The sequence below is a fragment of the Anopheles moucheti genome, chromosome 2, assembly GCF_943734755.1.
Source record: "Anopheles moucheti chromosome 2, idAnoMoucSN_F20_07, whole genome shotgun sequence".
NCBI classification, from domain to species: Eukaryota; Metazoa; Arthropoda; class Insecta; order Diptera; family Culicidae; genus Anopheles; species Anopheles moucheti.
Genome location: NC_069140.1, coordinates 37,587,030 through 37,727,805, shown reverse-complemented (window position 1 = coordinate 37,727,805; position 140,776 = coordinate 37,587,030). Strand labels below are relative to the sequence as shown.

Here is a 140,776-nt window from a genome sequence, read left to right as displayed (position 1 = left end):
AAAGGCACGGTGGCTTGGGTCGGTAGCTTGCTCAGCGGCATGTACTTAAGTGCCGGTCCGGTCGTGTCGGCATTGGCAAACAAGTTCGGCTGTCGGGCGGTCTGTATTGCCGGCAGTATCATATCCTGCGCGGCATTTGCACTCAGTACGCTCAGCACCTCGGTGACCATGCTGATGCTCACGTACGGCGTAATGGGTGGCATCGGCTTTGGTCTCATCTATCTGCCGGCCGTCGTAGCCGTCGGTTACTACTTCGAAACGAAACGTTCGCTGGCGACCGGTATTGCTGTGTGTGGGTCCGGCTTCGGTACGTTTGCGTTCGCTCCCCTTGCCAATTTGTTGCTGGAGAACTTTGACTGGAAAAACTCGAACCTGATCCTGGCGGGGTTGATCCTGAACTGCGCTGTGTTTGGTGCGATGATGCGGCCGCTTACGTAAGTCAAGTGCCAGCAATACGTGTACTACCCAGTAGATTGCGATGGTTTTCTAACCCTAATTTGGCCCTAATTTTATACCATAATCGTTAAATCAGTTACCCGAAGGACGATAAAGTGAAACCATTGATGCAGCGCATGTACGAGGAGAAACGTCTCCAGATGGAGCGTGGCTCTATCGGTGGATCGTACTTTATGGTTCAGCTGCCCGACGGCACGATGGAGAAAAGACTGAAAGCACCATTGAACGCTGATCCCGGCGTACACTCCAGCCTTGCCCTGGACCAGCTGGCGGCCCAGCAAGGTGGAATGCATCCGGTTGCAACGCTGCCCACAATTTCGGAGTTTAAAACGCAGGAACAGAACGGCAGCAGTGGCTCATCGTCCGAATCGAGCCAGATCGAGATGAAGAAACCGTTGAACAAGAAGCGCAACACAAACTCCGAGTCGGATGCGGCCGACTACGGTGGGGACAATTTGCCCCGCAATGCCTCACAGCCTGCCTTTACCAGCCATCAGTCGGGTACGGTATTTGAAGCAAGAATACGATTGAAATTCGAAAAAAAAAATCGACTTATCATGTGTGTTTTGTGCTGTTTGTTGTCATTTTAGGTATCCCGAAGAATGGATCCGTACCGACGTTCGATCGCGTCCGTAAACACTCGACTGGAGAGCGATTCAAACCGTCGCTGGCGGCCATCAAGGCTAGCTCGCGGGGCGATGTCGGTAGCAACGGTGACGTACGTAAATCAATGCATCTCAGACTCTCGCGCGGCTCAGTCAATGGAAGCAAAAATAATAACGCTGAGGAATTCGTTAGTAGCCAATTGATTATGTCATTTTTGTCTTTAAATTCTTTTACTACAATTAACAACTCCCCACTATTTTTTTATTGATTGGTGTTTTGGACATTTATAGACTTACCGAGTTGTCGAGTTTTATCCTAGGTATTATCTAGCTATGATTAGGATGGTTTGTTTTTCGCTGTATATCTCTTTGTAGTGGCTGTACTAACGTTACACTTTTGAAGCGAATATTTAATTACCTCTTAGCATTGTTTCTTTAGCAGTTCTCTAATGCAATTAGTACGATTCTAGCCCTTGCTAGCAACACCTGATTGAAATCCTCCTTACTAACTCTCTCCCTTCAATGTATGTGCGAATTGGCGACCGGGTCTACGTGTGAAGTAATTGCCTAAAATTAACAGTGCGTTGAGAGAAAAAAAAATGTTTATAATTTTTACACCTCTTTCACGCTCCTTGGAGAATGGTTGTTAAATTTAGATTTACTCTTGGATGGTAACCAAACGACAGCATCATGCACCAGGATGCTGTGGTAGCGCGGTAACGAACAGTATAAGCTTTCTCGTGTGTACGTGTGCGAAGCTCTATCTTCTGGCTCGTTTCATTAGATGCTAGACAGATCGTCGGCCGTAGTAGCAAGTAACTCAGGAAGAAGTAGCCAAAAAAAACGCCACAAGCAAATCAGCGCTATTATAGAGCTCTCATTAACTCACCCACGCGGAGAGTTAAGCGTCATTCATTTCCCAATTGCATTCACTGCACATCATCATGCATTGCTTTCTTGGACGCAAGGAATTTTAAATAGCTACACAAACTTCGACGCTTTCATCGTATTTGACCATATTGCGGTTGGCGGATTATAGTAATTGGATGCATATAAAGTCATAGCAACTGTAACAGGTTTTGCACAACCATCTCTTTCGAATTGGTCGTATATATCGTCGCTAGATATCCTCATTAGTAGTGCCACGTCCATAAAACGCTTTTTTGCCCTTTCGCCTTACCTCACTTGCACGACAGACACATTCCCACTTCATTTACTCCTGGCTTTTCGCAAAACATTATCTATTTCTGATGAATTTTGTTTGATTGTTTATGTAAATATGTAACAAAACCACGTCAACAGGACGATGGCAGCATGTTTACCTCAAAAGCTTCGCTGAAGGCGGATCGTCCGGTAATGGTCCGTCCGCTGTCACGTAAGGACATCTTCTACTCCGGTTCCGTAACCAACCTCAAAGAGTTCCAGTCCCAAAAGTCGCTAACGAACTATCGCAATTCCGTCGTATCACTGACCAAGTTCGAAAAGGAGCATCGGAATGATGTGCGGGATGACGTAGAGAAAGGAAGAGAAGAACGTAAGTAGTGTGTTGTGAAGTATTTGTCGGTGAAACATTTATGTAATACTTCTCCTCCAAAATCTCATTATAGAGTACGATCTGTGCCCCTGTTTGGTGTTACCGGAATCGTTCAAGAATGCAATCGGTGCCATGATGGATGTTAGTTTGCTGCGCGATCCCGTCTTCATGATGATTGGCGTTTCGAACATCTTCGGTATGGCCGGTCTGTACGTCCCATTCGTGTACCTGGTCGATGCGGCTGTTTTAGATGTAAGCATCCCGTCGTTATTTATCCTGCAGGAGTTGAAAGCACACTGATATTCTTCGTTTACAGGGAATTGAACAAAACTCTGCCTCCTTCCTTATCTCGATCATTGGCATTACCAACACGGTAGGACGTATCGTGTGCGGCTATGTGGCAGACTTCCCGCAAGTGGACGCCCTGTTTCTCAACAACATCTGTCTAGTCATCTCCACCGTAGCGGTCGCCCTGACGCCTTTCTGCCACAGTTACGCGGCGTACGTGGCAATGGCCATCGCATTCGGTATTGCCATCGGTAGGTCTAATGCTTTATCTGCCGCTGTCTGGGGGTTCATTCACTGAATTCGCTATTCTCTATTTTTATCACGTTCTCGCCCTCGTTTAGCTGGCTACATTTCACTGACGTCAATTATTCTGGTCGATCTGCTCGGGCTGGACAAGCTGACGAATGCGTTCGGTTTGCTGATTCTTTTCCGTGGTGCCGCCACGATCGTCGGTTCACCGCTGGCCGGAGCCCTGTACGATGCCACACAATCTTACTCCATACCGTTCTTTGTCGCTGGAGGACTGTTTGCCCTGTCGGCCATAACGAGTTTTGCGGCACCAGCCATGAAAAGGTGGGAGAATTATTACACAATTTTCAAAACCATCAGTGATTGAGTGAGATTATTATTCTTTGTTGTTGTTGTGCATATTTTAGATTCCGCAAACAATCGGAAGCACCCGTGCACGTCGAGGTGTTGACTCCGATCGATGAGGAACCGTCTGAAGATTTGGCGGACGATGATCAACCGATCACGATGGTACCGAAGATCATACAAACGGCACCCAGTCCGTCCACTGAGCAACCAGTGACTTCGAATATCACCTCCACTACCACCATTAACAACGATGACCGTAAGCAATCGCAGTCCAATGGCGGCACGAAGGATACCGCCAAGGAAGTGAGCCAGATGGAATCCGTTCTGTAACGGAACCGTGGTTCGGCAACGGGTTCGTAACGAGTGTACCAAAATACGATGTCGGAGAAAAAGCCAACACTGAATGATATGGAGTAAGCGGCACACGTCGTGTGTCGTTCCAATGCCTAAACGTCCACAGGATGCTCATCTAAACGTGATCGATGAACCTCATCTTCCTCTCATCCACTTGCTTGCATACAAGCAAAACAGTTAAAAAACGCCCAAAAATGGATGGTAGGATGCGGGTAAGGTAATCGAAAGCGATTAGACGGGTAGTTTAACGGGAGGGAGCGAGAGAGTGGTGCGATTCGAGTGTGAGCGTGTCAAAAGTGGCCGCTACCGACTCCAATGTTTCAACTAGCTAGTGTTAGGCTTACCTAATTATACCTAAAGAAGAAGATTTGTTTTGATTATGTTATTTTTAATTAAAACAAAACGAAATGTTTTTATCGCGACGTAGCGAATGCGTGTACGTGGGACGTATAGTGTAGCATCAAGTGGGTAATGTGGAACAAATTGCAGTGCAACAAAAAAAGCACAAGTAGGAAAGTAGAAGAAAAGAAAAGCAAGGAAACTATGGGACAAAACAAAGCGAAGGAGAAAAAAACAGCATAGTGAAACAGAAAGCGAAAAGATGGATGAAAGCAACATAATCGAGAACAAAACAAACCAGAAAACAAAGAAGGAAACGTTAGTGTCATAGTAAGATACGAAAGAAGTGAATGAATGTGTTAAAATGTGTGCAAAGCATAGATGTAAACAAATCAAAAACAGATGAAAAAACCAAAAAAAATCAACAAAATGAGTATCGTGTGTAGTATCGGGCGAAGGCGGCATCAAGTGACTATTTAACTTTAACGTTCGCTTAATGGTTTATTTGATTGTTTTATTTTTTCTTACTTATTATTCGAAAATTCGGTAAGCATTGTTAATCTGTTACGGAAACCTGTACGATGGTTGATCGTACTTAGTTCTCAGTTAAGATATTTTAAGGTTTCGACGCCATATCCATGCTGGTTTTTTACGTTGTTAAAATGTTGGTACTCAGTACTTATCAGCACGTTACGTTCGGATCATTAGGGAAGAAGTGCAAAAAGAAATCTATTGTAGCACCATACGATGCTGCCATGCAAATCGGAAAAAAGCTAATCAAGTAATAACAGAACAATGCTCATAAACATCAAGGAGCAATGATAATATGAACACTTCTCTACCAATTTGCTTAGCCAGTAGTAGACAAACCGCCACCGTAAACAGCAGTGCTTAAAGGGATGAATGTAGGAGCAAAAGCCGCCAGCCAACCTCTATTTACTAATGAAAGCTCACTCACATTCACACAAACACATGTATGCAAATAATGTTTACCAGCTACAATAGCGAACTGGCTCAGCCCGTATTTGCGTGTTGGCCAAACAGCAGGAGTAGTAGGCGAAAGATTCATGGAAATATAAAGCTAAAGAGAAGGAAAACTGTCCACAGAACGTGTAAATGCTAGCGAAAACTCAACAGTCCCTAAGGTAGCGTTGTGAAAATGTGTAATAAAAGAGAAAACAAACGAGTATTAGCTTCTTATGAGTTGTACATACATACATACATACATAAATAGGAATGAACGAATGGAAAGAATATGGCTGTCGCTAGTAAATGGGTTCCAGTTTCGTTCGCGATTGAAAGTTGAACGATTAATCCTACCTGTTGCTGCATAACACAAAAGGGCCATATTAGCTTACCCAGACCGAACCGGAACGAAGGGTTAATACATAGTTGTTGCTATATGCGAAACAAAAACCAGACAACAAAAAAACTTATATAATAGGAAATAATAACAGACTTGCAAACGGTGGAACATGGTGGCGAGCAAAGGAAACAGTAGGCTGATATAATAATGAATGGTTGCTTATAGCTACAAAAGGGAAAATGCATCCTTTTTCAATAAACCCGTTTTACGTTTTGTCGTGAACGGCACAACAATGCACAGTCTCTCACACACATACACTGGATACATGAAACGAGCTTTTGCTTCCCATACAAACGCAGCTGCACACTTATATACAACCGAAACATAACAAGAAAACAGTCAACCAACGTGGCGTTTGCGATTAGATGCTAGATTTATTGCGAAAATTATTATTTTACATCGGAAAGCCATTCTGGTGGCGAGCCGGTTGAGGAGGATGTTCTGTTTTTTCTGTGCACGTAAATATAAACGGTACGCGGTTACGGTTTGAGCAGCAAACTTTTGTCGAGGTTCGTGGAAAGTGATAGTGAAGGACATTTTTAATTTTACCTTTTTTATATTATAGTTGTAAGCTACTGTTAGACGTTTAAAATCGTGTGCGATCCCACACTTCCGATATCCGTTTTTTTTGCTCTCTTTGGGAGTGACTGTCCTCTTCTATCATAAACCGAAGCTTATGAGGTAAATAAGAATGCGTTTAAGTTAGATTTACGTACTTTACTAACATTTGATATCATTTTTTAACTTGTCACACAGAACGATAATATGTGTGTGTTTTTCCACATCTAATGCGTTACCTATCAGTAGATTTGTACGCAGTCGTTAACAATTCAAACTGTTACATATCAGAGGTAAAAAGAAAACATGGTGTAAAGTGGTACATTTTTTAGGTTGGTGATTTTTTTTACACCGACCATATTAAGGTATAGCATTTCTGTGCGGCTTTGACACGCATTATCTCTATCGCTTTTATTCCATTACATACAAATAAGGAAACTTTATAGTGTACCGTTTTCTTCACGAGAAACTTTTACTCTCCATATCATTTCGGTATCCGATGAGCGGAGCAAAACAGGAACTGCAAAAAAAGGATTTGTGTGCCATTTAAAATTTCGCTTTCATAAAACGAGTTTGCAAACAAAAGTTTACCGTGCTCAAACCAAATACCGGCTCGGCTGTTCCGTCTCTTGCTAATCGTGTAATAATAAATACAGAATATAAAACGGAACGTTATACCTTTCTGAAGCCAGTACAAGCCAGCGGGAACAGTGCAGAACTAATAGGAAACAATGTAGAAGGAAGACACTATTGCAGCATGCGGATCACACAAAACCGAACAGAAGACAAACAACAATGTTATTGAAATAAAGTTGATTATAAATGCAATTGCAACCGTAACGAATGTGTCGCGAATGTTAGTTGCAAAACACACAGTTCTGATGACCGAATAGTTGTATTCTTTTTTGTTTTGTTTTGTATTGTATTTTGTATTTTTTTTTCTACAAGAAGAACGGCCTGGTCGTATTGCTTAGAACTAAAGGTAACTTAATCTAGTATACAATTAACATTTGAAGACATTTCCTTCTTGAAACAGTGAAAGGTCATCTTATCCCGGGTGTAATCGGCCGAAATATGTCGGCCGGAGGTAAAATTTATTGATGCTTTTAAACCTGAATACGAAAAGCTTGATTATTTTCAAATAACCATACATAATGAATATTGTAAAGTAAATGTATATTTTACAATTTAATGACAAGTTGACAAGTTGCGAAATTTCTGGAACAGAAGTAAAATACAATTTTGTAAAAATCAACAGACACAAGCATCGCATCGAAACGCAAGGGTTAAAATGATGGTGGAATCAAAATTTGAAAAATGCATGAGCATTGCATACTTTCAGGCGGTTAGTAAGCTTTTCCATTCGGTAGAAGCTTTCGAACATGCGCGTTCGAATAGGAAACCTTTTAAAATTTAAAATGCTGTCTTTTAAAGGATCAAATGAAAGGGCAATTTAAAACAGGGTTTAGCATGGTTTAAGGGAGCAAATAAAAAGACGATTAATTTTACTAAAGTGTAATAGGAATTTTCGATCGAAACATAAAAAATCCATTACGGTATACAACACGCAAGACAATCTTTACAGCCATGGCATAACGAAAGCAAAGGGCCCATTTTCAGGACACATCGGGAAGGGTCGGGAAGTTAAACTGTTGTATGAAACAAGTTTAAGGGTCTGTTTGTCTTGCGATGGTGTGTCAAACCCAATACAAATACAGCTGTTTTACCACGCGTAAGAGAGGACAGGATCTTTGAACTTACCCTCACGATAAGATAAGGCGCCAGAAGTCGGCGGTGTGCGTGCCCGTGCTGTGGATGTGTTTATGGCCACAATGTTATGCGGTGTGCGTGTACAGAGATGTGAATTACCGGTCTCAGTTTGTGCAGGTGCCGAGCATGATCTTTTCCAGCGGCGCAGTGTTTTATGATCATATTTTCGCCACAATCCGTGGCGGGACGGTTCGTTTCAAGATTAAACCAAGTCTTGTGTGAACGCAAATGGGAACGGGTCAACTGAAAAACAAAAACGCTGTTTTGTCTCAATATGGCTAGCACTTTTATTATGCGGCGTCAGTCTAGGAGGGCTTTGCCCTTTTCTGTCCCGATTTTTAAACATCATTTTTCTCGCTCTCCTTCATATAAAGCCCAAACTTGCTTTACAATGGATCAGTTGATGGAGGGGAACGTGAAAGTGCAGTACCAGCAGATCGATTGAAGGTTCGATTGTGTCCGAAACGGACGCAAGATGATGACGATCGCAAACTTGTCGCTGTTGTTCCCATCGATATCGAACCGGCCACACGTCAATGCAACGGTGACGTACGGACTTTCCAGGAGTGCGATCTGCGGACGGTGCTAAAAAAGAAACAACGCCGACAAAACAACACACGGCCGAGCAAGCAAAAAGGAAGAAGGCAACCCTTGTGGGATATATGATTGAAGGCGAAATAGCAAACGATGGCAAAACAGGGAGAAAACAACGACGAAAAAAAAACTTTAACGGACTGGGTCGTAAAGTGAACGTGTCGAAATTTATTGCGTCGAATTTTTATTACTCCATCCCAAACGTTCACAACGACCTCAAGAAGATTGGTAAAAAACAAAAAAGTTTACTCCTGTGCTAACCCTAACCTCAACTCAAAAAGCTCAATAAAAAAAAATTTTTTTTTGTATCTTTGTACCGAAACTCCCTCTCAATCCTTCCGAGCTGAAGTTGTAGAACATAAAAAAGCTCACGCTCCTTTTTGCACACTGCAAAACCCCATTCGTAAATCAACTTTTGCCTAAAACGTTACTCGATCCTCTCGCCCAGTCCCGGCCATGACTCATGATCGGACACTGTCATGGTGTCGTTACATAACATCACCCCGATCATGTCGAGAGCTTCGGAGCTGCGCCTCCCAAAACAAAAAAAAAACAATATGTCTAACCATGGAATATGTGTTACGGGCTACTTGTCACTATTTTCCTTTCTTGTTCTTGTTTCAAAACGACCGGAACGAAACTTGGAATCGTAATGAGTGGAAGGAAGTGTGTGCTCCACGCGCACTCTAGTTTTGTGGCTCCATGCTCCCCCTTAGATGCCGTTGATTGACGGTGCACGCTGCGTGCAAAAGTACGAGGATAACCGCTAATAACTGTTGCAAACGAGAGCTTCACCCGGCCCCGGATTACCTTGGGCGGGTGTTGGACACAAACGATCGGCGTACCTTCACAAAATATAGCAATGACGTTTGCAGTGGCCGCGCTACTTCTTCAGTGTGGTTCAATGAACAATGAGGAAGGGAGTTTCTTACAAGTTGATAGTGAAACTCCAAAGATGCACACCATCCGTAGCACTTTTAGTGTTTCTTTAGTTAAAGATACAATATTCGGCAGAATCCTCGCCCCCTGACGATATGTCAGCAAATGACTAAATAATACTGTCAAAGAAATCAAATAAAATGTTGCGAGTACAATATTATACTGCTTTCTGCTTTAGTTTTCTTTTCGAACTATCGGATCTTATTTGCCACGTGCCGGAAGATGACAGATAGGCAGCGAATTCAAAATTTAAACTGTCATAGCTGTCAAATTTGTACCTCTGACAGATGACCGTTTTGCTATTCCCAGTAGTAATCACACTTAATTATTTGTTTACCACAGTTAGTATATTGCTTTGGGGAAACATTGGAAAATCTTCAACTGTTTTGTGGTTGAAGAATTTGTAAGTGTAATTCCAAAAATTTGACAAAATCGGGTAACAGAATGCAGCATCAAAAGTTTCTGAATGAATGAACTGAAGTACTTTCGATAGAGCAACTTTAAATGAGAGTTGCTATTGATATGTTTCGTTCATTTCGGTAACAAACCAGCAATAAGCATACCATGCGAAGATCCAGCCAGTATTTACCGTAGACGCCGGTTCCCCATGGTTTACCAACTCACTTACTATCACTCACAATCGTGTGGTAAACATATTTTCCTGCTTTCTTATCAACACGTTCTAATACGCCGTGCAGGATCATCGCGTCGGTTTTCTTCTGCGCCTATGTTTGTAGACACATACGTACGTATTGCCGATCGTTGTTTATTCATGATTTCCTTCTATCGGCCAGCCTCCCCGTTCGTTGATAAGATTGATTGGAAAGTGGCAGAACTTGTAACGCGTAACCTAATCATCTTATAAGGACGATTGGAATCGGATCCTCATCCGTCCGTTAAGCGCCTCGGGGTTTTATATTTTGGACGCAATCAGTCCGAACCGGTCCACTTCCGCCACGGTCTTCCGGCCGACCGGCCGTAGCCGTTGTACTACGAAATGGGAGGCAATGTGTCCATCTCATTAGAACGATCGCTAGGAATGGATGAGACGGTTTAGACGGTAAAGGTTGCACGTCTTTTAGGCGGGCGGACGAGCTAGTCAGCTGACCCGTTTCGTTGATGCGGAAAGATCGACCCGGTTAGTGATAATGACGCGATAGTTCCAAATCGGGAATGAGGATAGAGAGAGAGAGAGAGGTGCCCGTTATCAACGTTATACTGGGCTAAGAGGTACCTTCTGTCCATTGGACAACGCTGCAAAACAGCAGCAAACCGTACCGGAACCGTTGTCAGCAAACTGTTGTCTGTTGTTTGTGCATCCACAGACCTCCCCCTGAGACGTTGGCAATTAGCGGCAATCTAAGGGTTTCCCAAGAACAATTTCTTAGCTGCAGTGCCGGTATGTGCGATGTTCATTCAGTCTCTGAGCGTTTTACTTTCGTTTTTGTTTGATTTCACTCATAAATCATTTAGGTAGCCGTAAGATAGGACACGGTGATAGTGATGCGCCCGCGTACTATCAGCATTGTTTTAATAAACTTGGCACGGGCGGACGGACAGAGATTTGGAGCAAGATCATTGCGACCCATTTGTACTACACTAATAAGTTGCAGCAGAATTTCATACTTTCTATGAACGCATAGTCAGACGAGAGGATTTTGACAACGCTCAAAGATAGGCTCATTTGACATTGTCAATGGATTGGAAATTATGATTTTAAATTGTATCTATCTTTTTACCTTCTGATTTGTATTGATTAACTTCCAAAATTACTACTCCGAAGCCGCGGGCATTCACTCCAAAAGAATGTCTGGTTACTTCCTGGTGATGCAAGGGATCTGCAGATCCAAGATTCATGTTGCCTGTTCGTTGCTGTAGTATTGGGGGTGTATTGCAAGGCCTATCCCCCAACCCCCAGGCTTGTCGGAGGGCCTACGCTTCCCAGTTGTTTAGCAGCAAGTGTTTTTTCACAAAAGATAGATAATTATATTCATGGTCTAAAGCATCCGATTCCCTGAGTATGGATTTTGTATTTAAAACTCCGTTTTAACAAATGAATAGTTTTCTTCAGCCCTTCCAAGCATGGTATCGAACTCGGTGAACTCGTTTTCGTTAGTTTCGAAATTGAAACAGGGCGTTAGAGAAAAACGTAGAAGATTTAACGTCTTATTCGTACAAACGTTCCAAAATTGTTTCGTTTATGAGTCTATAAATATTTATACAATTAAACAACAATAACTATTAATTCCCATACAAATTCTTTCTTAAAGATATTTGCCGTTAAAATACCATTAGAATATTTTTTTTTCTTATATCTTAACTAACGTTATGCGGTATAACGTAGAAATTTCTTTGCGCATTGAAATTAAATGATCGTACAAGAGCGATACAACGCATAACCGCTTCCATCACCCGGTTGTTGCACATGAACGAGACCTCTGTTTGTTTGTCAAATTAGTACCAAAACACACGGCGATGCTGACGCGTACTAGCTGACTTTTGCCACCATACGAGAAACACGGCAAAACATTTGTTTTACATACGCATTAAAAATTGTCCAAGCGACGTGTCTCACAGTTTCCGGTTAATTGTGGAAGGAATGTCTGCTTCCGCCGTTACTTATGGGCTTTGGTTTGTAACGTTCGTTCGGAGAATTTATTTGTGTGTATGCAAATTAAAATTAGCAATCAGTGTGATAATTCGACTTCGGTTCAAGGTTTAGCATTACGTTCGAATGACTTGAGGGAAAAAAGAACCTCTCGACCCGATAAGTGAGTAAACGGCGAGCAAGAATTTTAGGATCAGATTTTATACATGCTGTCGATCTGTCAATTCTTACCTAGGGATTGATTAAATGGTCAGTTAAATTAGGTGTCGTTTTACAAAGTGGAGGACATACTTTGAACCTCACACGTTAAGAGCATTAATGGGCAATTCGTTCAAAATGCTTCCACAAGAGCGAATTAATGGTGTAATTAATCTTGTGTCAGCTTGTGTGCAAGTGAGCAAGCGATCTGCAAGTGAGCCTAGCTCACATGAACACCATGTGAGCTAGCTTTTGATAGCATTTCGGTATGCATTTTGAATATCCCCATAACATAGGGCAGTAAACGCACATGTTGACAAGCCCGAAACATCGCTCGTAACTTTCCATGCATTGAAATCTCCATCAGTTAAAATTCTCCAGAATGAACTAAATTCATTCATTTCGGATTACTAGCGATTATTGGCGGGAAGAGTTGACACTTATTCTCAGAAGAAATTAGCTATTCTAGAACACCGTTAAGTTATTCTCGTTTTGAAGAAAGCATTTTTTGCTCTTCTAATTACAGGCTCTTTTTCTGTTGCCTATTAAATATTCGGTTTTACTAAATAAATTATGTATCGCAGGTGAGCGGGATGAAGCAGGAGATAACTTTTAGCTTACTTCTTTAACATGGCTTTATGAAGAATAGTCTTGCGATCGTCATCTAGCAGGTGATATGTGAGTTAATCAACAGGATCAATCCACATGCGCCTTTGTGAACTGAGAATTGGGAGATTTTAGTTCCTCACTACTGTGAATAAAACCACTCATTCATCATCAAGTCAAGAGGGATATGCAAAAGGTTCCCTAGGTTCTGTTTTATATTTTATCCGTTTGTCCAAAGTAATTACCTTCCTGATTGTACAAATTTGCAGTTTTATTTCTATTGATGGATAAGCCAGCGCGTTCGTTTTGGGATATAATTGCAATTAAATTGGTCTCTGAACCAGTACCAGTCAGCGTATAGCGGTATTAGTAGAACATACTGCATCGTGTCGCCATTTAGCAGCGGCTGATTTATTTTTAGCATTTTTATGTTGCCCTTTTAAAGGGTTTTACATTCACCTCAAATACTTTAAATGCTGCAGATTGGCTCAATGCGTATGAGGCTGTAGACTCTTGTATCTTTTATAGTATTGTTGGACCCAATAGAGCAATTACCATTGGAACAAACTACCACAATGCTTTACTTTCGCTTTTGATTCTTAAGATCCACACTCAGACGCATCTTTCTAAATATAGCGTCAAAACTAAATCTTTCCCCTCTCGAATGTACTACGCATTGCCGCGCAATGCATGTCACGCGTTCGTAACGAAAATAGCTGTCGCGTGAAAAGCGAGAAAAAACGCATCGAGTGGAGAAAACGAACGGACGGCATCTGCACTTGCACCATCCGCAGCGGTGGTAGGCTACCGCACTACGAGAATTTTCTGCCACCGTACTATTAGCACATGTGGCCGTGGTAAAATCGAACAACGGAACGATAGCAACAGCACATTAGAACAAAAAAACTGCATGTGCTGTTGATGTGTAGGTTTTTTTGTTTTACCACAGTTTCATTGCATCCTTCCCAGCCAGCCTGCCGTTTTGAAATGTGTCCGAGTACTTTTCCATGACAGGCTTCAGGTCTGGGTGGAGACGAGACAAAACTGAGAAGCTGAGATGAAAAAAGGAACAGTTAAAAATAGATGAGTTCCGATTCCGGGTATTCCTCTGGACCTACCGAGAGCAAACCGAGATGGTAAAGAGAACACAAGAAAAGGGATCATTGTTGAGAGGCCGAAGAAAAAGAAGGGCCACAAGAAACAATTTGCACAAACTGCGTATGAATGAGGATGGTGTTAGCGCCCGAGGATCAAGTTTGTGTGCATTGAAAAACCGAGACGGTTATTTATGATCACTCTTAGGTTCGTTATTTCTTCAGATTTTTTATTTCTAAAGATAATCAATTGATGACACAACCGCAAAAGTTGCTATGAGTAGTTAAAAATACGAGTGAAAACGAGTGTAATAACCAAATTATAAGTGGCTTATGCTCAGAACTTTAAATAAGGCATGCAACAACTAATATGTTCTTCGTGCAACAACCAGCGTTTTGCTGAAAACCCTGTGCAACGTCACATGCCCAAATGGGGAATAAAGGGAATGTCAAGCAATACCGTAAACCAAGCTTAGATAACTAAAGCTTCGGGTATTCGCTTCGTATGATTTGTTTGTCCAGTTGACCGGTTTCGTTTTCCTTTTCATTTCTCTGTTTTGATCCGTTCGCCGTGCCGATGGCGCAATGCGTTTTCTTTATAGCATTTATCGCTTGTATCTTTGTTGATTTTCTCTTTACCGCTTCTCTTTGCAGCGCTTTTGCAAATTTTTCTTTGCCCCTGTCCACACTGCACTGGCAGTGCGCCCGCGCCGGTGCCCTTTTTGCCTTCCAGGAACAGGCACAGGTTCAGCTTCATTCCATTCAAGGCACGCCGCATCTTCCTGCGGGCCCGGGTTCAAATGCGTATCTTATTGACAACACAGAACTTGTAACATTCTTGCTTCGTCCGTACGCGTTTATCTTCCTCTTGGGCGAGAAACTGCCAATAGCCTCAAACGTTTTGCGTTCGCTATTTTCCGTTTTCCTTTTTCCCTGCTGTTCTCAAGATGTTCGTTGTTTTGTATTGCACTTTCCTGTTTCGCGCTGTTCTCGCTTGAACCGCATTCCACTAAGCGTTGATGATCCGAACGGTGATGATCATGGCAATGATTTGCGAAGCGCACGGTTAATGCCGGACAGTACTGTGTCCTCGCGTATGTTACAATAATGTTGGTTGGTGGCCGCCACGCTTCAAATTCGCTTTCCCTAGCGCGATTTAAGCAGTTTTGCAACCCTCAATTTACACCTTCTCTAAATGGAGCGATTTTATTGGGACTTAATTTCGGAAGAAACTCCGATGATTTGGAAACTTTTAGGTCGAATTTGTACAAAAATGTAGCAGACGGTTTTTTTAGTAGTATGGTAGTAAAAAACCATGCATAAATACTAATGTACGCTGATTCTGATTCAGAATCATATTCAAACTTGTAAATGAATTAATTAATATGAATATCTATTCTAATGATTCGTGAATATCCAATCAACTTTGGAATTAAATGAAACTTAATAAAACTTAATTAAATGACTACGTGTCATTTTGCACTGTCCAAACTGTGATGCTACATACCAAAAGTGTCATCGTGCATGTAGCGTCACATGCGCTAATGTTGCGTTGACTAGAGATACAATTTATTTTTGATTTGTTTCGACGATTTGCATTGTGCAAATAATATAAAATAGAAATCTCATCCATGCAACTGATATGAGATTGCAAAATTAAACATTATTAGTATAGAAATGAATTGAAAGAAAATTATTTATCGCAAAACCACACCAAAGCGCTTGCAAACGAAACGAAAAGCATAAATATATATGAATGAACACACACGGATTCGTATCACACCGACCGCAAAAAAATGTAAAGTCGAAACGAAGAAAACAACATATGTAAAACTGTGGATTAATTGAACGCAGCGCACATGTTCAAGAAGCAACACCGCCAACCGTCCGCAGTATCTTGCCACCGTGAATTCACTCACGCTCAGCAGCAACACACGTTACCCAGGATCGCCGTGTCTGTGCCTGAGTGTGTGTATGCGTGTGCTGCCGGTCCAAATCGACTTAATCTCACTGTACCATTTTAGAATGGGCAGATCACGCCGTTGCCGCACTTTGCTTTTGACCGTCAGCGAAGCAACATCACTTTGCCGCCGTTTGGTTTACTCGTGATTCGGAAAGGTTTTCCATTTTGCTTTGGAAGCTTTTTTCATTCCCCGTTTCGGGTTTGGTACGATCGCGAGCTTGGAAAAAGTTGGTTTGTGTGTGCGTGTTGTGTTTGTGTGGCCAGTGTATGTAGGACCCGAACGGTGCAAATGTTATGTAGTTTAGTATGTAATTCGATTTTGGTGTCAGTGAACCAGAAAGCTCAGCATGAATAACCACTGGTGTTTACTAGTTACTCTCTTTTGTCCACCATCCGGGACCATAGTGCGCTTGAAATTGGTGTTTCCTATAGATCGCGCATTGCGATCTTCAATTTTTTTGGCGTTAAATCATTAAAACATTAAGGTCCATGTGGTAGTGGTGCATAACTCGAAAGGAATTCATCTGAGCTTTATAGATCGTTTGTGAAAGAATTTACAGTGGAATAGAATACGTATAAAATTTAAAGCAGAACCAGCAGCTACGATTGCTACTGCGGATGTGTGTGCTGCCGGAATATTTTATCAACGTCGGGGTTTTTTTTTGGTGGTTTTGCTTATCGCGCCGACGTGCGTGTAGCTGTTGAGAAAAGTAGAATATTTTAACGGATAATCAACGAACGATCGGATTCAACCAGTGCGTTAACTATTTAACCAAAGTGCATCAACTGAAGTGTTCTTTAAAGTGTTGATTTGTTTAACCTTTCTGATACCCCAAAAATAAACTCCCCTGAAAACATTCTCAACTCTAATCCGTTCCCTCTTGAGTGAACTTACCAAACTGAACTGAAGTTTGGTGGGGGTTGAAACGGACGCATAAATCGTCACCTTTAGTGTACGACTGCAGCGAACATATACCGAAAACAAACCAAACGCTAAGATCACGTCCCGAAACGTGTTTGGGGTGGTGTAAAAAAACAAAAACGAACAGTCAAATTCCATCTTCTTCACTGCGGTCGATGAATGTCTTGCCGGTTCGATCCAACAGTACTAGCCTTACATTATCGCCGGCACGGGGTAGATTCGTGGACGTATCTTAGTGGCCGGGTAACGAACAGAACTGTGTGAAAATTTGGACAAAAGTGAAGATTTTTGGATTATCTCCCCATTAACCAATCCCAATACCTTGGCGTAGGTTAAATGTAAAACCCATATTCTCTCACCCACAGTTGCCCACAGTGAACCAGTCCGCCGTGTGCCAAGTGTTGTGATCGGCCGGAAAGCCTACGCGAACATTCGGTCGATCCAAAATTGGTCAACCTTTTTTGATTTTGTTGCTTTGTTTTTGGTGATCATACCGATTGTGGAAGGCGAAAGTTTAACCTCCAGAAAGTTCGACGACTGCTAGCCTTCCAATAAAAAAGGCGTACAAAAAAAAACGATTAAACACGACTCGGCACGTATCGCACGAACCTCGCGATCCTCAAACGATCGCCCAAAGCATCCAGTTTTGCTGATACAGCAGCGTGGTAAGTTTATTTACCATATGTTGGGTGGGTTGAATGTACAGGGGAGTGTGTTTTTAGTTGTCTGGTTTCTTTCCTTTTCCACTTTTTATGGTATTTAATCGGCCCGTCTTTGTAGCAGACATGCAATATTTGTACCACGTGCGTGAATCGTCTCTTGCGAGATGCGAGAACGTGTGCTATACTCGTATGTGTTTGCTGCCAACATGACGATGGGTGGACTCGCATGTTCCAAATCCCGGGGCGAGTGTTTAATTGAGGTTTTGGTGTTGTAAAGACACAAACCCTCCAAAACATACTCCACCACGATACAGTGAAACGTATTGTGTGATCGTACCGCGTGCTGTTCGCGATCGTACGTTTGTAGTAGTTTAAGCGATTTTGGAGTTCTTTCCAAAATGTCGCATTCTGTACGTCGCGCCTGCCTCATTTATAGGCATTTAATGACGAATGACGCTCCATGTGTAATTTCACTGTACACCACGCAGAGCAGCTGTTCAAATTATAATCTTCTTCGGAATGTATCTTTGGTGGTTTTTGGAAAGAATAGCAGTTTATATTCGGTATTCTAACTAAGAACGTCGAGTTCCAGAAACAGATCTTACAGAACCAAGTTCCATAAATAGCTAAAAACACCAAGATCCAGAAATAGCTCATTTTGGTAACTTCATCTCCATAGTGAAACCATGCGAACCAAGTGAACGATCTGGCACAATTTTCATTAAGCTGGGCGCAAAAATTTCCGCATAATGTGCCCTCCGGACAAGTTGCGTCTACACGATGAATTGTAGACACCGGCCAGGGCATCCGAGCGTTAGACAATTACTGTAAGGTTCATGAATATTGGTTTCATCGCGTGCAGCATAACAGTACGGTTGGCCTTCTGGGTGTGATGTGAGGCGCCTCGCCGAGACCTAGACCGTGAGCTTCACTTTCCCTTCGCTGGTAGAGAAACGGGCAGTAGAGGTCAGCAGTTCACCGTAGTACGGGCATCCAGACACGTTTTGTGTCGCTCTATCGATACTGATCAGTGATAAGCGGGTTCGGAGGCGCTCCCACAGAAATGCTGTTGTTGATAACGGTGTGTTATGTACCCTTTTCTCAGGTTCAGTGCGACCTTGCATCAACACCACGTTGCTATCCGTGCATCGATTCGGCAGCAATAATCATTAGCGAGATTTAATTTTTCGCTCACGCGAAAACTTTGATACTGATTTTAATTGATAATGTGGTGGCTACTCGGTTAGGCACCTTTATCGCAAACATTCCCGAACATTCTCTCGCTGGTTGATTGGGTTAAATGTCGACCCTCGAATATATCTAAAATACGTATCGCAAAACAGGTCTCCAGTATGGTTAGATATCGCCCCAGTTCATCGCTTCACAGTAGTCTGTAGCAAAAAGCTCCACTTCTTAGCTTCCATTAATAATTTCTGCGTCTCGGCGACGTCACTATCAGCGGGTTGGTTGTTCAATCATGCTGAAACCGGTCTCCGGCAAAGCTAGCTCCGTTTCTGTATCCATCTATGCGCCCAGCACCTAGCGGGAGTGCTATGACCTACAGCCAGGTGCGCCATCACTAGCTGCTAGTCGGCTAGTGTACGATCATCACATTCCACCTGCCAACACTTTCCAGGCGTGTGTACACGAGCCTACATACAGTACAGTGGTTAGATGGGGTTCGGTACAGCAACTCCCAAGGTATGACCTTGACTTTGAGACGGCTGTGAGCTATGTGCGCAAAATAACAACCGTCTGAAGAGCCCAACCATGATGGGGGCGCACGAAGCGGGGTTGGCATTATACACACACCAACCCTCCGAAGCTGTTGGGCAGTGAAAAGTGGTCGAACAAGTAATACATCCAACAGTGTAATTCGCACAATCGTTCGACAACATTTGGTGTATTGCTGGTAAGTATAGTAGGTGATCCGCGACCGTTGGACCCTGTTGGTTGCCGGCCGGCATATGGCCGATTGAAACATTTTTGTGGGCCTGTCTCTGACGCTCTAATGTGCTTTGATTGTTGTGCTCCATTCCACACATTCGAGCCAAAGCTATCCAAAAATTATGTACACAACAAACGGCACCAGTCGCCATACATGGCTGCACTCGGTGATCGTTAGTGATCGTGGAGAATAAAACGAGCTGCTTATTGAAAGCGTTTCTCTCGGCTGGGTGTACGATGCAGTTGGAAAATGTATAAATCGTTCGCTAATGATGTGGTGGAATCCTTTGATACTGTTCCCATGCGGGCTGTATCCTCCACGCTTTGCTTCATTCCGAAAAGTGACAGAATACCATCGGAAATGTGGCAGTGTGGCGATTGTACTTGTGATGTAGTATGGCCGTACTCTGTCAGAAGTGGTAGCGCACCCCTTCGAAATGGAGCTTCCGAACAAACCGGACATCAAAGGGAGAATGTTGTTTGGCAATGTTTGCCTGCAGTTTCTTCCAGAATTCCAATTTTTTGTCATCGGAGTTGCGCCCACACGATGTCTGCACTGTGGAGGGGCGTGGACCAAACTTTGTCCATATGCGGTCCATATTTGGCAACCCGAATGTCCGATGAATAGTGGCGCTCGCGCACCTTTTTCGTATGTCGTTTGTTTACTGCTTCAAACGACTTGAGCAGAGAGGTAGAGAAAATGGTGATGAATTATTTGGTAGCCCGAGAAAGGTTGCGCTCAAGTGGATTGTCAAGATCAGCAAGATCTTGCTGCTTGTCTGACTGGGAAAAGCCCAAGGCGAATTGGTTACTTGCTAATGCAATGCACCAACGTTTCTCAACCGGTGTACGTTAATCTGGTATGAATCATTCCGCTATTTTATGTACTCTGTTAGTTTCAAGTATTAATTTTTGATTGGTTGTAAATGGTTGATCATCAATCGATAGAATAATTAAAACTCTAGCACAAGGTACTCATCCAATCCAGTTTATTGCAGTCTCAAATCGAAAGAATCCGGTAGCCGCATGGCGTATCGGTTACGCACGACTTCCGTGTGACGCCAGTTAACGGCGCAAAACGTGAACGTCCGCATTGGGACAAATAAAGTTCACCGCTACGCCGCCAAACTCGCCGCAGACCCGAAAACCTGTAAAGAGGTAGGTTCGCTAGAGTGTGTATCATGGCGGCGGTGACACATTGGAGGGGTGGTGTTTTTTTATCTTAAAAATTATATATATTAAGCACCCCAGCACACCCAAACCCGTCCACGATCACCGGCCACCCTGGAGCACGTTTTTTCGTCTACTACCAACACCGAATGGGATGATAAGATAAAAAATATTTACAATCGGGGCAGCACCGCATCCTAGGTGTAATATGGCGACGAAAGAAAACGTGTTACCGAAGAGTTACCGAAGTTGAACGATCGAACCCCCAAAAGTTGCCCCCCTCAAAATGGTATCCGGGGAGTCTTTTCCGGGTATATAATGTCTAGCACCAGATGTGCTGGTGTGTGTGTGCGAGTGTATTTTGGGGGGAATTTCAGAATCGGAAGAACAAGCAAAAGACATCACATCTGCGATACCAATCATCGTTGTTTGTCTCACGCGAAATAACATCGTCACGTGAAGCGCCCCAAACTATGGCGCCCCGCGGAAGTTAACCGGACGATCACGAGTTTTCGGCGATTTGGAGTGACTCGTACGCAATTTCGGACAAACCTACACCATTTCGACAGAGTTGCGATTAGTCATGATTCAGACAGTCCATGGTGAAATCGGTGATTGATATGAGCATGTTTGGACAGGTGTTGTTATACGTAAACCGTTCGGAAGAAACCGGGATAATTCAACGAAAATAACCTTGACAAATAAGTACATATTTTAATAAATTAAACTCGTTTACAATTATATTCATTCCGAAGAAAGTACAAACATTGTCCTTGTACTGTTATTAACGTTCGTCCATGAGCTACGTCAATGTGGTTGAGAAACACTGGCTTGTACTAAAAAGTGTACTAAAAATCAAACAAGCAATCGTATTTCAAATTTCAAAGAACTTAGATCTGTCGCAGAACTCTTTGAACAGTACTCAAACTACAAAATGATCCTTTACTTATCCCCATCTCTTCTTCACCTTCGTCTTCTTCATTAGATGCCGCCACAGAACTCGATTGAGTTGACCACCAAGCCGGACGGAGAGAATGGTGCTACGGGGAAACTTTTGGCTGCCAACGGGAATGGCGATACGGTGAAGAGCAAGGAAGATCCACCAACGACGACCCTGATCGTACCTCCGGATGGTGGCTGGGGCTGGCTGGTGATGGTTGCGTCCTTTTTCTGCAACGTGATCGTGGACGGTATTGTGATGAACGTTGGCAGCTTCCTGGATCCGATAAGGAACGAGTTCGGCGTCAGTGAGGCGGAAGTAGCCCTAGTCAGCTCACTGTTGAGCGGGTTTTACCTGCTGACGGGTCCGTTCGTGAGTGCGCTTGCGAATCGTTGGGGCTTCCGGATTGTCACGATCATCGGTGCGATAGTGGCCGCGCTTGGGTTCTTCGCCTCGCAGTACGCAACGAACATAATATTCCTGTACGTGACGTTCGGGTTTGTCGGTGGTGTAGGATTCTGCTTCATTTACGTACCGTCGGTCATTACCGTGGGATATTACTTCGAAAAGTGGCGCGCGGTGGCTACGGGAATTGCTCTTTGCGGCTCGGGTGTCGGTACGTTCATCTTCGCACCGGTGAACGCAATGCTGATCGAGTCACTTGGTTGGCGCAGTGCGCTTGTCGCACAGGCCGCCATTATACTGCTGTGCATTGCGTGTGGCGCTATCTTCCGGCCGATCCAACCGACTGAGGTGACGGCCACGAAGAACGACGATACTCCGGCGGATAAGGGTATCCTGCTGGGTGAGGGATTACCGGTTGTGTACACCCGACCTCTGCCCGAAGGCCGATACGCATACTCGATGCCAAACAGTTCGCACAATACGTGGATGGGAGCGAACCCGAACTACCAGTACCCGACGGCTGCCGAGATCTTCCGGCAGGGCAGTGGGCACAATCTCGATCGGCGGCCATCGCACACCTCCGGACAGCTGGTGAGCCACAATCTGCAAAGCACCACCAAGAAGCTGGAGAAGATCCAGAAACGTCTCGCGGGACAGATGACACCGGACGATACGATTCATGCGCACGGATTCTCCACGGCACATCACGAGCTGAATCCGGTCGGTGAGGCGGACGAGGAAGAGACGGAGAATGGAACACTCTTGACCGGACCGGAACAACAGGCGGCCACCATTACGTCCGCATCCGCACGTCGCCACACCGTGTCGGGGCGTCGACCCAACGAACCGGCCAACTCGCGGCATGGTTCGCGCCGTACACTCAACGATGGTGCCCGGCCAATGTATCGTGACGATATCTTTTTCACCGGTTCACTTGCACGAATTCCACAGTACAAGTCGCAGACTTCGCTCGGATATCACATGTCTGTGACGCGGTTGCCCACTCAGGCCGACGTTGAAGAAACGGAAACCGAACAGTGCATGGTATGTCCGGAAGCGGTCCGCCGCACGCTGGCTACCATGTTGGACATGTCGCTGCTGAAGTCACCCTCGTTCATGATGCTAGCCTTCAGTGGGTTCCTCACGATGATGGGCTTTTTCGTGCCGTTCCTGTACGTGAAGCAACGCGCCGTGGCTGGTGGAATGGGGGATGAAGTGTCGACGTTTATCGTATCGGCTATTGGTAAGTTGTTGTCGGAGGTGATTTGGGAGCTTTTTTTGTGCAAAGCACTCATCCAGTACTAACGACTGTATTTATTTTTAATTTACCATTTAGGTATTTCCAACACCATTGCTAGGGTGGTCTGTGGATTACTGACGTCCTTCAAGAATATAAACGCACTACATCTGAACAACGTTGCCATCACGCTAGGAGGTATCGCGACAATGATCAGTGGGTTCTACATTACCGAGGCTTACCAGTTTACGTACGCGGGCATCTTTGGACTTGCCATTGGTAAGTAGCTCGAACAACCATTTGTTAGAACATTTTGGCTCATACCTCCACTTTTATTTTGCAGCATGTTTCTCTGCCCTCCGTTCTATTCTGGTGGTCGATCTAATGGGGCTGGAGAAGCTTACCAACGCCTTCGGCATACTGTGCCTGTTCCAGGGTATCGCTGCGTTCCTCGGTGCACCGATTGCTGGTGAGTATTTCTACAGCCTGTTTCTTCTCTCGGGACTCATTAACCAATAATGGCGTTACTCTGCATTGCAGGATATTTCACGGAGCTGACCGGTAGCTATGATGCTTCGTTTTACATTTGCGGTGCACTTATTACACTGTCGGCCGTTCTTTGCTACCCGCTGGCCATTGTGAACCGATGGGAGAAGCAACGTGCCGCTAAGAAGGACTCACAGAAAGTTTAACGCGGTTGGTACGCTGGGTATCGTGAAGTAATCTATCAATATTCGAATTTTCGCCTATATTAGCGTACGTCAGCATTTTTATTCCGTTTTACATCGAGAGTGCCGTTGTTGCTTATGTATCTCCCAATGTGCTTCATGAAGCACTGGAACGTCCATAGCGAGAAGTATCGAATCACAACGCAGACTGGTTCCATTGGACAAGGGTGGAAAAAAACATCAAAATGTCCTTCGGATACACGATACGTGATCACACCCTGATCACGCGTGAAGTGTAGTTTGACGTATCGTAATGCAAAGTTTTACTAAGTAGGCCTACAAGGGAATTAATTCGGTGCTATTTCATCAATAGGCTCTCATTTTAGTTAGTATTTGACGCAACCAGAAGACATGGCTTTCTACTGCAAGGCAAACTTCATTTATTTTAAGTACACTGCTAGGAGTGAAGGCACGATTTGCTAATTCATCGCATTATTTGGTTTAAAAGGGTTCAAAAAGTATAATTTAAGAAGCGCTTGCGATGTTCATTGCTTTTGCGGGCCAGTTTATAGAGTAAATGTTTAGCAGAATGAGAAAATTTATCGATTTTAGAGGGAAAACTGTACGTAATTACTACCACGCCTGGTTGGCAATTGAAAAGCAATATCAAAACAGGTTATTTTATTCACATTGGTCGCAATACTATTTTTAGTACATTAGTACTAAAAACTCAATAGTTAGGTACAAGCAGAACCTTCCAACGTGCCTCACAATATTTATAGCATTTGGCTTAGTGTTCTGCACTTAACTAAAATGTAGCTTATGCTTTCGCTTAACACTCAGTTCAAAAACCATATCATAAAATTAGCACCTCTAACGGTTCACTTTCGTTGGCGTACTTTGAAAAGCAACTTACGCTAAAAAATTGTTCGAAAATAATGAATCAGTCCCAGGTTGAACCTAGTACCAAGAATATTCCGAGTAGATGTTAGATGCGTTACAAGCGTGTAACGCTTCGAGAGACTGAGCAAAATGGGCAACATAAGTCGTCATTCCGTCAAACAGATGAACAGGAGTGGTTCGAAGTTAACAAACAGACATTCGACACGGGTGATGCTTCCGGTTGCCGGTCCCGAATGCAGAAAAATCCCTACAGCGCAAGACTTGGTCTCATCAATATTTAGACAAACAGCAGTAGTTCCTACCATGCCATACTCCCCGGTCCGCCGTCGAACAGAGTCGCCCGTAGCGAAAGTAAAGCCCATAATTTTTATTTAGATTTGTAATTTTACACTCCTCATTAATGGCATACCTGTGTACGTAACCCTAACCCGGGGTACGGTAACTGTCCCTCCATATTGCAAACATAACGTGCCAGGTTTGTCGTTTGTGTTCGCGCCCCATTTGTTTGATGTGTGGTAGAAGAAGAAAAACAAAACAGTCCTAAGGTTTCGAGTTTTCGGTGCTCAATAAAGTAAACTTCCCGAATGAGCGTAAATCGCCTGCCGCAGGTGAGTTGCGATTAGCTTACAAAACAGGAGGAAACGGGAACCCAATACGAGAATAAATTATCTGTGATATCAGCATATATATGAGCTATCTTAAGAATATGTTGTTGATATAAAACCGCAGACATCACAGGCGAGCGGAAGGAGCTGAAGAGGGGAATGAGGCGAAGGAGTGATTGAACGGGTCGAACGGAGTGAATGTGTCCAAGCCTGCAACATAATAATAGCCGCCCTTCCATAATATCCACTCTTTGAAGTCTTACTCGAAGTTGACGTCTTGCAGTAGCGTTCGTGTGCCGTGACTTCCAGACCAACCAGATGTGGTCCAAAGCCGGCCGCGCATTATTGCATCTATTTTTCTAGCACCACATAGCAATAGGCGGTAGGAACACTTGTGAGCGAAATAAATATTCTTACTAAAATAGTTCTACCATTCCTTTGCATGAGCTCGGATATTGGGGGGACCCACACGTATGACGAAAGAAATCGAACGAATGATGCAACGGTGCATTTCCTGCTTTTCGTGTCCAATGGCTGGACCATTAAGTGACCACACATTACATTAGGGTACAAAAGAAACCCCTACCGAAACGTGAATTAGACTGCATGTCGAAATAGTTCACCTGTGTCGATTAACTCACGCGTTTGTAACGGTACGTACAAAAGGCACCGGAACTGTCACGGCGAACCGAAGCCTGCCAGAGTGACGGAATTTCGTGCCAGGCGTGCCATCACTGCGCAGGTCCACCGCGTAACGGACAAACGGTGTACGGTGCCTCTCCCCCTGCCCCAACCAAAGTGGGGATTTGGTGGAACATTTTCTTGTAAGATATCGATTATCTCCCGAATCTTTCCCCAACGCGTTGTGGTCGTCGCTGTAGCCGTTCGCGAGCATTCATATTGGAGCGCTCTGTGTGAGGAGCTTTCGAAGATTCGGACCGCGCCGTGCTGTGCTTAGAATGGTGCTGTTTTTCGCGTAAAGATTGAGTGATCTCTAATAGGGCTCTGCACTATCGCGTTAGTTACCCACAATCCACAGCCTGAAGTATCCGAAGTATGCTTGCTGGTTGTGTTGCTGCCAACAGCTTTATCGTTCCCATTCGTCTAGGAGCCGTTTTCAGAACGGAAAGGCATATCGCACTGCAAAATCTTGCAAGCAAGTTCTTTCGCTAGAGAGCAGCGGGCAGTGCAATCTAGGAAGCAGGCAGTAAAGAACAACTTGACCATACCAGGTCGGACGGATTTGGTGTCAGCTTTCACGCGTTATGTCATTCGTGTAAACGAACGTTTTCGTTCGCGGGGGTGGGAAAGTGTTCATCCATTGCTGGGAACAGAAATCGATGCCCTTGGTGAGTGGTTCGTCTGTGTAGGTGTGGGCTCTAATCCGTGCATTGGTGACTGGAGCATTACAACCCGATACAACCCCGTTCAAAAGCACAAACAAAAACAACAGCAAATCGTTGATCGGGAAGGTGGGACATTAAAATAGTTCCCTCCAAGCTCCAACCCATTCTGGTGGCAAGCCAAATTTTGCGGCTCAGTTGAAAGCAATTATTGATCGTTCCGATTTTGTGACGAGGTGAGGCATCGCTAGTGTCAACCATGCAACCCTTCTCGAACGACTACGGTGGAGGATACGGTGACAATGGTTACGACCAGCAACCCCAGCAAGAAATCCCGATGCGTACGCAGGGTGTCGCACGGCCAATGGTTGACCCAGAGGCCATGGGTGAGGTAGACCCTACACTGTACGTGTCCGGTTTGTGGTGCACTAACGCCTGACCTGGAAGTCCTTAAAGCCGTAACCGTTCGCTTACCGTTTGTAGGTACCCGCAGGCGAAGGAATCGACACACAAGATACGGGGCAAATCGGACATTCTGGAGATGTTGTTCGGATCCGTCGACCAGGAACTGCTGCCAGTGAAGACGTTCTACTTCTTCTTCTACTCCGCCTTCGGTTCGCTGTTCCCGCTGATGGGTGTCTACTTCAAGCAGATGGGCATGAATCCCGGCCAGTGTGGACTGCTGATCGGTACGCGTCCATTCGTCGAGTTCCTATCGGCACCGTTCTGGGGAAGTTACGCGGATCGGTAAGTTCGTCGCGTAAAGACGCAGTTACGAGCTGAACGTCACGAATGCGACAATAATCCTGCGCTTGTGTTTCGCAGTTGTAAAAAAGGCAAAATGCTTCTGCTGGCCTCGCTTGCGGCATGGATCATCTTTACGCTACCGCTCGGTTTTATTCAACCACCGGCGACGAGCTGTATCGAGCGAAAGAATGCGACCGATTTCGAGCTCCGAACACCGCAGGTACCGCGCATTTTGAAACGCTCCATCGACGAGAGCATGCTGGAGGAGATAAGCTTCGGTAAATATGCCACGGATAGTGACAGTTCCTTCACCAGGTGAGACAGCGCGAACGTTAATGTGGGGCAGTGGCATTGATTTAATTCGGTGCGTAATTTTAGGGTGGAACGGGCAGCGCGTCCAGTTGCAGCCGCGGGAGTATCGCCGCTCGATGTGAGTTACGCCAACAACTTCAACGAGAAGCTGCACCGCGACTGGGTATCGCCACTGTTCTCCTCAATCGTTTACCGAACGGCGGTAAGTCGAGATCTTTTTTGTCTCTCGTTATCCTTCTGACCTTTTTTGGTTTGGTTCTACTACATTTTTTCCTTTCAGGATATTCAAAAAGCCTTCTTCCTACTGCTGCTGCTAGTCATTATTGGAGAGTTCTTTAGCGCCCCGGCCATCACGTTGGCGGATTCCGCCGTCATCACGATCCTCGGAGAAGATGCCGATCGGTACGGTCATCAGCGAATGTTCGGATCGCTGGGTTGGGGATTGGCGATGTTCTTCGTTGGCATTGCGTTGGATCACTCGACCGCGTTCCCGGACCATCCTTGCGGTCCGGAAAAGCAGGAAAAGAACTACACCATCTGCTTCGCAACTTTCTCGGTACTGATGGGTGCGGCCTTGATTTCCGCAACACAAATCCAATTCAAATATGATTATTCGGTAAGCGTCACGGTGTGTTATACACTTATAACGATCAATGGATCCAACGTAACCTCGTTGTTTTAACTTTATCTACTCCACGCAGGAACCCCAAGAACCCGTGCAGGTGGAGAAGGTACCACAAGAACCGACCCACGAGGAACAAATGCAAGCCCAGCTGGCCCAACAGTTGCAGTTACCCTCGCTGGCGGCCTCTGGCACTGGAATGGCCAGTGCAGCACCACCTCCAGCAGCACTTGGAGCACAGGTAACATAACGATCGTACGAATCGCCAGCACACCTACCCTATAACACATCTTCTTTGTAGACCAAAATGTTTGCCCAAACGACTCGCGAAATGCCCGAATGGGTGACGGTGCTGAAACAGTTTAAGAATCTCAAGTGCGCCTCGTTCCTGTTCGTGGCATGGTTTATGGGTTTCGGCATTGGGCTCATCTTCACGTTCCTGTTTTGGCATCTGCAAGATTACGGTGGATCTCCCACGCTGTTCGGTGTCGCTTCGGTCATCAATCATATCTCGGAGATCTTCGCCTACTTCTTCAGCTTCCGTCTGATCACACAGATTGGCCACGTGAAGGTACTGTGTCTTGGGCTGGTTGGTAATATTCTTCGCTTCCTGTACATCTCCTATCTGAAGAATCCGTGGTGGGTGTTGCCGTTCGAGTTTATGCAAGGTACGCGCAAAGATTCGTTTTGGTTGGACCGCACTATTCACGAAATACGCGTTATGCTTTCAGGTATTACTCATGCTGCAGTTTGGGCTGCCTGTTGTTCCTACATCGCGCACAACACACCACAACACTTACGATCATCGGCGCAAGGTAAGGCTAGTGGCGCCGGGATAGCGTAGTGGGCATGATAGTAATCCATTTTGTTGTGATCGTTCCAGGAGTACTGCAGGGACTGCACCATGGACTGGGTAGAGGCTGTGGTGCCGTCATTGGCGGTATGTTCGTCACCTACTTCGGCACAACGGCCACCTTCCGTGGTTATGGCGTGATCTGCATTCTGGTGCTGGCCGCATTTGTGTTCATCAACTTCTACCGCAAGGATGAAGGTTTCATCTCGGAAATTCCAACCACGGAGGATCCGCATCAGGTGCGTCTGGCGGGTGGAATAGGTTTCCTGTATATATCCGGTACTAAAACTATATCTTTCCTTTACCGAATGCAGGTCGCCGAGGAGACAGCTCATCTGGCACCGCACGGTGTCCCGAGCAATCCTATACCACGAGCCCTCTCCAGCACGCGGCTGAACGAGATCGGTCAGCAGAACGTGGACAATGGCTACGGCACCTATCAGACGACCGGTGGTGCTTTGGATGTGCCTGGCGGTGCTCCTAAGAACCCGTTCGGTGCTCCGCAGGGTAACGTATATGGCGGTAACCAGTACTAGAAATAGCGCAACTACGACTAACTTTCAACCGAAGAGGCGAGTCCGTTGACTGAATCAGGTACACGCGTGTCATCGGTGGTAAAATTGATGTCTACAAGAGCAAAACACACTGAATGTGAATGTTACAAATATGAACTACTTCTCCTAAAGATACTGAGCGACTAGAGTGTCAAACCCCCTCCCAATGTACATGAGCTCAAGCAAAAGCGCCATTCAGCCATTCCGGCCCATACGCCGCCGCCGTCGACGACTACTTGGAAGTGAAACGGTGAGGCGTACGATCGGTGTACAAGAGACGCGCGGGCACCATTAGCCATAAGCCTTGGTCATGGTTGTTAGCTACTAGTTCTTAGACATCAGTTAAACCAGTGAAGAGATCCCAACCCCCATAGAGAACACTCGTTTAATGAACCCACCATCTAAGAAACACCCAAGTAACCGCCACCAGCTGTCATTTTTCTTTCTCGCGAATCACTATCAGCATATGTACTGCAAATACTGTATCCCTTGCCCGTCTTAGAGTAAGCGTTTCCAGGGTCAAAACTTGGCGTTAAGCAATTGTCAGTACACGGGCTCCATGCGTCTTTCGACTCGTTGTTGTATTCGATCTCGTTTTACGTATCGCCTTTTCCTGTTCCTCTAGAAAGAAGCGGTACTGTACGCTTGTTATGAAGTAGCTCGACAGCGACATTACGAATGCATTAGTACTATAATCTCTCTATCTATCACCGCACATTCTAGCGGTTCTGGTGCACGGTGTGTCCGTTTATCTCATACGTTAAGCAGGCGGGCCATATGTACTATCTACTTTAATATCGACGATCTACTGCAGAAATCTCAAGTAACGGATAGTAACGGCAGCATAATACGCAATGGCAACAAAAAAAAACCCACGTTCGATCTTTAGGGAAAGTTTACATTTACAAAAACAAAAAACTGTTGAAATGTCTAGTCTAGTCTTGTAGTCTAGTGTACTGAAGGAACAAATCGGTTCTAGATTACGCGACAAAGTAGTATAATAGGTATTGATATATACATTATTGGATGTGGTTGTACAACTCTCCCTCACTCTCCCGTTTGTCTGTTGGTGTGTTTTGCTGTACGTGTGTTAACAAGTGTTGGATCCCCTGTGCACGTGTGTACGAAATGAGTGAAATGGTCAGGTCCCAGTAACGCAAAGGACAAGCAGTATATCATACCCTCTATCGATTCCAACAACACATTGAACAGGTATCGAATAATTCTTCATTTAAACTAAAGCAAAACAAAAATATTACATGCACACATACACACAAAAACTGCATACAGTAGGGTAGTATAAAACGAAACCAGAAGAATCGAAACATTTGACGCAAAAACCATACCATGGCACAACGAATTTTGATCTCATTTGCATACCCATGTACACCGGTGAAGCTTGGTCCGGTTTCGTTTGTGGCTTCATCCGTTCCGTTACTCGTGGCTTCGTTTGAGTTTCACCGCCCAAAACACTTCGAGCAATGCGATACCGGCGAGTGGTAACGAACACAAAATGGATGAACAAACAGAACAATCTTATATAGTATAAAGTATAATATGGTGGCAATTTTTACGACGACGAACGTAAACAACACACGCAAAAGCTTTATTATCTCTAGCGAGACATCAGTGCGCATATCAGTTTCCAACCTTATACGTGAATGGTATTTTTATTGAGAGAAGTATATTTAATACCAAACTGGCAGCATATTGAATTTGCCAACCGGCTGGCACGACAAACGCATTTGGGGGTTTATCGATCGGATGCAACCGGCGTACCTGGGTGACACGATATGGAGGTGTGCATTCGATCTTGCGCTATCTTACAGAGAGTATTTACTAAGCGTATATAGCAGCAGAAACAAATATATATATACACACACACACACTCACAAATATTATAATGAAAATATTGCACTTACGGTAAGAACGGCGATGTCAGGGTGAGAAATCCAAACTCAGTAACATCATACATTTACAATCTGTTTGTAGATTCCGTTAGGATCAGTTACTGTTTTAACACTGGAACGTAGTCCAGGCACGGCAGTGCAAGTATTTATGTGACAGAAGTATTAAAAGTAAACCAAAAGCGACACGTTATTTATTTACATAAGAATCGGCGCATTAGTTCCTGTTCCCCTCTGTTTACCTTAGCCTAATCGTATCCTCATAGCTGTTGTTTTCCTTAACCGACTGTAAGCGAACCTGAGCAAAGGCCGGTAGAGAAAAAAAAACCCAAATATTAATATCGATCTACTACTCTAAACACTGATATTAAACAATCAAACAGAGTAACAAGTTTGCCATTCCAGCGCATAACATGCCCATGATCGATGTACAGCACCTGGAAGAGGAACTGCATGTAAGAACGACCCACAAATGCACACATACAAGTATTGTAAGGAATGCACCGCTAAAGAAATTATGCTGTAAAGATATCTCTAACTGCGTAAGCAAACTCACCATCATGGGCAAATAAAGACAAGCGTTAAAAACGTACGGCCACGTGTCGGGTTTTTGTTCGAATCCTTGGGAAAACTGACCGTTGGTTAGCGATACGAGCGCCATCTGTCTGGCAGTTGTGTAGTCGTATTTGTTCAATCCCACTACGCCATCTATGTGTGAGCGTACAAGCTATCGGCAACATAAAAAAGAAAAAGATGGATAGGTGAGAACTGCTTTGCTCGTTCTCTCGCTGCGGTTATTCGTTCTCTCTTTCTCCTTCGCTCTCTGGATTTCCTTGATTTGACTGCGGGCGTGTTGCAAGAATCTACGTGGCCATGATAAACTATGGGATTGCGCTATTGTTTTCCGTCACAACATCCAACTACCCGTGTCAATTCTCTGTCACTTCAGCCAGATTTGTTTGTGTGTCGAGATGGAAACGAAGCACCTACGCAGTACGGTTCCAATTTTCGCGTTTTCGTTATGAATAAAAAGACACGACTTAAGTAGTAACGATTCCGCTGCGGTTTCCTATTCCAAGGCACGACGGTCAGAAACCAACAACGCCTAGTGAACAACGGCACGGGAAGTAAACAAAAAGGACGCGCTCGCGTGTGTGTGTGTATGTGTGCGTGTGGATGTGGAACCAGCAAGGAAGAAGGAAGCTGCAATTAAGGACAACACCCGGGCCAATATTGAGTTGCGTACCGGGGTGCAGGATTTGCGTGTGTGCCATCATTACGTGATTGTTTAGCTGCAGACGGTGTGCAACAAACCACCCTTTTCGGGGAAGTGTGCCAGTGTGTGATCCGAACGCGGTGGAATTCCGGTGGAGGAGTAGAATTTAACCGGCTACCGTGGACATCGCAGAACTCGCACAGGATGGGTGGATTGCAGGCGGCTTGGTCCATCATGTCGATGGTGACGCTCACACCGTTCTTCGCCTTTCTGTTTTCCATCGTGTTTATGGCATCGATCGGGAAATCGTTCGGTGTGAGGCGACTGTACGTGGATCTTTTGGTGAAAATCTTCGAGGTAATTGTGGGAACATTCTCGCACCAATCCTATCTCATCTACGGAAGCGTGCGCCCGGACGAGAAGGACGTGCGCCCGGACGATATCGTTTGTATTTCTCATATCAGTCTAAATTGTGTGGGAGGATGTCCTACGTCTGGAAAGAAAATCAATAATCTGCTTGTCTCGTGAAAGTCTCGCCGCATTAAAAAGGATTAAGCTCGGAAGAATTTCTTCAATCAACGTTTTGTACGCCTTTTTAGGTGTATAATTTTGAATCGAAGGAAGAAAAGAACACAAACAAGAACAAAAAAACCGAAAGGTCCTTGCTGGGTGCCTTTCACATGCCAATGCATATTCACTGGTAATATCGATTCGGCCAAATGGGGAACCAATATCTCACCCACGTCTCTGTACATTGCTGTTCACCCATCAACCCCCAGGGTGCAACGGAAGCAGAAGATTATCGAAAGCCGAGAATTGAATCCATAATCGATAACCCGATGCCGCGGCGACCAAATCGGTGTTGCTGGTCAGCAGATTTAAGTCTCGCTTTTATTATTCTACACACACGATACGTGTGCGGCGTCCCCGATATACGGAGGGCTTGCAAGGGCATAAGTGGACACGTACTATGACACTCCTACCTTCCGCAACCGGTCCTGTGGATGCCGAAGTACTGCTGAATCATCATTTATGCCTTATCAAATGCGATGTTAAACCGCGACGAACGCGCGACATTGTTTTGTCCAGTTGAGAGCTTCACCCAACTTGCGTTAAACGCAACAACCAGCCACACAGGCTCGACGGGGGGTACCACGGTTTGTACATGGGGTTTGTGAGGCATCGATGTGCTCAGTGTGAGAATTGAGCCGGTCTGCACTTTAACTTGCTAATGAACCGTAATCTTTTCCAGCCGTTTCGAAATGCTCGAACATTCGCTCGGATTCGGATCGGTTTGGTGATTGAAGGTCCAAAGTTCGTGAAGATGTAGATTTGGAAAATAGAACCCACCCAGGAAAACGATTCCGCCAAACGTAATAGGTTACGTACATTGTACCACAGTCTAACTGTCCCTTTAGGGTTTTAAGCGTAGTAGTAGTTGTTAGCATTGAAGGTAGCAGGAAATACTGGCATCGGAAGTTATTTCATACTGACTGTTGCACTGCAGTGTACCGTTGTCGTAGCCTTTTTTTGCACCAGCAGTAGCGTTTGCACCACGAGACCTACAGGGCCCATTATCTGTAAGCTTGACCGTGAAATTATAATCGCCACCGTACGTACGATACTTCCAGTGCTCTATCGAACCTTTAGCGCTTTGTGCGTGGCGTGTGAGTGTGGCGCCGTTACACGCCGGTTTCTCCTATGGTGTGCGGTCAAGGCCACAGTGCTTGTGAGTTTCTCGCCCGGATTTCACCAACCGCAGACCCACAACCGTCCCCACCAGCTGCAAAATGCACAGTTTGCTCAACAATTTGCCTTTTGTTTTCAGTTTGCAGAGAGAGCGTGATGGCAGGACTGTGATGCGTCTCTTTGTAGCGGAGACCAAGAACACCCTGTTTTGCGAGTGATGCAGCGAGGTCAATAATCAAAAAGGTACACGACTGCAGTACACGAGCCCCTCCGTCAACCGGCATACGCTGCGGCAGTGATTGCTGTTAGTGTTTTTATTAGCTACTTTAAATGGCAGGCCAGTTTTGTTTTGCCTGACGACTCCTATCACCAGTGAACCCGAAAAGTTGAGGTCTGGTCGTATCGAGGAAGGAACTGCGCCAAACGCGATTATTATGCGCGCACAGTCAGATTTGTTTACGTTACGCTCCATGGCCCTGGAACTTTTGATGCAATCGATGCCAGTGCATTGAAATGTTTTTCGTTAAAATGAAAAGGAAGTAAAGCGACTTAACGACAGAAAACGATTAAGTTCATTAATCAATTAAACCAAACATAGGTAAACGGCTTAACCTTGCTGTAGATAAAAATCATTAGCTAGTTACTTAGCACATGCTGTGATAGAGTTCACCGTCTACATCCAATGGTTGATGGCTTAAGCAATTGTGGAGTAATCAACGTTCATGATAATTGATCATTCCTTAGTACCATAAATTTATAAGAATGAAATTACTTTGTGAGCATTCTATCCGACAGATGTGATGCACTTCTCCACCATGAATACCTTAACCTGATTGATATAGTTTGTTTGTTTTCGATGGCACTTCATTTCCCCCTTATAATATGCACACACGTCCAAAATCAATAACGACGCAAAAAGTATTCCAAAAGTCTAATACCATGTGATAAGATTACATTCGAGGCAGCTGGGGCGCATTTTGGACGGAATTGTTATCAACAGGTTATATCGTAAGGTGCGATAGAGTGTTTCGCCTAAAGCGATGAAGTTTTGTTTTCGCTTTATTCTGCAATCACAATACCTATTGGTGTACATCATATGGTGCTGAGCCCCATAACAACGATCGGGTGATCATTTGCAATGTGCATGCTTTATTGCTCGTGCGTTATCCGTTATCCGTGACGTACGCAGACGGGGCATCGCGTGTTATCAATCATCATATAAATGCTTTCTTTTGACTGTTATCAAACCCTTCAGGTTTATGAGGTCGGTAAACGATGAAAAAAGTCCATAATCCACAAGCCAAACAGCATCCAGAACATTCGTTGTGCGGTGCGAAACGCAAATATTGTTTACTATTTTCGACGTACTGCCACAGAGCAAATCGTAGGATCGTTGCTACCGTGTACATTCGCAAACCAGCGTGTCCCCATGGATCTCACTGCAAATAGAGTGAGGTTTCCGTTTACTTACCAATTAGCTTTATTTATTTGCTCTATTACTGTTCCCGGGCAGCCACACTGCTTGCCCTATTCCAGCACAACACCTTTGCACACTTAGATTGACACAGAGTGCATTTGAAGTACTTGCCATCCCCATCTCTTGTACCGAGATCGTTGCTGATCCGTTAGGAACGGGTATCGTGTGGCGCGGTTTAATTTTTCCATCAACACTGCTGCGGGCAAGGACTGTTACTTCTCATTCTATAAAAGCTTTCGCAGTTACACACCAGCAGGCATATATAGTCTAGGCATTGCAAAAGAAAACAATTTTCCACCAGCCAAAACATCGCAAGACGGGGCATCGTGCTGCATGCCGCCGGGATAAGACATAATTCCTCTGCTACCTTCGGTGTTGATGGCCGCGGTAGTATTATCAAAAATAAAACTGTTAACATCAGACAGAGCGAGATATGCGATAAGTAGTCGGGACGGATTGCTTGTTGTAAAGTGGCTCGAACATCAGCTGGTTGATATAAAAATAAACAACAGCTGTGATAGACATGCTGCAGCTACAATTTACAATTTTCTCGCTATTAGCGTACTGTACTGATTTTATGTTAAATGTTATTCTTGCGTGTTTCATATCGGTTTAGTTGTAGTAATAAAAATTTAAGCCCATATCAACGCCGAATGCAAACGTCAGCTTTCGTTGCGGATGCTTCGAATGTCGTCATACCTAAAGGAAGGGGAATAGATGCTAGCGCATGACGCAATTATTAATGAACTGCGTTTCGTTGAACGTTGAACAACACATCGGTTCTGGCCTTTTCGGCTCTAGACGCTAGTGGTGACCTCCAAATTTGCCCGAAAGTTGTCTCGAAGATGATGCCAGATTTGTTTCTCTATCTCTCTTTCACATTCAGAAAGGTTTTTTTTTGCATAGACTAAGCGTTTGATCGCTTACGATCATTTTGCCGTATAGTTTGCTACACGCAAGAAGTGAATTGATTTGGGTTTTAATTAGAAGCCAATTTTTTCCACTAGGATTTCTGAAAAGAGTCGAAGGAAAGAGTTTTTTGTTGCGTTTAACAGGTTTTGCAAACTGCATAATGCTTGAGATAGAAATTTCGTCGTTTTATGCTTAATTAGCTTTTGTGGCAGCAAAAGTGTTTAATATATCTATGATCGGGTTATAATATTAAGTTGTCTTTCATGTTTTTAATATATTTAACTCCTAAAATCCGCTGTCTAAGGATAATACATTTGTTCTGATAATAATACCTTTCTTTTCTTTCTACTTTTAGTTCGGGCGACAAAACATTGAATCCGTGCGGAAACAGCAATTCGCTAATATTACCAAATCCTATGCAGAAGATGATGACACACCCACCGGTGACAATCTTAGTACCGAATCAGTTGATACAGGCAGCATAAAAACAAACGGCAACATACCCAATGGAGGAAACCATCGGTACATGAACGGGCGCGATGCTTCGTCAAACATAGCGAACGGTGGCAATACCGTCATAAGTAGGGCAGAATCGCTTATCCTATCGCCGGAAGTTATTGATGATACGCGAAGCAAAAGTACCGAGCCGACCGATGAAGGAACCGTGCGTGAAAATGGTGACGATTGTGACGAGGACGCCAAATCGGACGGTACGGACGGTGAACATGAAGCGGCCGGTTTTAAGCTGTCGAATTGTCTCGACTACGTAAAGTCCGGTATGGAAGCGATCATCGAGGATCAGGTGACGAGCCGGTTTTTGGCGGAAGAGCTAAAAAATTGGAACTTGCTAACGCGTACTAACCGGCAGTATGAATTTATCAGCTGGCGGTTAACCGTGATATGGATGATCGGTTTTTTGATACGATACTTTATCCTGATGCCGATGCGGGTGCTTATCTGCTTCATTGGGGTAAGTTGGTCGTATTTGATTGAGTCAATTTCGTGTACTGGATAGAGTCATATTATCGAACAGGTTAAGTATATACTAAAGGAAACAATGGCAGAAAAAGACCTTAAAATATGGGCCACTTTTTCTGATGTTTGGTTCCGATTTACTGTCAAGAGTTTGAAAAATATTGTAGTTACTACTCATTTTTGAATTTACCAAAATGGGATGGAATGGTCTTCTGCTGGAAAACACAACATAACGCAAAACTCAAAATTCTTCTGCTCCACATGAAGGTGGTCTACTGTGTGATTGGCTTCGCATTCGTGGGCATTCTTCCGACGTTCCGGTTGCGCCGTATCATGAATGAGATCGTGTTCAAGCACACGTTTCGTATGATTACCCGCTCGATATCTGGCGTTGTACGGTTCCACAACCCGGAGTACAAACCGAAAAACTGTGGCTTCTGTGTGGCCAACCACACGACACCGATTGACATTGCAATCCTGTCCACCGATTGTACCTACGCCCTGGTGAGATACTGGTGTTGAAAATGTGCGGTTTTGCGAGCGATACATTGAAACGGAAGTGTGGGATGTGTTTCCGATCCTATAAACAAAATTGGCCATTGTTTTTTTGTGATTGTATGCAATTCGCTGTACTTCATGAACTTCAGTTAGGGTGGTTTAGTATTGTTAGAGCTGCATTGCATTTTGTAAATATTCATTTCCATAAAAAGATCGTCTATTTGTTGTAAATTTATCATAACTGGGAACACATGAGGGATACATAGTTTCTCAAATCTTTGCTGTACAAAAATGAACCGGAATATTTCGTTAGGAAAAAAACGCATTTGAGCACTAATGTCTGAAATTGGTTTTGTCATCATATTCTAGACAGTGATAAGAAGTCCTCGGTACGGATTCATTCGTAGGGATAGGGTTCAACAGATTTCCTCAAAATCTTTGCATTTTTTACAATGATTTAAATTTTGCCGCAAAACAAACACGTATTGTTTTACGCTTGCAACCATCCCCATAGGATAAGGGGAGCTGCTAAAAGAAAACAAACTTTTTAACATTTGCCTTATCGCCGGAACGGTAACTCACTGCTTTCTGGTATCGTCACCCCATCACAATTATTTTTCTTAGCGATAAGATGTAAAGGTTGTAGAGCAAATCAATTTCGTAACCGCATCAACACTTTTAACCAAACGTGCATGGAAGGTCGGCAACAGCGACAGCGAAGGTGCAGAAAGCAAAGTTCAAATCAGGTGATAACACACATGCACAGCATGGTGTTTACATGGGAGAGGAGGGTGAAAGCAGTCCACTGTTACGATGCAGCTTATGTGCTACGCAACAACTATACGTACATTGTTGGTGCATTACTACGTAGTGCACTGAGGCAGGGTAATAGGCGCGAGAAATTGAGAGAGTAAAACCTGAGAGTTTTCAGTCAATGAAGAAACCTTACTGGATGAGACAGCGAGGAAACCGTTACAGCGCATGGTTGTGTTGACATTGCTCCACTCCAACTATCAGCTGCATCTGTTGCATTTGTTGTGCTGCCTTCCTGTGGGGGGCAATCGTTTGCCTTTCCTTCCATTGACAGCAATCTGTACCGATCTTTCATCTGCTTTATGACGTCAAATGCTGTGAGGTCACTGGAAGCTGTGAGCAAATAATCGAGCAAAGATTAGTATGTCATTATTTTGCGGTACAATGGAAACGCAAAACACGGTTCATCAAAAACTTGGATTTGAAATTGTTGTTCAGGTTGAGCTTTAGGAGAATTTTCGTTACAGCTCTTATAGAAACTTCTTTCCAAAATAAGGGAATTATCCAGAAAAGTAAGGTATTAGATAAAGGACAGTACTGTAAACCAAAGCAATTTCATCTCCATTCATTGGCTGGTAGCAAAGCAAGCATGAATTGGGCACATATATATATATTTTGTTATGGAAATTATCCCCCATTCAGCTAATATATTGGGTTCGTTCGCATTGTTTGTTGCCCTTCCCTTTTTCTTCGAAGACCATACCATCGACCATAAAATGTACACAAATAAATAAACCCATTGGCATCCGTAACTGTTACCTTATAACCATCTGTAAATATTACACAATCGCACCATAAATGCATCGATTTTTTCTCTCTGGCATCTCCCACATTCTCAGGTCATATGGTTGACGTTGTGCACCGCCGTGGTTGGCTGCGTGCCGGAAGGTTCCATCAAGCGCGCCATGGTCAAGAGTGTGCTGATTCAGTGTTTCGGCTTTCTGTCGAGTGCATTATCATCTGTGATCAATTATCATAACATACAGAATCGTCCATTGAATGGCATCTGCGTGGCAAACCATACCAGTCCCATCGATGTGTTAATGTTAATGTGTGACAATTGTTACTCGCTGGTAAGTAGGGTCAAACCGGTAGGAGTGTACAGCATCTACCTCCCTCCGCCCAAAGCAACAATTCCGTTCCGCTCGTAAACCTCTTTTGATTTTCTGATGCAAAATTGGTAATAATTCTACATACAATTTCTTCTTTGTTTACTAATATCCAACACCGAATGGTGCCAAAGATTGGTCAGCGTCATGGAGGATTTCTTGGAGTGCTTCAACGTGCGTTGGCCCGAGCCTCGCCGCACATCTGGTTCGAACGTGCTGAAGCAAAAGATCGGATATTGGTGGCAAAAAGGTATTAGGATCCCTTTCGGAATGATTTCGGAGTTATGTGTGATTCATTTCAATGCCATTCTATAATACCCGTAGATTGAAGGAACACGTGACAGATCCCAATAATCCACCGATTCTGATTTTCCCCGAGGGTACTTGTATCAACAACACTTCCGTGATGCAGTTCAAGAAGGGTAGCTTTGAAGTTGGTGGTGTTATCTATCCAGTGGCCATCAAGTAAGTACTGACTGCTCTGTGTGTCCTCGCGTCTGGTGGCCGTTGTGCTCATGAAGCGCTCCTTTACCCTTTTTTCATTTAAGATATGATCCACGCTTTGGTGATGCTTTCTGGAACAGTTCGCGATACTCGATGATGCAGTATCTTTTCCTCATGATGACCTCATGGGCGATCGTGTGCGATGTATGGTATCTGCCACCGATGGAACGCAACGAGGGTGAATCAGCGATCGATTTTGCGAATCGCGTCAAGCGTGTCATCGCCGATCAGGGTGGTTTAGTCGATCTCGTCTGGGATGGACAGTTGAAGCGCTCGAAACCAAAGAAGGAGTGGAAGGAAAAGCAGCAGGAGAAGTTTAGCAAGCTGCTCAAAGGCGAATGACAGATGGCCTAGCGGTCACCGTGCCGATCCCGATGTCCGGAACAGCCATCGACGGATCGGAGCAGTGCAAAACCAGTGACACCTGCGGAGGTGCCAGTAGACGTGCAGCAAAGACAGGAAGTTTGCCCGCAGCGAGTAAACACATAAACACAAGGTTCATACTATGTGACGCTGGACAGGAGGCAGTGTCATCATCTTTTGCTCTTCACAAATAGATAAGACAGGAACCAATTAACAGAACTAGCCAAGTCCTTAGGATATTGCATCCTTTCTGGACAATGCACAGTGAACCCGTTATGCGTGATGCTGCATCGCGCGTGCTAGGACGTACTGTATAGGCACTACTTCAGTAACAACACCAACTATCACCACCAAATAACAAACAAACAAACAAACTAATGCGCTTAGGTGAAGATTATCCTCGCTCACTGCGAAATGTCAGTCAGTCTTAATTTGAAGGTTTCCTTTAACATATTGTTTAGTGCTTCTTTAGTTGTTTTTAAACGACACCCAGCATTTACGTTTAGCACATACCGCACCGCAACACAGCTCCACAGTAATGCTCGTTTGACAGTAGTACAAACCTGTAGCACAGTAATACCGATTTTACTTAAGTAGAGCAGGATGCACGTTACCCAAAAACACAACCAATAGAACATAAATAATCAGGCACCAACCAACACGTAGGTAGTAGGATTGAACTTTTCTATGGTACATTGCTATTTCCATCCCATTTTTGTAACTCTTTACAACTTGCTTTCACTCTTTGCATGTGTTTGTGTGATTTCCCTTTTGTTTCATTTTATGTTTTCCTACACGAGTTATATAATTGTATATTCTTTGCTGTCCAGTTTAATTTGTTTTACAAAAATCATTTAAATTTCGTGTTTGCGTCTTATCGACGACAGATCGGAATGGACTTCTTGTCAAAATGTTTGTCAAATGTATGGAATGCTAATGTTGTATATAGTATTTCGAAACGATAGGATGTTTGTATAAAACGTGTGGTGTGTTAATAGTTAGTTTTTTTGCATTTAACACTGTTTGTTTTCTTCACTTCGCAATTTATGCAAATAATTTTCATGCATGCTTTAGTTTTCCTGTGTTTTCCTTACAGTGTAAGCATGTAACATATTCGGGGCAGCTTTATCCCGTGCGCAGGATAAATGGGCTTGGGCAGCTAACTGCGTACCGTATCTGGAGTACAGTAGAAATGGAAGGTATTGTATGGTGTAAATCTAGCATTAGAAGTAACTGTATATCATAAGACTGAACAAAAACAAGGTGATGGAACGAGTGATGAAGAAAAACAGAAGATCGATAGCGGTAGCAACAATGAATGGCGATCTTATGGTTTGTTATGGTACAGATGTGTAGGTATAGTGTTGTTTGTACAGAGGTGATAAGGGTTTTGAAGCGCCACAAACACAGCGGCAAGATGCAGGACGGATATTTATATCGGTAAAGCTGCGGAATTACATGTTACAGACAGCAGGTGGGTCAAGACTATAAATGAAAGTGAGATTTAGGCCGGTTTATATGCGAAGTAAATAAATAGAACAGACACAGACCAACGCCCCGCGGTCGTAAAGTACGTGTGTAAAAAATAGTTGTTGTGCAACGGTTCTGGAGTGCTACACATGAGGATAGTAGACAGTAAAACGTAAATACCTACGACACAAGAAAACAAAATCCATGTAAAGTGAAAGACAAAAGACACAGATTAGGCATTCATCCTGTTAGTGGGTTATTAAAGAAATTATGAGGCTAAATTTGGTACAAGTTCGATTGTGTGCACCCGAAATCGCTTCAGTCAATTGTTTGTAGTTTTCTTTCATTGTCAACACCTTGCAGTTGCAAACCTGTCGAAGAATATACAATTACGTGTTGTGTTTTGTTGAGCGCGTTACAGTTGTGTTAAGAAACAATATATACCATGCAGCCTTTGATTGGATGTATCGAATATATATATTGAGAAGTTCGTTAGCAATGTTATGGGTTTTATGTAGTGCCAATTTTGGCCATGCCGTGGGATGTAAACAGTACGGTTTCATACCGTACGGTAAACAGTACTACTTTCACACACACGCACATACCTTATGCACGCTTCCTTACGCAGGAGTTCGTTGAGAACCTACAGATTAAGTATGAAAATCTTCATACAACAGTATAACTACATTGCATGAGAAGAAAGTTACATTTCTGCAGCTACAGTTATGACTGCCTGACGGCAAATAGCGTCATGAATAAGAAAATAAACTACCAAAATACCCATGCACTCAGAACCTACATCTGCCAAATAACTGCATTTGCTAGTAGAAGGAATACTAAAAATTGCAGATTTTGTATGCAAAAATAGTGCGCATTTGAGAAAGTTGCGGAGCAGATTATTCGATAACACGATATGCATCATAATGCACCAACCTTGTACAGCACCAAGAAACGTTGTGTAGAGAAGCAATAGGGATCTAGTGGTTTGAACACCATGAAGTCTAGGAACGAACTCGGTTTGCATAGTCCCTCATAGTCATTATGAAGCGATTCAGCTCCTTGAAGTAGTGCAACGTATTGGAATTATGTGTTGATATGTGCTTCTTGCGTTGTGACTAAATCATCCAACATTGCCAGAGTTTACCGATCACGATATTGAAATAAGCTACGGAAATGCGATAATGCTTCTACCGGTTTGTATCTACTGGCTAGCCAGTTGAGTTACTGAATTGCGCGAGAGGAATGGAGTGAATGAAACAACTAAATATGTGGGAACAAGGTAACATTTGCTAATACTGCTGTCAATGAATATTTATGATATAAAAATACATACACACACGAACACATACAATCTGAATGCCTAATTGTAGGGATGGATAAACCCGGGTAGAGATTAGTCGGGCAGCGGAGCAGAGTGGCAAAATAATTTGAAGAATTAATAAAACATGGGATCGTTTTTTCCTTTTGTCAAAACGTGCTTATAATGTATTTGATATGACGAAATTATTGTATTTACAACTTTAAATAATTCCTATTCTTTTCAAAATATAAATAATTCTTATTTAAGATGTTAGAAGTAACTGGGCAAGACTACCCTTGTTAAATGCAATGTAGATCATCTATATATAAACGTTTTTATGTATGCGATAAGGGGAACAATAACGCCACTACTTGGATCACATTTTCTACGATTTACGTACATTTAAGATTCCTTATTAGTCCAACACCTTCTACGATTTTTTCGGCCAAAGTACAGTTTTCATTGGATTGGAAAGTAAGAAAGATGGATGAAACGGAAATTATCCCTCATCTCTCGCTCAAACTTTCAGTCGGCTGGTACGAAATTCCATGCAAACCAGCTGTTTTCAGATTTCCGATACCAGGAAAGCATCTACGGAAGAGGTAGCACCTTGTACAGCAATTTTGTACGAAAACCGCCGAAAGGTATGCAATATTTGAACACTAACTTTCCCGTTGGTAGAGCAAAATTTCTTTGAAAACTACCAGTATTCGAATGTGTAGTACCAGGAGAGCATCCACGGAAGAGGTAGCACCTAGTACAGCAATTTTGCTCGAAAAACGCCGAAAGGTATGCAATGTTTAAAAACTAACTTTCCATACAATCCAGCTGTTTTCAAATTTCCGATACCAGGAGAGCATGTTTTTCAAGAGGTAACACCTGGTACCAGCCGAGTACCAGGATGTTGCACGACACATGTTGCACAACACATGTTGCGCAACATATGTTGCATAACATCTGACATGCAACGTATGTCGCGCAACATATGTTGCGCAACATCTTTCATGCAACATCTTACATGCAACATCTTGCAACAACTTGGGACTGCATCTACCAGGAAGCGCGTGATTTGTGCTTGCTCGGATGGTACCAGGTGTTACCTCTTGAAAAACATGCTCTCCTGGTATCGGAAATCTGAAAACAGCTGGTTTGTATGGAAAGTTAATTTTTAAACATTGCATACCTTTCGGCGGTTTTCGAGCAAAATTGCTGTACAAGGTGCTACCTCTTCCGTGGATGCTCTCCTGGTACTATACATTCGGAAATTCGGGTGCATTTTCATTTATTCTTCCAAGTCACAGAGTCGATATTCTTCTCTGCATTTAATTTATCACATAGAAACAAATGTTTTATATTACCAAGAAAGATATTTCTGATAATTTTTTTTACCTTTTAAATTAATTTTTTGCTATAAATTAACTCTGCTGTAAAATTTTCAAAAATCGCACAATCAGCACAAATTTGTTAGGGCCCACAACACGGCGAGGCCCAAGACCACCGCCTACACCGCCTACCGTTTTATCCGCCGCTGCTATCCGGCTACGGGTAAATAAAATCAAAAAAGCTAGAAATGGTAGGCCTAGACCTCCTGAAGATGTCATGCCGATAAATAAGAAGGAGTTTGAGTACACTGCATGATGCTCTTGCGTAGCCGTGTAACCGGGCCGACATAGCTAGTAATTAATAAAAGTGAAGAAAAGCAAATTACTGTCGTATGCTTGGTCAACTAACAGGCATCTCCTTGGATATGCCCATAGTAGTGATAACCTATGGGAATTATTACCAATATATTTTATCACCATACTATACTAATCATATAACATGTATGTTGTAAGCTACAACACATGGATGCCATCAGTGGGATTGTTTTCCTTTAGTGTTGTTTACAGTAAAAATTTCTAAAACTTTCGTTATTTATTTATATTATCGTTAATAATTTATATTTTCCATTAGATCGGAATAATCAACCACTATCGACTGTTCGACTTTAGCATGCAATTTTTCAAACACAACTTAAAATAAATATTACATGAAAAGCAATTGCAAAGCATATAAAGTAACGAGTAAAATAACACGTTTGATCTGCCCAAGTGGATGAGCGCGAATAGCCTACTTTTAGGCGCTGTCATTTTTCAAATAGTCAGTTGCTACATTTTATAGGGTATGGTGGGGCCAAATACATGTTTTGTGTTTGTACATTGCTCTAATATATTTTTACATGATTTTATTATAATTGGAGCTTGTATAATAATTTTACCACATTTTTAAAACGCGTAATCTAAATTGTTTTGTGAATCCAAATGCTTTTTTTTTTATTAAAATCAAGAACAGACTAAATGTATCATGCACAATTTGTTTGTAAAACCATAAAAAAGCCCATGCAATTAATCTTTCATGTGTGTGTGTTACTCTTCACTCGATCACACATATTATTCTTTTCTGTACGTCCGAAGCAAGGCTCTGTGGTGCATAAATCATCACTCGACAGCAATGCTCTTTATTTCGGGGCGACACAAAACTGGAAAGCACACGTCCAGCGGCATCGATGCGCGGTCGGAACCAGTTTTCATTTCGATTCTTTTTCGCTGGCAAAACCGAAAACACAAGGGTCCCAAAGCTAGTATTGCTGCTTCAGGTACCATGGGGTTGTCGGTAAGCGTAACTCGATTTATTGACGCGCATACATTACAACACCAAAGCCGGGCATGTTTCAATCGATGACATTTAACGTTTCACGAAAATAATCTTAACCGGTCGAATGATAGTAATACAACGCCTCCACTGTTTGTCTTTTTTTTACACTCTTGCTAATATTTGGATGGGATGGGCAGACGGTGTGGGTTGTGGTTTTAAAATAGTCACATGTTGACTTTGGCATCGAACGAATTTCTCGGAACGTTTCAGGCGTGTTGGAATCGGGGTTTCCCTGTCCCTGACCGGCAGTTTGCGTCCCAAAACCTGACCCACCCGGAGGGAAATTGAATGTCTGCGTAAACTATGCGCGCACGTGACAACCCGGACAGTTCGCTATGACGCGAATTGTATCCATAGCAACCAGTACTGCTGCAGACCGGGTGTAAAAAGTTCCAACTCATAATGTTTTGCCGTTTTTGATGGGTTCCGCAGAATGAGAATTGATTCAAGAAAACAGGAAACCATTGGACATGCTGCCTCGGTTTGGTTGAAGTACTGCTGCCCGTCGGAAGTTTCCAGTTGCATAATAGTCCACTTCTGCATGACATCCATCTACTGTCCATCCATCCGTTGCATGCGTCATTGCGTGGCTTAATGCGCACGGGCATCTGAAATGCATGCGATAATGCAGTAACGATGTGCTTGTGTGCTAAGCTTACAATAAAACGAAACTTAATCGGATGCTTATGCTGCTGCCGCTGTACGACCTTGCGAGGGATTGTGCGATGCACGAGACATTGACAAATGTTGCCTCATTTCCGCTGGCCACTGTCATCGGGTAAATTTTAGGTTCGGTGATGTATCAGACACGTTATTAAATTCACTATACTCCAATACATAATTATATTTGGGAACTACATGGTTTGAAAATCAGTAAGATTCTTTGGCTAGCGGTGTACCAATTATGATCACATAACTTGCATACATGCTACAATCAGCGTTTCAAAGGTCAGCATAACAATACAGTCATACAATGAATGGGAGGAAAGTTCTTGTAACCCTTTTTTCTGCAAAGTACTGCATCTAACTGTTTCCGATGACGTCAAACCCTTTGCATCTGCACCAGTGCCAGTGCCGAGCTGAAGAAAAGTTTCCATTACATTAGCAGCACACGCAGCACAGGGTGGACGGGAAAGTGTTTCCGGTTTTCATGCACTGTTAAGGTCAGCCCTTCATAGTTGCCTAGGTAACCTGTGACGCTGTTGGAACTTGTGATGCTTCGCTTTAGCTTTATGTCGTGTGGTTAATGTAGAAAAATTTAAATTCTGTCGTGGGTGTACAAGCCTCAAGGTATGCAATATGCCGTATAATTACCACTCTGTCATCCTTAAGATTATCGAGGAAATAGAAGAACTTTTAGGCACACCAAAAAGTGTTAAACGTTTCCTAATAAATTCAGAGTTTTAAGATATGCATGCGCCCAATAATAATTTACTTGATCTCAGGCATTCTGGATGACTGGATGACTGGTCCAGTGTGATTCTGAGCGGTAAAACATATAGTATAAAATGTTTACTTCAATGTGTTATCGAAATTAGATCGGTTTAGGCAACTTGAGGCTTAAACATATCTGCTTTAGTTTGATTTCTTTTTTCTCACATGGGGGGATTTTTCTGATTACTTTATTGTCCTTATTCTTCTTCTTTATTGGCAACAAGATCAACCTCCCAAAATGCTAAACCCAGTTGGAGGGCTTCGTGTGCAATTGTGTTTGAGGAAAAACCTGATTCCTGCCTAATTCAATGTCGATGCAATAATTGGACCTGTTGGATGCGTGATCTCGTAATGGGGGACCTACTTATACCACCGTGGCACGTGTTCATGGGATCATCTCGTCGCCTAAGATTCCCCACACCAATCTGTTATCTGTATCTGGGAAACAGCTCCCTTTCTCCATTAAAAAAAACCTTAATCAAACGGCGAAACGGTTGTGTTTTCTGGAGTGGAAAGAGCCAACTTTCATCCATCGCACTAAGAAAGAAGCCACTCATCAGCAGCAGCATCATCGTTTACGATTTAAGATGGCATTAAATGTTCGTCAGTTCAGTTTCTACCATCCTTCCCAATGCATTATATGCTAAATTGTAGCTTTGCAAAAAAAAAAAACGAAACCGAAAAGGAAAAAAACAAAGAGAAAACAGCAAACAAACAATTGTGCTGCGGTTGTGATTCGGGTTTCGCACCATACCCGCCCCGAAAAACAATTGTCACGGTTCGCCCTGACGGGCTCGGGTTGGACGGATCCACCGGGTGGCATGCTTCTCGGCCAATTTCCCTTCACAGCCGTTGCGATCGTGCGTGTCTTTACGATCCGCACGGCGCTGCTGCATTGTGCTGCTGTCGTTGGCTTTGGTTGCACGTTTCCTTCGGTCTCTACGCTGTGCTGACTCCTATTTTCCATGCCACCATTCTCATCCATTTAAAGTGGGTAAGGAAAAGGCAAACCATTAGCTTTTGGAGTGCAGTTTTTGTTGCTTCTTTTAATTTGTTTATGCAGCGGAAGCTTCAAAGGTTAGCCGGGGGACTGATAAGATGGGCCGCGCCGATGGGATGGTGCAACGGCACACAGTAAACCCACCGAAACACACCAAACCACCACGGCTCAGCGTTTTGCAGGTTGCCGATTTTGATCGCAAGGTAAACACAATGGTGCGGGAGCGTGTATAATTTATCGTTCGCGTATATCTGGAAACAGCAAAGAATTGCAAATTTGACAGCTTCCAGCTGGTTGGTTAACGGGTTGAAATGTGCACGATGCCATCAGATGTAAAAGAAAAATTAATTATACCGAAACTGCTTTAACTAATCTAGCGGAGTGTATGAATATTTCTCCCCCCTCAACCTTGACCTTACAGATGTGTGCTGGTAGATAATGATCACGCTACCTTTTTCCAGCACTGCAAGGGTTTAATTAATCTATTTCAAACAATCGATCAACCTGGTGGAAAATCAATTTCTCTCCGAGGGCCACCGTCATCGAATAGGCGTGGAAGTTAATGTCCCGAAAACAAACACATTCGCGCTCCTGTGTAGGGTCACCTGGCCTGACCGTGACGTACACCCCTTTACGTTTGCGGAGGCGATCCGGCTATCATCAGTTTCACCTTCGTGCATTGTTATTAATGCACCAGGTAACGAAGATGCGAGAAAAATAGTTCCGGTTTTTATTGTAAAGTACACACAAAACAATAGAGTTGATATGGGGAGGCCCTTTCGGGGGAGGATTTTTCTCACCAGCTTTTCCTCGCGTCTTTCAACCAAAAGGTCATTGAATCGATGATCGATGATGTACCTTCCTCAAAGGGGAAAAAGATGGTAGAACAATCACGAAAAAAAAACATCATTTGTACCAGGAAGTCAGTTCGTTAGGTTGCTTTATCAAAAATAGCATGCGAAAGTAAGAAAAACACCTTCGATCATTTCGTGTAAGCGTTGCAAATTTGTTTACTCTTAGCTCATTCTTACCAATGAATCATTCCGCGCGTGTTGTGAATGGCGAAAGCAAAGCGGTCAAATTGATTGAGTCCACAACAACCAAAAAAAAAAAAAAAAACACCGCCGTGCAACCTTGTACGTCATCGAATGATCGAGTTGGTGCAAGGACGTAATCGGTCCGGGCGACCCCGTCGACAAAACAGACTAACACGCTTTTCGAACCTCCAATTAAGGGGGTTTACCGACCGAGATCGATTGGAAGAAGACTTCCTAGTGGCGGGAAAGGAAAAAACACGAAGGAAAATAAACTAAAAAAAGATCAATCACCACCTGGTCTAGTGTTGGTTCGACTGCGAGCCTCCAACGACAGACTAGTGGTCGTCCCCTGGGCCCCCGTCGGTTGGTGTGGTTACTGCGCTTGAACCAATCCATCCGCATAGTGTGCCGGTCCGCACCTATTACACCCGAGCACAGTTAATCATACAGACCGGAGTTGCACTAGCAGTAGGTAAAAGGAAGTCACGAACCCAGATGCAGACCCGATGCGTACCTCGCTGGTGACTTTGGATAGATTTTTCTCGAAAAACCGATCCCCGGCCCCAGTAGGGAAGGGGAAAGTCATGCCATGCCATGCTCTTGATCGCGCTGATCGCGTTGGTGACGTGTTCGTCGCTTGTAGCGGTTTCGGTTTACTGTTCGTACCTTCGGGCTGGATCTCTTGTGGTCTTTTGTTGGGTCGACTTTAGTAGACATCGATGACAGTTGGAAGCGGTTTTAGAAGTTTTTTTGCTTATGAATGAACAAATTTTGAAGAACTACTAAAATAGACATCTTAATCATATCTTCTAGGATAATCTGCACACGTGTGTACTAAATGTAGTACTATAGTACGAGGCATATTCCAATCAATAATTTCAAATCACAATGAGGTTGTTCCGTTGTACCATCCATAGGCGCATTGGTCAAAGGGTCAAAGTGCATACCCATTGGATTCCCTTTCACCGGCGTTTTAGGTTCAAACAGTAGCAAAGCAATAATCGGTAACAATCGCAACCCGACAGAATAACCATTCCTCTTTTTCGATTGATGCCGCAAAAAAATGGCTAAAGAAACGTTTAAAGAAAACCACCAAGAGTCGATATGACTTTCACTCCAATTGCGAGTCGCAGCGTCCGGTGTGAGGATTATAATTATTATACTATATGCTGTTACTATTCCATATTATCAATGTGCACTGTAGTAGTAGTAATAGTAGTAATATTATTAGTGGTAGTAGTAGCAGCAGTACACGATTGTCATCCGGTTTTCATCTATGCACTATGCTTACCATCCCCACCCTGCTGAATGGCTCGCAGACAACCAGAAAAAGGGTGCTAAGCAACGAACCTTCCTTCTACGCTCCTTCCTCCAAACTCCAACCCCCCCCCCCCTCCCCCCCCTCCCTTCTCACCCTCTCCATCCCCACAAAACCCCAATTCACCCCTGTATCATTGTGCAGATCGTGTTGCATCTCGCGTGCGCTCAGTGCGTGGTGGGCAGGCACTGTCGGTTGCTCTCTGTCGTGCGTACGCGCCACAATCGCGGCATGCGATGGTGTGCGGTAACGCAGAAAAGCAAGAAATAGCGAATCTCGCGCACGGCCAGCGTCATTCGTCGTCAAACCGTACGTGAAGTGCGTTCGTTTGCTCTGCAGAGCGGTCGGAAATTTCCAGCGAAAGTAAAGCAAAACCCCGCAAAAAGCTCATCCCTTCCAGGTCAGTACTGCTGAAGTGCGTAGTGCGTATGGTGTTGTAGCTGTGCGTGAGTGTGGTTGCGGGTTTAGTGGCCGTTTTTGTGGTTTTTAGTACCGAGTGCGTACCAGAACTGTTTACTGGTTTTTAATAAAAAGTTACAAGAGTTCTTAGTGAGCTTAGCGCCCCAAAGTTCCAGGATGTTTTGTTACCATCCCTTTTCATACCCGGCCGTTGGTCCGTGTTTGAACGAAGTTTTTTTTTGTGCGTCGTTGGTTGCTGTGTTGTCCGCTCAGCTCAATGCTGTGCGCACTCCGTGTGGTTGGCACTGATTAATTTTTATTAGAAAATTGTGTGCTCCCTCGATGCCGCTTTCTGGCGTGATGGACGGATTGGGACGAGATGCTTCTTGACTGACACGGATTCCGGGTGGACCGGTTCGCGCAAATGGTTAACAATGCGCTAGGCATCCCCACAGCTTCACCAACAACCGAGTACAACGGCCAACAAAACATCAACAAAACAATAAAAACAAAAGTCCCCCCCTACGGTACAACCGTTCGCACGTGTAGGGACCTTTGGTCCTACAGCGCCCGGATGATCTGATCAACGCTACAAAGTAGCTCTCGAACTCGTAAATGCGTTTTGTTGTACGCGGTAGTTAGTAGTTGAACTCTTCGAGACGATTGACGATCACGCATTAGCGCAAGTGCTCCAAACTGAGACGAGTTGAGGTGTAGAGTTAGTGTCTGCGTGTGTAGCATGTGTGAAGTGGAGCTCGTTTAACATCGACCCAGCCAGTCATTACAACCCTCTTTTTTTCGATCCTTGTATCATTACAGAATTAAAGATTCGTTTGCAGCAACCACACAACAAGATGCGTTCGTTCACCGTTGTTGCCGTGCTGGCGCTCAGCTTCTGCTACGTCCATGCTGCCGATGAGCCCGCCTCGAAGGAGGCCGCCGTCGCCGCCGAGGGTGGCAAGACCTACAAGCGACTCATCCCAGCGGACGTGCTGCGAGGTAAGTGACGTGCATGTGTCCCAACCCGCCCAACTGTTCCGATTCCGATGCCCAGCTTGATTGTTCCATTTGCGCCACACAAGACACATTGTTTCCAGCAGACGGAACACACGGAATGTGCACGGTGGCGCAATCGAAATTGGATGTTTGATTTGCTGTGCCCAGAAAGGCCACACCCGTAGCGCGGTGTTTCTGCAACGCTGCAACGCCTTTTAAGCTGTGCTACCAATTTGCCCGAAGAAGACGCACACGTCTCGAGGTGTTTTTTGTTGTTTGCTTCAGTCTTTAAAGGCACCGCACCCTTGAGGGAGGTTCACCATACGATGCGAACCACACTGGTAAAGCGATTTTCGAAACGATCAACACAAAGGAGGCTTACGGTGGCAACTCGTTGCTACTACCGTTTCACGTTGCAGTCGTACGCCGCTGGGTGCAATCACAAAAAGTTGCAATAATTCCTTTTCCCAACCAAAAACAGCCCGCCCACATCATCGCATCTTGCATGCGATCGAGCTGCTAGGGGGTTGCGGGCCCCGATCGGAACTCAACTCCAACTCCAAGAATTGGTTTCGGTGACACTGCGTATTGCTAGCATTTGCTATTGTAACACCAACAAAACCGCCTCTGTGCCTTTGTGGCGCAACCGAACGGTTAAGCAATTGGGTGGATGACGCGAACGAACGCGCCATGCGTTCAAACAATCCTCCAGTGTGTTTGAAAGCTGACAGACGAAAAAAAAACAGGCCATCTGAACCGGTTCGTATAAATCACGCACCACACCGGCAACACATGCGTACACGTACACTGACGTGCTCGCTCCGTTCTAGAGTAAAACGTAGTAGGCATAGGGTTCCGTTTGTTTTTTGCGGAACCTTACAACAGTATCGCACAACCACGAGAGATACTAATCAACATGACTGCTAGCGGCAAGCGTCCACTACTTACGCTTCGTTTTACACGTTTCTGAGTAAAGACCAGCATCTAAAAGCAGTACACCTACTGTAGAGTAGTTGTGCTAAGTGCAGTTGTGCCCATTAGTGACATACTCGTCGCACTGCACCCGTGTTGGCATTGAAGACCGGTTCGATCCATGGGCGTACCGCAGTAGCCTTTCGATTGCAGATCTTTCTGGTGTGGACGGCCACTGAAACCAGATTGCCGAGTGCGTGCCGAAGGTATGGAGTGCTTTGCTAAAGGGTAGTGATTAAAATTTCTAACTGGTGCAACCTGCACAACCGAAAGGTTTTACCGTGAAGTGTCGGTAACGTTGGACGCAGCTCTCAAAGGAAAAACCCCGAAACCGGAGAGAACCTTGCGGGTTAATTAATTCTGCCTGCCGTGCCCACTCTAGGTTTTCAGTGTCACCTTCAGAGGGTGGTGGACACAGTAAGCTTTTGATCAGTTTCGAACAGTTGGCGTAGCGGTGAAGTTGCAATGTTCCGTTTTCTTTCTCATCAAACCGCTCGTTGCTGAAGAACGACAAAAGAAGCGCAGCTCGGTGGGAAATCAACCATCCGTGACGTTACCACGTGCCGGTTAGGATAATTGTCACCAGGAAGCTGTTCTTCCCACCACCAGCAACAAGTCACTCTGGAACTTTCCTTTCTGCTCACAAATGACACCCCAAAAGCCACCCCGAAGCGGGTCGCGATTTCCGTTTCCGTCTGACAAAATAAAAAAAAAAAGGTGCCATCGGCATCGGGTGTTGCTCGCTGTGCAAAACGACACACTGTCATGGCTTCATGGCGCCGCACAACGAAACAAGGGGCAGAAACCGTTACGCATTGACACTGAAAATAAAAGGCACCGGATCGGATGGTACATTCGCAAAAGCCGAACGAGTGGATGATTTGGAGCATAATTACAGGGTGACGTTATTTGTACAGACGCTAATGCCCCATTGCCCATCCGCTCAGTTCAACGCGGAGTTCATGGTTGTGCTTATTGGGAGTGCTATTGTTTCTTCATCCCAAATAGAAAAAAAAATCCCCCGATGCTAGACCGTTTGGTTATGATCGTGAAATTACTGCACCTGCCCTGCCATGTGTGTGTTTACGCACGAAACCACATTCTAGTGACCCTGAAGTGTTGCATCCACCAATCTCCACCCCGCCGGTTGCAATCGTCCAAACGGATCTGATTGCTTGGTAAAGCGTTCTTTGTAAATCATTCGAAAAATTAACGCTCTAATGGACCTTGGCGTTCGGTCCGCTACACTGCACTGGCCAAGGGTGGCAAGTGATCGATCGAACTAGTTTGTTTTAAATTGTGCACTCATTAGATCGGTTGATCGTCACCCTCGTTGTTGTTGCTTTTTTTTTTTTGTACAATACCTTCAAAGAATTACCTATAAATGTGTACAATGTATTAACGTCGATTTCACCGATCGCCAGACGAGAAACCCATTAAAGCATATCGGCGCAGCTAACCGGATCTGGTTTGGATCCTTTCACTTTCGAAGCGCGATGGCAAATCTTCGCCCATTTAATTCGAATTACTTTATGTGCTTCACTGTTTCCTCATTGTTTTACGAGCGTTGTGTGGGCCGGTCGCTGTATGTTTCGTAACTTTTCCGGCGCTGTGCGAGTAGTTTTGGGGCGCATTGTACGGTTTCAACAGGCTACTGGGTGTTCAATAAGTTCGAATACACATTTGCATCGTTCTTTTTTGCTCCATATTCATATTCTATTCATATTCTATTCTGACAGTGTTGTCAGTTTTAATTACACCTATTCGCATTAAAATTTGCCTGGTGTAGACTTATGTCCCTATGTTGTTTTCTCATAGGGATTAGAACTAATCGTTTGAGTCAAGCATAAGTTTTCCTCTTTTGACACGAGAGTCATGAATTCATTTTTTTTTCGACAAAACACGAACTAATGTTGCAGCAGGCACATGGTGTGCGAAATGACCAGTAGTAGCCTCCAACATGGGACAGCATTAATGAAGCTAATACGAACATGTCAAGTATCCCATATACATCGTCCATCCCTATGTCCATCACTCAATTGTACTCCAACCTTGTTTTTTTAAATAAATAAACTCCATATTCAACATGATGCACTTTTACGCATATTTTTGATGTACATTGCTGCCTCCAGTCTTTGAAATCTCTACGAAGGTGAGCACTAGTTGTTCCAGCTGGACGGTGCACTATAACATACACGAGTTTTTGTCCAAACCTGGTTTCCCAACGAATTTTTGAACATAGCTTTGGGGACTCCCAGCTCCTCGAATTTCAATCCCAAAGTCTTTTTGTTTGGTTCTGTATGATATCAATTCTTATCAACTACAAGGTCATCACTGTGGACTAGTTCAAATAGGTAGTTCTCAAATCTCGAACAAAATCCCCATACAAGTAGTAGGGAAGTATTAGGTTATTTTCTAAATATGTTTTGTAAACGTTAAATGTAAATATAGCTAAAACCAGAAACCAAAAATACAATCTACATTTTTTAATCGTATTTTGAACTTAACACCCTGGCTTTAGCACGGTTAACGCATGTCCCCAAACATGATTAATAATTAATTAGAATACAAGCAAAATGGAATCTCCGATGATGATATTAAAAATTATTTACAACTATTAGCTTTATAATTTGAAAGATTTAACTACAGAAGAGCTAGTCATTCTATTATAAATAGCTGCACTAAAAGTCACATATTGATTTGTTGAATTCTTTTTTTTTCAAATTCTTTAACTAACTAACTTCTAACTAAAACTTGCATGATATGACTCATCACGGATTCGTTTGGTTGGTTTCTTTTTGCCTTACCGATCACTGATTCTTTACAATTAACACTTGCGCTTAGAAAAAAACGTGCCATTTGGGTAGGAAAATGGCGCCCCAGTGCCATTGTGGTGTTTGCTCTACGTTATTAGTGATGTCAAACAACTCCATGCTGACTAATTAATTAGCATCACAGGCAGCACAGAAGTGAACTAAACGCGGCCGAACAGATTGGGGTTGGTGGGGAAGGTGCCCATTTACAAACGCTTTGTTCAACGTTACACTGTGTTGATCCGCGTTGGTGATCCACTGTCAAGGTGATGGTAACCGATGAATGGTCCGCAAGAGGGAGCCACATTGAATGGTTTAGTGTAGCGCAGTAGCAGAGAGGTAACTAAACAGAAAAAAAACAAGTAATCCAATCTCGCCCGTGCTAATTTGCTATTCCGAGCGTGAAAAGCGATCATGAGCTTGGGGATGGTGTTTGCTAGGGTAGCCGTACACTCCCTCGCACACCTGTAGCGATCTCTGCGCGACCGTGGACGAAGGCCAACGAAGTTGCAGCTGGAAGTTGCAGCTCGTGCAATGTGGTAAAATGATGGTACGAGGGGTGAGGATAGAGAGAGAAGGGAAGAGATTATCGATTCGTCCGTTCCACAGTGGCGAGAAGTGAAGGGAATGTCGTTCATTCGCGAATGATCTTCTAAGTGGTGTTTTTTTTTTGAATTTTATGAGATCATTCCACTCTCTTTGTCGCTTTATTTTAGTTTTCATACACGTTCACTTTACACGGTTTGAATGGTTGTTAGATCTTTATTGGCTATAACTTACTGACTTAAAAGCGATTGTGGTCATGCGCTTTCTGTAAGCCATTCCTATTACGGACACCTTTTTCATTCGCAATCTTTCCACTTTCGATCATTCGTGCTTCACTTTCAGCCTGAGTTATGGGGCACGCGTTATGCAACCCCATCCGACTGTGGAGAAGATCGTTCACGGGATCGCACTACCATAAACAGAAGTCGGAACGTGTAGGTGCCGTCCCATAAATGGACGGAAAGAAAAGAAAAGGAGGCTGTTACTTTTAGCACTCCAAGTAAATTCCTCCAATATACTCCCCCTCCCCCTTCCAACTGCGGTTCACCTTCCCGAAGGGCAACGGTTCAATGTTTTGTACGTGACTCACCGAATGGCCGTGCCGCGGAAACAAGAAATAAAGCCACAGTAAAACGTCAAACATTAGCCACACAAGGTCCGCTTCATGCTGGACGTAAACCTCTTCTGGAACTTCGGGAAGGAAATGGTGCAAAATTTGCATATTATATCATGGGTTGCGAAACGAACTGCTGCCAGCAAACAACAAGACACAATCCCTTTTCCTTTATGCCGGCTGGCTGAAGCTGCACAATAGTGTCTGCTGCCATGTTCGACGTTCTTGTTGACATCCGTACATGCGTGCAAACCAAAGGGGATGCGAATATGTTGGCCTCGGTAGAAGCTGACCACCGACCAATGAGATCCATGGATCTGGGTATTCCCCGGGGAAGAATAAAGACAGTCAAGGCGAGAACCTGTTGGGCAGCTCATTAGTATGCTAAGTTTGGAAATATTGTTGTTTTAGTTGCATGTTTTCTGTCCGTCGTTTCGTATTGTTTTCCAACCGACTGAGTGTCTAATTTCTGGAATTCCGAAAACGACACCAGGCATGATCGTGTGACACGGAATGTTTTGAGACCTGTTTTTGCGAACATTTGGTGGTGATCCGAAGCGGAACGATCTGCGTTTTTTGGCAAGACAAAAAGCAAGACATTCTTTTGTTAAAGGCACAAGAAAAATTAATACATATTTCCAATTCTGTTTTTCGCTTCCAGATTTCCCCGGAATGTGCTTTGCCTCGACCAAGTGTGCCACGTTCGAGCCGGGCCAGTCCTGGGAGCTGACACCGTTCTGTGGTCGCTCCACCTGCGTGCTGTCCGATGACGCTCAGCCACGGTAAGCCATTAGCATTTGCGAGCAGTTTCATACGGATTCGATTGCAATGTTCCTGCCTTATTTCTTATTACAGCCTGCTCGAGCTGGTAGAGGACTGTGGACCGCTGCCACTGGCCAACGATAAGTGCAAGCTGGACACTGAGAAGACAAACAAGACGGCTCCCTTCCCGTCCTGCTGTCCATCGTTCACCTGCGAGCCGGGCGCGAAGCTGGAGTACCCAGAGGTGAAGACTGCCTCAGAATCGGCCACGGAGCAGTCTGCCAAGAACTAAGCGTCGTGTCGTCGTGTTGGCACTACTTTGCCATTCGGTGCAATCCAGCACACCGGCATACAGCAGCATCTTAATCTACGCGACAAGCTCCTATCCTAAGAGTTAGAACAGACAAAAAAATCTCACAGACACATAAAGCAGCGAGCATAACATAACCATTTTAAAACCCCCATTCCCAAGTACGACCCAAGTCATGCGAATACGTGTTGACATTTCAATATGTTTCCATTTTTTTCTGTTTGTAATTTGTTACCATTTACATACTTCCGGTATCTCCGAACAGAGGTTTATTTCGAATAGGAAGAGGTAGCGGCATACTACCCCTATGATCCTCGACAGTAACAGCAAGCAGTATATGAACAATTAGTCAAGTTTGTGATATTAGAAGTATATATTTATCTGGAGAGGAAACGCAAAAGCAAACAGCAAACGCCACAAACACCGAACACCAGAACCCAACGTCAGAAACCAGACGGTACAGCAGTAGTGCAGTAGTAATGTAAGTGAAGATCCTACCGTACGATAGTTACTGCTTACACGCTCCAAAACGATCGCTTGTGTTGGTATGCATGGGTTAGCAAGGAAGCTTTCTGTTAGGATACTGCATCGGGAAAAACAAACAAACAGCAACATTACACTGGTTTCTCTGTGTTCGGTCTGCATCGTTTGACACCAACCATTCCACCTCAGAACAAACAGGCCCACTCCGTAAAGGTTATTTTTTCTTCGCCATCTCCTCATCTTCATCTACTTCCGGTGCAGACGATCATTATGTATTGCGCAATGTCTAAATACTGTTTTAAGTTTTTTGTAATTTTGTTTTTTCGAACAATCTTTTCAAATAAAATTCAATTCAGTACTGAATTAATAATGTAACTGAAACAGAGTGTGATTATTGTCTTATTATTATTAGTTATTTCATTTACTATATTGTATGATTTCAGGGAATAGAGATGGAATGTTCTTTGCGTACAATTTTGTACTTGAGAATCCTTTCGTACCTTGAAAAAACTATCGTTGACATTATAATTTCATTATCTTATAGGTTTGATTGTGGATACAAAAGTTTTAAATGCGATTTACCCAGTTTTGTTAAGAAGTAATTTGAAATTTACAAAAATCCGTTACAACCACGTGGCTAGGTGACAAGCACAGTTTTTGATAATGGTGGATTATTTTGATTTACTTTTGTTGTTCCATACTTGGTAGGATAAGCAGCAAATATATGGTAGGATCTATAGAAAAGTTGAGATCAGACAAAGAAAATTCATTCTTTTCGCTGTAGTTTTCATCGTTTTGCTGAGTGTAATGTCTTCACCACGTGTTTCAGCCTTCGTATGTTTCCATTCAATCGGGATGCTTAGTTCACCACATCTTCAACTTGTTTGCACCTTTTAAAACGCATGAATATTATCTTCAGCACATCTATCATAAGTACGATCACTTTCCATAAATTGTTGCGATTGTTGAAAATATTTAAATAAATCATGGCACAATAAAGCACACCCATAGCTACAACTTTCGCCTACAACTGTGGAACGTGGAATGCGTTATATATTTGATGTTGATTGGAAGAAAGTTTAATGAATATATTTAAAAAAATGTACTCAATTGCGGTTACGTACCGAAACTTCCAAACGCAACAATGTTTAATAAAAATTTGTTTAATAAAATGTCATTTGAAATGGTCGTTCGAGCAACGTTAAAGCTGTCAAACATACAACGCAATGACAGCTGTGTCAAGGCGTATGCACACTATCATCAACAAGTTGGAGTTGATTTGTTCTCTTCTAATTTGCAACAAAAATAATACGTTTTTTCATATCGAATTTGCATTTTAAGCAGCGGACCAAAGCAGTGCAAGTGAATTGCATCATACGACAAGTTTTAAAAATATTTTCCTCTCAACCTTCCCGTCTAACGTACATTTGAACCTGAGCTGCCTTGTGTGGTGTGACCCATTCGTTGTTTGTTGTGTCCAGAGTTGGGAAAACAGCATGATTTGTTGTTAGATGATTTATTGCAAGAATAGAAAGACGTTCCCGTTGTTTAACTAGTTTACGTATTTGCCAAGCAAACCCTCCTGTGTGGTAATTTAAGGAAGTTTAATACACCGGTCACATTACATAACATGGGAGGCGGAACGTCCAGGGTATGCGGTGTACCAGATGATGTGCCGAACCTGAACCGGCCCTTTTTCGCACCCGTATTATAAACACCTGTTTTGTGTCTCATTTTCGACAGACAGAGCCTCCACCGACAGGCCGAAGAGATCCGGATTTTACCCGGTTCAAGGCGCGAGTCGATCGAGTGTACATAGGAGGCCTAAATCGAACGCACGACGACTACGTACAGCGTGCTGCACGTCACCTGTTCAAAGCTCAGAACTTTCAGGACGTTATCGTAGAAACGGCAAAGTATAATAGTGCTTACAAATGCTGCTGAGTGGAAGTTTAACTTGACTGTTTTCACTGTTACAGCGTCAAGGATGATCTGTTGCGATTAGGTATCTACAAGAACTTGCGCATCTCGATCGATACCAGCAAAGGTGATGGAGCGAGTCAAAACGGCTACACGGTTTCGTTTGCGGGCGAGGAACTTTCCCGGATAACTGGAAACGTTGGTGTTGAAGTTGGCCAAAACGATGGAGCAGCTACGACCGGTAGGTGAATGAAGGTAGCGTTATGCTGTTCCGATCGCGAATTAATCTTCCACCCATTTACAGAACTGGTCACACCGAACTTGTTCGGACGCGGCGAACGGTTAAGCATCAATTTAAGCCGCAGCTATGTGCGCAACAGTGTGGTGAATATGAAGTTCACCAAACCCTTTCTGCATACGGCCGTAGGCGATTACGAACCAGAGTAAGTTTTAACAGTCATGAATTTTCGGGCGAATTCTTCTCATGGACAATTGCTCCCCTCAATTGAATTTTAGAACCTCCATTACCTTGTTCCGGAATGCGTCACCTCATACTTGGTCCAAGTATCGTCTCGAAGACCAGGGCATGCTGTTAGATTTTTCCTTCGCTATACCGTCGCTTGGATTTAGCAACAGTCTCCAGTACGAGCTGGGCATGAAGGAGCTGTTTGCGCTCGACAAACAGACACCGTTCTTCGTGCGCGAACATTGCGGACCCCGGCTCGTGTCCACCTTCCGCTACATTGGCCAGTACGACGGACGGGACGATAGCGTGTTTCCATCGAACGGTGTGTACGTGAAGGGAACGGCCGAACTGATCGGCAGTCAACTGTCCCAGCTCGGTATCGTTCGGAATGAGATGCATGCGGAGCTGAACGTGCCACTGTTTCTGGGTGCCTCGTTACAACTGTGCGGCCGGCTCGGTGCGGTACTGCATGACAAACGCAAGGAATCGTTACCCATTCATCAGCTGTTTTTCCCCGGTGGACCACAAACGTTGCGTGGTTTTGAGCTGGCTGGGGCCTGTCCACGGCGGGACGGCATTGCGGCCGGTTGTCAATCGTACTGGTCGACAGGATTGCATCTGTGGAGCCCGTTACCGTTCAACCAGTACTTTGGCGGTTTTGGCAATCTGTTCCGGACGCATGCGTTCTATAATATAGGCACGTGCAATACTTACACCACAGGTAAGGGATAAGACCGATGCATCGTTGAAACCACATTATCTCTCACCATCTGGCATTTTCATTTTGCAGATAAACTGCGTAGCACGGCCGGCATCGGTATTGCGTTCCGGATGGGCCAGAAGGCGCGTATCGAGTTCAACTACTGCCAACCGCTTTCGTATGAAGCGGGCGATCGAGTAGTGAAAGGATTCCAGTTCGGTATCGGTTACGAATTCATCTAGAAACAAACAAATCTGCTTTCTTTCTTTGGTTTTAAACCATGCCGGTCTTTCCTCTACTATTGTTCTCAGCCAGAGCCTTTTTGTCCCGTTGCATTTGTGTTCGTATGTATTTTAACGCATTTTCGTCCTGATATGTCCACCACGCTGGCATTGCCGTACCGCCCTACGAGTCAGTATGTTTAAGTTATGACACCACGAGTGAATAGATCAATTTAAAATGAAATATAAGGAAACAAGATAAACTTAAATGTGCGAGCTCCTACTATCCAAGGTGATGACTCAATGGTTATGGTTTTTTGTAAAAAATTTAATGGTGATTCGCATGATGACAGAAAAAGTTAAATAGAATTTAATCATTCTCAAATCGCATTCCAAGCGGACTGTTTTTGTTCTGTGATAACCACCAGTTTTAAAAACATGATTTCATGCGTTTTGATGAACTGAGTGGAAATTTAGGATGATGTAACAAAATAAAAAAATAGTCAAGCTAAAGAAGGTTTTAAAACTTGACTGTACTACCCATTTGAAGTATCTCGTTCCCGATCTCGATCTCGAAGATCTTGGCCTATCATTATAGACTTTTCTTGTCTCTCTATTTACCTATAACTGGATCAAATCAAACCCTGCGCACGATCTGGCTGAGATTTGGTACCCGTGTCTCTGCCATTTTCTGTTTCTCAAATGTTGTACTGATATTCGCATACGGCATCATTTATGATACTTTGATAATGATCTGCTTTTATTTGTTCTTCACCAACTGCTCGGCTTAGGGCATAGAGAGAAATTTTGCAAATTGTAATCATGTTTATTGGTACTCTTACCACGCGCCAACCAAAGTGTGTGTATGAGTGTCTGTTGTGTGATTAGGCGTAAGATGAGACAGACGCGTGATTGCGAACCCCAAACACACGCACTCATTAAACAAATCTAATTCTAATGTAAGCAAGCAAAACATCCACCGGTACACGTTAAAATTCGCGTTTCGTCGGTAAAAAAACACTTGTTCACGATGAAATGGTGATGCACACTACACCAAATAACGTTTCGATTCAGTGCATGTGTGTCTTCATCCCCGGGTCTTTCCAAAACCGGGGGACGAAATACGCTCAGTCACAATACCTCTACTTTGTACAAAAATGTTTGTAAACGATGCCAATTGACGCAATCGCCACGAAATGCGCACACGCTTGTTCACGCGGGAAATTTTTACATGATACTTAACTTACGCACACAATAAATTACGCGCTAGATGTGCAAACGATTGTGCTTTCCCCCTTTTAATATCTATAATTTTCCATATTTTTCGTCATACTTTTTGCCACTTTCTGTTCCCATCTGATGTGCTTTGTGGCGCGTGTCAGAATACCTTTTTTGCATGAAGTCCGTCACCAGTACGAACCCGCTTGTGGTTTTGCGTGTGTGTACGAGCACGTGTTAGCTAGAATAGTTGCAATTCCAATAAAAAACGGAAAGCAAAACATAAAACGTAGAAGAACTTCTTAACCGTTATGCAAGTCACAAAACAAAAAACAAAAAAATAAAATAAAACGAACAAAAAATAAAACACCCCACACTCATTCTCACACATGTGTACGAATGCAACGCAGAAACGAAGTAAATTAATATAATAATTTGTATAGCTGTACCACAGAAATATTAGATAAAAGTTACAAGCTAGATATATTAAACACTATTCTGTTTCTGTGTTTTTGTGTACGGGCGTGTGTTTCTCGCACTATCGCCCTTTCACTCTGTGTATGTGTGTTTATCCCTGCTGTACGTATGTGCATAAATGTGTAAACGATCACGTGTTAGGGTCGCTCCCGGCACTGCTTACGGTGATGGTGAATCGTACTCTTCATCCGTTGTGCCATATTTATCTTCTTGGAACGCTTTGGAATCGTCGCATCGTTTCACAAAATCCATTGCTGATTCCTCGAGCGCCTTCTGTATCATTTCCCTTTCCGACAGCTGTCCAAAGCCTGTAAAGCGAACAAGCGAATCGTAAATTATTAGGGTCAGCATTCGGTTTGGCACGGGCCGGTTGGAATATACTCACTACCATCATCAGTGTAGGAAGATTCGAGCAGGGACTGATAAAACTCGGACATTGGTGTTTCGTCGCGCAGTGGAAGCTGCGGTCGCAGAGTTCCAAACATACTGCTCGTGCCACCACTGCCACCACTTTCCTCCTCGCCACTATCCCTAGCCGGGGGCGTTGTTCTCGATGTGCTCGGTGGAGAAGGAGCCGGTGACTTACCTAACACAAAAAGACACACACGACAAATCAATAATCAATGTTCCCTAGAACCGATACAAACTGGCAAAAGAACCCCCATACCTTCAGTGGGACTTTCCGAACGACGGGGACTGTTCGAAGTGCTGGACGCACGATTGCTGTTTGCTTTACACTTTTTCGTTTCTGCGGTGTTCGTTTTTTCGATTCTATCGATCGATAACAAATGAATACAAAACATTAATATAAATGTTGTCGTGAGTGTAGGGCCAGTTAGGTCCATTTCATACTTACGGTGAGTTAAGATTACGCTTTTTCCGTCGATTGCATTCACTACTGCAGGTTGTGCTGTTACCGCCGGTTGTACTGTTCGTGCTAGAACCGTAATAGTATTGCTGCTGGGAGGACGACGGTGAAGAACAGCAGTCCAGCTCGAACGAACTGTTTTTCGAACTGGACGAACAAGCGCCCCGGTCACTCGCATGCCCCGACACGGACTGGTGGTTGCCATGAGTAGCGGCCGGTGATTTGCGTAGCTCGAGCAGAAACGAGGAAGCCGCTTGCGATCCACTAGCACAGGCCGCCATCATCTCCTTGGAGGTGATCGTACTGCTGGTGCTTTTGTTCTGGCTCGATCCACCTCCGGCACCGAGTCGACTTTCCCGGCAGTACTGGGCGTACGATTCGCGCGCGATCTGTTCCGCGATCTCGTCGTTTGTTGCCTCCCAGTCGGTAGTTTTGAGCTTGTCCTCCAGCATCGTCTTTTCGATTTCCAGCTCCTCGCTCATGCGTACAGCATCGGCCACGTCCTTGATGTCGAGCTCGTCCGGTCGGTACCCGGCCAATCCGAGCCCAACGCCAACGGATGCTTTGTACGGGTTAACGATCGCGTTATAGTGCGAGCTGCGCTGATACGACAACCGGAACGGTTCGTTGCCGTTGTTGATTTGATCCGAGTTGAAAATATTGGTTGGTTCTGAAAATGTAACGTGTGTCGTTTAGTCGCGGAGGAGCAAACAATTCATCCGTTCTTACCAGTTTGATAACAATACAACTCCACAGAACGATTATACATTTCGGACATTGCTTGAATTTCTATGTGATTGCCGTGCACATGGTTGACGCGCTTTCGTTCGACATAATCGGCGATATCCTCCGTAACGAATTGCGCGAAATACTCGCGATTTTTATACTAAAAGGAAAATAAAAGTTTGGCGTGATCTTGGCTTCCGTCGACAACTTTCCAGCAAACTTACAATGTAATCCATCGTTTGCTGTCGAATCACTTCGTGCATATCCTGATCACCGTATATCTGGAGCGATATGGCACGAAACAGACATGCACCATCCTCTTCCATCTCGTGCAGTATGAAGCCCCGCTCGGACAAGACCTTCGCGAACGCTTCATCACGCTTCTTCCATTCATCTACCGTCAACTGTGCGTCCTTCGGTTCCAAGTACTCATCGCCACTGTTGTACCCGGAACGTACATCCTCCAGTACGGCATTGAGATCAACTCCGGACGCTCCTGGGCTGCCCGCCACATTCTGGTGTGTGCTCAACAGCGATCCACCCGCACCGGACGATTGGTGTGTGCTTTTCGGCGAACGGCCACCGACCGCAGCACTGGCCAGAGCACTCGTGCAAGTGGTGGTCTGTTTTTTGCTACTGGCCGACGGTTGCAGCACGACATGATGATGGTAGCTTGGCGAACCGGCAGGTTTGTCCCGTTCGCGACTTTCCCGTTTGTGGTAATGATCACGCTTTAGGCGCCCAAGGCTGAAAAGAACGAACAATAGTAAAGGTTTGCTGTAAGTGTATGACCTTGATTTTTTAAAATTTTAATTAGGTTATATTATTATAAAATTAATAGGATCACTTTTCATAGTGATTTTTTCACTGAACAACGGTTGGATTTTTCAAAGATTTTTAATATACTATAACATGTTGAACATGAATCACATACCCTCGGCTAATCGCTTGGTTAATTAATATCAAGATAAACGCAATACTGCTCACAAACAAAACTTCAAACCATGGATGATAGAAGATGTAGTTCCAGCATAAACTTTTTTAACAAAAAAAAGTTTATACGATAAAAGTACATTAATAAACTAACATGCTCACAGTCAATCATACTGCACTGGCACGCGATCTAAAACACCGTGCAGCGACACATTACAGTTTAGGCAGAGCGAAACAGAGGAGGTCAACACTAAAAATAGTATCCTCCCCATGATCCGCAAACACAACAGACAATGCATGCGGGAGACGAAACGCCAGAACCGTTTTTTTCGTGGCAGTCCAAATAAAGAGACAGGATGTGCACTAAGAAAAGTTTTTTTTCCTTAGTGCCACGGTCCACTGCAATCCGGTATTCTTTCGAAAGCGGAATAGAGTTTTTTGTTTCCATCAAGTACGCGGTGACTTCAACCCATTCGAATGTATTAATACGCAGCGCTACACCTTCATTTGGAATCACCATTGCTACCATTAGAGCCGTGGGCTGCTAAGATTAGTGGGATGGGGAGGATATTCGTAGCATGTTAGACTAGGGAAAATGCGACAAAGATGGCCGATATAGCGCAAACCGATACGTAAACATCATAGAGGTGCTGTTGGAAATGTAGGCGAAAAACAACAAACATATTTTACGCTTAGTACTGCCAATAAGGAAGATTTTTCCATGGCCACACCGAATATGCGCTAATATTTATGCCACCCTCTGTCACCGACCAACACGACGACGACGACGCCATTTGTGCGCCAGCGGAATCGGAAATCGATACTACGTCGTTCGCCTATGGTTTTCCTTTCCAATCCATTTCCAGCGTGGTGTGGGACATATGCAACAAATATTGCTACTGCTGACCTGAGGGCTATTGCGATCAGCAGTGGAAGCATTCATGTTGTAAGGGGGATTTTCTTACTTTTTGTGTGGGCTCCTACGATGACGTACAACACTGTCATTGTCGAAGCTGTGTGGTGTTAGCACCCGTTTTTCCCTTGGCAGCGCCTGTGGAGAAAATCGGAAAGGGGAGAAAAAAAACACACGCGTGACACACATATTCGCTTTTGATGAATTCCTTCCTATGCTTCGCAACATTAGCGTGTTGCGGGTTGCAGCAGAAGAAGGAGAAATGTGGGTGGCTCTCCGCAGGGAACGGTGCGGAGATACCGAAGCTTGCGAACCAATATTTACTTGTGATTCCGATGACGACAGCTGATTAAGCACTACATTACGATGCGACGTACGAACGCCCGCACTGCCAACACCATGGACGTTCTGAGGCGTGCCCTCCTGCGTTTCCTCTTTAGCACTTTTCTGATTGACCACGGGTTTGATAGTCATCGCGTATTTCCGCTTTTCACACCATGCAAAGCCACGGTTACGGTTGGCGTAGAACTATAAACGACCTTCTCCCTTCGCAATGGCTCCTTCAACCACAGCCAACACGCACAGTTTCACACAAAGGAGAAAAAAGACACACACTTTTCTAGCAAACCGAGCAAGTTCTGTCCCGAACACGAACTTCCTGCACACCAACCTCGTACAGTTTTGTGGTACGACGACGACGACAACGACACGAATTATCTTTCGCTGCCTATTGCTCACGAACTGCCACTAGGGTGAAATTGGTTTACGATGATAAAAAACACACATTTTACATGACCAGCGATTACGGCAACCTTTAGAAAATTATGGAAAAAGCTCTGAGTGCTGAGCAAAGAAGCAATAGAGACACGCAATATTATTGTTTAGCAGCTGAGAAGCAACGAACGCAGCGAGAGTGAATGAAACAGGCTGACTTTGATGTTTTTCCAGAAGTGCAAAATGACAGCATAGCAGATTGCTCGATTCCTGCACTGCCACGGTTCGAGTTACAGAATGGCAGGCGACAGAATGCACAATTTATTTTCTATTTGCAATAGAAAGGATTGTTTGCAGTTGTAGTGTGTTTATTGCAACCTTTACAAGTTTCATTACCTAAATAAAAGAAGGAATAGCCTCGACGAAAAAGGAGTAATGGTAAAAGTCTACTGCCGAACGTTCACTGTAAAATCCTGTAAATGTAATCCTTTTTATTCAACAAAATGCATAATCTCTTACATTAGATGTACATTTCTTATAACCATGAAATACGTAGTTATCCGTGAATTATGTAGCTAAGTCCAAAACAATATAGAAACAGCCATCACGAGGCACGCAAGAGAAACGTAGGGGGATTTCCTTTCGCCAACTCGCGCAAACTTCCAGAACAGACCGAGCATACTAAAATAACACAGCAATGATAGACGAAGCAATGTGAGCTAAAAAGGAACTATTTTCATAGAGCGAATACGTTACTTACCCTTTCTTATTCCGGTCCACAATACTGGGAAAGAGCGAACGCAGATACGTGCAGGTGCAAATCAATAACAGCAGAACCGAGAGCAAGCTTTGAAAGTTGAACAGTGCACTCTGTGGATAGGATAGAGATCAACATTCGATTTGATTTGATTGCAGGTTTCTGGCAGGAGAACTTACCATTTTGTAAATCCTAATGCAAAAATTATCGCACTGCCGAAACAAATGATCCAAGTAGATTTTGGAGATTGGCAAATGACGTCGATGGTGTTTACGTTTGATCGACAACACAGAATGTCAACAAACGCGTTGACAGCGATCCAAGGGAAATCTGCCCGAAAAGCTGCATTCGAGATGCATAGTGGTCGGTTACATCCAAACTTTGTGGTCTATGTAATTTTTATTCGATATATTTGAATGGAAATTGTAACAAGATAATCATGTAAAAAAGAATGTTTCGTGGTTCGTGGGGTGCAATTAAAGTTTTGCCAGGTATTATTTTTCCAAAACTAAGCTAAAAAATGATTACAGAATCGTAAATAAACCGATTAACCCTTTGATATTTGTAGCGCAATTCGAAACATATCAAATAAACAAACAAACGTCAAACAGTTTGCTACACGTGCCGGAGGTAGTGCGCCCGCCTGAAGCGAAAGCAAATGTTTAGTGAAAATGTCTCAATTTAAGAAAACCGATAGTAAAATATATTCCAAAACCGCGACCGTGCTGTCACCGGACACGCTTTACTGGAAAAAGCTAGGGGTAAGTTTTCATGTAGGGGAACCTTAGACCCTCCTCCCGGTTTAGCATTGCTGATTGTGATTTCTAATTTGCTGCCAGGTTCCCACGTTGGTGAAAGAATTCGGAGCGATCGACTACATCGATTTCAGTCCCGTAGAACCGTACCTGTTCGCTGTAACAGCATCGGTTCGGGTGCAGATCTACAATCCCATTACGAAGCTGGTTGTAAAAAACATCACCAAGTTCCAGGAGGCAGCCCACGGCGGATCGTTTCGCAAGGATGGAAATCTGCTGGTGGCGGGCGACGAATTAGGCAAAGTTAGACTGTTCGATGTAAACACCCGTACGATACTGCGATTTTTCGAAGGCCATAAAGCTCCGGTACATCGGACGTTCTTCACCGCGGATGGGCACCATTTAGCAAGCTTTTCGGACGATCGTACCGTACGGTACTGGGATATTGCAACAGAAAACCATGTGCACACTTTTACCGGTCACGAAGATTACATTCGGGCAGGGTGTACGAGCCCAATCAGTCCAAACATCATCTTGTCCGGTGGTTACGATCGTAAAATTCGAATGTACGATACACGGGTAAAAGACACCGTCATGACGGTCGATCACGGGCAACCGGTGGAATCGTTAGTGTTTCTACCGAGTGGTGGCATATTCATCAGTGCCGGTGGTACGTCCGTGAATGTGTATGATGCCCTTGCCGGAGGACGCCAGTTGGCGCAACTTTCCCAGCACCACAAAACCGTAACCTGTCTGCAGTTGGCCAGCGATGGTAAGCGCCTCTTCTCCGGCAGCTTGGACCGCCACGTAAAGGTGTACGATATAGCGACGTACCAGGTGGTACACACGATCAACAGCTCGAACGCGATTCTGAGTCTCGGCATCTCGAAAAACGATGAAACACTCGTAACGGGCATGGTGGATGGATTGATAGCCATATACCGACGTGAAGGTGATCTCCGCGATGAGCCTACAAATCAACGGTCGCGCAAAAGTCGCTACCAGGATATCTTCGAAGCCGCCGACCAGCGGGTGGAGGAATTCCTATACAAAAAGATCGAAGGGCACGATCGGATGCTGCGAAAATACGAATACAAGAAGGCACTCGATTCGGCTATGATGATGAGTGTACGTGGAAAGTGGCCGGAGAAAACTGTCGCTCTAATTAAGGAGCTTATCAGACGGAAAGGTCTGAGACGTGCAATCGAAGATAGGAATGACTCCTTTTTGGTTAGTTTTATAAGCTTCATCAGGCGCTACATTGGAGACTATCGTTTCACGCCAGCGCTGGTCGATGCGAGCAACATTTTGCTCGATGTCTACGAGGATTCGTTCGGAAAATTCGCCGGCACTACTGTAGGCAAAGCGTTCGTAGAGCTTGCGGAGAAACTAAAGACGGAGGAACAGCTGGTGCAGGAGTTTTTAAACCTGCAGGGCGCCCTGGACATGATATCTATTGCGGCTGATACGACGGAACCGGAAAGTGTAGACGATGCGAGTACACCGTACGATGCATCGAAAAAGGCAAAAACTCATACAGTCATATCGGTGGATTGATCGTAGAATGTCCCTTATGCCCTTATGCTGTAAGAGACCGAAGTAAGGTGTAAAATAGAACATACCACTACTACAGTTACTATACAAAAAGGTGTTCTTTCTCGCACGACCAAAAAAACGCACTCCAATGTAAGTTCAATGGGAAAATGTTATCATTTATTTTATTAAACTTTCATTTTCACCTTTTGTTTGGTTTTTGCAACAAATATTCGCTTTAACGAAGGAAGTAGCAACGTTGGAGAGCATGTAATGTACCAGGGAAAAAGGTGGAAGTGTCGTTAGAGTTAGTAGGATAGTTCGGCTTTTGTTTTCTCTTTTTTGTTCCGCATACTTTAAGTACAGCAAAGAGCTTAGGAGTTTAAATATCGAAAAATAGTGACAACAATTTTGCAGTATTATCCTTTATCACCAGAGCGTTGATTGTTAGTAAGAGTTTGAGTGATGGGCGTGATGATGATACCGTACCGGCCAGGGGAAAGGTTAGCATAGTGATGCCATTCTTTGGCGTATGGTTTGTTGCAGGAGTGTAGTACACTCCCACCTGTTCTAGTACAGCATGTTTCAAGCGCAGGCATATTCTATCACAAGGTGAGTTGCTCGTTCTACCTCACGTTGCACACTATTGCACTATGCAGCTCAATTGCAGGGGATGTGGGGATGGGAGTGGTTATGCACTGCCTGGGAGCCTCTTTGCATTGGGCGGGAATGTTGCATATATTTGTTTGTTTGTTTTGTGCATTCGCTAACCACTTTTTGTGGCTGTGGTACCGAGGATTGTTCTGGGTTCACACTGTATTATTTCCATTATATGTAGTTTTTGGGTCCACTTGGTTTTGTATGTATCGTTTATGTATGATTTTTGTTTCTGCTTTGTTTAACGTGTTTGTATCTAGATTATTTAACGTTGTGTAGTGTTGGTTTTTTGCTGTGTTGTTTGAGGAGTTTGCCTAACCTAAACTGATCCGCGATCCACACTGATTGCGCTCCTAATGGTAACGATATGCTGGAATCGCAGTACCGCACGTCGATCGTATCGGTGGCTGTGGTAAGGAGGGTTGTTTCGGGTGTGGCTGATGATGTGTCACTCGGTTGCCGCTCCAGTAGTGGCTTTTGCGCTGACGTTCGGCATGAATGATCGTCTGCTCCTTGGCACAACTGGGCAACGAAATGTAAGCGTAAGTCAGAGCAGAGCAGAACGGAATGACACCCTGCCAACAAAACTGATACTTACAGATATCTCGATAGATCCTCTATATCGATCAGCGTGGCATCCTGGCTGATGTGCAAATCATCCCGCTCCATCAGCAGCTCGACCAGCTCCTCATTCAGCACCTCCGCGTGGCCCTGCAGCTCGGTAAGAATTGTCTGCAGCTGGTGCCCGTTTAGCCGGGTTAGGTAGTAGCGCGAAAGACGTCGTTTGTCGGGCGCCAAACTAAGCCCAGCCTTCTCGACGGCGGTGTGAATGACCCTCGTCACGGGTGACAATGGTAGGTTGCGCTTTTCGAACTGGAACGAAGACAGACCACGTTACGGACTGGCGGTAGAAGTAAAACTCCCTCCGACTTACCTCCATTTGCATGTGTGCCATGTCCTTCGCCTGGCAGAGTGCCATCCGTGCCTCGATTTGTAATTTGGCTTGTTTGGTGAAGAAATCACACGTGTCATTCTCCTGGAGCAGCGCTTCACAGAATGGATTCACTTTCGGTACTGAATGGACAAGGAACAGCATCGGTTATGCGTGATCTAGAGGCGCCCAGAATGCCCTTTGAAATGGAAATCTTACCTTTGTGGAACTGCCTTGCAGGAGCGACCACCTCGGTGCCAAGCGTTTGGTTGTTGTCGGTGTTCTGAAAAGATTGAGTGAAACGTGACGTGAAGCTTTGTTGCCATTACTCGAGGCTTCTAAACTAACCTTCTTTTCCCTGTACGAAGCAGTTTGAATATCATCTGCGGTATGAGCGGAGTGCGATGCAAAGTTGGCATCTCTTCGAGTGAGTTGAAGCGTGCTAGGACGTGCATCGGGATAGTCGCCTGATGATATCGCTTCATCGCGGTTCGCTATTCGACCGGAATGTGGTACATTTTGGCGCCCAAATTCACCGGCGGGCTCTGAGCTGTAGTAGTCATTACGATTAACTTCGTGCTCCTGCACATGCGTAAACAACGGGTAGTCCATAGTGCCGGGTGTTGCGTAGTGCTGCAGTAGATGGAAATGGTTCGTCGGCGATTGATCGTTCGATTGGCGTGAGCGGGTTATTTGTACCGTTTGGTTCGAACAATCATCCACCAGATGGTACTGTACCTCACCCGGACTTGATCCAGCACTGTCACCACTGTCACCGGAAGTGGGCACATCGCGTGGTGATGTTGCGTAGGTATTCCTCGTTTCTTCCACTTCGCCATACGGTTTGTATTCGAAGTCTGCCTCGTCGGACTCTTGTTCCGAATCTTCCGACAGTAGCTCGCCGTCGGTGAGTGAGCATTGGGACATGTCGTTCAATAACTTGTCCGAGTGTAAGGATACTTCCTGCTGGAAGTTGGTACAGACATCATGATTCGTGAGCGAGATCTGACCGACGGCTTGCAGTAGCTCGATCGCGGGTGATGGTGGCGATCGATTACCTTCAATATCGTCCTGATCGTCCTGTTCCATGTAATTCTCATCGTCATCCACCTCCTCCTTTTCGTTCGTATCATTTTCGGGGTCGTCCGTAAGCGCGGTTACAGCGCGATCCTGTTCCGGATGGTCATTCTGCTTCGCCAATGTAGCGAGTTCAGGAATCTTCTTCAGCGGTCGATGCTCTACTGACTGCTGTTCCGGTATCAAATCAGGCTTTTGACTGGTTGAGAGTTCTAGCGTTACGTTCGCCGATTCGTTGGACGATCCGAGAACGGCCGAACGGTGTTCGTAGCTGTGCTGGAGCACGATGTCCGGTGGCGTGCAGGCATAGATCACCGTCGACTCCAGCTGTTCCTCTGTACCGAACATGGCCGTTGTAAGCGTGGGAGATTTGCGACCATCCGTGATATGGTGCAACCGCGTACGACGGTACGGTGAATCCGGCGGGAAGAATTCCTCCGTTTCCAGTGTCGTCATTGATGGATGGTACAGGCTGGAGCGAACCACCGGTATGTCCATGGTGGAATTTAGATGCACATTTTCTCCATCCGCCGGACCGTTACCATCACCGTACGAGTTACCATTCTCATCACCCGGCTGTTCCGGGTCCTTGTCGCGTTGCTTCATTTCGTTGTCGTCCGATTCCGACACGTACGAGTCCTCATCGTCGTCGGAGGGATTTTCCGAGCTGTAGTCAAAGTTGTCCTCGTTCAGCGTGTACGCCAACGACTGAAAGCCTGGATAATTCGGGTTGATGATGCCCTTACGGATCCTGGTACACATCTTCGATGCGCGCCGGTTTCTTCTTAACTTGCTTTTATGCTGTGGAAAAAAGTCGTGGAAGAAAAGAAAACAATAGCACACACACACACACACAGCTTTAGTAGAAAGGCTTTAGCAATCGGCATCCACACAGAGCGGAGGAATGATTGTGTTGTTGATTCGCTAATCAAAAAACCATGAACTCCTGGTCTCGCGCACGAATAATTCCGTTCGTGAACCATGATGCTAACCATTTCCCAGGGTTGGCTGGATGGTATGGGGGGGGGGGGGGGGGGGGAGAGAGAGAGGAGGGGTGAAACTATTTTCTTCAATTTCATTTCCATCCATACTCAAGCCAAAAACAGAATTCCAGCAGGAAAATGAAAAGCGAACAAATAAAAAATACATAAAATAGCGCGACGGAAATTGCTACTCGCGGATATGAAGCAGAGGGAAATAGTCATTTTCTTTCGCGATCGTTGGCCGACCGGCATAGAATTGGGTTAACGATTGGGTCGGAAGCGGACGGAGAGAAGGTTAAAACATAATCAACGTTTCATTTTGTGTCACATAAATTCGGCTACATTTGGCCAACCATTACATTCCGATTAGCGAACTATGTTAAGTTGATTGAAAGTTGAGTTGGGTTCATTTGTTATAAATGGGGGAAAAAATTTCTTTTGAAAAGGTGATTGGGAAGTTTTCGAAGAAATCAAACAGTGTCATCCGATATGTATTAAGTTCGTTTGCTCGCATAACATGTTGTACGATGGCACTAAAATGGCCCAAAAAATAAAGCTTCAATGGTCCTTAATCATCACCCCAAAAAGCCCTTCCTTTGAGCGACCACAACAATAGCACTGGAAATATTATCCACCCTACTTAATGCGCACTCCATTCGAGCCTATCGGGCTGCATTAATCGAGTTTCGTGTGATTGGATCCACGCTTATAAAAATACAGCCACACACATATTTAATCGCACACATACCCCCGCCCGTTAAAACCGCCACTTACCGTAGGCAATGTTAAAAGGGAAAATTTAATACCATTTCATGGAAAACCCGCTTCACCGCCCGAACACCGGTACATAAAATTAAACTTCTCGCAAACAAGAAAGCCCACGCTGCTAATAATCGCGCACCAGCGCTACCAAACAACTGCGTATGCGAACCATGACGACATACGACCACGACCGGAGGAGAACCGGATCGGAATGTTGAGGTTGCCCGTCCCGCGGGCCATGGGTGGCAGTGGCCGCCGCAACGCCTGATACAAAATAATGGAAAATTCCCAAGAGTTGGCCGGTTTGGATGGAACACGACACGCGCACTAAATCTCGCATAACAAAAGCTTTCCCCACAAAGAAAGGCTTTCCACCGGAGTGCGGAATTAAAATATGTGTTGGACGAACAGTTTGTTGTTGCTGCTGTTGCTTCCCTCCATTTATTATGCGTTTTCGTTTCACTTGTGCGCATTATTTTTTTGTTTTGCATTGTTTTCGCTTTTTAATACTTGCAAAACGTTTTACACTGGCCGTAAAACCTACGGCGCAAGGACATCCGGCGTGAGGGTTGGTGGTGCAGCGAAGGTTAGGATTGAGAGGCTAGGCCAAGAAGCAGGCAGCATTTATTTATGTGCGTCTTGGCATCCTGTTGCTGTAAATCTTTCACGCTAAACTTGCGACCAGCTTTTAATTAGATCGACTACACCGTACACCTGTGTCTGTGTTTGCAATTTAAACGAGGGACGCCACGAAACGTCCCGTACGTTACAGCCCATGGTACACACATTAGCACCACCGTAGCAATGGGCATCTTTTTATTTTTTATTGTTTTGCTCGCAAATTATGGTATGCAAATGATTGTAGTTCGGAAATTTTATTACCCCTCGACGGGTCGTCGGAGTGGGCTTTCGTTTGTTCTCAAGACCTTCCCCCCCTCCCCCATGATTCCATCACCCACCTTATATTTGATTGCAAAGGAATAAGTTTAATTTTCTTCACTCCTCACGGGGTTTTGCACCACAAGCGTAACAAAGGAACGTGTAATAAATGTGCAAAACTTCCTTGGTAAGCGTCTGCTGTACCTTCCATTAAAGCGATTAAAGGTAGCAGAAAATTAGTAGCACTTTCATCTCGCGATTGGACGGGTGCCAAAGCGAGAAGCACGGAATAATGATGACGAAGAGGAAAAAGAAATAAATACATGATAAGATTAAGCACCGAGGGAGACCACGGACAAGAAAAATAATCCCATTACCTGGTCCATCTTAAGGTCAATGAATTATTCAGCAGGATTTTGGAAATAGAAATGAATTTCGTTCCGGCTAGGGAAACCCCCACTGGTGTCGGGGGTGACCACATTTCGTTCTTAAGCTGCTGGTTTGCTTCTAGGAATGTATAACCACCTCCCCTCTCCTCCACCAACCTCCTACCTGCTCCTCAAATAAAACCAGGGAAAACCCCCACTCCGTTAGCATAGGAATCATCTGCTGGAGGGATGAATTTAGTGCGACATACACAAACACACTTTATGCTTCATGGCACAATTTGTGCGCCACGCGTGTCGAGAATCATTCGGTTGCGGTTTGCGTTGGTGTTAGTGTGTACGAAATGTCCTCGTGTCCTCGACCTTCGCTGAGCGATTGGAAGCTTTTGGGCTGAAACCAACGGGGCCAGAAAAAAATGTAACAAATGTCCCATATTTCTGTGCCCATTCAATTCCCATTCATTCGTCATATTTGGGCGATTTGGTACTTTTGCTTCGTGCCGAAACAGCAATATTCTGATAAGGTGGTGTGGTGAATGTTTGAGGTTTTTTTCGCATAGAGTCCGAAGGAATATCTGCCAAGAAAGAGAGTGAGTGTTATGATGCAAAAGAGGGGATGCTTTTGGGGACAGTTAGCGAAAGGTTTTTTTTTTGTTAGAAGAGGCACCCACTAATCGGGGCTACGTTCTCTCTGCCAGTTGGAAGGGAAGGTGCAGAAAAAGGATAGAAAATATGGTAGATCAGTTTAGGTTGACCTTGAAATGCAAAAAAAAAATCCTCATAGTTTCACAATTTGATTTATTAAAATGTTTTTCAACTTTAGCTTCTAAATGCTTATTATTTATGAGAAATTCCAGCACCAGCCAAATGTATTTCAAAATTAAACTATTTGCAGCCTAAATGTAGGCAAAACGCATAGCAAAATGACTGAACCAAACAAAAGCCATACTGAGGGTCATGTGGGTAGCCGCAATTTAGGCGTCACAACGTTCAAATCACAAATGAACCAAAGCGCCAGAAACTACCCTGGTACGATTTTATTGGCTTTCTGCTCACTGTATAATGTAACGCCGCACATTAAATAAAACATTCCCAGTATTAATTTCCATGCTAGTCCCATTTTGCCGGGTAAGCATTTGAACGCTTATTTCCGTTACCAATGGCGCGACAAGAATGTCGCATGCAAATGGAGGTGGAGTGCTGTAATTGTAACCGGTCATGACCGGCATTGCTTCCAGTGGAGTAATCGACCGCAATCGACCTCGCGCCGTGTGACGTAAATGGAGTGCTTTTCTTATGTGCTTTTATGTGGTCGCGGTGTACCGCTCGATGCTTCCGTTCCATTCGGTTCCGTGTGAGGCATGCGGCATGTCTCTCCAACCGAGGACACTCGAATCGGGTTCCGTTCGATGGGTGATAAAACAAAAATAACATCCACTCCCATCACATCACGTGCCCGATGTGCTTTGTGAATCGGGCAGCACGATTATTGCGCTTGAATGGAACGCGGTTTGCGTTTCCGCCCGCCAAATCACCATCACCGTCCGGCGTTGTCCTATCGCACCCGAAGGCACATCAGCATGACAGCGACCTTGAATCAAGCGAGCAAGGGTTCGGGTGATTTTCCGCGCACGCTGTCAAATTGGAATAGTTTTTCGGTGTTACCCGTGTTCGAATAGAACATTCTGGAACACCCACCGATTTTGCGGGGTGGAAACCCGCACACCCTCCCACAAGATACGGAAAACGGAAGGTGTCCTAAGGGGGTGGAGATCAGCATGATGATGATGATTGTGATAAAAATAATACCCACTGGCACAGTGAGTACATGCGCGCCACGTCCGATGGAGGCGCCTGTATGCGTTGTACTTGTTTCCCGTAACAGCTCAAACGCCGCACTCATTACGCGTACGGTTTCGTGTCATTTCGTAATATGGTACTGTCGCCTTTCACTGCCAACACACTTTGCTGTGTGGACGTAATTGGTTTGGCGTAATTGATTTGGCTTTCGTTTCCGCAACCAACTTCCGCAGCGGCAGTGGAAGACGTTGGATGGCGAGTCCTCATTGGTACATACCTTGGATTGTCTTGTGTTCTGCTAGGCCACAGTCGAGCTTTATAGATTAGGTTTTACGCTTAAGCACACAGTTAATGCCACTTCATTCGGCTTCAATGGAGCACAAAACCACCAACAACTAATTATCTATCTGCACTGATTCGTTCGTTCCGTTCGGCACCCGATATCGTTCTTATCTCGGGCGTAGATGGGTCAGTTTTCCAACGTTTTGGTGATGTGACGAATTGCTCCTTAAGTTTTCTCCTTTGCACACTTACAGATCAGCGTCCGAAATTCTGGCGTGGCGTGAAAATCAATCGACTGTTCACATGATGAATGTACCTTGCACGAAATCAATCGCACGCTGACCAAACGCTGTAGTTGCTATTGCTGTCGAAAACTGTCGCGGGATTCTTGGCCCTTGGTGCGTTTCTGGTGTGCATTGATGCGCATGCTCCTGGCAGTGCGAAAGCTTCGCTCGTGTCCCAAAACGTAAATGGAACAAAAAAAAATGTTCTACAACACGTATCCACGCTTTGAGCAAGAGCGCTTACGAGTTTTTGCTGGGTTGACGTTTGACGTTAAGGCTCCACTTGGAACGGGTTTTCCCTTTACTGAGTGCAAGAGTTTTGCTTGTTTTGGACCATTAGCGTGGGACACGTTTGTGAACTCTTTAGTGCGCAATAAGTGGTGAGAAATGTTTCATAAATTGTATGAGTGAGAATTTGATAAATACACAAAATTAGTATTGTTAACAAAATGCCGAAAAAACGAAAGAAGGGTTATGCAAACCACAAGCAAATTGGTAATTCTAGAAATTTCCTGCATTCTATGTAGTAGTGTATTTTCACACGCCTGATGATATGCAATATTTCAAAGCTTTTAAATAATCCGGCTTAGTTTTCATGAAACGGTTAAAACAGTTGGTTGTCACAATTATATTTGTTTAACTCGATGTTTTTATCTATTTGCCGTTTGCTCATTTTGTGATCTCCTGAAGGTATGCAATTTACACCTGATTTTTGGAACGTGTACGCCTAAACGTATGCAATGTATTAACGATTGTTGTTAGATCGATCTATATGACGTGGCTATAACGTTTGTAATCTATAGTTACTTACGAATTGACATAACTCAATGCTTGTTACGATTTACCGTTTAAGTTTTGTCTTGAGCGTGCACGCCTGAAGCTATGCAATGTAGTAAAGCAACACACTTGAGGATTTTAAATTTTGTTGGCTATAGTGGTCACAAAAACTGTAAAAATTCTTCTATGCAAACACAAATTTTCATGAAACAATACTGCAATTATTTACACCTTGAGTATGTGTTGATCTCAAAGGCCAATAAAAAGTTTAAATTCTACCAAAAGTTATAAATCATAAAAGATAGTTACTATTCATCCTGAAGTGCCACCTTGAGGAGCCCCAACCTGGCATTATAAAATGAGATTGAAATAAAAAGGTTTACGCCTACGTCCTGTATAATTTATTGGCGGTATTGCCGGCACAAAAGTAGTATCAAAGGGTCAGCAATATATTTCACTTGTCCGATACACTTGCTACCGATAATGGGATAGAAAGGATTACGCATCTTCGAAGAGAACGTTGTCCAAAACCAATTCCACCGTTAGCTTCCCGCTCACGAAAACTGGCGTCGTAACTTTTTTCAAAAACATCCAAACACGTTTTCGTGACATCTGTCAGCTGCAGGCAAGTAACTCGCAGTAACCACCGAAAATATCCCAATCCATCAACCGAGCGTAGATGATGCTCACGTACAAACAGAGTCCTTTTCCGCCCGGCTCCATGTCCTTTCCGGTTTTCCCCCATCCCAGCAGTCTCGTTAGCAACGCATGCGATCTGAGAGCGTGCTAGGATGGGAGAGCCCTGGAGAGTAAAAGCTCACCATGAAAGCTTTCCACCTTTGACATGGCGCTTCCGAGAGAGCACTCGAGAGCTTATCGTGTGTTCATTACCATCATATTTGCACTCTCAATCAGCACTTCTTGCAGCCGTCCCATCACCTCCGTTCCTTCCCAACCCAACCCCGTTCGGTCACCCAGTACCGAGACCTGTCGCTTTCGGCAGCGGAGATTATGCTCAGTACGAAAACGTTTTTCTAGCGCGCACTCACTGTGCAGCCTCCCAGCGCCAGCATCCTTTCCACGCACAAACGCAAACACACGCGCGACCGACACGACGAGAGCACTCACGACGCTATCGGACGATCGAATGTCAAGCGCTCCGGACTCGGGCGCGCACAGCATCCGGCACCAGTTTCGGCTTGGTTGGCTCCGCTGCTGCTTTGAAATCGCAAGGACACGGGTCACGTCGTCGTCGTCGTCGTCGTCGTTGTTGCCTGCCTAGTTGGCTGGCGTATGCGGTTCCTGTCGAAGTGAACCGTTCGTCCGGTTTTTGGTCAACCCCGTCATTTGTTGACAGCTTTCCAATTGCTCAGCCTTCGTGCACTAGCGCGCTGTCTCCTTCGGTACTCTACCACTTCCCGTGTGTTCCGTGCCTGTTTTGAGTGTGTGTGTGCGTGTACGTGTGGCTGTGTGTGACCTTCGAGTGAGCGGAGTACGAGCGAGTGAGTGCGTGTCGTGTGATTTGTTGAAAAATCTTCTTGACTTGAGAAGCTTGAAGATCCGTGTACCAGAACGTCCATAGTGAAGCGTGCCGTGCCGTGAAAGGAATCCATCCGTTACGCGTGGAAAAGTTCGTGCGAAGAGTACGAGTTTTGGTGCGAAGTACGGGAAAATATATCTGCATCGAGCGTGATATCAGTGCGGGGTGTTTGTGCGGTACCGTAACAGTTGGCGGGTGGCAAAGCGGACGAAGGATAGCGCAAACACAATTTTCGAAAGGAATCGGAATCATCCAGCAAAAGGATCACCTTCCCGGGAGCAAAAGGTCCATTTCCGGTACGGTTTCCATTGTCGACGGTAACTAAACCCACAGACACACACGCAAACGCTTCAACAGTATTTTCAACGTCACTTTTGGATGTTTCGCTTCCAATCTGCTTTATCTTGACGCTTGATGAAAGCTGACTGACGGATGATATCAATGAACGGGCCTCGTTACAGCGCGATATCCGTCACGTGGGCCAATTTCGCCACGGCAACACGAGTTGAGGCTCATTCTAACCTCCTAACGGAAGTTTAATTGCCTCGCCACTCCACACCCAAGGTTCCTCGCGTCGGTTCCATTTCGTTGAGTTTTAAGTATTGGAACGTATCCTTTGCAAACTACAAAGGCAAAAGAAAAATAAAAAATGTCTTTTTTCTTCCCAATAAAATACGGATTTATTGTCCACGGGACGGGGTAAAAAAGAAGAAGCACTCACTGCTTTTGTGTAGCATGTTCGCCTCCGGGCGGCATTCGGTTCCGCAAGCATACGCACTCGGTAAAGGAGCTTCCACGATGGTACGTGTAGGAATGCAAGGCGCAATCGAGCTGCCAAGGATGCTCGACGGAATGGAACCCCGTTATGTGTTGTAAATAACGTATCGATCTGCAACGTTCCCCGGTTCGCTGCCTGTCGACACCCTTTGCCGAGGGCCCAGGACAGTGGCTAAAGAAGCTCAATCCTTAAGGACTCGATCCTTCCCTCTGAAAGGGGGACTCCATCTATCCGGGCGCCAGTATCCAGGCATATGAGTGTGTGTGTGTGTGTGTGTGTGTGTGTGTGTGTGTGTGTGTGTGTTTGTGTGCGTACCTCTTCACCCTACCTCGCCTGTCGAACCCCATGAAGGCAGTTGCTCCAAGTAGCCTATCGCAACAAAACCAACTCCCGATGAGTGACGGTCGTCAGCGAATGGGAATGAGCGAGCCAGTTCCGTTGGGCTTTGTAGGCGAGCGAGTGAGCTAGTGGGACGCACAGCGCAAAACCCGGACGGGCAGAGGGCAGTCCAGGACCTAGGACGATGTTGAAATGTTTGTTGTACGCTGACGGGCACGGGAAGCAAGGAGACACAACAAAGATGAAATTGCGAATTATTTTCATTAGGATCACTTTCCCGTCCCGTGGCATATAACGCCGGAAATGAAGTGTTAATCTTCAACCGAGATGGCCACAGCACGATAGTCAAAACAAAACCCCGAGATGCTCGGGCTGGCGGGTGGCGTAGAAAAAAGGCATCCCCCACCCGTTCACCGAAATTAACACATTCGCGATAGAGTCGTGGCCGTGCATGGAATTGGTTGCAGTAGCAGATAGGATAAGCTGGTGAGCTTTGCGGGAAAGCGAGAAAACAAAACACCAAAAAAAAAAAATTAAAGGCCCTCTTTCTATGTAAACAAAACGTTTCGCCGAGACGTCATCTCTGGTTGCCATCGGCGATTTGGGTCAGTTTCGGTAATTTTCCACCCCAAATCCGTGTGGGGTTCGTGGATCTGCTAAGCTGCAGCAGCTGTACCATGGCTCGGAACGGCGAAATTGCTTGTCCCACGGGCTTAGTCGCATAGGGATCTTGGCCTGTTTTTTTGTGTGTGGTTTGCTTTCGCACCCACTGCCCGAAGTCACTTTCATTTAATCTGGTTTAACGCGATTTTTCTTTCTCTCTCTCTCTCTCTTGCCGTTTCTTGAAGTTGTTGTGGGGTTTGGGTTGTCGACTGTCGAGAAGCGAGAAGTAGCGGCACAGAGCGCATACGGTTTGTTTGCTAAATTCGATTGGAAATCAGCTCGTGTCGAGTGTTTTTTTTCTCCTCTCTGAAGGGTGTGAGAATGGATTAAATCGTTCCAACCCTTCTGCAAGTTACGAGCGATACAAGGCTGTCTCGCCGGATACTCAGAAACGCATCACATTCAAACCCCGGGACCCACCGGTAGTCCTTATGAGGCGTGCCGATACATTCAATGACGGTAGGTTCAAGTGGTTCCAACTTTAGCTGCTTACACGCCTGATCCGTACGTGAGGTATTCCGAATAGTTTCGGAAAATTCATTCTAGGCAGCTAGTGTAGCATCATCTGCGGCACCTACCGGGATCGTACATCACGCAAAAAGGCACCCTTCAGAGCACCCTATTTTCTCGGAAGCGCCCATTAATTGTTTACCTTTTGCTCATTCTCACCAGCCGTACACTGGTTTTGGGGTATGGCCATGGGTATTTACTCCCAAGTGGCGAAACCCGGGGATTTCGGCCAGTTCCTCACTTCTGTGTACAATCCACGTCTCCACACATCCACATTCCACATGGGTTTTGCGGAGCACCAAGGTCTAGGTCTACCGTGAAAAGCTCGGGCTGGAGTTTGCGGGGGGGGGGATACGAACGGAAAGCCAAAAGCCAACGAGCTGGAACGAACATAAGAATAAAACGACAACCACCGAATCAAGTGTACCAAAACCGACTCATAAAAAGAGCAACAACGACACGGACCAACCCGAATGGCTCGGCTGTGCCTGCACCTCAAAAAATGAGAAAAAAAAGTAAAATATACACAAACATAACCAAACAAACTTGTGAGTCATTTGCGGATAAAAGAAAATGGGGAACCTCACAACACTATGCCCATCATTAATGAGATGGCCATCGTTTGGAAGGTGCTCCGCCAGGTGGATTGACATCCGGTGGGATCAAATCCATGGGAAAAATGGCCGGACCAGGCGTTGTGTTCTTGCGTTTTATTGAGGCTCACCCAACTCCCCAGCAAAAAAAAAGGAGTCACGACGATGGTTACACCGTTACGGCAGTAATGCGATATTTCGTATTCTGTGTCGGTTGGTTTGGGCCCCGGTCGAATATCGTTATCCTTAATATATATAGATATTTTTTCGACCGATGTCCGAAACTTTTCATTCCGCCTCGCGTCCCACACCTCCGCAGGATGTGTCTATTCGGACACACAGGTAATGCTCGGATGGAGGGAAATATCCTAACTTGAGGTCAAGCACTTTGTTGCGAAACATTTGAACAACAAGTAAAAGAAAAGCAAAAAAGGGAAAAAGGACATTAGTTTAGGTTCGATAGACTTCGTGTCCGAAGGTTGCCTTACGCCGGCGTGAGTTTGTCGGTCGTTCCGATCTATCTATCTAGCCATCGATATCTGTCGGTGACGGTCGATGTGTCATCCATCCAGCTCCATGGGCAATTTGAAGAGGATGAGTGCCGTAAGCGAACACGATAAGCGAAAAGAAATTGAGATGCTGTCCATGTTGTTTTGCCGACCTCTCTTTTAAATTTATCTTTTCCCGCCCCTCCTCTGCCCACTCTTTCCCTTTTTGTGGCTCCTTCCTCCTACTCGCCTCTCCACCTATCACCTATCCTACCCATTCCATCAAGATGATCATTATACCGAGCTTTATTGATGGAATTATTGTACAATTTCCGAAGCCGATATCGACTTGTCATTGCCATGTAACCTTGTCCTGGCGCCTTCCGTCCAGCGGCCATTGAAAGCGTTAAGCGTTTGCCTGAAAAACCGCCCCAGACGACGGTGTGATAAAAACGTGCTGTTGAGAAGCTACAGAACAAGAAAAAACAAAAAGGGATCCTAATGCAACTTATGGTGGTGAGCAATAGGGGCACACGTGCATGGTGAGAAGAAAATGGCCGATAAGTAAGTGTGAATGTGAGATTTGTGTACACCCTTCTCGGTGGACGTGAGCTTTTGACGTAGTGTACGCACCCAGTGTACTGCACGCAAGGCTACAACATGCACACACACACACGCGGGCGCTGTAAGTGTCCTGTGGCATTCCTCACGGCCATTAGAGGGTGGGCGCGTGTGTGTGTGTGGTTTTTTATTGTTTGCTATTTTAACTCCCTTTTCCCCATCCTTTTCACTCGCTCAACATCGCCCGCTCCACTCGATCGTGTACAAACGTCAAAGCCGCTATATGAAGCGCCATTGTGATGGCCACCACTCGGTACGTTCGCTATACACTCTGTTGCTGTCAGCGTCATCGCCTGCTGATCCGCTTAACCGTGCTCAAGCGGGATGCTGCAAAGCAAATGTGCGCTTTCGCCACGAAAGAGCGCGACAGCATCCAGAACGAGCGGGAGAGATAGCGTTTGTGCAAGAATGTTTGCACTTCGCTCTTTGCTTTTCCCTTTTTGTGTATGCGTTTTTGTTTGTGTGTGTCTGTGTGTGTGTCTGTAGCTGTGTGTTTTTTTGTTTCGTTCTGTGTGAGTTTTTTTTTGCTGTTGTTGTTTCCTTGCAACGCCTTCGGCTTCCTGCGCTTTTTTTTCCTCGTTGTTGTTGCCTCCATCGTCCTCGCACTGGCAAACCAAACGGAACTGAAGAACTCCTCTCCACTCAATTTGCCCGTGCACGCGCTCGTAGGAAATATTTGTGCCACGACAGGGGACGCGAACAGTGCCGCGGGTCGTGGCGTGCCGGGGCAGCCGTGGTGGCGTTGTTGGGTTTGCAATTTGCGAGACCGCCAAGAGTTGCTTCGTGGTTGATGCGCACGGACAAACGGTGGCCCAGAAATTCCCTCCGGCACATTTTTTGCGTCCGCCTTCACCACCCTTTTGCTTGCCCCGTACTGCAACCTACGCTACAACAACGATCCGGTCATGTCATCTATCTTCCCGTCAGCATCTAATCATCATTTTTCTTCTCATCCACTCGGTTACCAAACGGTGGAACGGATCCGCACGGCACTCCCGTATCCACTCTTACTCCCGCACGTAACCAACGCGCGGAAAAAAGAGGGTGAAGACTCCGTCCGCTTCCAGTGGGCGAGGGAAAGTGGAGTCAGAGTTGAGGTTATGTTTTATTTTTCACGACGACGTGCCTTCTTTACCGTTGGGTTCCATGATCGACGATGGACGCAAAACCCATGTAGCCCAAGCACTGGGAACCTTTCTGCGTGGACACGGTGGCGATAGGGCTATCGCCGTCATTCGCCTACCAGCGTGATGAAACATTGCGGCCACCAGCAAAGAAGGTGGCTACACAAAACCCCCAATAACACGCCGTGCTGGTGGTTCTACGAGGGTAGAAACGGGCCTGATTAGTGACACATCAGCATGTCATCGGGCAGGCAAGCGTTTCCGTGGGTTGGTGAAGAGGGGTAGGATAAGGGGAAGGGGAGTTGGGCGTAGGCAAGACACACTGGGACCAGTTACACAAAGCGAACATGACGCCGGAAGATGAATTTTCATTCAAGTGGTGGCCGGTTTTCAATTAGAACGATACCCGTGTTACTACCCGTCCCGTGTTGCTTGGGCTTTTCCCTTTTTGCGCTTTACATATGTTTCGCAATGAAGCTTGTTCGCTTACATTCAATCCGGACCATGTAAAACCACATGTTTGCACATCATCTTCATCCGTTCCGGCACCCTGCACCTTGGGTGCGCCCCACTCCTTCCAACGTTTAGATCGGTGGCGGGATGCATACGTGCACGTCACCTTGACATTTATCAAAACTGTCTACTATGATCGTTGCACCGTGATTGGGCCGCTTCACCCAGTTGGCTGTGCACGAGCACGTTGGGAGCACCTGAAGTGAATGAATTACGCAATTAGTTTACCCCGGACTGGCACGGCCGATACCGTCGTACGGGGTGAGATTTGGTACAGTCACTGAGCACGTTTCGCTTGTCTTCTTAATATATTCTCGTATTAAGTTTTTAGCAAGACCAAGTTTGTTGTTGAAAAAGTGTTCTATTCGTTGCAAAAATGCTGCATGTATAATAATCGCTATATTTTAGATTTGCATAAAAACCGCCTACAGTTATGCAATCCACATGACAGCTTGAGTTTTTTTATGATACAACTGTCTTTTTTTGTCGATATGAACAAAAAGAATCTTCATTAATCATACAGCTCCCGCTTATCTGATCCATTGTCCTAACATATTTCCAGCAGACTGGCAGCACAGTCAGTAGAAACACGTTGCTCCATTCTGCCTGGGTGACCTTCTTGAACATTCTGTAATGTTTATTATTTTTAACATTGTAAGCCGGGCGATTTGCTCTACACGTCATGGTTCCCTAGAGCGAATCGCACTTGTCTTGAAGGAGGGTTAGAAACTTTTCCAACGGGTCCATTCCCTTGCCGTGGTTCGCTGCGTCGCCCATCCACACTTCAAACCGTACACATGCAGCGCGACAAATCCCTGTGGAGAGTTGTATCATCAACAGCCAAGGGAACACCGTTGATCATCTCTCAGTAGCTTGCTTCCGTGTGATTAAACTGTAATTTAGCGTTTAAGATTTAAGTGCCGGTGTGATTGTGCGTGTATGTGTGCTCGCGCGTTATTTTTCACTCATCTCGCTATTTCTGGTATCTTCTTGGTGCCACGTTGATCCACTTGCAGACGGTGTTTATGAGGGTGGACACATGTGTTCGTGTGTATGTGTGTGTGAGTGTAGAGTGAATAAAATAAAACAGCGAAAAACCACTTCTGCACACCAGAAAAAGGATCAACTTTCAACGATGTGAAGGACGCGTTCTTGCGTGATAGAATAAGCAGGCGTGTAGGAAAACGTTAAACAACCACGCATAAACGCGTACACAGAGCCATCGAAGAAAAACGGAAAACAAAAATAATACGTATTATAGAGGAAAGGAAAAAAATACACACACAAACACACCAACATTTTTCGCTTTTCCATTGCGCTTTAGGGAACGCGATAGACAGACATGACACACGACGGTTAGCAAGGAGGGTTTTATTTTATTCGTTACAACAAAATTCAACCCCTCCTGCTGGTATTCGTTTCCCACGTCTCTCTCTCTCTCTCTATCTCTCTCTGTTTCGCTCTCGCAGGCACTCACGTTCCCTTCGTGAAGCTTCTACGCCCCATCCATCTCGTTTGTGCTTCCCTTAATCCACCCCGAACAAATCACGCCTTTGCCAACCCCGTAAGAGCCGTTTGCAATTTTCTGCCACTTTCCATCGTCGTCTGTGGTGTGAGCCGATCGAGCGGTTGATAGGAGTGTGTTGGGATGGGGGGGGGGGGGGGGGGGGGGAGATCTTCGACCAACGCCCCGTTTACCGTATCAACTTATACCCGGCATTTTCCTCCAGCTCTGCACTTCCAGCCAATGTGCTTACGCATTTTGCACGATTCATTTGCATAAAAGCGTCCCCAGGAAAACCAAAAAGACGTTCACCACCCTGCTGTTCCCGTCCCATTTCGGAGGGTAGCTCATCTGCTCCATTCCCCTTTATCTCCTTCCCTTCCCTTTTATCCCTCCCGCATAACAGCTCTTTCTGTAACTCAACGGTTGCGTTCCGGTTGTCACACAGCGTGGGAAAACCGTGTGGCGAACAACCGACCAGGCGTCTCCATCGTCCACGTGGCGTGGGGCTATGCCTGCCTTAGATAATAAATGTGCAGCGCTAATGAAAAGCAACGGTGGCGCACAGCAGTGTGGGAAAAAGCCAATGGAACGCTACGGTTGTCGCGTTGCTGCTCAGCAGGCATCACGGTAACAGCTGCCGTGACTTTACCACTGCTTGGACGGACTTTCGGCAGTAGTGGTTGTCGTGTTTGCCCGGTCTGCTGCCCTCCTGCCCGGCCGGTACACCAGTCGCTATGCTATCGTGTTGTTTTGTTTAAAATACAAGCGAAACAATAACAGAAATAAAAACCAAGCCTCGAAAATGTTCACTTCGCACACGAATCATTGTTTATTATTTATTCACGTTCAAAAAGAGAGCCATCTAGCCAACCACCTAGGATCCTGTTCCTGTATTGCTCTAGTTTAGTTCTAGTGGGCCATTATTTGCCACTGTCGGGTTTTTTTTTCTTATTCCTGTACCACATCCCCGTCACAGTGCGTTCCCCTTTGCATATATTTCGTTCTCATTTACACACCGTGTGCTGTTTTTTATTACCCATTTGTTTGCCGTTGTCTTCCTGGTGACTCTTTGCCTTGGTTGTACACCTTCCTGGTGCTATCAATTTCGGCCCGGATGATAATAGACGATTGTTTTTCCAGTCGCTTTCCACTCTAGGGAGAGGAGATTTTGAATAATTACTATTTATTTTTCCATTTCCATGCAAATGTGCCTGCTCTGGGGCGGTGTCCAATTGCTGGCACGCTTCGTCTCCTTCTCGGGAGGGTTGTCGTAATTGAAACCGGAGCACGATGAGATGCAATCGAGCCACGATAATTCGCAGCAGCTCACAAGAGTCCCCAAGCCATGGAGCTTAACGGTTTTTTTCCTCTCCGTCTCAAGCAACAGCGGGACGCTTTTATGCTTCGGAAGCCTTGTTGATTAGCGTAAGTGATGGATTGTGACGCGCCGTGATCATTTCCTCTTTGATGAGCAGGCAGCGTTCTCGTTTCGGTTTAATTGGTTCATTTGTAATCGTATGATTACGTTTCGATAAAGCAAAATAGACGTATAATGTATCGCATTACACGCATTACAGGCAGATCTGGGTTGGATTTGGAACGCTGATTATAATGTGACAAATGCTGTCATAAAATCATGTTGCCAGCGTCAAACACAACGTTGTTTGATGTAGATCCAAGTCCATTGATGCTGTTCCCACACTTCAAATACCTTTTTTCGTTGCCTTTCTGTGAAATCATATTACATGAAGTACCAGAAGTTAACGATGGCGTAGGTAGATACAGATTAAATTATGTTTTTTTATAGCGGTTTCTTTCTTTGAGTTCAAACATATTCAGCACAAAATTAGCATATGCATTAAAAAACATGGACTGAAATAGAATGGTGATGACGAAAACAGGCAATGAAGCTGTGTTGAATAATATGTTTAGTAAGCCTTTGGTAAGGGGCGGTTTGATGTTGTATTGATAGCAGTGTCGATCTTCACACGACAGGACTGTTCCAACATCCCACCTGCACCAATCCTCCGTACACAGGACTCACTGTCCGGCTACGGGTAAATTAAGTCAAATATAACCAGAAAGGGCAAACCTTGAACCCTTGAGGTTTTCCAACCGATAAAGAAGATGAAACCTTTAGTTAAAAATGCATTAAAGTCCTACTGGACGGTCATACTCCAACAGGGAAAAACATTAGCTAACGCTACCCCAAACAAATTATTAGCAATTGTTTTAGCTTTTTCGTGGCCTTATCGATGAACTGTCTCTCCAAGCTGGTCGCAAAACTATTGAAAAAAAAAATTCGTTTGAAATTTGTTCTAAAAATATCTGAGCCCCTTTGGTGATCTTTGATATAACATGATCCTTAATCATTCGAAAAAAAGTGTCATCATAATCATCACCTGTAGCTAAGCTTTCCTTCGAGGATATAGCCTCGATATAGGTCAGATGCGACTGATCGCGACTGACTCTTTCACAAAACAAAGCCCAACCTGTCCATGTACTTCTTCACAAAAATTATCATATGCATATCGCATGCAAGTAGGGGAACAGAACGGTCGATACGCGAACACAAACCAGATGCTTCGTGGATCCTGAGTCCTTAGCAGCGCAAATAATTAGAAATAAAATCTGTCTCTTATTTCTTGTTCACGAAACCTGTCAGGTGAATCCCAAAATCCTCATCGCTTCTCATTTTTCCAAAGCCGTTTGAACTTTCAGAGAGAACGAAGAAATCGCTTTTGCGAAGGTCGATCTTCATCTTTAGATTCTGCTGTACTTTATGGTAATGAACTGGTAATATGGTAAAGAACTTTTATTTATCACTTTGGCCTTATTCCAGCTGGGGAAAAATATGATACTTCCCACATCGGCTTTGTTTGGCCGATACGAAAGCCCATCATGTAAAACTTCTTCGCTGGAAGGTAACGCCTACAGTTTAAACAAAGTTTCGAAAGCAATTGCCCGACTGTTTTCGTGGTAGCTATAACAAATCAACTAATATGGTTGAGGCTTATTTAAATTCCTAAATTTAAATGCATTTTTGAGCAGAATAGATGATGCTGATGTTTCATTCTGATGATTCATTGCTTCTCAAAAATTCATGAATAACCGAATCTTTAAAAGTACTAATGACTTTGCAAAACTAATTGCAAAAGATTCATACAGAAACGTCTTTCTAAAAGATTCATTGGACACAACACTAATCTACATATCTTCGATGATTTTTTTTCCAAGAAGTAAACTACTTGTTGCTGGGTCTGTGGAACCACCGAAAAATCCAAATATGTGTAACTGGTACGGTGAAAGCGAGTGAAGACAATTTTACTGCATTCAAAACAAATGTAATTCTACCGTACTTGCTCAGACGAACATCTGGAGAGATATTACACCGATAATTACTGTTATAATTCTTGCAAACATTCAAGCAACGCTGTCAGTAGAAATCATACGCATCAAATGCTTAACGAGAGACAACAGAGTTTAAATTGAATTGTAAATCCACCACACTTGTAAAACCAACACCGAAAATCATCATTAAAAATGTTTTAACGATTGTTTACAAAAGACAATCCATTCGGCAGTGGCTGAGTTACACCGTAAACCCTTAAACAGGATGGCTTCATTCCATTCCGGTGAGCGGAAACCCGGGATCTTCATTCTACGCTGCTAGCTAGCATTACCGAACTAAGCGTACACGCTGTGGTCGATTTTGTCCCGCTCTGTATACAATCGGGTACCATACGCTGTGCGTACGTTATACCCGAACGTTTAATTGTTTCGTTCCGGGCGAAACGGTTCCGTTCTTTTCCAGCAGCAAACAACGTCTCGTGCTGCAATATTTTGCTGCAGCAATATGTTCGCTTTGCTTTGTTGCCGAACCGTATGCCAAGTTTTCCGTGGCCAATGGGAGTTTGCTCGTAGCGTGGAGCGGGCAAAAGCAAACACCCAAATACGGATAAGCGCTAAACGGATTTTCTTCCTATCGAGTCGCAATATCGTGTCGTACGAGTTTGGTGCCCCGGCGGTGCCGGTTACCGATTGAATCGGACCGAATAGCACCGGGCGTTTTTTGGGGCCCCGGGTACGATGGCGAAAATCCCGGTAACACAAACCGAGCACCGAACACTTTCCGACCGCACAAGTATTCCGTGTGTTTGTGTTATGTTTTGTGTGTTGTTTTTTTATGTTTTCTACTTTGCTTTTTCGCCAGGTGTGCAGCACCCCGAACTGTGTGTACTCCATTTTTGGAGTGACAAGTGATGTTCTATTCTCTGCCTGCGTTGTTTCACTGTTTATGCTTTAAAAAAGGATGTTGCCGTGCTTTGGGTTTTTTCGCTGTGACCTCCCCTTGGTGTGGAAACACAACATTTTCCATCCCCTTGCGAATAAGCCAAAACATTACGTATGTCATTTATTCGTCCACCACCCGCCCTGCTCCCTGTACCTTGCGCTCAACCATGTTAAACCTTACGTCAAAATCGTGCCGCTTCAAAGTTGAGCAGCATATTTGACAGTGTCAAGAGTAGATTGGCTGAAAACTTTTCGCTCCCCAAAAATAATAATCAACAGCTTTATGAATGCTTTACCTGATTACTTAGCAGCAGGGAAGAGACCGTACCGTTTTAAAGATGGGAACACTTACGCAAAACCTCACCGTCTCTGCTTTAAGGGCAGAGGTCGCGAACTGAACCAAACAGCCAGGTCGGTTCACTTAATGGCCACTTGCACTAAATCGTGTGCTCATAATTCACTTGTGCCTAATTTTTTGTTGCTTCCATTTTCTCTTCATTCAACTTTAAACATTGCGCGCGACCGACGCCAATCAACCCAAGATGGACCCTGTGCGGATTCCTAAGCATAAATGTTTCCACTGTGTCAAAAAAAAAAAACTGCAGGTGGTAAACGGTGAACGAAACGAATAGCCAACAAAGGAATTGAATTAAATTTCCACTTATCACCGAGGTCACCCCGGGGTGGATCACCGGGCGGCTCCATTAGCCTTGGAAGGTGTGGGGAAAGCAATGATGCCCGATGCTGGCCACACGGGTTGGAAAGGAGCCGAAGGGAAATTTAAATCCCATTCCCAATCTACACTCGAAGTGTGGATGTGTGTGTGTGTTTGTGGTGAATTTCGAGGAAATAGGAAGGCAAACATTCGAGCTTTACCTGTCCGGGGTTTTTTCGGTGACGCTTTTCTTGCCCTTTTTGTTAAGTTTAAACCCGCATTCGATTCCGTTTCCTTGCACCTTGCTGAAGATGTTCTTATCGCGCGTATTTCTTTTTTGTTGTCGTTATTGAAGTTGATATTTGTGTTTTATTTCACCTTTTTCCCTCCCATTTTCTTGATTGTCTTTTACGAGTGGATTGGGAGGTGTTCAGTCTTCGACGTGTTGGTCTTGTTCGTTGTATACTTGTGTTTCCTTGGTACGTGAGAGTGTGTTATTGTAGGAGTATTTTTTGCTGTTATCAGACATGCTACCATCGTACGGTGGCACATTTAGCGAATGTTGTAGTATGATGGGTTAGAATTAGTATAATAAAACCATGGAGCCAATCAAACCTTTAAATATTTTTTGTACGCTTTTTGACGTTAGAAAGCTGATATACTGCTCATGTATACATCGATGATGCCCCATGCAAATGAAAGACACATTGATTTCCTAATTAGAGTTACAATCAGTGGTCCGACATATGTTAAAACAAAACACCCAACCAGACATAACTACGAAAAACTATTTAATTTACCCACAAATAGCTCTTGATTGAACAAGTAATGCAAGGGTAAATTAACGGTAAATTAGCAGTTGTTAATTTACCAATACATGCGATTTGATACGTTGCCATTGGTAATTATGTTACGGTAAAAATGTCATTGGTGTAATTTAAAGGAAATCCTTTTACTGTGCATACGTCACGCTTATCGTGAGGAATGAAGAAATGGAACCGTGAGAAATAAATGAGGAAAAACGTATTAAAGCCACGAAGCCAAAGCTTAGTCATAAGATTTGAGCTTCATTACTTGATGTAACATCGATGCAATCGATGTGCAGTAGGACTGTCAATAACTGGGCGCCTCCATTGCACGTGGGAGAGTTGGAATTTAACGATTACTGGGCGCCTCCATTACATGAAGAATGCCCTCAAGAATCGCCTTGAATACCTGAGTGGAATTTTGTTGTAAATTACTTCAGATAAGAAATTAAAAATCAATAACACTTTTCATTGTTTGAAAATGAAATGTTTACAGATTTTAACACTCAGATTTTCATTTCATTTCAGAATTCAAAACACAAATACAGTATGTTATACATTTGTAATATAATCCATCAGTACCTTAACAAAAAACACTTTCTCAGTTTTGTTCTTTATTGTTATTATAGGTTTTGGGTATTTCACTTAAAATTATGATGAGTAGTAATTTCGCTTCAAAAGCTGAAAAACATGTCAACTCACCATCTTTGCAAATCGCACACTGTGCGTCAGTATTGGTGACCCGGTTCCAATCGTCTAGTGAGCGGGAAGAAAAAGCCCTGTCGACTTTTCGTCCTACTTCCGTGCTCAATTTTTCTTTCTCTCCCAGCCTGCTGAAGCAGACACAGTGTGGAGTCCCATTTGCCCCAAAGGTATGCACAGATATTTCTTCTCCGTTTGTTTCGTTTTGCTGTTTTATCATTACCGAGGCTTACCGAGCGTTCCGAAGCGTTACAAGGCGATTGTATTTCTGTTTTTGTTGTGTTTTGTTGTCTTCTTACCGTATACCATGCTTTACTACAGTAAAAAGATAAAAGAAGGTACAACGAACCGGGCGGGATTTGTTCGTCGTGTGTTGTTTTCCTTCCCTCCGGTCCAGCAAAACGAAGGAACTGGTCTTAGCCGCTAGGGAGGTTAGAGTTCAGAGATTCGTACCAGTAGCATTTTGAGGAAAGGTTTTCGGTACCGAGGAGAAAACATCGGAGCAGCACCGAGAGAAGCTGAATTTGATGGGAAATCGTAATCATGAACGTATTTTCCCAGCTGCAGAGAGTGTAGCAAATGGTAAAACGGTGGAACATAACAACGCGGTTGGGAACGTGTTCTGGCGGGTAAGTGACAATCATGCTTCGTTGTCCTGCTTTCTCCATTACGAACACGGTAAAAGCGAGCGCTCGCTCGTTGGTGGTCTACAAAGCGGTCCCTGCTTAATGAATACAGCTGCTCTCAGCTGACTGGTCGGAAACACTCAGGGCAGGTTGCGTTTGCGAACGAATGTTGCTGAATGACAAAAGTTACTGGGGAACTATAATGAAATCAAAGTTTGCTCCTCCAATGTGGCAGACCAGACGAACGGGGGAAGGCGCCCCATGTAGAGGCGAGACCGCACCAAAAGGGAAAACCCCAGTGCGCGAGCAATCTGGGTGCCTGGGTAAGTGCTTTGCATGAGCAAATTTGACCAGAGCGGAACACAATGAAACTTTTCAACGCCCTTCATTGTTTTTTTCTGCTTCTTTCTTCGCTCTGCTATATATTTGCACTTTGGCCTTGCCCCGAACGGTGGTGTAATGCTAGAAAACCGTAGGGCTAGGGGTACACGACACGATGAACCTCCAAAAAATATGAAAACCCGAAACCGAGCCAGCACACCCGGAGTCCGGGTCCAGCAATTTCTGGCCGAGTTTACATGCATGGCATAACTTTTGGCGTGTACACGAATTGAATTTAATGGACTTTGGTCTTCCCGCCTCTGCGATCGTGCATCCATTTTTCGGGAGAATGAGTTGTGGCCAGTGTTAGCTTTTTGGAGAAATTAAAAGTCAATTTTTCGATGTTTTATGCATGTGGGGTGGGGATTTGAAAATGTCGGCAAATGTTGAGAGAGCAGCAGCCCATTGCCATGCGTCATTTTTGACCTTATGACAGGCATAGATGGTCCTTGATGGACCCCACCGCGGTACTGGTTGTGAAATTAATTAACACGGCTGTGTATACTTTACAGGTACGAGAGGGGCGCTGGAACGCTGTCGAACTAATTATGACTTCATTATGGACTTTTATAATTGACCACGTGCACGGCAAAAAGACGACTCGGCTGGCTATCGTAATCGGATGCTATGTTAATGGAAGAAATGATAGGATAACAAATTTGATTATCGATGAAGAAAAAAAAAATTTAATTTGTGCTGCCGATCAATCACACACGAGCGTGCGCACACAAACATACATTACCAGCAGACCTTAAACGGTTCCCTAATGTTGGTTTTTAATTAAAAAGTATAACACCATGCATTGATGCATGAATGAGCGTTGCAATTTCAGCCGTTTTAAATATTCCGCGACGATGGTATGGTACTGATTGAAATGAACATCGACAAGATATGCTTTATTTAATGGCATGGTTAATAAATTGATGGGGAGATGCACCGATAGATTTACATTAAAATTGAGCTACAAAACCTTAAATTAAATTGACGGGCCCCAAAACAATGGTGTAGTGGTAAAATTTGTATACATAGGCCCCCTCTCCTTATGCTAGCGGGTGCCCCGAAAGGTACGACAAGACAAGAGGCCCCTGGCGAAATTTCCCCGCAATCGCTCTCACGGGTTTGATAGTATGCAATGCAATAGTGATGGGCAAATTTATTCCACGCTGCAGGTGTCACCTCTTGAAACATGCTCTCCTGGTTTCGGAAATCTGAAAACAATTGTGTGCGCGGCAGCGGCGGATCAAACGGTAGGCGGAGTAGGCGGTGGTCTAGGGCCCCAACAAATGTGTGCCGACTGTGCGATTTTTGAAAATTATACAACAGAGTTAATTTATAGCAAAAAAAATTAATTTAAAAGGTAAAAAATGATCAAAATTATCTTCCTTGGTTATTTAAAACATTTGTTTCTATGTGATAAATTAAATGCAGAGAAGAATATCGACTTTGTGACTTTAAAGTATAAACGAAATTGCACCAGGATTTCCGAATGTATAGCACCAGGAGAGCATCCAAGGAAGAGGTAGCACCTAGTACAGCAATTTTGGTCGAAAACCGCCGAAAGGTATGCAATATTTAAACACTGACTTTCCCGTTGGTGGAGAAAAATTTCTTCGAAAGCTACCAGTTTCCGAATGTATAGTACCAGGAGAGCATCCACGGAAGAGGTAGCTCCTGGTACTGCGCCGTAAGGTATGCAATGTTTATACGCTAACTTTGTAACTAACTGGTGCAATTACATTTATTCTTTCAAGTCGCAGAGTCGATATTCTTCTCTACATTTAATTGATCTAACCGTGCAAATAGACATGCAGCTATTTTTCTTAGAGCAAAATTTCGCAAAATAGCTCAATTTTGCAAAAAAAAAAAACCCACATCTAATTTCGAGACAAATTTGAGCCTACTGAGGCTGTCAAATCATTACATTGTTACATTGTGTTTCTTACGAAAATTTGTATATAGAGAAGACTAGCTTAATGGCCCGGTTACAGGGCTACGCAACAGAACTGTGAGGTGTACGCAAGGGAGTTTTCTTTTCGAGACTTTGCTGGTGTTGTTAAATCATGTTTGTAGTACACCTCCCTAGCACTGTTATTAGCCGTAGCAATTCAGTTTTCAAATGCTAAAAGCTATGCAAACTTGATTTGAGTTCCGTACAGCCGGTTATTATTATTAAACCGTATAAACGTATAAAATTAATTTAACGAAAATGAAGCGCCAAATGACAATCATATGGTGAAATACCCGGACGTAACAAAAACGTTTCAAAATTTGATCTAAGATCAGTCACAAAAGTAGTTTTTTTGATTTTATTTTGGTATATACAACCAGAACGTGGATCTACTCAAGGGGTTTCGAATTGTTTAATGTTTTATGTTAACATTGTTTACTAGCTTTGTTCATGTATATCTTTGGCATATGAATATCGTGAACATGTAACGCACTGTATTATTGCATTCCTTAATTCAAATTAGTAAACGAAGCTGCGCGGTTGAGCTCAAACTCCGATAGTCTTTGACAGAGGTCTGACATTCCATAAAAAAGGCTGGAGTTAAGCTTAGCATCTGGTGACGCTGTCTGTTGCTGCTAATTTCCGCTCAATTTAGCTGTTCACCACCAAACGATATTTCAACTTGACAATGGGATGCTGTTGTAATTTTGCACGATGAGAACCAGGCGAATTGTCGATGCGAACCTAAGGGGCATCTCAGCACATTGTTGTACGTCTACCTGTACGCTACGAGCTGTTTAATGACTACACCACTATGCTTGCCGTGTTAAAGTAGCCAGACCACAATCATGTCATTAAAACCACACCAAACGGGCCAGTCCGTAAAGCCGCTTTAGACTGCATTGGTAGAGGCGTAGTACGGTATGTATTTATTAAGATGAAATCTTGGGGTTTGAAGCGGCCGTCAGAAAGGTCAGATTAAATGCTTTGACAATTGTAGGTGTTCAACTTCAAAGGGTTTTGATGACTCCAGGTACCGTGAGATTTACTTTGCTGACTGAAAGATGTCGTAGAATTGCGCTGTTTCAGAAAATATGTTGCCATTCTTTTGCTAAGATGTTTAACGCATATTACAACTATAAATATTATTGTTATTATCATAATTATTCTATATAACTTTATAAAGTTGCTTGAATTATTGCTAGAAAAAAATGGAATAATGTTCTTAAAAAAAAGAAAAGAAAAACAATACCTGACCAGTTTTTCCAAACGAAGGTTTTTTTTGCACCATTTTCCAAAACCTACTCTCTAACTCACTGCCGACAACCGGTTACGGTACGGTACGTAGCTCATCCATCAAGCGCAGAATTGAAAGCGATTGTTTTTTATGCTTTCATCCCCCAAGCGTAACATATAGGCGAGCTTTCAGGACCGATTTATACCGCGCTATTAAATAAAAGCCTAAACTTTAACGCGAAGCGGTGGAAAAAACTTTCGTCATCAAATTCAGTTTTACCTCAATCTTTCTCTCGCCCGGTGTGTGTTTTTGTTCTTATTTCTCTTGAGTGGGTTGTACGATCATGATACCGTACGCAAAAAAGGGTTCCCTTACAGCTACATCGTAAAGTAGGCGGTGGGGAAGTTTCTTGTAATAAAATTTTTATCGGACAGAAGATAAACCATGCTTAGCGGAAGCGGGTTACCTCGGGATATGCAACCTGAACTGGGAACCCCTGTCGTACCCTTTTTTTTGTTGTTCGCGAAAGTCGATCCGAAGCTGTCTGGCAGCATCATGCGTTGTGGTCGAGAACAGAACAAAATGCAAAGAATAGCAAAACAAAAAAAATGGGTGATAAATTTTCACACACTGTGGACAATAAAATTTGATAAAATTGCGGAAAGTCACAAATTTCAATCTTAAACTTTGTGATCCTCCCCAACCACCATTGTAACGCAGCGGATACAATACAACGGATAGGCGGTGTTGCCGATTTCCGAACCTTAAAGGGCTGTTAACTCATGCAAGCGATTGGCAGGACAAAACGAACCATATTAACAACACTTTAATGGTGCGTGTTTGTAACGATTGGTACCAATAATTAACAACTGCGTTGTGGAAACGATGGCAGAGACGCAATCAGCGATGCAGTAAGCTGAAGTAAATGCATTACCAGCGAGCTATAAATGTTCGCCGTAGGAACAAGCAAAATAAATGGCACTCGTATGCAACCAGACACATACGTCCGTGCGTGCTATCAGTGGTTAAAGGGGTGTGCATAAAGATAAAAAGAAAACCGATGTAAAATGCTACAATTTCATCCGATGCCCGTGGAAACACATAAACGATCGTACGTTGCACAGTGCTATGCGAACAAGTTGCTGTTGGTTTTATGGTGTAGTTTTGCTCAAATGGCTTGGCAAAAATTGAGGTCGATTTTGATGTGATATAATTATTTGATACGCCTTCTCAGAATGGCTCAGTTATGCATTACAATTTTGTTTTGTTCCTAGTATATCACGCAATGGCATAGAAGACGCAATCGCAACAACTTTTCGCTGGAAAAAATTAAATAGTAGCATTAATTGAAGCATAAAATTTAAAAAAATGCTTAATTGTTGTTTTCTTGTATTATCCGTTGAGAAGCGAGCCTATCTTTGGGGGACATTTTTATCGTCGCACAGCGCACTCGAGCACAGTCATTATTCCATGTATAGGCGGTACGTTAAATCCGCACGATGATGCTCCGGAATGTATGAACTCTTGAAGCCAGTTTCAGTCTGTTCACAACTTCTTCGCATCTGTGTCGTCTCTCTGGAATCATTCACCCCAGTATCGTGGGAAAATGTTGACCGTTCGTTAATAAACATCAGTCTATGTTGTACTCATGATCCAGTTCCAATATATATAATGTTGCATTTATAGGACATTGACAATTTTTCCGACTTGAGTATGATTTATCAACAGTCAATGTATCAATGTACGAAAGTGCCAAAGTCCTACAAAATATTGAATTTATTACTAACAGAGGAATAAATGCCTAACACCGAACAATATATTGTCCAAAGGTTGTTTGGAAATTTATCCATTTGAAAACAAACAAAACACCAACGAGTACTCCAAATAACAAAACGAATAAGATAACAAACATTCTAGCCAATAAAAAAAACAAAAAATTTTAAATAAAAAACATACAAATACAAAAAATCAGTTCGTTTTTATTTTGAAATACACTGTAATCGCCCAGTGTATCACATTTCCCGATGGTTTGAGGGTGCGATTGAAGAACCATTCGATGCGCCACTTAACGGCACACTTGTGATGCATAAAGGCAACCAATTGACAATGTTCATCATAAATTCATTAAAATGGCGGAACACGCGCGCGCGCTCACACACACACACACGCGGGCTCACACACGCATTTACGCTACGCAGCAGTCGGCTATACTAAACGATGCAATAAACGGAAAGATAAATCAAGGATGAAACAAAACTACACTGCGTCAAAATGGAGCTTTTGCTTGTATCAATTTTTTCGCCATTTTATATTTTGTTTTTGTTTTGGTTTTTTTGTTGCTGTTGTTACAGTTAACGTTGAAATCGGCTCGTTTCGAATGCGAAGCACGACTTTGCGCCCGAAATCAACACCGATTGGGAAGCAAAATCGAAGCATAATTCGATATAAGCCTTGCCGAAGCGTTTTGATCCATCACTCGTTCGCAGTCAATATCGTGTGGCTCTGACTGCCTCGGTGGAGGAGGTTTGATCATAACCGTTTCGGGCCCTTTTTTTCTATCCCCCTCGCAGGCTATCACTCACTGATCAAAAGCGATTCCATGCTCCTGAGTGTGTTTGTGTATGTTTTTGCTTCGTTTTATCCAACGCACATACCCTACGCGTTCGAGTTGCGGCATCCAGAGCCAGATGGATTGGTTGTGTTTGTTCCATCCCGGCCCGCCTTTTCCGGTACCAGATTTCCCGACCCAAAGAGCGGTGAAAAAAAACCCCAAAACTATACCATTATCAGTCACTCTGGTGCCATCGTTAAATGTGCTCTCCTGATTTTTTATATACATTTTTTCTTTGATAGGCCCCTGGAATTCGGGGCATGGATTTTATACTGTGGCTCATCCGGATCGGAGCAATCTGTGATTTATTTTACGCAACATCAAATCGACCCAATAAAATAAAAGCAAAACAACAGCAACATACAGCAACCTTCGGACTCACCGGCCTCAGCGCTCATCCATATTGAGCAGGGATGGACAAGCTGTTTTGATGACGGATTAGATTGTGTATTTCATAAATTTGATCAAGCACTTTAGCAGTGATTTTTATGTGATTGAAGCGCTTGCTTGTCGGGGACGAATTATTGTTTTGGATAATATGGACATTCCATTTGTAAACAATTATGATGCGCTTGATTGAACGCAAAACGTTAACAACATTGAAGCAATAACAATGCGGGGCTTAATATTACAAGCGCGGGACCGTTTTTTTTTCGAAAAATAGAATGAGAGCTCGCAGTATTGTTGGGGTTTAATTGTGAGTCATTCGAATCAAACACTGCATGTAAGTAATTTATAACGCATTTGGTTTGCAGTAAAATCCCATCAGGTTGTCCCATGGTTTAGTTTGGTTTTAGGTACTGGCGCCTAAAGATATGCAACATATTGTGTCGAAAAATCTTCTTCATTTCATGAGGACCTGTTGCTTTCCATGATTATAGAGTAACCCACGTTACTAAACCCCAAGTTAACCGCATAACGCCCCCATGACAACCATAAACTTACCGAGGGACTTAGCATTGCATACTTTCAGGCGGCTAGTCGCACGAAGCAAATGTAAGGCCTGTTTACACGATGTGAAGCAATGGGACGTCGTATAATTACCTTTTTTCGATGTTTAATTTAAACTTTTATTCACCTACGGAAAAAACACATCTTAAGTAAATAAAGTATATTGTTTCAATTGAATTTTAATGCACCTCCAAAAAGTTTCAAAAAAGCTCATAAACACAACCGGCGTCTTGCTCATCCGTACCATTCGCTCAAATGGCACTGTTTGCTCGGGTGGAAAATCGTATTGAAGCAACATTAAGCTGCTCGATCGACACAAAGAAACGACCGTAGCATAGAAGACGCAACAACCACTTAAACGCAAAATCATCAGCAATTTGTGGAACGAAGCTCGGAACATTGAATGTGCTAAAGCGAATCAAATAAAACACACCCTCGCATCGCTTAGATCACCGCAAAAAAAAACAGAAACAGAAAACCCCCATCCCAACGTTGGGCTGGCCCAAACTGAGTACTGCAGCTACTAGAGCCCGCATATGGGGAGTAGAGGATGGCATTATCGTAGGGCCAAAAGAAGAACAGAAGAACATATAACATCACTCTAATACAATGTATACACCATATTGTACGTATGTGTGTGTATGTGTGTGTGGGTGTGGGTGTGTGCGTTTCTGGGAAAGGCCTGTCCATCAGCTAAAACAACCCACAAACGCCAAGCCAGAAGTTTAGGACGTCTCTCGCTCTTTTTTTTGCGGATGGCGCTCACCACCGTACACAAGCACAAGCGGTGCAAAGCATCGCCGAAAGGTATGCAAATGTTAATATTTTAACACCACCTTCGAAATCGCCGGAAGCGGCATTGATGAGGGTTGGGTGAATGTGCACACCGGAAGCGGCAGCTCGGGCGCCGAACGAACGACACAGCATCCATTACAATTATGAACAATTTGCGTGTTGAGGCCGGGGATCGGGCCATCCCTTATGGCTCTATTAACGGACGAAGTTCGGAATATGTGTGTGTGTGTGTGTGTGGAAAACAACAGAATAAAAGGAAAACAAGGCAAAAAAGACGAAATCGCGTCAGGGAAAAGCACGCGTGTGGTTGGGCCTTGGGCTAAAGTACGCACTGAATCTGTTTGCCTGCGGAAGCCTCTGCTGCTGCTGCTGCTGCTGCTTTGTAATTCCGTTTGAAGTGAAACCACACATTAGGACGGAAATGGTGAAGCGTATTTTGATTTGATTGGCGGTTTTCCGACATCATGCAAATCTCATCGTTCGCTGGCCATATTCCACCAGCACCAAACGTGGGAATGGTGGCCAACGTTTTGGTACGTCAAACGGAAACGTTAAATAAAAGAAGCCTGCCACCGGTAGGGGTAGTTGGTAACGGGGTTCGAAGGTACTCGTAAACCATACCGAAGTAAGTTTCTTGGGAGGCACAAATATTTTCCAGCTCGTCCAGCTAGCCAACCACCTCCCTCCTCGTCATCGAACACATGGACTACGGGGGAGCGAGCTGTCAGGAAAAAGCGTAACCTATAATCCCACGCCCAGGGTATCCTTTTTTTAGCTCCCTCTGCGCCACATTACTCTCTTCGCCCGACCGAGAAAAGTTATGCCATGCACTGTGGCCCAACACAGTGAGCGCCGGCCAAAACACCGAACCGCCGTGTGTTTTTGAGTACCTTTGATGATGGCGGATCGTAGCACGGACCCAACACGTTGCCCCCAAAAACAAACGTAAAGATGCCACATGCAAAACGAAAACGAGGACGCCTGTCAAACCCGACCGGTTTCGGTAGAATTGGGTATTGGTGGGAGCAGCAAAACAAATGGAATGTTCCGAAGCGAACAAATGTACCGATCGCGCGGAGTCCCCGGTATGCGAAGTGCGCATTTTTGTGTGGAAAGAGCACCGACCGACGGTTGGCTTTTGAGGTGGGTTCTTTTTTTCTTTCTCTCTCTTTTGCCCTCTTGCCCCATTTCTAGGGCTTTACCGCCTGCGCCGCCGGACCATCGCGCGGCGGAAAAATCCCGGTGGGATTTTCAAATCATCGGAAAAATCATCATGAATTTATGAATGGCTGCAGCAGGACGATGATTCGATTATGATTATTTTTGGGGCCGGTCTGTATGGTGCTTGTGGTCGGTGTGTGTGTGTCTGTGCCGCGTTTCAGGTCAGCTTTTGCCTTCCACTACTCGGTGTTTCGGGACTTCCAAGAAATCGTTGATCGTACGGTCTTTTTAGTTTGTTCTGCTTGGTAGCTTTACAATTTTCTTCGTGTAGCAACTTACAGTGCGGTCCGGGACGCACATTTCCCCGATCGGGGTTGTGGAGTGAAAATTGGGAAAATTCAAAAAAACAAGGGAATATATTGAAAACGGTCTCGGTGGGAAGGTACCACTAGCAGGCTTAGGCAGCAATCGACTGCTCTAGGAAAGAAGACGAGAAAAAGGACACCCCAACGTCGATCAAATAGGAACAAAAAGGAACAGTTTTAAATATTTACGACACCGTCCAGTGGCTTTGTGCCGATTAGTCCATCGGGAGAGATGGAAAATAACATAACAAACAGCAAAGCGAAGAATAAAATGCTCTTATACAATTCCCAGCGGGTCTGGTGGTGGAGGGGGGGAAGTTCTGGGAGTTCTGGGTTTGGTAAATGTCGCCAGGGAAAAATGGTGTGAAAAATGGGTTTTTGTGTAGCTGGAACTTGTAGCAAAAAGGGAAGCACCCGAAAAACCTCCTGTTGGGCGCTGCGAAGAGCGCTTTAATGCGAAAACGATGTTGCTAAGATAGGTTTGTACCCCGGCGAAGTTAATCCTGAATGGCGAAGGTGTTACAGAGTTTCAAAACGTAATGCTTTTTACAACGGAAATACGATTTTGGAGTTATGTTGGACACGTAAATACTGGTTTTCTGACTAATTTGTTTGATTTAATTATTTATGCTGCAAATTTGGGCGCTTATTAGATTTTTTTTAATCAAGAATTTTATGCCCAGAGCTTGAGTACTGATCACGGAGCTAGTGAACTAATGGGAATGCTTTCTACATCATTCGACAGCTCGGCATGGTCTGATAGTGATTAATATTGATCTTATGCAAATTGGGCCGAAATCATTATGTTGTACGTTGTACACAACGAAGCCCTTGCTAATTGTTTCCTGTTTACTAATCAGTTGTGTTTAACACGACGTGAGTGATAACGTGTTTATTTGAGTGTCTTTTGATGAATGTTGGTAATGTATCCGTGAAATAACCTAATAGAAACGAAGCGTTTTTCTTAGCATTTAGTGATTTGTTAATACATTGTTTAACGATGAAAGATGATTTGCTAAGCATGCTATAGTTGACAGACAATTGAACAATAAACTCGTCCAAAGACGTCAAATTTATGCGTCAAACGGTTGCTATCACAAAGAAAACGCCTAAAGTTATGCAATCAGTAGTAACAAGGTTTTTTCTACCAGTTTATATATTCTTTTGTGTCCTTTTCTTCTTTAACAGCAGTGAGATGCTGCTATTAAACTTTTGTTGTACTTATGAAATCTTATTATAGTATTAATTTAATATATGTATTTTATATTAGCGAAGAAAAGCCAGGCCGTATTACTTTAATCAATGTATTACAAAGCTTAGTATGATGTACAGAAACTTTTAACAAGAATTAAATACTTGCCTAACGCGGAAGTTACTTGTTGTATTAACGCTTAGAGCAAAAGCTTCCTGTTAGAAACCATCCACCGGTGGTGTTGAATTGCGGTGGATTGTATTAAAACTTTTAATTCAATCCAGAAGCAAGCCTCATGCCCCGTAATACCTAAGTCAACCGTCTTTAAGTGGTGGCTTACTGTAACGGGAGTCCTTAGGATCATAAATACCGACCAAGTGCTTCCAATTTGCATGTGTGTGCAGAAAGTCATTCGTGACCTTTCACTGTGCCCTCCGTACGCTCCGGGCAGGGTTGTGAAAGCAGTATCCAGGAAGGTTCTTCCCTAACGCTCCGAGGAGATGCTGCGTTTTCAAGGTTTTTGTACCGCCGGGAGCTGTGCAGGGTGTGCGGGAAGGTATTTGGCAGGGTATTGGGTTTTGGGCTTTCGGGTAGATGAAGAAATATGCAAATTCATCGCTCCGTATTTCGCTTACCGAGCAATTGATTTATCCATTGCCGGGCGCTTGCTTTCGACAGCACCGGCAAAGGACGCATTTATTTCCTTGTCTTTCGATTCCACGGCTCAATCTTCCCTCGGGACGTGGAACGTGTGAACCGACGCGGTATGTGTGTGTGTGTGTGTGAGAGAGCGAGAGGACAGGAAACAAGGGCAAAGATGCTTCTGAAGGGAGCTTATCTTTTAAAAAGCCAAAGCAAACGTGCAGCCGAGGCATGCCGGGCTTGCAGAACTGGAGATGGTTTTTAATTTCTTCTGTTCGCAAAGCTTTAGCGCTTGTATTTCCTGCAGGAATTCAAACAAAAACGAAGTGAACGGGGCGAACAGGAAATGAAATGGCGTAAGGTAAGCGGGCCCGGTATCCAAATGGAAACGAATGATTTTGCTTCTCCGAATTGATTATCGATCACTTCTTCACATTGCATCGCATTAACGAGGCGCGAGGCGGGAGGAGGAGGCTGTTCTTATCAGGCACGGGGTCGTGGGGGGTTGGCTTATGTGGGTTAGGAATTCGCTTTCCCGAAATTGATGCGAAGCTGTACCCCCTTTTGGGCTAGGCCGGTTGGGACAGCTGCCTGGAAGATTAATGGGGAAGTTGAGCATCAGCAGCAGCAGCAGCAGCAGCAAGAACAGGCAGGCGGATTGTGACTGATGTAAGGATATGCTGCCAGCGAGTTTTTGTGACCCTTTGTACTTTTTCTTTATCATGCCTGTTTTGTTTTTTTTTTGGTTCGGGGTTTCCTGTTCCTTTTTTTTCCTCTTGCGATCGTTTCCTTTGAAGCATTCGGGTTAAGCATGTGTTTAATTCCGCAGTGTCACAATGGCGTGTTTGACTCGATGATAAATCTTTCCTGTTTCGCCTGGTTAATATTCTCCCGGGAGGAGATCGTTTTATTGGCCCGTGATTTCGGGGCAGGGTCGTTAAATGTAAGACACCGTCTGGCAGGACGTGGTATGCGGAAGGATGGTACACAGAATGGGATAATAATTTGCCTTGTTTTTATGGTGACCTTTCTTGTTCCCTTCAGTCTCTCTTTGTCTCGCTTTCACACCGTCCCAGTATTCTTCATACAAGCGTGCCGGTGTAGCCGATACTTCGACACAAAGAATGACTGGCCCGCCGTGTTGTGATAAATATTTAAAACATTCGGGTCGACCTGAGACACGAGATAAAGCTCTTTTAAAATAATTTCAAACACTTTTTCATGCGTATCCTACTGCTTGTAACCAAACCAATCATAAAGCAATGGCTGAAGCATCCTTCGAAAGAATGCTTTGTATCGTTTAAAGGTGCTCTTAGGCACGGAGTAACTTTAATCACGTTCCAAGTACCGCTAGGTTACTTGGAACGCATTGCTCTGTTTTCGTTGGTATACTTGATGAAGTTTAGTTTTCTATTCGCTACGTTAGTCTGTTAATTTGTCAAACAATCAAAATTACTCCGAACGGCTATCAGTTACAATATTGCAGTCATCCTTCACGGCATGGACACCAAAAGGCGCATGGTAAAGTCCATAACAAGCAGAAATAGTTTCGAAAATTGCCTAACTTTAGGCGTATTGTTTTATGGTTTGCATGCTTTATGACAAATTCACTAGGACAAACAAGAATGCCAGCAGTGCTTACAATAACTAAGCTTGTTATAACTTTCTATTCAACTTTCTAATCCTTTCAAGCCTTGCCGAACATTCTTCAGGTTCGAAAAGAAGTGCTCCCCCTCCCCGAACCGTGGCGAGACCTCCTTTGCATACAAATCCTTTCATGTCACCTAGCCAAAAGCTAACGCCACTGTCGGTACGACGTTATTGTAAATGAACCCGTGTACTCACGCTCCTCATCTCAACAGCATCCCCAAGCGAACTGTGTGCCATTCCTGTGCTATGTGAACCGGACGTTTTTTTTTTTTGCTGCTCACAGCAGCCGGACGTGGCACACTCATAAAACTGTCACCGGAAGCAACTGTCGTGGCCGGTTCACGGAGTTCACGATGCGGACAAAAACTTTCGTAAAATTAATTCCATTCAAGGGGCAGAACAAAGGAGAGTACAAGTGAGACAACAAACACAGCAACAGCGGCAAAAGCCAATGGGAAGGACTTCAAACCAGCGCGTTCAGCCGTCGAACGGGACGAGTGCGTGCATACTTGCAGGCGGTTAATTTTACTACCGCGTGCGGCACTGGAACGGGACGACGCAGTTTACGACGCTTTGAAGGCGGCGGTGATGCTGTGTACTTGCCGCTTTGTGATTATATCCAGAGCATCCGGCGGGCGGCCTGGTTCTGTCTAAACCTTCGGACAGATTGCATTCCACACCGTATGGGCCGGAGGGGTGGTTAGTGTTAAAGTTTGCTGCTAAACTCACCCGCTCCTTGGGTATGGCCACTGTGCCTCCACTTCCCTCCCGCTTTTGGAACATGTTTCGGGCGTACGGCCAAAATCGTTTCCCCTTGGCTTTGGGGAGGGGGTATGGGTTTGTCTCGCGCTTATACATGTGTCAGTGCAGGAGTTTAACCTAATTATTCTACAAAACCATCCCATGGCATGGTATGGGGATGTATAATTTGGCCCCGGTGGGCGGTGGTCGTTGGAGATTGGGAAGTGGCGGCAGAGAACCATCCCATGCTCTGGTGGCATTACCCATGGGGATGGGGATATCTTTCAACGATCCGGAAAACCGCCGGTTGAAAAATTCGCTAGAAGTGGGAGAAAAATTAAAATAAAGTACCAACATTCCACACAACCAATTAAAAAGAAACAACAAACTTCTCGTCCACCCTGCCCCATTGTCCTCAAAATCCTTGCGGACGTGGACTGATTGATAATTAATGTTTATACAAAGCGAGATGCTTCAATGATGCTAGGGGTGGAAATTGGGCTGGAGGGTAGGGAAGAGAGGAGGAAGGGGGGGGGGGGGGTCAACAAACGTCCTCCAAATAATCCTCTTTGTTTTTTTTGCTTTCTTTTTTCCCCTTGGTTGCTGCAATCATCCTAATACGTACGAGGTTCAAACTGGAGCCAAAAAGTCAAATGCGGATGACAAGCAGAACCCAGTTCTACTCTACTCCCTATGGTCGAAATTTTATAGCACACAAACACACATACACACATACAAACTAACTCACGAAGAACTGCACTGGAAAGCGTTTGTCAAACGATTTGAACAGAATAAAACAGTGGAAATCCACTCGGAGAAAGCACAGCCCGACGGCCCACGGACATGGTGCTTTCCATCTGGATCATGTATGCATATTTGCTGGCGGATATAACGCTTAACCCATGCCAGCGGCACCACCCAGCACGGGTCAGCTCGGGGTGGCCTAGTTTAGTGTGGCAATCGCATCGCTATGCACATTGCATACATAAAGGCGGAAACGGATGTACTATTCGGTGCCGCTTAAGTACACACACCACACACCCGTTTAAGGGTGCCCCACACACTCACACACACACACACACACACTGTCAATTTGGGGAAAAATCGTTTGCCAACAGTTTTCTGTCCAGTGGCACAAGAAATCAGTATCTCTTTGCACAAAATGTATAGTCCCCCCTTCCGCAAAGCAAAAAAAAAACACCGGAACACAGAAATCCTTTCACTAATAGAGCCGCAGTGCAGCATGTACCAAACTCCGCTCTAGATCAGCGCCGAACGTGTAAAAAGTGATCCACACACCGGTCAACGTGCCGGTGTAAGATGCGATAGAGCACATCGAAAAAGTCAAATGTTAATCAACCGTTACAGTGTGCCGCCGCCGCCAGCCCTGACTTGTTGCGGAACGTTGTGCAGCAATCCGGCCGCCCGGAGCCAACGTACTTCCACCCATCCCACAGAAGGGCCGGATGCTAATGGAGTATGTAATGTTCGGTCCCCGGGATCATCGCCACCTCGTTCGGCTATCGTTATCGTTTAAGCATGGTTGATGATTTTTTTATTCAACGTTATCGATAGTACGCGCGAAGCAAAGCGACCAGAAGTGACGTAGGAAGGAAGTGGAAGGATAGAAGGGCCAACGAAAAAAAAAGAAGGCCCTAGCATGCCGATGCCGCTGATGATGATGATGGGAAGCGGACAACGAATATCTTGGCAGCCCCCTTAAGCTGGCCGAGATAACTGTTTGGATAGATGAAATGAGGTTATGAAATATGCAAAGCATCGCCATTCCGATGCAGTGGGATGCGAACCAGCAGGAACGTCACCGCACACTCCTTGCGCGCAAGGTTTCCGGCTTTTTTTCCGGCTTCCCCCTTTATTTCCTCCCGTTGTTGTTGCTGTTGTTGATGTGGGCGGTTGGCAAAGGTGAGACTTGATGCTTCGGATATTGAAATCCGGTTCGCTTTAACCACCGTACACTTTATCGTCAGCCACGGTATATATTCATGGGGAAATCCCATTCCATGCTGCCCATCTTTTGTGAATGCCATCTTTAGAACGGTAACACGGGGATTGTGTCTTCCGGTAAAAGCACCCATTCAAGCAGCAATGTGTATGCTGAAGCAGATGTGTAAACATTGACCCGGGAACAGAATGCATCCATTCAGTGCAGTAAATCAAAAGGCTTTGCAGCGCAAACATGTGACGTTTTGTGATGTGGAGGATGTATGTGTGTGTGTGTGTGTGTGTTTTCCAATTTTTAATACACAACGTTAATTACTGCACCCATTTCGTGGGTACACACGCTGTGTGCGGGCTTTGACATTTACCGGCACCCCGGTTGGCCAGCTCTATAAAATGGGAACTTCCGGAGCAGAACAGGCGTAGTTGTACGTTGGTGTTTCGCGTGACCGGAAGTCCCCGGAAGCTGGGTCCGTTTTCTTTAAGACATGGAACCCTTGGCGTGTGAAGTGACGGAACCGAGTTACTTTGAGCGTTTAACAGTGTGTAACTGCTTGTCCCGTTACCATTTTTAACTTTGCCTTTCGCACCGACCCGTCCCACATTTACAGGTGTCCAACGATCCAACTGGCATGGCTGGATGGTTGTGAACGTGACAGTAGCAGGTGCAGCAGCAGCAGCAGCTTGGACCGCCTGGCCGGCGTGCCGTCGGAGGGCCACGGCAATGGTCTGCACCGTGGCCACCGTCGGTTGGGATAGTGCGAGCAGCAACGAGCCCGCTTCCGAAGCATGCTAGTACCGCATCCGCTTCCGACTACGGTCCAACAACGATCGCGTTGCCAATGAAGGCACTCGGGAGACGCGCGGACGGACGGCAACACGATCGGCAACTGACGGTAGTCTTCCTGCTTCTCACGCTATGGCTCTCCGGTACGAGCAGAATGTTGCCACCGTTTGGGGTGGCGGGCACCGGCACCGGACCCGCCGGCTCCCTCAACAACATCACCTATAGCAACAGCTTGGTCAAGACGAAGTATGGACCACTGCGGGGTATCGTCTTCCGGACGGTGCCGGTGGTCGTCGAGGGCTTCCTGGGTGTACCGTACGCGTCCCCTCCAATCGGCAGTCTGCGGTAAGATGCTCAAACAGTATGCGTACGGGTGATGGGCGCGTGTGCTCTAGCTCCATTTCTTCCAACAGGTACATGCCTCCGGTTACGCCATCTACCTGGAAATCTCCCCGTTTGGTCGATCGGTTCGCCCCAGTGTGTCCGCAAAAGTTGCCGAAGCTAGACGGTACCGATGCGGGAGTGCTTGGGGACCTGCCAATCGATCGACTGAAGCAACTCCGACGGTTAGTGCCGACACTGGTCAACCAGTCGGAGGACTGTCTGTATCTGAATCTGTACGTGCCACACGCAGGTAAGTGACGCAGGTGACACCCGTTACAGGACGCAACGCGGAAAAGTCAGCCACGGGTACGGCCTCAATTCCGTAGTGCATTGCAGTGTAGAACGTTACAAGCACGACTGCAAGCATTGTGGGAGTGAAGTCGCCCGATGGAATACAGCAACGAATACGGCCGTCCAATTATCCCCCCTCGGAACAAAGCACATCGACTGTCAACGATTCTCAATTTCCTAATTTTGATTCACCCTAAATACACCCACCGATTGCGCGACACGCTAGATGAGACCGCTCATCGGCCGGATCACCTCAAACCATCAATTGTATATATCCATGGCGAGTCCTACGAGTGGAACTCCGGCAACCATTACGATGGTTCGACGCTTGCAATGAACGGGAATGTTATCGTAGTTACAATAAATTTTAGGCTAGGAGTTTTAGGTAAGTGTCCACTCGGTCCCCCACTCACATTCCCCTCCCCAGTGGCCATGGGGACCAACTGTGCTCATCAGCAAAAAGTTCGCTAGATAAATACCTTCATTTGAAGTTTTTTTTTTTCGCTCCAGCGAAAGTTGCGAATAAAGCTTACGAACTTCGGCAGCAGGTGTGGTTGTGTTTTTGTTTTGTGGAAACTTATTGCCCGTAGAACAAAGACCGTGGACATTTTTATGAAGTTTACGAAGAGGCAAATAGCAAACGACACATCTGTTCGGTACTGGTGACACGGTTTGGGATCGAAAAGCGTACAAATTGATACTGTGTTCCGAACAAAGGGAAAGAGGAAGAGAAAGAGGGAGAGAGAACAAAAAAAGTTGTTGATATGTTTATCCATAGCACGTAGCTCAAGGACTCGCATAAATTGAGTTGTATGTTGTTTGTGGTTGTAACAAACTTTCACCGAACGGTCATCATCAATGGACAATTGCGCTGCACGGCTAATAGTGCGATACGGAAGTGATTACTTGGAGGGACTCGGATGCAAATTTTGCATTGCATTAAAATGCATGAGAGAAAATCTTCGTTATGGTTGATGGATCTATTGGAAAAGGGTGTACAGCGAATAATGAGTTGAGTTTAATGAGTTGAGAAACAAATTAAACACAGAAACTAGAGTAATAAACAAGTCGACCTAATTAGCTACGCGCTATTAGTGCATTCTTGTTTGCTGCCGCTGAAATGTGGTTCGGGTTGATAGACGCCTAACAGTATGCAATAGAGTTTTTTGGGATGATCTACGATCCACAAAGGGAATACAACAAACGTATTTGTCGCTCTCCGCTACGTTACAACTAATAACCCGAAGAAAATAAATTGCATATTGTTAGGCGTGAACACCCAAGTACACAGCAGCAGCGACTAATGAAGAACATTGAGCATAATATGCTTATACATATGTACCGACACGAAAACCTTATTTTACATGAAAACGGTATAATAATTCCGGGAAGCTTTCCATTCTATAGAAGCACTCAACAATTAAAAAAATGTGATAATAATGAGTAATTGGAAAAAATAGCTCTTATTGAAATGGTTACCATGAAGATTGTAAGCTTTGCGATATTAATTCTAGTAATAAATTAATTACAGCTCTGTTGCAACCCTTCCGTGAGCTAGGGTCGGTTTCACGGAAGTAGACCGTCGATTAAAAGCTACGTAATGGCCAAGTATTCGAACAAATGTACTAACCCGATACATGGTACACGGTTCGACCGAACAGATACACACTACATCTATACCACATTCGTATCATCCAAACTTCAAACGACCATTTCCAGTTAAAAAGGAAAGCGTATGAACAGTAAATAATTCAAAGTAGTTTCCTTCCCTTTCATTTCCGCCTTTTCTTTGCTTACATTACAACTTGTGCACTTCGGTCAGCATGGCAACGAAGCGTAACAAAACCAATGTCCGCTTGGTAGCATGAAATCTTGCAAATTAGCGAGATCATTATCTGGTGGGAAGAATTTTTTTGTTGTTCATTGTGCGTTTGCTCCACTGTCACGGTTTTGCTCACTGTTCCGAGCACACGATAGTACGATGGTCGTGTGAACGTTTGAAGCAATATTGCACCGTGAGATGGGTGATGCAATGAAGGGAAGAATTCAAATAAAGCTCAACCGACGTTGTTTCCCCGCGCCACCAACTGATGAGTGCCGTTGGCATACCATGGTGTACACTAACCGACCAACTAGTCAACTAACCATTTTCTGTCCATTTGCCTGCTTCGTAACGCTCATTTGCAAAGGTTTTTTGAAAACTGGTGCTAAGGGAAGTGCTCAAGGCAACTTCGGGCTGATGGATCTTGTGGCCGGTCTGCACTGGTTGCGAGAGAACTTGGTCGCGTTCGGGGGTGACCCGGCAAAGATTACGCTAATGGGTCACGGGACCGGTGCGGCCCTCGCCAACATCCTCGCGGTGTCGCCGGTGGCAGGAGGTAAGCTTGTTGATTCCCGTATAACCGACGGCACCTTTACCTTTACCGAGCTACCGTTTTGTTCTTCCGCTTTCGACAGATCTGATCCATCGTGTGGTGCTGCTGAGCGGTTCCGCACTCTCACCGTGGGCCATCCAGCGGGATCCACTGTCCGTGAAGCGCAAAGTAGCTCAACAGACCTCATGCACGGGCGACGTGGTGAACGAAGATTTGGCCCCCTGTTTGCGGACCAAACCACTAGCGGAGCTTATGAATATATCGTTGAGTAGTCCTAGGTAAGTGTTCAGTTTTTTGTTTGTTTGTTTGTTTGTTCGTATGTTTACGTGTAACGTGTACACCGGTTGTTGTCTTGTCAACCATCAAACCAAGCCGAAGGTGTTTGGTATCTAGGCGGTAAACTTGTGCTCCGTTGACGATGAAACCCAACAGCCCATTAGCTTTACATCATAAATGTTTCATGGAGTCCTCGGAGTGTTTATACTTTTAATTACAGGGTCGACACGGTCACAAATCGGCCCCGTAATCCCCATTCCGGAAGCACATTTGTCAGAAGGGTACCCTTTTGGCAACAGCGGCACCAACAGAACGAAAGTTATGGTACGATGCCATCATTATTATTTTATGCGAGTTTTGCCGAAGTATTTGACCGGTGATTCTGATGTGGTTTATTATTATTTCAAATGTTTTGTGGGTCTATTAAGGTGTATCACTTTTGCATGGGCAATTATTGAACTGTTTGTTGGGTGATTAGTGGTTAAATGTAGCAAATTAATAAAGCTGTTTCAGAACCGCGCTGATGGGTTTGGTTTGAAAAGTTGTGCAAATTGCATACTTCTGGGCGATTAACAAATAATTATCAATTATTATTATTTTCATCAACTTTGTGCTATTGATATGGGCACTTCACGAATAAACAGGAAAGTTTTTAAAACTCTAAAGACTGACGTAGGCTAAAAAGTGCCCATCAGTCAATATTGATTGCATACTTTCCGGCGTTAGGCGTTAACATAAGACAAAAAGAGAAATGGACTAATTACTTCGTTCGTCCATAAAAGTTAAGTTAAATACTGAAAAATGCAGTGTTATTTGAATGTACCCAACTTTAATATTCATTATAGAATTACGACAAACTTGTAACACGTTTTTGAAAGGTGGTCAAGGTGCTTTATATTAAAAAAGTATCACCGTAATACAGACTACAGGGAATATTAGTAGCGTAAAATTTAAACTTATTCCCCCGATAAATTCCTCGAGGTTGCTTTGCGATTTGCCTACACTGCCAGTTTGAATATTCCACTCCCTCGCTGAAATCATCCCCAAACAGTACTGATAACGGAACTAATTAAAATGCACCAAACGCAAATAATTACTCCGCGCCCGACTTTTTTGTTGTTGCCTTTTTCCTTGAAACAGATAAAAGTGCCATTTCCGTACCTTTTATTCCATTACTATATTGCAAACAAAAGTGCAAATCAACCCAAAATCGAAAACGCCTGACGCTTTTTTAGCCGATTGCTCAGATTACACAGAACTTGGGCAACTCACGACTTTATCGAACTGGCAGTTGTGTGGGTTTCACTTTAGGGCAGTAAATAGAAATTATTAACGGAGAAAAAAGTAAATAAAAACTGCTCACATTGCGAAGGGAAAGGCTAGTGGCGGAGAGCAAATATCAACAAACTCCTACTGATAATTATTATCTTGTGCTGATTTTTAATTTCCTTCCTCTCATTTCTACCGCTCGCGGCGAAACAGATTTTTGCCAGGATTTGCACCGTTTGTCGACGGAACCGTCATAACACCGGCCAAGGCGGCCGTTATTAATAATCTTAAAATACCGACCGACTCCGCGATCGCCAGGTAGGACGATGTTTACGATGATGATGGTAATGATGATGCTGATGATGATGTTAGGCGGGCCTCCAACCGACCTTTATGACCTTTTCTTCACGCGCGTAACTTTAGCCTATCCGTGCAAAAGTTTCGTACTAACCTCTGCCTGTCTACACTTCCAGTACCAGCGGCATCGAGTTCAGCAACTTCCACAAGCAGGACGTCCTGTTCGGGCTGACAACGTACGAGTCCTACCTCGAACTGACGGCCGCTGATCTCGAGTTCGGTTTCAACGAAACCAAGCGCGACCGCATCCTGCGCACCTTCGTACGCAACACCTACCGGTACCATCTGAACGAGATCTATTCCGCGCTGAAGGTAAGAACCGAACCCTCCAGTTCCGTGTATCGTGAGCGTTCGCGCGAGCTGCGGTTGAGCCGCAACCCAAGCACACCGAAACCACAGTCAAAGTGAGAGCGTAAACTATCTTTAAGCAAATTCGGTTGAATTCCTCCCCTTGAAGTTCCGTGTGCAGCCGAGCGCTATAATCTCACAACCGTGTATAAAAAAAAACACTCCGAAACGTTAATGTTGGTGAATAATGAAAAGAAAACTTGGCGGTGGTTTCCAAAACGAGGCTACGGGGAGTATAGAAGGAACCATGCGGCTTATTTCACTGCTTCCGGTCGCTCGTTTAAATCAATAACAAGCAAATTTTATTATTTAGCAGCAAAGCAAGGCAAGGTCGAACATTTTAAACGTATCGAAGCCTAATCGAAGCAGGCTTTTGGTAAAGTAAAAGATTGCAATGTGGATTTAACGGAAGGTGCAGGGTTAGTTGCCCAAAGCTTTTATTACATATCGTAATTCCGATATTAGATGACATACTCTTGATTTGTTCATGTTTCGCAACAGTGTTTGTAAGTATTTTTCTCACAACTTTTTGTGAATTTCTCATGTTCTCCCTTTTTTAAGTTCTATTTGAAATACAATAGTGTACGGCATAAAGCCATCGATTAAAGTTTGTTGGATATATCTTCGATTTACTTGGAATTGTATAAAAAATCAACATAGCTACTAAATACTTCTAACAAATGTTCAATGCTAAGAAATAATAAATTGATGATAGGGTATTACAAGGTATGTTGTACAGTGTAATTAAACATTACATATTAAAATTGTTTGTTACAAAATCACATTACAATTCAAAATCAATTACAAAACCTCCTTGTTTGTTGCAAATCCTTCGCAATCGTAAAAAGGGAGACCTCGTTTGTAGTAACCTCTGGAAATTATACGACATAGCATTACCAACAGTTTTAGCAACTTACCGTTAATATGAAAGAGTACGGTTTCCATCCTCGATCGGATCAATCCCCGGGGAGCTTGTGGCAGTGTATCCATTCTTACGAATCTAATTTGAGGCACATCTTCTATCGTTATCCCAATTAAGGTTAAGGTATCGCCCTGGGTGACCTATTGATGGGAACAATTAATGCCTTCAACCGCGATTAGCATCTGTTTATTTTCAATTTATCCTGTTAGGCTGGAAGACAAGTACGATGAAATTTATAATTCAACAGTGTCCACGGCCTGAGCGTTGAGAAACCCTGCAAAAGCAAAAACACCAAATTTCGTTAACGGACATTTCCAGCAAAAGCCACTCTCATGTCTTTCATACCACTTTTTTGTTAAATTCATGAAGAACGGCCAGGCCGTATTGCTTTTCATGCAACTTTAATTACGACAGAAAAGGAAAAGGCTCTTTAGCACAGTGGTTACAGTAATATTTTCGGTGTTATCGCCACCCGCGTCTCTTTCGCGCGCTTTATCTCTTGCTGTAAAGTGGTCGCCAAAAATATAACGAACGACACAACTCAGCCGATCCTTTACGTTCACTTTGATCATCCCTTGCTAGCACCATCCGCAAGGCTATTGAAACATCCGCGTAAACCTTTTGCTTCAAAAATATTGGAAAATTTTCTTTAAATTGATTAGCGCAAACAAATTGATGCCAAGCCCAGCACTAATATTTGGCTATTTGAAAGGGCGGAGGGTGCCACCGAGAGTGGTCGAGATGGTGGTAAATTAATCACAAAAAAATCTTATTAACGCTTCGGCAAAGCGTCCACAATCGAGGAGCCAAAAGAAGCGCAAATCCGTAAATTGCCAATTAACTAATAAATGGGTAAAAGTCAAGCGAGGCGCCAGAATCGAATTCCTCGGCTAGGAATGTTTGATCCTTCTTTCGTTGTTTTTGCTGTAGAGTTAAGAAAGGATCGTGTAAGAGAAGCAGCACAAAATAAATGTCCGAAACCGGTCCGAACTGTCAGGGACATTTATTTTGTGCTCCATTTTCGATCTGCGCCTCGGAACACTGGTAGCAGTAAGGGATAACTTTTATCCGACATCGATGAATGCATGGAAGAAAATGTTTTTTTTTTCGCCCTGTCAATCGTTTTTGCTTTTTGGTGTTGAAATTGTGGTCACTAGTAGGGATGTTGAGCTCGATGCTTTTACGTTTGCAAAGTTTCGAGATTGATTTTTAAGTTATCCTCACAAAAACACGCTGCAATGATTTGACCGTGTGCTAATGCATTAGTGGTTGAGCTTTGGTTCTTGTCGGTTTTGTCCTTTTCTAGAACGAGTACACCAACTGGGAACGTTCGCCGAGAAGCGCCTACGGATATCGGGACGCTATGTTGGAGCTGCTGAGCGATGGACTGACGGCGGCTCCACTGGTTCAGCTAAGCCATCTGCACAGCCTGCAGGGAGGACGATCGTACTTTCTGCACTTTAAGCATCAGTCTCACGAGTGGAAATTTCCCCAGGTATGTAAGGGTTGATGTTATTGAGAGAAGCTATCTCTTTAATTATCAAGAACCTAAAAAGCTGTTTATTGTCGTACGGATTGCATACTTTGAGGCATAATTTGCGAGAAGAGAACTATTTGCTGTGTTCATTGAAGTGATAAATTTAGCCAGATGTTTGAATAGGTTGCGATTTCAACGATTACATTCCTGTCTTTCTTCCTACTTCTCTTGATACACCTCTTCGTATATCATGCACCCACAGCGAAGTGGGTCGGTTCGAGGCGAGGATGTGCCTTTTGCATTAGGATTCTCACCATCACCGATGTTTCCACTCACCCTCACCAGGCTGGACATGCAGGTCAGCAGCACCGTGATGCGTTACTTGTGTAATTTTGTAAAAACAGGGTACGTATCGGCTACCGTACGCCTTTGTATAGCGCAGTCCACCGAACGCGATGGAGGCGCCTGGTTGTTTTCCGGTTTGATGCCCATGCACAGTCACTAGATACGATCTGCTGTCACATCCTCAACCAGTGTCTTCCACCATCTTCCACAGCAATCCAAACGGACTCCGTTCGACGCGAATGGACGTGTTCGTGAATAGTAACAATAAGCGTAGCTGGAATCCGGCAAAGAAACCGCACAACGAGACGCTCATGCGTCAGCTGCTGTCCTCCTTTCGGCAGCAGGAACCGCTTCAACCACGAAACCCACTTCCGGCCATCCCCGGGCAACCGTTGCTTACACCGGAGCAGGCGTTGATGCAGCAGCAGCTGCAGCAGTACTACCACAAGGAACAGAATAACCGCCAGCAGAAACACGCGCGCCGGAAGCGGACGAGATATTCGAACGATTTCCAGCGGTACAACTCTGGCGAAACGGGTAGCTACGGGTCGAGCGAGGAGAGTGCCGGTTTGCCAAGCGGATCGAATGGTAACGGTTCGGGACGCGATGGTGAGGAGGATGACGATGACCGTCAGGATGGTGGAGAGTCCGGCGGACGGAGCGAGACGGAACCGAGCTATTACAGTGTGGACAGTGACTATGTGTACAGCGGATTTACGACCATCAAGTACAATTTACCATTCTGGGGACATTATGACACCACCAACCAGGTTTTCATGGAAATAGGTAAGTGGGTGGATGGTGAAAGGTTCAACCAAAGAGAAACCCTATGTTTTGTTTACATTTCCACACAACTGACAGTTGGGCGTACCATGGCATACTTAGAACGTCCTGTACGTTAACGCATCTCCAGAAGTGCTCTGCCCAGCGAAAAAGCTTTCCTTGCGCCGTTTCAAAAAATGAGTATCGATTTATAGGACTGCCTCAATTGCTGGTTCAATTAGGGAATTGAAAACTGCTAATTGGATCCAAAGTTTGATTTATTTTATTAAATCCTTTCTTAATTGATTTGCTTGTTTAATTTTCCGAGATGAGTAATACGTCTTTTTTATTAAACTTTTGTTATTTCGAGAATATGAAACAAAGAACTTCCAACGAACGTCTTTACATTGCAGGGAGCCAAGTTGTACCGAAGAGCCACTACCGTGGGCACAAACTTTCGCTCTGGCTAAGCTTGATTCCACAGCTACACTCTTCCTTCAACATACCGGAGCTATCGATGAGACATCATCACTTCAGCGAAGAAAATCCCATGTTCTACGATGGTATGTGGACTAGCACTTACGTCATGTTTCCGCTGTGGATTCATCCTCAACTGTCTCATTTATCTGCTCCAACAGGACTGGTGCGGGAACAGATCATAGAACCGCCGTTGATGCACATTGGCTTTGTAACGTCGACCACCTCCAAAATGCATAAGACGGAAACGATCGCCTCCACCATACTGCAGTCCATTTCGACAGGTGAGTAATGAACTTACTAGATGTATAATTGTTTTACAATATGAGCTTGCAGATCTTATTTTTGGGGTAAATTTTTACGAAATTGTTTTATCTATCTTGGACGTGTATTGCATTCCTTGTTAACTTCCTTTTCCCAGAATGTCCACCCAATATCACCTTCATCCAGACGGCATCGGCATCCTGGCCACTGCACAATTCCGCGCTTCCCGCCCATCACGGCGACTCCAACCGTAGCCTGATCAATCGACTGACGAACAGCTACCATCGCAGCTACTCTACCGCGCTTGCCATCACGATCGGTGTCGGGTGCTTTCTGCTCTTTCTCAACGTACTCATCTTTGTCGCGATCTACTATCAGCGCGAAAAGCGCGAAAGCAACTCCCGCATGAAGATCAACCTGCTCGAACTCGAGTCACGGTTGAACGTCGTCGAATCTTCGTCTGGTGCTGTTGCAGCAGCTGCAGCTGCAGCTGCCGCTGCCTCTGCTGCATCTGGCGATGGGCAGCAGGTAAAGGAGGAAACCTCTTTCAGTGGTGCTCAGCAACAAGCAGCAGATGATGAGCAAGTGTCAAGTATGAAGGGTGGCGCTACGGTACGAGTGGCTACCAACACACCGAGCACTGCTGCGCACACCAAGGCGCCATCATCGAGCAGTGGCCCCAACAGCATCCAGACAATCGAACTATCGCTGGCACCTCACTACCACGGGCACGGACATCCCACATCAATGCGACGCAGCAGCACTTCCGCCATCAAGCACTCGCACAAATGTGAGCTCCAGCAGCAACATCTGCAGTACCATCATCATCAGTCGTCCTGCAGCAATAATCGTACGGTTTCACCGAAGAAAGTCTCGATCGTATCACCCAACCCATCGGACGAACAATCCTCATCCGGTTCGGCGTCATCGCTTGCGTCGGACCATCCCGCTCCGGTGCAGCCGCGTGACGCTAGGAGCTATTCCGTGGTCAGCCTCCCGAAGGAACTCTGCAATCAATCAACGCAGTATGATCTGGCCGAAGTTTCGCATCTGCTCGTTACCTCGATCGATCCCAAACCTCGACCAACGATGGCCAGTACCGCCACCATGACCAGACGGCGGGATCTACGCGAAGACTTCCGTTCGACACCTGCCATCAGCGGTAGTACTAGGTCGTTGGCCACGACCAAAGACTACGCGCATCGAGACGGAACAGAGCTTCTGATGCAGGGCGGTGGGCCGAGCATCTTACGGCCTCCATCGCTGCATCAGCTTCATCATCATCAGCATCCGCATCTGCATCATCTTCACCAGCAGCCGCAACAACCCCAGCAACAGCAGCAGTCGGATTCCTCCAACAACAGTAAAAAGCGTGTACAGATACAGGAAATTTCTGTGTAAAACCGTAACGTTCCGTTTGCGGCAGTGTAAGGACGGGAATTTCAGGAAAATGTCCCGTTTTTAGGTTGTTTTGTACCCAGCAAGTACTGAGCCAAGTGTTTCGCTTTGTGTCTGATGGTGTCCCGGTGGCACGAGCGACTGGGACGGGAGTAAATTGTACATATAACACATAACTTACATACATTTTTTGTGCTGTAAGAACGACGAAAATTGGCTCCTTTAAAGAGAAAGGGGACGTCAAACATGGACGCAACACGATAACACGCACCGCGGGACATTATCGATTACATGTGTGACAGGTGCCAAATTCGTCCACCACGTGACAAGTGTAAAACGAACGAATAGTGATGAAATAAAGTAAATACGATCGATATCGGAAATGGAATGCGTACTAGTGTGTTGGTGTATTATTTTCACTATTATCTTTTCTTTTATGTTTCATTAGAAAAGGAAAGTCTAAGAACGCATGATGCAATTGGCAATGGCATGAACTTCTCCTTTCTGGCAGTACAATTTCAGGACATCATGGTGTAAAGGATTCTGTTTAAATTGCGCCAGTAATAATGACATTAATAATGAAATTGTTAATGGGTCTTAGATAGCGAGCTTACAAAAACGGCCCAAAAACATGCGATGTTCTTGCGTTTTTCAATTTCCCTACCATTGAGGCAAGTTTGACTCTTCGTGTACAAACTGTGAGCAAAACTGTTAAACAGGTTTCTATTTTATTGGATATTTTCAATGCAGATTATATATTTTATAGGGTATTTACAATAACCCCAAAATTTATCACATTGCATTCTAATTGTTCGCTAATTGCGTAAGACATTTCGTACCGGTATTTACGCTGGCGATATCTCACTGGCACTGAAACTGCCTCAAGCGTTTTAACGCCTGAAAGTATACAATGTTTAATCACAGTATCCTTTCCACATTGTAACGAATTGTAGAGAAATAGTTTATCCACTTTCTAGCTTGATGTTAGCTAAACATTATGAAACCCCTTCTCAGATAACGGACGTTTGTGGTAGAAAAACAATCACTGCATACCTCCAGGCGTTTGCTCCCAAAACCGGATCAAGCTATAAAGGAACGCAACCCACTTGCCCCGCTTAGCTTAAAAGCTGTGGTCGCATTAACATTTTTACTTTGCATACCTGCTTTGTGTATAAATATATTGTAAAACAGGCAAATATGTTGAGTGGCTGGTCAGTTAAAAGTTTTTAAAAGTACATCGTAACATATTCCAGTCTATTCATTCTCCAACAAATGGACCCGTCTTTTCTTTCCCTATCAATCTTAACTTTCGCTACCGGCTAGCCTCGCGTAGCGCGTCAGTAAAACGGTTCCGCATGAACAATAAATGGTGGCACGAGGGATTGGTGGTAGAGCCTCTTTCTTTTTTAGCTCTCCCGTAACGTGAACGGTATACCTAAGGATCGAGTACATTTCTTGGACGGAAAGAAGCGGCATTCGAGTTTAATGCCAAACATGTTCGTTGGAATTTTCCGAACTTACCAACCATCCAGGGTGACTCCCCTGTACCAGTTGAACCACGTTCTGTATTCTTCAATTTGCAGGAGAACACAATGTTAACGGACAACTATCACCTTGCTGTATCTCTTTCTCTCCCAGGACACGCCAGAATCGTCGCTATTGCCGCTAGGTTCAAGAGCCTACCCGAACGGAAGCGGATGGAATGATACTACTCCCCAGCCCGGTATCAAGGAAGTTTCTGGGAACAGATTCAATCTCCGCACTCCTCCCCCATTCTTGGTCCTCTTACATGCGCCGGTAAACAGATTCACCAAATTCAGGTGTGTTGCGAAGGTCGAGATTGTGAAAAATGGCAAGAAACCAGCGAGAAAATCGAGAAGGCAGTACGCCACCCACCGGTTACAGCCACGCAGGAAACATTCAACGGATGCGTGGCAGGGAATTTAAACATTTCCGTTGCTTGCCTTCACGGCAAGCGGGAACGTTGCTATCGCAACTGCTGCCGGGCAGGTGTACGATAGAGAACACACATACTTGAGCCGCCTACGGGAACCTTTCGTTCGAACAATTGGCTGTCTTGCCTTCCATCCGCCCTGGAGCTTTTCACTTCCACCCCTTCGATCGGCGGTCTTCGCTATGCCCAATAAAAGGGGTGTCGGGAAAGGGCAGATTACATTACCAAGATTCACAACCGAAACCGAGAAAAGCGCGCGTCTCCGGTCTCGGGTCAAATAAAGATACTTATTTATGGTTTGACTACGAAAGGGAGGGAGGGGGAGGGGGGGGGGGGGTCATGAAATCGGACCACCATGTATTTGAAGGTGAAAGTGAAATAAACCGGAACCATCGAAACCCTTCACCCTGCATGCCCAGCGAACGGTTACCTAAAATAAACGCATGTCTCAAGGCGCACACACCGTCAAGTGCGGCTAATTATCTTATCTTTCTTTCGCTCTATCTCACTCTTTCTACCCGTACATTAATGAAAAGCCCGTCACCCCGGCGTTCCGGAAGCAAACGTACCGCGGGCCTGAAACGGCAGTGCAATCATCTCCACCTTACTAAGTAAAGAGAACGGGAAAGGGAAGGCAAAAAAAAACAAACGAAAGACAACATCTGCCGAAGGAAAAACTTTCCCGGGACCGTACCTTTACGCTGTACCAATTCCACCCATGCTCCAAATGGATTTGCGGTTGAATTTTAAGTGCTGGTTTCTCAAGACTCTTCCCCGGGATTGATTGTTCCGCTTTGCCCTTTGTCCCTTTACCTTTGAAAGAGAAAGCTTTCCTTCAGCTTTCCCTTTCCTTTTCTTCCTTGGCTCCATCCTTCAAGGCTATGAGTTTAATTCCCGGAATCTATCTTGATGATACACTAAATGGTTTGACTTCATTACACCGAAGTGCGCCTCCATGTTTACCTTTTCAAGTGGCGCTCACGCCACCAGTGTGTGTGTGCGTGTGTATGTGGAGTGGGAGGCGGGAGGGTCGAAAGGTACATGGTGAAAGCGTATAAATTGTGATTAACTTGAAGACGTTTATTTCAATGGCTTAGCGGTTCTTAGTCTAGGAGCTACCGTTTCATGGCATTAGATAGATACTTACACACAGTACGACAACAACGTACCAAAAGGGGGAAAGAAGGAAAAGAAGCTTTTAGCTTTATGGGGCTAGCACTTCAATTAAATAGGATAAAACATTGGATAAGATTGAAGCAACGAAAAAAAAACAGAGTAAAGGATTAGCTACACCTTTACGAATTTCTGGAATGGTTTGAGAATGCGAATCAGATTTTGCCTACTGCTGGCACCACAGGTACGCTTCCCGGAACATCGACATCCAGGGTGATGCATTCTTGTACGGGAAGTCCATCGTCACGTACGGCCATTGCCACATCTGTACGCAGCGCTCCGGATGGGGCATGATGGCTAGATGACGTCCATCAGGTGAGCAAATACCCGCAATACCGAGCTCACTACCGTTCGGGTTCATCGGGTACAGTTCGGTTGGGTTACCGGCGTCATCCACGTACTGCAGCGTAACGCACTGGCTCATCTGCAAACGGTCACGGGTCGCCTCGCTACGGTACGAGAACCGACCTTCAGCGTGTGCAACCCAGCATCCGAGCACGCTCCCAGCCAAACGGCGCAACATGATCGATCGACTCGCGGGAACTCGCAACGTAACCCAGCGGCTTTCAAATTTCTCCGAACGATTGCCAACCAGAACAATTTCCGGCACGCTGGCAGCGGACGGTACCGCAGCGAGTCCCGTGTCGACCCAACCGATCAGCCCCATCAGCTGACAACCGTTGCACACACCGAGCGAGAACGTATCCTTGCGCTGGCGGAATTGTTCGAACTGTGGTGCGATCGTGTCGTTGTACTGAATGCAGGCGGCCCATCCCTTCGCTGAACCGAGCGTATCGGCGTAACTGAATCCACCTAGAAGCAGAATGTTGAAATGAGTTAGTTGTTGTCATGGCTTTGTCGATTCGGGCACCAAAACTTACCGGGGAAAACAATACCACGGTAGCGATCGAGCGTGGTACGACCCTGCAGCAGATCGTTCATCACCACATCGTGCACCTCGAAACCGGCGCTGAACAGTGCAGCCGCCATCTCGCGATCACCGTTGGTTCCTTCCTCGCGAATCAGGGCCACCTTCGGACCGGTCGCACTCAGCTTCAGATCGGCATACACCGTGTCCGGATTGAAGCTGACGTTGTAATGTGGTCCCGTACGACGCTCAATACCGGTGTACTCTTCGATCGCACTTGCTTTTGCCTTCTGTAGCTTTTCAATCTCGAAGCTGGTCGATTCCCAGCGGTTGAACAGATTGAACAGACAGTCCTGCAGCAGCAACACCTTCGCACCGACACGAACCGTCACGGACTGTCGCGAATGTAGGTCGGCCACGGCAACGCCACGACCCACAGTGTAACATGGAACGGTAGCTTTGCGGAATGCATCCAGTACGGCGGAAGCGTGCTGTTGCTGCACTTCCAACACCCAGCCACATTCCTCCGCAAAGAGCACACGGATGGCGGACGCTTCCATGTTAGAGGCATCAGCCGAAGCAAGCAGTTGTTCCAGGTTTATCTCAACCGATGTCAAACCGGCGAAGGCCATCTCCAGCAACGCTGTGATCAGGCCTCCGTCGCTACAATCGTGTCCAGACAGCAACAGTCTCTTGCGCAACAGTTCCTGCGTCACATTGAATGCATTCTTCAAACACTCGGCGTTGCTCACATCTGGGCAATCGCCACCAAGCTTTCCATAACACTGCGCCAACACGGAACCACCTAGACGGAAACGCAACCCTTCAACCGCAACATACAGCAGCGTAGTATCCGTTCCTAGTGAAGCCGCCTTCAGATCGGGCGTTACTTTCATCGTTACATCCGGACAAGGCGCGTACGTGGATACGACGAGCGTACCAGGACTGACGACCGTTTTACCATTCACACGTGCCGCCATCGATAGCGAATCCTTACCACCGTCGATCGCAATCTGCAGTTGGCTCATTAGCTCACACATCGCTTCACACGCATCGACCAACTTGGCGCCTTCGCCGGGCACCTTTGCCGCCCACATCCAGTTGCCCGAGCACTTCACGTCCGCCAGCTCGCTAATGCCAACGAACACCAGATTGGAAAGCGCTTCCGCTACCGTCATGCGAGCCGCCTTGGCCGGGTCGACCAGACCCTTGATCGGTTGGGCACCGATCGACGTTGCAATGCCTTCGCGCGCAAAGTGTGATACAGCGACCAGCCCAAAGTCAGCCAGGGGTGTGTGCAGTGGTCCAACGCACTGCTGCTGAGCAATTAATCCCGTCACCGAACGATCGACCTTGTTCGTCAGGTAGCGTTTGCTGCCCACGGTAGCAGCAGAAAGAACAAGATTCAACGCATCTGCCAGCTTCACATTTGCCGTAAGCTGGAACTCATCCAACCGTTCGCTCATGTGTTGCAGGAGGAATTCCTTCTGTGGCATCTTGCCTAGTACGTGATCGAGATGCATATCGAACGGAACGTGCGAAAGCTCCCGTGTACACTTCGTACGGTCGGCAAACTTTTCCGCAGCACCATCGAATTCTCCCTCCAGCAGCGTCACATACCCAGTGCCGGTGACCTGACCCACGAACGAAACTGGACATCTTTCACGATCGCAGATGCGCTGCAGCAGATCGCGATCACGTGCATCTAACAAGACGGCATTATTCTCCTGATATTCTGCACCCCACAGTTCCAGCGTCGAGATGGTTGGATCACCGAGTTGAAACGTCTTGGAGAATATCACTGCACCGGCACAACCCGGCTCGACCAGCTCCTTCAGCACATTACAGTTACCACCGGCACCCTGGTCGTGGATGGCCAGGATCGGATTACGATCGCCCAGCTCGATACAGGCACGGACTACGCGATTCAGCTTGTTTTCCATCTCTGCATCGCCACGCTGAACGGCGTTAAAGTCTAGCTCCGTGTTTGTGCTGTCGCCCTGCACCTCAACTGAACTGGCCGCACCGCCACCGACTCCGATGCGGTACACTGGACCACCGATCTTAGCCAGCAACATGCCTGCAAAAGGAATATAATAAATTTGGTTTAATTTCATCTATCGTAAACCTTAAACCAGATGTTCTTCGTAGATCACCCATACAGGCGCCACAGGGATGCACAGCCACTACTTATTTTATTATTACAACATTTAAAGGATGCTTACCCTTTTTGGGATCCTTCTTGTCTACCAGCACTGAATCCATCGTACCGACACCGCCACTAAACATGATTGGCTTCACGTATTCCTTTCGCTCTCCATCCGATTGCACCGTACCATAAGAAATGGCAAAACCACAGATCACCGGTTCGCCAAACTTGTTACCATAATCCGAAGCACCATCGCTCGCCTCAATCAACACCTTCAATGGGCGTGCGAAAGATCCCGGATAGTCCTGCTCACTCTCGTACGGTAGCTTCTGGCCGGGAATGTTTAGCATACCCACACAGTAACCCGCCGTACCGGCAATCGGTAATCCACCACGACCAATGCTCTGAACATCGCGCAACCGACCACCGGTACCAGTGGTTGCTCCACTGAACGGTGACACCGCCGTAGGCATGTTGTGTGTTTCGGCCGTGAAGATCAAATCCGACTGCACCGATCGTTGTACAAACTTGCCGGGACCATCGAAACAGGATGCACGGAGCGCCGTATACTGATATCCTTTGATGGCGCTACTGTTGTCACTAAACTTGACCGTGTTGTTGGGATTCGTATGATGCTGAGTGTCACAAATCATCTCAATCAGCGACTGTTTTTTCGGCTTTCCATCGACCGTAATTTTTCCCTTAAAGAACCAATGCCGTGAATGTTCGCTGTTACACTGCGCACAATCGAACAGCTCCACATTCGTCGGGTTACGCTTGAGTACCTTCACGAACAAGTTGGTGTAGTACTCCAGATCCCACTCGTCAAATGCGAGTCCTACAACAACGAATAAAGAAAGAATTAAAAATCTCCACCAAAGGCACACGCTAAACGTTAAACGAACCGTTTTTCACATTTATCTCTTCCAGTGCCCGACGACCTTGTTCCAGCAGTGGGACAAAATACCAATCCTCTTTCGACCGTGATACCGTCTCGTAGAAATCGTTAACGGGAATGTTTCGTTCCGTGTATTGGCATTGCGTCATGGGATCGTGAAGTGAGGGCAGTAGGGACGAAACGATTTCCATCTCATCCTTGCCAACCGGTCCGTCTAATCCCACCAAGTACCGGGTGGATACCTCGATACGCTCGATAAACTCCAGCCCCAAATTATGACAGATGCCGACACTGTTCGTACTGCTGGCGGTGGAGAAATTGAATCGTGGCCCAATCTCTATCAACACATGGCTTGGGCCGGCGATCAGTCCAGCGTTGGCGGACAGCTGATCCACCGTATCCGATTCCTTCAGAATCCAGTGCAACTTCGCATTGACATCGGCCGGCAGCTGTTTGTATCGATTGTTCTGCACGTAGAAACATTTCTCCGTCTGTAACGATCGAACACGTGGATTGATCTAGAAAAAAAAAAATACAAAAAGAAAACCATTATTGTAGAAAAGCGAAAGCGTTCTCTATCATCGTACTGTGCAAGAGTAATAGGAAGCAGAAATATTTTTTAAAAAACAACAATCTCGTATTTGGCTTATCAGTGACGTTAGCGCAATCATCACCGCTATCCTTATCAGCGTAAGGTCCTGCAACACGAGATCGCCTGCAGCTGCCCGGTTGATAGCCGATCGTACCACAACCGTTGCCGAGCAACAACCTCGATCGAGAATGGGGCTCGGAATTTCGTCCCTCGTAACTGACATAGTTTCTGCGCAAAACACTGATCTTTCTCCGTGTTGTTTGTTTGTTGTTTTTCGCTTTCCGTTGGCAAACAACAACAACATCGTGGAGCTTGTCTCGTTCCTACGCAATCCAGCTGTACTGTTACAATAAGATTATGGTTCATCTCAAAGATCTTGAAACAGATGTTTGTTACTAACTTGTTAAGGAGGAAACACGATGGAACATTACGATGGAAAGAAATTTGAATAAAACCCTATATGTTTATAGATTTAGCTTAAGTTACAGCAACAATAAAAACCTGTGATCGCTGATCTGCTAACAGCTGATTACTGTAAACCAATCACCACGCACACAAGCATACATAACATGGATTTTTTGGCACTCGAGTTAAACACGTGTGGAAACCGGATTTTATGCTCACGCTTCACTTCCTTCGCGAAAGACCGTCAATCAAAGCGCTGTGGCTACCCCACTTGATTAATGCCGCATGCTACACAGCCAACACGTCAAGCTGATGATCACTTTAACCAATGCTTGCCAATTTAACACACGATCAAATCGTTGATAGATTGCGCAAAACAAAACACTTACCGCTTTCAGTGACTCCAGCAGTGCGTTCGTTTTCGCGGTGGACAATGCGCTAGCAGAATAGTACCGTACAATAGCCATGGTTGGTGTTCCGGTCGCGTGCTGCACTGGTGCGATGAAGATTAAATTCTGAAACGTTTGGATGCTGCGAGTTGATAACGCTTTTAGCGGTTTGTATTTATAAGCTTCCAGCCAGCCGAATTGAAGGAGACTGGATTCGATCCACTCCGGGAACGATAGCTCCGCAAGCGGCGGAGCACGCTCGCAGAGTACGCCCGGGGTAGTTTGACAACCGCGCTACCAGTCTGTTTGACAGCAACTGTTGAAAGGGTGCGACACACACACCGTTACTACATCTGGAAAACAGCAGGTGTGTGTTGGTAGAAAATGTTATTGTTCTCCGTGCTGTTTGTCCGTGCAGTTCGCAGCCGTGCTCAGTGTCGCGATTTTTCATCTCGCTTCAGGTGGAAAGCTACAATGTTGTGAATGAAAATAATCCCAAATGCCACTGCGTGGAAATGAGAATTAAGACGGGTTGAAGCATTTGATTAAACAGAAAAAATAGAAACGCAAGGTTGTGTTGTGTGTGCTGTGCGGTGAAAGCAGATAAGGCCCCCGAGAAGCTGCACTGTGCGTACGGGGTGATGCATATTGCATCTCATTGTGGGAGATAATACTACACCAGCGAGTGCTTCACGTGTGGTGTTTCGCAAATTTCGCATAATCTCAGTGCAGCTGACGGATTACTGGTCGTGTGTGTTTTCCGTCAACCTGGTTCCTTTCGGCGGTGGCAAATAGCGAATGGTAAGGAAGACACCGACATGAAGGGAGTGTTTTGCTAAATGGAAATTTTGCAACAGATCTTTAGCAAACAGTCTGGTGCAGCTGGTCACCTTTTGTTTGCAACCTATCGCTTGAAATGCATCGCACCACGCATACCGTGACCTAGTGGAGAAATCGTTGTGCGTGTTCTCTCCATCGCGCTTGACCAGTTATGTTTTAGGTTCGCAACAACCGTATGCAGCAAACTTCAACCATTCACCTTATCCTTGACCGTCGACGGACGTGTGCGAAGGCTAAGCGCAATGGTGGACGGAGGTCGGTTCCGTTTCACTGAACGGATTACTCATCACAACACCCACCACCGGGTCGGTGGAACACACGACCCATTCAGCGCCCACCATTGAGACAAATTTGGAGCTTTCCGAAAACGGCCACTGGCAAAAGTGTGGCGTACTCGGTGTGAAGCGGAAATTCAATTTAACTACGACAAGTTATTTGCTTCGTCCGGATTGAGAAGGTTACGGCAGTGTAAAAACCCCCCTCCGTCAAAGGCATAGTCTTGTTGCTTCGCACCAATCGGAACATCTCCCCGAGGGTTTACTACGCTGACGAACGTTATAACCAAATGTCCATAAGCGGCCACAGGGCAAACACCTACAGCACAGGAAGGGGACGAAGGTGCGCAACAGCAGCGAGTGTGTTGAATTTATGAACCTACCCCTCCGCACGTTGTTTCTATACGTCGCCGAACGGCCACCTCGCCCCAAAAACAACGTCTACGGGGTGCAGCTAGCCGGAACGACACACACAAACGCAAACGATTCGAATGCTCGCGATTACCGGACTGGAATTGTATCACCTCTCAACCACGACGACAGTGACGGCAACGAAGATGTGGTCAACTGCGATCAGGTTCAGCTGGTTTGGCCTCGTTGCATTTTATTTTTGCAATAAATGCAAACCAGCGCGCTGACTATTCTGCACATCGATGCCGGCAAAGGCATGGTACGTCCACGCGTCCTTACGCGAAGGATAAGAGCAAAACAAACTGAAGCGAGCCTAATTAGCATCATGGCGTGTAGTGTAAACAAAGTATACGCACACACACACACACACACGCACACACACACACACACACACACACACACACACACACACACACACACACACACACACACGCCTGCGAAGAAGGTGCGCCTCCCGAAGGGGGTGTTCCATTAATTCACGGGCTAGATTATGAAACTGGTCGGTTGTAAAACGAGGGGAGAGCCAGCAGCTCGTGGATCACTTGGATGACAGAAATGGGCCAAAATGTTTAACCCTCCATCCTAGTTGCTATGCAATGCTGTCCTGGCCTACTGCCGATACGATGACACGATGTGGAGATGGGGAGAGAGAATATAATGCGCAGACCCTACCAGTAGTGGACTCCTGCCGTTGGTGTCACACGCGTTCAATTAAATTGATTGGACGAAATAGTGAAACAGTTTCTGGCCAGTTGACCATCGAAAGTATGGTTCGAGGAGCATAGGTTCAATATTCAGTCCATAACAAAGCACACATAGCATGTTTCCAAGCGGTTTTAAAAGAAGCATAGCTTATTTATACAAGTCCTGCCTATTCCTAAACGTAGACGTAAATTTGATGATTCCGATTGGAAATGTGAGTAGTTTTTTCCCGTTGCTGGGTGCAGCCAACGATTATCAAATATCAAATTACAAGATGATATGTAAGAATCATTGTGCTGATAACGTGTTTGTTAAAGGCCTCAAATGTATGATAGTGACTACAGTATGGTAGGAAAGGGCTTGTATAATGGCTAAATTGTTTGTACCTACAGAAGATGGAAAGTGTTTTTTTTAATTATTGTAACATTCTGTTATTTAAAAGTTTATTACACTTATGGTAATTTCTTTTGAAATATTGGGTAACTCCGAAGTTTGCCTAGCTTTCTGCCAAATGCCGAAGTACTGGCTGAAAAATTTCCTTATCTTTTAAGGCAATTTAAGAATTAAGTCATTTTACTATCTTCTCATATTACTTGAATTGCTCGTCAGGAAGATCATGTATAAGGGTGAGACGTAAGGGTAAACTCCATTACGGATTTCATATAAAATTTCACCAATTCGGTATTAAAAAGACAAGGTTTGTCATGTTACAGTTCAGAGTAGTTCAGATCAGACCCCATGTAGTTTTTTATTCAATAGTTATTCAAAAGTTTATTAAACAAACGCACTTTACAATCTATTAACACTCTATTCATAACTCAAAGACAAAATTGGTCCTACGGAAACAAAGATTAGAAAAAATAGAAATCCATACACTCCATCTGCCCTATCCCACCGATGTACCAAAGGCAAGGCCGCGTGCGAACGATGATTGTTTGCTGTTTGTTAATTTGCGATCTGTTGCGGCTTAACTGCACAACCATTTCTCAGAAAACAATCGATCCTTTACCTAATCATTCTCCTCATAGGGTGCATTAGATGAAAACAAACCCCTGCTAGTGGCACCACAACCATCTTTACAGGAGCACAGTGTAACGAAAAGGAAATCGAAGCAACCAGAAAGTGGAACACAACGCTATCATCAAAACGAAGAACCAAAACAGCTGAGAGTACCGTACACGGTGGAGAAGGTTCGCGCATCCAACTACGTTAGTCCCCACCAGTTGTGATTTAGGAAACGCCGTGCTACGCATTAGAAGTGGCGTGGGTTGGTTGAAAGTTACTGCAAAACAACAACAGCACACCTGAGTGCATGTTGCACCGTTGCTACCACCGCATCGAACACCGAACTCTCACCACCCACGACGCGATGTGCGGAAAAATCAGTCCGAAGTAAATAAAATCGAAAGTCAGCGAACTTCTCCGGCAGCGGATCGTGCACGGGTTGATTAGACGTGAACGTTTCCTTCGAACCAAACAGATTAGGTGTGTGTGTGTGTGAGTGGGTTGGTATTTTGGTATCGTTCCATCCCTTCCATCGCAAACCGAATGCACGCAACAAACGCCACGCAATCGTGCCAACGCTGTTAAGGCATTAAAGAGCGTCCAATATTGCGGTCAGTTGCGCGTTAATGGTACCCGTGTACGTGCAATTTATGACTCACACTTCACCCGCGGACTCACTTTCGATCACCATGCAGCCGTAGGGGATCGGTAGTGGGAAAGGGAGAAGATTCACTTTTTAAAGAAACAACGTATACGGTGATAAAGGTGCCCGGGGCGTAGGCGATTGAACCATGTGCTGGCGATGTAACCGTGTGGCGTTATCAACATACTAACCGAATTTGTGTCTCTTCTTGTTGTGGATTGCTCTTCCACTTTTCCAGTTGTTGTGCCGTGACATTGCTCAGCGGGAACGTGTTACTGGGTCCTGCGGTTTGGCTCATTGCCTTGCGGACGCTTAAGATTACAGTAGCCCAGCCGAGAAACCATGGAAGATTACAAATTTCTGTTCAAAGTCGTCCTGGTGGGCAATGCGGGCGTCGGTAAGACCTGCCTGGTGCGAAGATTCACGCAGGGTCTCTTTCCACCAGGCCAGGGTGCAACGATCGGGGTGGACTTCATGATCAAAACGGTCGAGGTGGACAATCAGAAGATAAAGCTACAAATTTGGGATACGGCCGGGCAGGAACGGTTTCGATCGATCACGCAAAGCTACTATCGATCCGCATCCGCTCTTATACTAGGTAAATATTATGTTAGTTGTGTTGCAAATGTATCGCAAGCTAATGCTTTTTTCTCTGTTCTCTTTTCACAGTGTACGACATTAGCTGCCAACCCACGTTCGATTGCTTGCCGGACTGGTTGCGAGAAATCCAGGAGCACGCAAACTCCAAAGTGCTGAAAATCCTTGTCGGCAACAAGACGGACCGGGACGATCGTGAAATACCGCAGGAGGTGGGTGCTGAATTTGCGAAACAACACGGCATGTACTTCCTCGAAACGTCCGCAAAACAGGCGGATAATGTGGAGCGACTGTTCTACGACATTGCGGCCGTACTAATTGAGGTAAGCACATCGTTGTTTCACTCGCGCCCTCATAACACAGCTCCGTATGTCTCGATTCACCTTTACAGCAAGCCCGCACGAAAGAGTTTACCTTGCGCAGTGAAACAAGCGTGTTGACGAATCTCTCCCAAAAGACGATCTACCATCCGAGCTGCTGCAGCATCGGCGATCGGAACCATGCCCGTAGCAGTAGCACCAGCGACGCACACTACTCGGACAGTTCCGGTCCGGCTAGCATCGGTAGTAATAGTGGTAATTTTATCACCCAGCAGTAGGGCACTATGCAGAATAACGAATCGGAACCAAAAGAAGATGACAAGATGACAAGCCGGTACCACAAGTACGTAACACCGCCAGGAACTCATCTTGGGGAGGGGATATATGTGTGCGTGTTTTTTAAAAACAGGGGAATGTCTGTTCCGAGCACAACGCGTCATCACGTGCACACAAAAGACATGAGATTTTGAAATGGTACCAAATAGCAGAGGAAAAAACAGGAACCCATTATGTGTGCGGAATGGCTGGGAGTTTGCAACAGGGGATCGAAATCGTTGATGTAAGATTTAAGGTTTTAGACTATGTTCCTGTGTTAATTTTAGCGATAAATAAATGAATTTACAGAAAAAATTAATTGCGAGCTTGTGTGCAAAGAAATTGCAACGTAACGATCGTTCGTTTCATTCCTATCGAATGGTGAGAAACTGCAGCACAGAATCTCACTGACGATGAACATAACTGAGCATACCCATAGTGAGAAAACGTGCCGTTTGGTGAGAAAACATTGCACATTCATCTCACGTAACTTTCCTATCTCACTATGAAATACTATAGCATCAGTTCGTGTCACGAACTTCGTGGTCATGTAAATAACAACTACTGAAGAATTTTACGAAACAGATTAGAAAGGGAATAAACAACTTGAATCTACACATTTGCGCAACCAAGAAACAGTTCAGATTTAAGAAAGTCAACAGATATCCAGCGGCGGATCAAACGGAAGGCGGAGTAGGCGGTCGCCTAGGGCCTCGCCGTGTTGGGGGCCCCAAACAATTTGTGCCGATTGTGCGATTTTTGGAAATTTAGCAGCAGAGTTAATTTATTGCACAAAATCTAATTTAAAAGGTAGAAAATTGATCGAAAATATCCTTAGATTTTATATATCTTTGGTAGATAATTTTTTTTTGTTTGATTAGCTATATCGGCCCGGTTACACGGCTAGCAGGGGTATGCAGTGTATTCAAACTCCTTCTTCTTTATCGGCACGACATCTTCAGGATGTTTAAGCCTGCCATTTCTATTTTTTTACTTTATTTACCCGTAGGATAGTCAGTGCTGCGTACGGAGGTTTGGTGGTCCAAATGAAATTTTTCCGTGGTCCTGTCTTGTGCAGACCTTGTGCTGCGCTACCAATACAACATCTGGCCGCCCCGTGAACCCTTAAATGCCCTTTTACTTCAACCTATTCACGTATTCTATTTGTTGAACGGGATTTTTTCATCTGTTCGTAAATGATCCTACCGTTAGATGCTAGAATAGAAACCATGCTTATTTTCACTTCCGCAATATTCGCAAGCTATTGCCATTGCGATACTCGTGGTGTGGTATTATTTTCTCTCCCCGATTGAACCGTGAAAATGTCCAGCCTACGTGTTTCGAAACAGTATTGTGGTGGAGTATTGTGTTTAGTATTTCGATTGTCACAATTTCTGCGAGTTTGCAAGCCGGTAATGATGTTATAACCGATACAATCTGTCAGTGTACTACGTCATAGCTAGCATTGTCATAGATTATGAATAAAATCATATTGCAATCATTAAAACTCTCTTTTCCGTTTGATATTTCATACCTGATGGTTCTTGGAATACCATTTCTGTCTTTCTTGATTATTACTTATTCGAAGTTAGATTGTAGGTCCAGCTTATGTCCACCCATCCCAAACTGTCCAAACACTTCATCATATCCCCGTGTAGAATACTGTTCAAACTACATTGTTGTAATCTCGGTAACATTTGCATCGTTGTTAGACTGAAATTGCTTTACAATTTCCAATTCTAAATCCATACGGTTGAAGATCATCATTGCGAAATCGTTGATCTAAATTAAAAAAAGAACACGAAAAAAGATGCTTGAAGAAATCGATACATTGATATACAAACGATGTGTTCAGTGAAGAACCTATCATAGTAGTCTTGCTAAAACATTGTCGTGCGTGCTGAAAGCGGTCTCGTTTTTTTGCATTGAAAACTCAGTTAGTGTTGTAGAAAAATTAGTGAGTGCTTTGTGGTCTTGTATCCCTATAATTTGCTACTGACTATCAAATTGTGCCTGAGGAGCACATAGTGTGTTTCATACTAATGTAAATGTGCAAGCGTAAATGTGACGAAATGATCGCAAGTGTCTTCACAATGAGCGAAGAGATCGGCCCAGAAATTCTTGGATTTCTTGACGCACGGACAACCGACCTAAAATTGAGGCATCAAACTTCATACGCGAAAATAAAGCGAACGATCGAAATTCACATTAATATGTGCAGGGCCACGAGAGTTGACAAATTTATCCAATGTCCAAATAAACTGGGCAACTGTGAAAACCACTATGCCATAGCCGCGCACACAATTGTTTTCAGATTTCCGATACCAGGAGAGCATGGTTTCCTAGAGGTGACATCTGCAGCTTGGGACAAATTTGCCCATCACAATTGCTATTGCATACTATCAAACACGTGAGAACGATCGCTAATAAGTAATATCAATAAAACGGAAAGCATCCTTCATCTCGCTCAAACTTTCCGTCGGTTGGTACGAAATTCCATACAAAACCAGCTGTTTTCCGATTTCCGATACCAGGAAAGCATCCACGGAAGAGGTAGCACCTTGTACAGCAATTTTGGTCGAAAACCGCCGAAAGGTATGCAATATTTAAACACTAACTTTCTCGTTGGTCGAGTAAAATTTTGCAGCAATTTTGCTCAAAAACCGCCGAAAGTTATGCAATGTTTAAACACTAACTTTCCCGTTGGTCGTGAAAAATTTCTTCGAAAACTACCAGTTTTCGAATTTTTAGTACCAGGAGAGCATCCACGAAAGAGGTAGCTCCTGGTACTACGCCGTAAGGTATGCAATGTTTATACACTATCTTTGCAACTAACTTTCCGCCGTAAGGTATGCAATGTTTATACACTATCTTTGCAACCAACTTTCCGCCGTAAGGTATGCAATGTTTATACATTAACTTTTCATACAAACCAGCTGTTTTCAGATTTCCGATACCAGGAGAGCATGTTGTTCAAGAGGTAACATCTTCCATCCCCCTCCCCCCTTCCACTACCAAGATGGCGGGCAAAATGGCGCGCAAGATGGCGGCCAAGATGGCGGACAAGACGGCGGACAAGATGGCGGACAAGATGGCGGACAAGATGGCGGACCAACATGACGGACAAGATGGCGGCCAAGATGGCGGACAAGATGGCGGTCAAGATGGCGGCCAAGATGGCGGCCAAGATGGCGGCCGAGATGGCGGACAAGATGGCGGACAAGATGGCGGACAAGATGGCGGACAAGATGGCGGCCAAGATGGCGGCCAAGATGGCGGCCAAGATGGCGACCAAGATGGCGGCCAAGATGGCGGCCAAGATGGCGGACAAGATGGCGGCCAAGATGGCGGCCAAGATGGCGGCCAAGATGGCGGCCAAGATGGCGGACAAGATGGCGGACAAAATGGCGGACAAGATGGCGGCTAAGATGGCGGCCAAGATGGCGGCCAAGATGGCGGATAAGATGGCGGACAAGATGGCGGCCAAGATGGCGGACAAGATGGCGGACAAGCTGGTGGACAAGATGGCGGACACAAGATGGCGGACACAAGATGGCGGCCAAGATGGCGGACAAGATGGCGGCCAAGATGGCGGACAAGATGGCGGCCAAGATGGCGGACACAAGATGGCGGACAAGATGGCGGACAAGATGGCGGACAAGATGGCGGATAAGATGGCGGATAAGATGGCGGACAAGATGGCGGACAAGATGGCGGACAAGATGGCGG

At 44.9% G+C, this 140,776-nt stretch overlaps 13 protein-coding genes across 17 annotated transcripts in view; 9 read left to right on the top strand and 4 right to left on the bottom strand.

Annotated features, from left to right (window-relative positions):
• The window catches only part of LOC128309327 (monocarboxylate transporter 13), a 24,031-nt gene extending 19,410 nt beyond the window's left edge, over positions 1-4,621 (top strand). For 2 of the 3 annotated variants that reach the window (XM_053045680.1, XM_053045682.1), the window contains exons 3-10: positions 1-434; positions 533-957; positions 1,047-1,249; positions 2,364-2,595; positions 2,669-2,847; positions 2,912-3,134; positions 3,225-3,456; positions 3,540-4,621. The exon at positions 1-434 is cut by the window's left edge and continues 112 nt beyond it. In XM_053045680.1, coding sequence (XP_052901640.1) covers positions 1-434; positions 533-957; positions 1,047-1,249; positions 2,364-2,595; positions 2,669-2,847; positions 2,912-3,134; positions 3,225-3,456; positions 3,540-3,810 — 2,199 coding nt within the window. In that variant the 3' untranslated portion in view covers positions 3,811-4,621. The remainder of the gene's footprint in view (positions 435-532; positions 958-1,046; positions 1,250-2,363; positions 2,596-2,668; positions 2,848-2,911; positions 3,135-3,224; positions 3,457-3,539) is intronic. The other variant, XM_053045681.1, reaches the window with a different exon arrangement.
• Positions 4,622-21,555: 16,934 nt separating this feature from the next.
• LOC128298253 (monocarboxylate transporter 9-like) lies at positions 21,556-23,844 on the top strand. Its single transcript, XM_053033999.1, has 4 exons — positions 21,556-23,158; positions 23,252-23,431; positions 23,496-23,621; positions 23,693-23,844. The coding sequence occupies exons 1-4, from the start codon at positions 21,556-21,558 to the stop codon at positions 23,842-23,844; spliced, it is 2,061 nt and encodes a 686-aa protein (XP_052889959.1).
• A 3,086-nt stretch (positions 23,845-26,930) lies between these two features.
• On the top strand, positions 26,931-32,247 carry LOC128299288 (major facilitator superfamily domain-containing protein 6). The gene is made up of 10 exons (XM_053035200.1): positions 26,931-27,076; positions 27,155-27,418; positions 27,497-27,733; positions 27,797-27,932; positions 28,011-28,346; positions 28,432-28,593; positions 28,654-29,020; positions 29,084-29,167; positions 29,236-29,444; positions 29,520-32,247. Exons 1-10 carry the CDS (start codon positions 26,931-26,933, stop codon positions 29,739-29,741), a joined length of 2,163 nt encoding a protein of 720 aa, XP_052891160.1. The 3' UTR covers positions 29,742-32,247.
• A 395-nt stretch (positions 32,248-32,642) lies between these two features.
• On the top strand, positions 32,643-42,297 carry LOC128299290 (glycerol-3-phosphate acyltransferase 3). Of its 2 annotated transcripts, XM_053035201.1 has the most exons (7): positions 32,643-33,239; positions 37,316-37,930; positions 38,203-38,439; positions 40,086-40,319; positions 40,490-40,605; positions 40,680-40,820; positions 40,904-42,297. In XM_053035201.1, exons 1-7 carry the CDS (start codon positions 33,087-33,089, stop codon positions 41,199-41,201), a joined length of 1,794 nt encoding a protein of 597 aa, XP_052891161.1. In that variant the 5' UTR covers positions 32,643-33,086; the 3' UTR covers positions 41,202-42,297. The 2 variants fall into 2 exon arrangements, with proteins under 2 accessions (XP_052891161.1, XP_052891162.1); XM_053035202.1 differs by lacking the exon at positions 38,203-38,439.
• Positions 42,298-51,785: 9,488 nt separating this feature from the next.
• Positions 51,786-59,744, top strand: LOC128310291 (uncharacterized). The gene is made up of 4 exons (XM_053046894.1): positions 51,786-51,875; positions 52,694-52,873; positions 58,476-58,596; positions 58,670-59,744. The coding sequence occupies exons 2-4, from the start codon at positions 52,729-52,731 to the stop codon at positions 58,866-58,868; spliced, it is 465 nt and encodes a 154-aa protein (XP_052902854.1). The 5' UTR covers positions 51,786-51,875; positions 52,694-52,728; the 3' UTR covers positions 58,869-59,744.
• Positions 59,745-60,627: 883 nt separating this feature from the next.
• On the top strand, positions 60,628-62,939 carry LOC128296966 (SAM50-like protein CG7639). The gene is made up of 6 exons (XM_053032506.1): positions 60,628-61,020; positions 61,113-61,285; positions 61,349-61,530; positions 61,594-61,732; positions 61,806-62,476; positions 62,546-62,939. Exons 1-6 carry the CDS (start codon positions 61,000-61,002, stop codon positions 62,695-62,697), a joined length of 1,338 nt encoding a protein of 445 aa, XP_052888466.1. The 5' UTR covers positions 60,628-60,999; the 3' UTR covers positions 62,698-62,939.
• A 519-nt stretch (positions 62,940-63,458) lies between these two features.
• Positions 63,459-68,650, bottom strand: LOC128306145 (OTU domain-containing protein 5-A). 2 transcript variants are annotated; one of them, XM_053043732.1, is made up of 8 exons: positions 68,136-68,650; positions 67,864-67,949; positions 66,190-66,712; positions 65,969-66,125; positions 65,228-65,909; positions 65,039-65,142; positions 64,757-64,957; positions 63,459-64,679 (listed from the first exon to the last, which is right to left on the bottom strand). In XM_053043732.1, the coding sequence occupies exons 1-8, from the start codon at positions 68,283-68,285 to the stop codon at positions 64,531-64,533; spliced, it is 2,052 nt and encodes a 683-aa protein (XP_052899692.1). In that variant the 5' UTR covers positions 68,286-68,650; the 3' UTR covers positions 63,459-64,530. The 2 variants fall into 2 exon arrangements, with proteins under 2 accessions (XP_052899692.1, XP_052899705.1); XM_053043745.1 differs by having other exon boundaries at positions 64,760-64,957.
• Positions 68,651-68,985: 335 nt separating this feature from the next.
• On the bottom strand, positions 68,986-69,557 carry LOC128298103 (protein kish). Its single transcript, XM_053033837.1, has 3 exons — positions 69,462-69,557; positions 69,286-69,395; positions 68,986-69,206 (listed from the first exon to the last, which is right to left on the bottom strand). Exons 1-3 carry the CDS (start codon positions 69,462-69,464, stop codon positions 69,101-69,103), a joined length of 219 nt encoding a protein of 72 aa, XP_052889797.1. The 5' UTR covers positions 69,465-69,557; the 3' UTR covers positions 68,986-69,100.
• A 348-nt stretch (positions 69,558-69,905) lies between these two features.
• LOC128305746 (U3 small nucleolar RNA-associated protein 15 homolog) lies at positions 69,906-71,740 on the top strand. Its single transcript, XM_053043339.1, has 2 exons — positions 69,906-70,043; positions 70,122-71,740. Exons 1-2 carry the CDS (start codon positions 69,954-69,956, stop codon positions 71,592-71,594), a joined length of 1,563 nt encoding a protein of 520 aa, XP_052899299.1. The 5' UTR covers positions 69,906-69,953; the 3' UTR covers positions 71,595-71,740.
• Positions 71,741-71,947: 207 nt separating this feature from the next.
• LOC128305736 (uncharacterized) lies at positions 71,948-79,403 on the bottom strand. The gene is made up of 6 exons (XM_053043326.1): positions 79,323-79,403; positions 73,507-75,036; positions 73,378-73,441; positions 73,162-73,301; positions 72,826-73,100; positions 71,948-72,749 (listed from the first exon to the last, which is right to left on the bottom strand). The coding sequence occupies exons 2-6, from the start codon at positions 74,995-74,997 to the stop codon at positions 72,581-72,583; spliced, it is 2,139 nt and encodes a 712-aa protein (XP_052899286.1). The 5' UTR covers positions 74,998-75,036; positions 79,323-79,403; the 3' UTR covers positions 71,948-72,580.
• A 2,665-nt stretch (positions 79,404-82,068) lies between these two features.
• On the top strand, positions 82,069-123,847 carry LOC128305157 (uncharacterized). The gene is made up of 14 exons (XM_053042481.1): positions 82,069-82,224; positions 112,391-112,911; positions 112,980-113,200; positions 113,468-113,626; positions 115,431-115,619; positions 115,699-115,894; positions 117,375-117,479; positions 117,635-117,830; positions 120,095-120,283; positions 120,528-120,670; positions 120,822-121,396; positions 121,786-121,935; positions 122,011-122,133; positions 122,271-123,847. The coding sequence occupies exons 2-14, from the start codon at positions 112,622-112,624 to the stop codon at positions 123,512-123,514; spliced, it is 3,780 nt and encodes a 1,259-aa protein (XP_052898441.1). The 5' UTR covers positions 82,069-82,224; positions 112,391-112,621; the 3' UTR covers positions 123,515-123,847.
• A 2,685-nt stretch (positions 123,848-126,532) lies between these two features.
• On the bottom strand, positions 126,533-132,073 carry LOC128310085 (phosphoribosylformylglycinamidine synthase). The gene is made up of 5 exons (XM_053046631.1): positions 131,940-132,073; positions 130,561-131,071; positions 129,732-130,493; positions 127,520-129,586; positions 126,533-127,451 (listed from the first exon to the last, which is right to left on the bottom strand). The coding sequence occupies exons 1-5, from the start codon at positions 132,015-132,017 to the stop codon at positions 126,805-126,807; spliced, it is 4,065 nt and encodes a 1,354-aa protein (XP_052902591.1). The 5' UTR covers positions 132,018-132,073; the 3' UTR covers positions 126,533-126,804.
• A 299-nt stretch (positions 132,074-132,372) lies between these two features.
• On the top strand, positions 132,373-137,357 carry LOC128310117 (ras-related protein Rab-30). Its single transcript, XM_053046669.1, has 4 exons — positions 132,373-132,740; positions 136,054-136,413; positions 136,485-136,735; positions 136,804-137,357. Exons 2-4 carry the CDS (start codon positions 136,158-136,160, stop codon positions 137,008-137,010), a joined length of 714 nt encoding a protein of 237 aa, XP_052902629.1. The 5' UTR covers positions 132,373-132,740; positions 136,054-136,157; the 3' UTR covers positions 137,011-137,357.
• The last annotated feature ends 3,419 nt before the right edge of the window (positions 137,358-140,776 follow it).

Excerpts from the sequence above, each read along its gene's own strand:
- LOC128298253 (XM_053033999.1), top strand. The coding sequence starts at position 21,556 with ATGCCGCCACAGAACTCGATTGAGTTGACCACCAAGCCGGACGGAGAG. Across the intron at positions 23,159-23,251 it reads GTTTATCGTATCGGCTATTG|GTATTTCCAACACCATTGCT; the intron begins GTAAGTTGTTGT and ends TTTACCATTTAG. Across the intron at positions 23,622-23,692 it reads CCTCGGTGCACCGATTGCTG|GATATTTCACGGAGCTGACC; the intron begins GTGAGTATTTCT and ends TCTGCATTGCAG.
- LOC128298103 (XM_053033837.1), bottom strand. Across the intron at positions 69,207-69,285 it reads GTGGACCGGAATAAGAAAGG|TATGCTCGGTCTGTTCTGGA; the intron begins GTAAGTAACGTA and ends GTGTTATTTTAG.
- LOC128310085 (XM_053046631.1), bottom strand. The coding sequence starts at position 132,017 with ATGGCTATTGTACGGTACTATTCTGCTAGCGCATTGTCCACCGCGAAA. Across the intron at positions 130,494-130,560 it reads AGAGATAAATGTGAAAAACG|GACTCGCATTTGACGAGTGG; the intron begins GTTCGTTTAACG and ends TCGTTGTTGTAG. Across the intron at positions 127,452-127,519 it reads CCGTGGTATTGTTTTCCCCG|GTGGATTCAGTTACGCCGAT; the intron begins GTAAGTTTTGGT and ends TTCTGCTTCTAG.
- LOC128305157 (XM_053042481.1), top strand. The coding sequence starts at position 112,622 with ATGAAGGCACTCGGGAGACGCGCGGACGGACGGCAACACGATCGGCAA. Across the intron at positions 112,912-112,979 it reads CCTCCAATCGGCAGTCTGCG|GTACATGCCTCCGGTTACGC; the intron begins GTAAGATGCTCA and ends TTCTTCCAACAG. Across the intron at positions 117,480-117,634 it reads ACCGACTCCGCGATCGCCAG|TACCAGCGGCATCGAGTTCA; the intron begins GTAGGACGATGT and ends CTACACTTCCAG.
- LOC128310117 (XM_053046669.1), top strand. The coding sequence starts at position 136,158 with ATGGAAGATTACAAATTTCTGTTCAAAGTCGTCCTGGTGGGCAATGCG. Across the intron at positions 136,414-136,484 it reads CGCATCCGCTCTTATACTAG|TGTACGACATTAGCTGCCAA; the intron begins GTAAATATTATG and ends CTCTTTTCACAG. Across the intron at positions 136,736-136,803 it reads TTGCGGCCGTACTAATTGAG|CAAGCCCGCACGAAAGAGTT; the intron begins GTAAGCACATCG and ends TCACCTTTACAG.
- LOC128310291 (XM_053046894.1), top strand. The coding sequence starts at position 52,729 with ATGCGTTCGTTCACCGTTGTTGCCGTGCTGGCGCTCAGCTTCTGCTAC. Across the intron at positions 52,874-58,475 it reads CCCAGCGGACGTGCTGCGAG|ATTTCCCCGGAATGTGCTTT; the intron begins GTAAGTGACGTG and ends TTTCGCTTCCAG. Across the intron at positions 58,597-58,669 it reads TCCGATGACGCTCAGCCACG|CCTGCTCGAGCTGGTAGAGG; the intron begins GTAAGCCATTAG and ends TTCTTATTACAG.
- LOC128305736 (XM_053043326.1), bottom strand. The coding sequence starts at position 74,997 with ATGTGTACCAGGATCCGTAAGGGCATCATCAACCCGAATTATCCAGGC. Across the intron at positions 73,302-73,377 it reads TGCAAGGCAGTTCCACAAAG|TACCGAAAGTGAATCCATTC; the intron begins GTAAGATTTCCA and ends TTGTCCATTCAG. Across the intron at positions 72,750-72,825 it reads GAGGATCTATCGAGATATCT|TTGTGCCAAGGAGCAGACGA; the intron begins GTAAGTATCAGT and ends TTCGTTGCCCAG.
- LOC128299290 (XM_053035201.1), top strand. The coding sequence starts at position 33,087 with ATGGGTGGATTGCAGGCGGCTTGGTCCATCATGTCGATGGTGACGCTC. Across the intron at positions 37,931-38,202 it reads TGCTTATCTGCTTCATTGGG|GTGGTCTACTGTGTGATTGG; the intron begins GTAAGTTGGTCG and ends CTCCACATGAAG. Across the intron at positions 38,440-40,085 it reads CCGATTGTACCTACGCCCTG|GTCATATGGTTGACGTTGTG; the intron begins GTGAGATACTGG and ends CCACATTCTCAG.
- LOC128296966 (XM_053032506.1), top strand. The coding sequence starts at position 61,000 with ATGGGAGGCGGAACGTCCAGG. Across the intron at positions 61,531-61,593 it reads CGATGGAGCAGCTACGACCG|AACTGGTCACACCGAACTTG; the intron begins GTAGGTGAATGA and ends ACCCATTTACAG. Across the intron at positions 61,733-61,805 it reads GTAGGCGATTACGAACCAGA|AACCTCCATTACCTTGTTCC; the intron begins GTAAGTTTTAAC and ends ATTGAATTTTAG.
- LOC128299288 (XM_053035200.1), top strand. The coding sequence starts at position 26,931 with ATGCAACCCTTCTCGAACGACTACGGTGGAGGATACGGTGACAATGGT. Across the intron at positions 27,419-27,496 it reads TGGGGAAGTTACGCGGATCG|TTGTAAAAAAGGCAAAATGC; the intron begins GTAAGTTCGTCG and ends TGTGTTTCGCAG. Across the intron at positions 27,734-27,796 it reads AGTGACAGTTCCTTCACCAG|GGTGGAACGGGCAGCGCGTC; the intron begins GTGAGACAGCGC and ends GCGTAATTTTAG.
- LOC128306145 (XM_053043732.1), bottom strand. The coding sequence starts at position 68,285 with ATGACTATCAAACCCGTGGTCAATCAGAAAAGTGCTAAAGAGGAAACG. Across the intron at positions 64,958-65,038 it reads TTCGGAAAGTCCCACTGAAG|GTAAGTCACCGGCTCCTTCT; the intron begins GTATGGGGGTTC and ends TTTTTGTGTTAG. Across the intron at positions 64,680-64,756 it reads TTCCTACACTGATGATGGTA|GCTTTGGACAGCTGTCGGAA; the intron begins GTGAGTATATTC and ends TTCGCTTTACAG.
- LOC128305746 (XM_053043339.1), top strand. The coding sequence starts at position 69,954 with ATGTCTCAATTTAAGAAAACCGATAGTAAAATATATTCCAAAACCGCG. Across the intron at positions 70,044-70,121 it reads TTTACTGGAAAAAGCTAGGG|GTTCCCACGTTGGTGAAAGA; the intron begins GTAAGTTTTCAT and ends ATTTGCTGCCAG.